The sequence below is a fragment of the Mesoplodon densirostris genome, chromosome 6 (assembly GCF_025265405.1).
Source record: "Mesoplodon densirostris isolate mMesDen1 chromosome 6, mMesDen1 primary haplotype, whole genome shotgun sequence".
Classification (NCBI taxonomy): Eukaryota; Metazoa; Chordata; class Mammalia; order Artiodactyla; family Ziphiidae; genus Mesoplodon; species Mesoplodon densirostris.
Window position 1 is genome coordinate 124,179,006 of NC_082666.1, and position 144,179 is coordinate 124,323,184.

General features: G+C 40.4%; 3 protein-coding genes and 1 pseudogene across 5 annotated transcripts; 2 read left to right on the forward strand and 2 right to left on the reverse strand.

Annotated features, from left to right (window-relative positions):
- Window positions 1–20,447: 20,447 nt before the first annotated feature.
- Window positions 20,448–59,308, reverse strand: CCDC25 (coiled-coil domain containing 25). Of its 2 annotated transcripts, XM_060102606.1 has the most exons (9): window positions 59,204–59,308; window positions 54,418–54,465; window positions 49,898–49,937; window positions 45,134–45,185; window positions 39,199–39,274; window positions 35,112–35,215; window positions 34,708–34,910; window positions 25,618–25,663; window positions 20,448–21,808 (listed from the first exon to the last, which is right to left on the reverse strand). In XM_060102606.1, exons 1-9 carry the CDS (start codon window positions 59,229–59,231, stop codon window positions 21,779–21,781), a joined length of 627 nt encoding a protein of 208 aa, XP_059958589.1. In that variant the 5' UTR covers window positions 59,232–59,308; the 3' UTR covers window positions 20,448–21,778. The 2 variants fall into 2 exon arrangements, 1 of the variants encoding a protein (XP_059958589.1); XR_009532863.1 differs by lacking the exons at window positions 20,448–21,808; window positions 25,618–25,663; window positions 34,708–34,910 and adding an exon at window positions 37,385–37,487 and having other exon boundaries at window positions 35,131–35,215.
- Window positions 59,309–60,830: 1,522 nt separating this feature from the next.
- ESCO2 (establishment of sister chromatid cohesion N-acetyltransferase 2) lies at window positions 60,831–88,445 on the forward strand. Its single transcript, XM_060101407.1, has 11 exons — window positions 60,831–60,919; window positions 62,060–62,128; window positions 62,895–63,726; window positions 67,017–67,110; window positions 73,088–73,145; window positions 75,893–76,019; window positions 77,101–77,232; window positions 78,451–78,540; window positions 79,239–79,382; window positions 83,799–83,974; window positions 87,059–88,445. The coding sequence occupies exons 2-11, from the start codon at window positions 62,076–62,078 to the stop codon at window positions 87,189–87,191; spliced, it is 1,839 nt and encodes a 612-aa protein (XP_059957390.1). The 5' UTR covers window positions 60,831–60,919; window positions 62,060–62,075; the 3' UTR covers window positions 87,192–88,445.
- Window positions 88,446–92,450: 4,005 nt separating this feature from the next.
- On the reverse strand, window positions 92,451–121,841 carry PBK (PDZ binding kinase). Of its 2 annotated transcripts, XM_060102607.1 has the most exons (8): window positions 121,676–121,841; window positions 117,481–117,558; window positions 112,431–112,524; window positions 107,852–107,994; window positions 106,993–107,162; window positions 104,520–104,649; window positions 94,091–94,270; window positions 92,451–93,462 (listed from the first exon to the last, which is right to left on the reverse strand). In XM_060102607.1, the coding sequence occupies exons 2-8, from the start codon at window positions 117,536–117,538 to the stop codon at window positions 93,263–93,265; spliced, it is 975 nt and encodes a 324-aa protein (XP_059958590.1). In that variant the 5' UTR covers window positions 117,539–117,558; window positions 121,676–121,841; the 3' UTR covers window positions 92,451–93,262. The 2 variants fall into 2 exon arrangements, with proteins under 2 accessions (XP_059958590.1, XP_059958591.1); XM_060102608.1 differs by lacking the exon at window positions 94,091–94,270.
- Window positions 112,867–113,597, forward strand: LOC132492348 (double homeobox protein A-like; annotated as a pseudogene).
- Window positions 121,842–144,179: the final 22,338 nt, after the last annotated feature.

A 144,179-nucleotide genomic window follows, 5' to 3' on the forward strand; every position in this document is an offset into this window, starting at 1 on the left:
GTGAGATTTTATCCTAAGTCTGCACTTTAATGGAGGGGAGTGAGATGATCAGCTTTATGTGGCCACGGGATGCAGAACTGATTGAAGGAGAGAAATACACAAGAGCTTAAAGAGACTGTGAGATGAAGGATGTTGGCATGAACCAGGCACGAGACAATAGGGGACTGACTGTGGAGGTGAAGTGAAGGCAGAGAAGGGGAGAGCAGGTGAGTGTGAGAGGTGATGAGAGGAAGAAGCAGTGGAACTTGGAGACTGAATGGATCTCGCAGAAGAGGAGGCGTCGATGCTGGGAGGAGTGGTAACGATTTTAGCACCAAGGAGGAGAAATGTGCGAGGTGAGAATGGTATCTATGAGAAAAGAGCCAATCCATGCTGTAGACCCTGAAGAGGCTCAGAATGGGAAGGGACCAGGAAGGGAGGAGGGTAGGGTGAGGCATGGGAGGAAAATGAGGACATAAGTAGGAAACCTATCTACCTTCAGAATACTAGCACCAGATTCTTACTCCTTAGGCAGGAGGCAGGGTTTATTCTTGGGAGAAAGAGAACAGAAGAGGTGATGGACTTGGGGGCTCCAGGCACCAAATAGTGGGGGTGAGATTCAGGGCTAAAAAGGAAGTATCAGTCGAAAGTCTGACTATGGAGCAGGCACGGAGCCCCTTCCTCTTGCCTCACCTGCTGATGCACATCTTTTCTCCAGGCAGGAAAATAGGATTCTTTAGAGAAACTGAATAGTTCCCAAGGAAAAAACTTCCAGATACTAATATTCAGGGGGAGTGGTCTTCCAAAGAAATGGCAAAGTCTCATCCCAGTCACTTTAAAGTGATAAGCAACACAGAGCTTCCAATCAACTTTTGTAGTTCCTCATTCTTAACTATGAACGGGCAACCAATCTCATATGTTCACAGAAATATGAGAGGCCATGGAACAAGAACAAGGTGCTATGAAAAAGGAACAATCATTCAACAAGAAAGAGTTCTTGGAAATTAACAGATAAAATAAAACATACAGTTGAAGGGTTAGAAGATAAGACTGAGGACATTTCCCAGAAAATAGAACACAGGAATAAGAAATAAGAACGAAAAGATAAGAAAATCAGGAGATCAGCCCAAGAGGTTCAATGACTAACAAATTCCAGAAAGAGAGAGAAAATGAAGAAGAAGAAATTATCAAATAAATATAATAAATGTTCCAAGAATTAAAGAGTACATGACACAGGATTAAAAGAACCTGCCAAAAGCCTAGAACAAAGAATTCTGAAAGACCCATACCTAGGTCTTTGATCCTAACATTCCAGGACACCAAGCATAAAGCCAAGAACTTAAAAGCTTCTAGAGACAGAACAAAGAAAAACTTACACACAAAGGAATAAGAATAGCATTAGACTTCTCCTGAGCAAATGTATCTTAAAATTATGACATAAGATTATTTTCAGTCTATGTTTCTGTACCCAGTTAATCAATCAGCCAAGTGTGAGAGCAGAAGAGAAATGTTTTCCAAACATGCAAAGATTCATAAAATTCATTTCCATCCACAGTGTCTTGGGAAACTATGGGAGAATAGGTACCAAAAAAAAAAAAACACAAAAAAATAAACTCAAGTAGAAACAGTCACAGATTCCCAGAAATGGGGTTGCAACTCAGAGGAGTGGTGAGAATTCTCAGAGGATACTCTAGAGCAGACTTAGGAGGAGAATGAAGGACTCTCAAAAGGAGCTCTCTAGAAAAAACATAGACTTGATAACAAAAATGATATTGTAGATTTCATGATGAAGCTCCTCAAAAGAAGTACAGAAAATTATGCAAATAAAAAGAAGAGCAATTAATAACTCCAGGAAAAATGAAAAACTATACAGGAAAGACAATGCATTCATAGTGTGCCTCTTGACTTTTGTCATAAACAATATTTATATAAGTCTTAATTATGTAAACCCTGATTACAGATATAAAATTTAAAAATGGCAGGGCTTTCCTGGTGGCACAGTGGTTAAGAATCCTCCTGCCAATGCAGGGGACATGGGTTTGAGCCCTAGTCCAGGAAGATCCCACATGCTGCTGAGCAAATAAGCCATGCATCACAACTACTGAAGCCCGAGTGACTAGAGCCCATGCTCCGCAACAAGAGAAGCCACCCCAATGAGATGCCTGCACGCAGCAATGAAGACCCAACACAGCCCAAAATAAAATTAATTAATTAATTAATTTTTAAAAATTAAAAAAAAAATAGTGATTCAACCATATGGAGAGGATGGGGAGACAACAGGTGGAGGTGGCAATGAGAAAGCTAATACTTCACATATTATCATAACAGAAAAGTCAGTAAATACACTATGCCTAAAACTGATAAATTGAGAAAAATGCAGTATTAGCATATAAGTTTTATATTATAGGGATAACTACCAAAAGAAGTGGGTGAAAGTGGTTGTCTGGGCGATGGGTAGGGGGACAATTTTTGGAATGTGGCAAGAGGTAAACTCTCACTATTTTTCATTACGGACTTAAAAAACACATACAGGGGCTTCCCTGGTGGCACAGTGGTTGAGAGTCCGCCTGCCGATGCAGGGGAGACGGGTTCGTGCCCCGGTCTGGGAAGATCCCACATGCCACGGAGCGGCTGGGCCCGTGAGCCATGGCCGCTAAGCCTGCGCGTCCGGAGCCTGTGCTCCACAACGGGAGAGGCCACAACAGTGAGAGGCCCGCGTACCGCAAAAAAAAAAAAGCAAACAAACAAAAAACACATACAGATATTCCTTTTATACATTGTTTTAGCTTAAAAAAATTAAATGTTAATAAAAGACTAAAAAATAGATGTGAGTTCCCATTCTCATTTCCCCCTCTTAGAATGTGAGGAGATCCCTAGCGGAGTAGCCCTTGCATTTCAGAGTCAGGAAAATGGAGAAAGGCAAGTTGTTTGAAAGTACGTCTATAGTTTACAGTTGTCTTCTGGGCAGGCAACACAGAGATCACGTTGGTAAAGTACCCAGCACAGAACAGACTCTCTCCTCAAGAAATGTCAGTTTTCCTTTCTTCCCCCCTTGAATGAACACTTCCTATCCATCCATATATATATATGTGTGTGTGTGTGTGTGTGTGTGTGTGTGTATATATGTTTGTGAGTGTGTGTATATATGTATATATATACACACATTTTTTTTAAATTAAATGAACACAGTTCAGAGAAAAGCAAAAAATCAGGCAGGAACAGATTCCAAAAACCAAAGTCAGAAGATTATTGACCATTTGGATGAGTTCATGGTTTCTAACCTGTGTGATCGTCAGAGTCACCTGAGATTTTACAAAAGGTTTCTGGACCCTATTCAAGACCTAGAGTAACTGGGGCCCAGGGAAGCAGAATAAGTGACCAGGCCAGGAAGAAGCAGGACTGGACAATGGCCTGGTCTCCTGCCCAGGTGCTGTGGCCTCCACACACCCACTTGGGCTGCCATGCCACCGCAGTTTTCTCTTCATGGTACCCCATTGGGTCCAAGAAGTTCCAACCATGTACCTCTTTGGACAGTGCTGAGATTCAGTGCTGGGGCAGTGGGTGCTTCAAGTCCCACAGAGGCCAGCTCAGACTCACCTGCCCACCCTCGGATTCCCCCAGACCCAGAGGAGCAGTGGAGCACTTCTGTCAGGTGGGCAGCTGCTCGGCTTCCCAAAATGCCCTCCAAAATGTGCCTAGGGGCGTGGGGTGTTGGCACAGGGCTAGAGCCACACAGTCCAGCTGCGTCAATGGCATGGCCAACCTAGTGCTGATGCCTGGTTCCAGCCAACTCTGATTCACATACTTCATCACTCGGACAAGATCCCACCCCCTACCCCCCCCCCCCCCACTCCTCCCTCCAGGTCTCTCTCCCTGCCAGTGGCTGATGGGCTGGCCCAGGCAGCTCCACCCTAGGACACAGATGCCAGGATCCCCAGGTCAGCAAATTCAGTGGTATGTGGTTGCCGAAAAAAGAATAGAGCCTTCTCTTAGGCCTGAACAATTCCCCCATCCTCCTGTTCCTATATTTCTATAGCATGGGGCCAAGAAAAATTCTGTTTAGGAGAAGGAATTGAAAATAAAAACAATCTCGCCTTACACTTGCATATCATTTTCTACATACAGGCTCTTTCATATGTAATTTTTCAGAGAGTTGAGCCTCACAAGCACTCTTTACTTTTTTTTTGGTGGAGGGCGGGGGGAGCAGTTAACGCTATATTTACTTATTTATTAATTTTAAATTGTTTTTGTTGAAGTATAGGATCCACCAGTAGCAGTGAGTGCCTCCTGTGTGCAGATTATGAATTCTAAATACCATTTTCCACCAACAGGAACCAGAGTGCCTAAAAGAGTGTTGGGTTACAGATCCAAGACAGGAAATATACAAGATAAGCCAAAAACATTTTATCATTCTTGAAAGCAAGGAAACTCATGGATTATCTGATTGCAAGGTCCGCTGCCCCTATGGCCTTGGTTCTATGGCAGACTCTCTGCCCAGAATACTCCTCCACAACCTGGTATGTTTGAAGCGATCCTTTGAATCCCAGATCAAATGCCACCTTTTGTGGAAACTTCCCTGCCCCAGGCTACTAAATTGCCCCCTCCTCTGGGCTCTCAGGGCGCTTTTTCATCTAGTCACTTGTCAACTTCAGGAGTGTCTTCGGGAAAATTCATCTACTTCCCAAATCCTTAGGCAGTGCCTGGAAAGATCAGATGTCCCACGAACATTTATCTAATTCATTTGGACGGAGAAAAATGTTCCCCAAAACGTTAGACCAGCAGTAAAGACCTTTCCTGAGCAAAGAATGGATTTCAAATGAATTTGGGAGTCCTGTGACTCATAACAGAGACCTAGAGACCAGAAGTTTGAGGAACTCCCATTCCAGCTCTACTGTTTTCAAAACTTAAGTTGGATCAGTGGTAAAACTCTAGACCCCCAGGGGAGTGGGGGAGTATTTCTTGGGAAAAGTATAGAGAACAGTAGAATGATTCATTTACACCACAAAAGATGCAATACCAGATATGTAAGCTTCAGCTTTTCACCAGCTGAAGACAGAAGGACTGGGGGCTGGATGCTCCATGTCTCTCCACTCTCCTTTAGGACTAATTAGAATTTCAAAACTCCTAGATGACTGTATAAAAGCAAAAATCTTACGCCCTTATCTTCTCTCCCCTTCTTTGAAGTAAGGTGTCCATACTCTTATAACAAACTTCAGAAACACAGAAAAAAATTCCTATGTTCTTCTTTGGAAAGCGAAAGTATAATCACTTTCCCTCCCTCTAAATCAGCTAAGCTCAGACATCCAACAGTGTCAGGACATAAATAGAAGAGAAGAGAAGATCCTTATGTTTGGAATGTCATACCTTAGAAGGTATTTTAATGCGAAGAAAAGCGACTTCACCTGCAAGAAGAAATGCAGGTTGTTCCATTCTGGGAGGTTTTCAGGAGGTGGAGTTTTTGAAGACAGACAGCAGCAAGCTTGATCCTATGCACACAAGGAGAGACGGGAGGGGTAATGATGAGACTTCTCAGCATGGAGATGAGGCCTAGGCTGGGTGATGCTGAGCAAACCACTTGACTTCTGAAGGTCTCAGTTTCCTCATCTGTTTAATGTGCACAATAGCGAAGGGGCCTTAAGGATTAACAACACTACATCTGGCACTATATATAGGAGGTGCTTAGTAAATGTCTGTTGTTTATTCCCCCGTTTCTGTCTTCAAAACTCCACGTCCTAAAAGTCTCCCAGAATGGAACAATGTGCATTTCTTCTTGCAGGTGAAATAGCTTCTCTTTGCAACTGGAGAAGCAAATGTAGTCAATTACAAACTAATTGTCTCCATTCCTGGTTGCCTTTAAATAGCCAACCCTCCTCACTTATTTAGGATTTCTGCCATCAAAATGTCTTGGGAGATAAGAGATAAAAGACACAGTCCTGGGCCTCCCTGGTGGCGCAGTGGTTAAGAGTCCGCCTGCCGATGCAGGGGATACGGGTTCGTGCCCCGGTCTGGGAGGATCCCATATGCCGCGGAGCGGCTGGGCCCGTGAGCCGTGGCCGCTGGGCCTGCGCGTCCGGAGCCTGTGCTCCGCAACGGGAGAGGCCACAACAGTGAGAGGCCCGCATACCGCAAAAAAAAAAAAAAAAAAAAAAAAAAAAAAAAAAAAAAAAAAGACACAGTCCTTACTCTCTGGGAACGAGTAATTGCTTACAATTTACTTTGAGAAGTGGAAACATACAGGTCATTGCAAAGAACCAGGGAACAGAGAGAAAAAGCAGGTGACTCAGCCTAAAGATGGCTTCCTGGAGATATTTGAGCTAAGTCTTCAAGGATAAGCAGGAGTTGGCCAGGTCAAAGGAAGGGAGGGGACAGGGCTCTTCCCCAGGAGAGAGCAGCAGCTGGGGAGGTTATGGAGGTGACAGGAGACACTTGGTGCTCAAAGGCTGAGCTTCAGCTGGGTAAGGAAGGACACCTAACCCTCTCTGTCAATTGAGAATCAAGAAGGGCCAGACGGTCCTGATGCTGGAGGCCCAGTCTCCATCCTTGCCCAAGGCAGCAGAAGAGCCCAGTGAGGCTGAAGGATGAGCAGTAGCAGGAGCTGGGTGGAGCCAGAGCCGTGCACACGCTCGCCGGGCCCAGGTTTCCACTTTGTCCTTCATGGGAGCTTTAGGCTCAGGTCTTCCCAGACCCTTTTTTGGGGTGTGTATGGAGGGAATAGGCACCCTGGGCAGGACCCTGTTCTCTCCCCACCATCCTGAAACTGCACACCCCAGACTGGGACTCAAACTCACAATCTCCCAGCTGAAATTGCACACCTGGTCTGAGGACTTAATGAAGCTCAGGTTCTTTACGTCTTGTCGCATGAGGAATTCACTGAGAGGTAAAGTGATAAGAAGTAAATTTATCGAGAGATATATATGCTCCATAGACAGAGTGTGGGTCATCTTGGAAGGTGAGAGAGGCCCTGAAACATGGGGTGGTTAGTTTTTTGTTTTTGTTTTTGTTTTGCGGTACGCGGGCCTCTCACTGTTGTGGCCTCTCCCGTTGCGGAGCACAGGCTCCGGACGCGCAGGCTCAGCGGCCATGGCTCATGGGCCCAGCTGCTCCCCGGCATGTGGGATCTTCCCGGACCAGGGCACGAACCCTTGTCCCCCGAATCGACAGGCAGACTCTCAACCACTGCGCCACCAGGGAAGCCCAGGGTGGTTAGTTTTTCTGGGCTGGGTAATTTCATAGGCTAATGAGTGGGAGGATTATTCCAACTACCTTGAAGAAGGGATAGGAATTTCCAGGAATTGGGCCACCGCCCACTTTTTGGCCTTTTATGGTAGACCTTGGAATTGTCCCAGCGCCCTTGGGTGTGTCACTTAGCATATGCTAATATGTTACGATAGCGTATAATGAGGCTCAAGGTCTACTGGAAGTCGAATCTTCTGCCACCTTGTGCCTATTTGGTTCTCAACAGTTTATTCATATGTCACTCTTTTAAGGTTGTGCCCTGCCCACTTCCCTCCTGTCTCAATCCCAGCCCTAGTCAGGTCCTGCCCCTTCCTGGATCTCTCCAGCAAGGCCAAAGGTCGTCACCCCCCCCTCCCCCGCCCCACCGCCAGGAAGAGGAGTGATTTCTCCTCCCAAACAGGCCCATTTTCAACCTCTCCAATCAGATCGTTGCAGGTCCTTCCTAAGCCCTGGTTGGGAATCTTGTCTTGTTCTCCAAGTTTGGGGCCTGGTGGGCCTGGGAGGCAGGTCAGTCATGTATGGATGTGTGTATGGGGTGGCAGGGAGGGTGAGGGTAGGCCATTCTGTTTGTGCCTACGACTGGGTAGCTCCCAGTTTGGGGCAGCCTGAAGCTGATACCATTTGCCAGGAGGCCCTCTTTAGGAAAAGGTGCATAACATTACAAATACAAAATTAGACACAGACCTTGGAAGGGGGTCTGTACAAGGGAGGTGACCCTACACATTAAGCATCATTGGTTTCATGGCAAGCCCGCTAAGACACTCACCACATCCTCAACCCACTTTGGGAGTGGGGGTGGGCTACAGAAAGAGTACAGGCCTAGGACCCTGATTGAGTCCAGCCTCTGCCCTGGATAATCAAATCAGGGCATATCTCTGTTCTGGCTGATCTCTAAGGTACTTCCCAGCTTCATGAACAAGGCCACTTAAAAACCATCCAAGTCCCTGTTACCTTTTTTGGAAGCTCCAGCCCATCTTACATTAAATGCAATAAATTTTTTTTTTGGCCATGCCACGTGGCTTATGGGATCTTAGTTCCCCAACCAAGGATTGAACCCATGCCCCCTGCAGTGGAAGCGCAGAGCCCTAACAACTGGACATGCAGGAAATTTCCTAAATGCAGTAAAATGTATTTAATTAAACATAAACCCATTAAATACATATTTGGATTTGCTGTAAAATTTGGAAGCTGTTTTTAAACTTCACTTTGGGAAGTGTCATTCATTCAGCAAATATGCATTGCATGCCCACTCTGAGTCAGGCACTGTTCTAGATATTGGGGTACAGAGTTAACAAAAACCCCTGCCCTTATGGAGCCTATGTGGGCTGGGGCCCAAGAAACAGATACAAAAAATAGATAGTATGGGAGATGGTAATAAGTGCTGTGGAGAAAAATAAAGCAAGAGATTAAAAAAAAAAAAGCAAAAAATAAATTAAAAAATAAAGCACGGATGGGGATAGGGCTGGCTTATTGCTCATAAAGGCCCTGGACTTTGGTGGTCAGTTCTGACCTTTGGCAATGACTGATGAAAGACAAGTGGGATTAGTGGTGGCCTCTGATGAGACAAAAGTCAGTGAGGGCTTCCCTGGTGGCGCAGTGGTTGAGAGTCCGCCTGCCGATGTAGGGGACACAGGTTTGTGCCCCGGTCTGGGAAGATCCCACATGCCGTGGAGCGTCTGGGCCCGTGAGCCATGGCCACTGAGCCTGCGCGTCCGGAGCCTGTGCTCCGCAACGGGAGAGGCCACAACAGTGAGAGGCCCGCGTACCGCAAAAAAAAAAAAAAAAAAAAAAAAAAAGTCAGTGAGACTGGGTGTCTTGCCAGGAATACTCAGGACTCTGGAGCTCAACCTTAATTCAGGGATGGTTCAGCGGCTCTTTGGCTTTGATTAACTCAAACAGTTTACAAATGAGTACAATTTCTCAATAATCAATGCGCATTGCTAACTTAGAAGTTTGAAGTGAAATGTTTCTATGCTAAATCTAAGCATAAGGATGGCAGACTACTATTACATTTGTAGACGGTAGTTGAACATGTATTTGTGTGCTGGTTTCTATTTGAATTTGGTAGCCCATCCATGCTTTTAAAGGTCTTAGTCATTTTGTCTGCCCTGGGAAAGCTGACAGGAACTGTCCTGAATGGGTGACCTGCCCTGGTAATGACCTCCTCCCATTGGGGCAGGTGCTCTTTGGTCGTGAAATTGAATAAAGACACAGGCAGGCCCTGGGTGCAGGGCGCCCATTGTTTTTGTTCACATCTACTCTGGCCTTCGCATCTCTAAAAGGGAGATTGTATTCATGAACTACCCCATAGGGTAGTTTGAGGTTTTAGCAAGGTCACTCCTGGCCCTCACAGAGGTCTGCCAACTCTTTTTTAAAGTTTTTTTTTTTTTTTTTTTTACAGTACGCAGGCCTCTCACTGTTGTGGCCTCTCCCGTTGCGGAGCACAGGCTCCGGACGTGCAGGCTCAGCGGCCATGGCTCACGGGCCCAGCCACTCCGCGGCACGTGGGATCCTCCCGGACCAGGGCATGAACCCGTGTCCCCTGCATTGGCAGGCGAAAGTTTTTTTTTTTTTTTGATGTGGACCATTTTTAAAGTCTTTATTGAATTTATTACAATATTGTTTCTGTTTTATGTTTTGGTTTTTTGGCCATGAGGGATCTTAGCTCCCCGACCAGGGCTCGAACACACACACCCTGTATTGGAAGGCAAAGCGTTAACCACTGGACCACCAGGGGAGTCTCAGGCCTCCCAACTCTTGGTGCCTTCATCCCTATTATCCACAGGGCTCTCTTTGAAAAACCATCCACCAGCTCCCCTGCTACATCCTGCAACTCAGCAACCGGCCTCCGGCCCCCTCCTGAAAGGCTGACTCCTGGAACTGACGTCACGAAGCCCCGACCTTCCAGCTTTGTCACCGCGAAGTTTCGTTCACTCTCAAACCCTTACCCTCCTTCACCCTCCTCCTTAGCCAAAGGGGCTCTCCCCTGTCCCATGGGGTCATCTCCCACTGCCATCTCACTCCATGGCCATGTAGGGGAACTCTACCTCGTCCCCTGCTGAGACCTCCAGGCCACGAACGCATCACCATCCCCTGCTCCTCCTTTGAAGTTCATCTGTTTCTGGCACTTTCAACTCCAGTGGCTCTGGCACCTAATGTGGGCCTGGCGCCCTGACCTGGTGCGGGGTGCTCGCCTGCCTGGGGATTCCCCCCCCTGAGCCTACTCCCACCCTGACATCACCCCTGGGTCCGTCTTCAGCAGCACGCAGCACCCCTTCCCCAGGCCACGTCATCACCCTACTCTGTGTCCATCCTCCCGGCCTCACGCTCGGTGGCTTCCCTTTCCTACCATAACCATAACCCACTCCCCTCTCCGCAGACCCCCAGTCACATCACCTGTCCCGTCTCCCCCGCCCACTCCACTTTCATGTCATCTGATTTCCTTCCCCTGAGGGCTGGAGCCCCTCAGCCCTTTGGATGCTGCCCATGCCAATGGCCTCAACTCTTCTCAATTTACCCCTCTGCCCCAGACTGTCCTGTCTTCTCTCTCCTGTCCTGTTCCTTGGCTGGGAGTTGGCTGGTGGAGAAAGTTATCATTCCATGCTAAATGGACCGACTACGAAAGCATTCTAACTCTGCCACTTCTTCGGCAATCTGATCCCTTTTCCAGTAATAGCACGCTTTTCATTACTCCAGGGACTATCTCAACCTTGGCCTTCCGCTCTCAAATTCTTAATACCGCGCCTATTGCCAATTTCTTAAAATTACTTCACCTACCACTTTCTGGAAGCGGATCTTTAAGAGCTTTGTCCTCTTCCCATCTCTGCAGTAAAATGCCTTCCTTGTCTTAGGGGATTAGTTGCCTCTGATTCTCTCCAAGTCCTAACTTCCTGGTCCAGATCAAGGACACTCCAGGTATTAAAAACTTGTGAAGGGGGGGACTTGGACTCAAACAGCTCTCAAGGCTGTTTGAGAACTTTGAGAAATCACGGAAAGCAACAGGTCAGAAAACATAGTTCTGATTTTTCAAAGGTCGAAGGCGATTTCCCACAACTATAGGCTTGGTGAGCTTGCCCTCAATCTCCGACAAAATCATGGAAACCAAAAGGCTGCTTTATGCTCTTTAAAACACAGTAGAGGGGCTTCCCTGGTGGCGCAGTGGTTGGGAGTCCGCCTGCCGATGCAGGGGATGCGGGTTCGTGCCCTGGTCCGGGAGGATACCACATGCGGCGGAGAGGCTGGGCCTGTGGGCCATGGCCGCTGAGCCTGCGCGTCTGGAGCCTGTGCTCCGCAACGGGAGAGGCCGGAGCAGTGAGAGGCCCGCGTACCGCAAAAACAAAACAAACAAACAAGAAGAAAACACAGTAGAGCGATTACTTGGAGCCAATACACGTTCTCCAAGCCTCATTTTGACAAGTCTGCTGGACTGGTAGATCAGGAAAATGCCATAAATATAGTTTATCTGGATTTCAAGCAAGGTTTTGTGCGGGGGGTTTTAATACTAAAATATAGTTGATTTACAATGTTGTGTTAGTTTCAGGTGTAGAGCAAAGTGATTCAGCTATACATATATATATTCTTTTTTAGATTCTTTTCCAGAATATAGTTCCCTGTGCTATATAGTAGGTCCTTGTTGTTTATCTATTTTATATATAGCAGCAAGGTGTTTTTTGATAATCATGTGAGCAAGCAGGAAAATATCATCTGAATTCAAGTAAAACTAGGAGAATCAGTTACTGGGTGACTGTGCCCAAAGAGTGCTTAATAATCCATTAATCTCAGTCAGAAGGGATGTTTCTAGAAGTTTGCTGAAGGTACTATCCTGAGATTTACCCATTCAACATTGCCCAAAATTTTTTGGATGATAATATAGAAGGAATGCTTACAAATATGTAGATAATATTTATAAAGGGTTAGAGGAGATAATTAAAGCCCAAATTAACTCAACTCTAACAAGATATCTTTAATAGGGAAGATTAATTAAACACATACTATTGAGTGAAAGAAGCAAGTCATAGAAAAAAATCACAATAAGATTCCTTTTATATAAAGTTCAAAATAGGCAGAACTTAACAGCGTATTGTTTTGGGAAATGCGTGTAGGGGATAAAAACCACAAAGAAAAGCAAGGGAATGATAATCACAGAAGCTAGAAGAGATGAGAGGGAAGGAAGGGATGTGACTAGGGACAGGAACTAAGGGTCTGTGGGGGGCTACAGGGGTTCTAATTTCTTAGCTTGGGCAACGGAACACAGTATTTATATTATTATTATCCTTGAAAATGAATATATCTTTCCATGCATTCTTTTGAGTGTTTGTTACATTTTACAGTAAAACAAACAAACAAACAAAAAAGATTGAAAGGAATAAATCTAAAGTTCTCTGGTCCAAAAAACTCCCCCCAAATTCCAATAGTCTAATCAACATGATGTGTGGAAAAGACTTAGGGGACTTAGCTGATAATGTAAGTCAAAGAGTCAGGTGATCTAGGCTAGGCGTGGAGAATGGTCTTTGTCCTGCTCTGTGCGAGCCACTGGGGTCGTGGCCAGGAACCGTGCACAGTTGGGGAGTTGCTATTTCCCTGGGAGGAGGGGACTTGACTCAGGTCATATGAGGTGCCATTATCTGTCCTCAGATGCCTGCTTTTCCTGCTAATGGGAGTTTAGGAGGAATCACAGGTGGCAGTTGACAGCTGTCATCAAACCTTTCAAGGCTGTTACATGGAAGAGGAATTCAACTTGCCCAGGGTAGCTGCAGAAGACAGAACGATGTGTAGAAGTTACTGTGAGGCCGACTTCGGCTCAATCAAGTAACTTTCTAATAGTCAAATGGCTTTAAAAATTCACGAGCTTCCCGTCTCTGGATGCATTCACGCAGAGAGCGGAGGAGCTCTGTTATGGGTGGTTGGAAAGGACACAGAAGAGTACGATCGGTTTAAATAATCTTTCAGGTCCCTTCCAACCTCCACGGGCTATGGTTCTATGAAATTCCATGATTCAGTGCAACTTGCGCATTATGCCCGGGAAGGAAAGCAAGAGGCTGATTCTGAAATAAGAGAGATTTGTTTTCAAATATAAGCCTTATGTTTTGACAGCTTTTTTTTTTTTGTCTGCACCACGTGGCATGCGGCACCTCAAACAGGGATCGAACCCGTGTCCCCTGCTGTGGAAGTGTGGAGTCTTAACTATTGGACCACCAGGGAATTCCCCCAGCTTCTTGTTAGATCGATACATGGCATTGGTTTAGAAGGTTCGGACACCTTCTACCCCGCATTTCTGAGATGTCAATGGCCAAGAACTTTGAGACCCCACCTCCACCGACAGAAGCATCTCTTTTCCTGATGTGCTTCAAGGTTCTTGGCGCTGGAGGGGTCCCTGAGGTCCTGTGTCAACCTCCCATCCAACTGCAGGAATGCAATATGGGCTCAGAGGGACACCCGGAACTACAACCGAACGGAAACTGACTCATGCTGTTCTCTCCTGCCACCTTCTGGTCCTTCCCTTCATCTCCTGCTTCTTCAGAATGCTGGAGGTGTCTACTCAGGATAAAACATTTCCAGGAGGCCTCTGCCACCCAGAATTCCTAGCGGGTAGGGACCCTTCCTATAAGGGGAAAAGCCTGGAGGACTTCCGGTGGTTCTTACTAAATCTAGGAAAAGCATAAATTCACAGATGGTGAGGACTGGAAGAGACCTTGGAACTCTTCTAACCCAGAGCCCTCACACTGATAGCCCATGGGCGACGGACAGCCCATGGACAGGTCTGATTGGATCTAGCAGCGCTGAATGATTTTGAGCTACCATATACACATTTGGAGAGTTGACTTCAAAACCAGATTTGTAATGTGATTTGCTATCAGATATTCGTGAAGTCTCAAAACTGAGAGCAGTAAGTAGTTGAGTATATCCACATTCTACCTGCAAGACACACCAACAGCCAGATTACAATAGTGCTTATCCCAAAGGACCCCTCCCATTGGCTCTTGTAAAGGAGGACCAAGTGGTAACCCTCCTTAAACCTACCTTTCTAGCCTCTGCCCCACCCCTAGAGGAGCCAGCTGCTGGGGGGCAAGGGGAGCCCAGGGAGAGCTGGAAGAGGCGGAGTGAAGAATCAGACCTGAACTAGAAGGTGGGTTGAAGTTTGGAATCCTATTTGTGGTTAAAGTTTGGATTTAAATGATACTGGAATTTTTTATTATTTTTTTATTGAAATATAGTTGAATTACAATGTGTTAATTGCTGCTGTTCAGCAAGGCGACTCAGTTATACATACATAGTTTCTTTTTCCTATTCTTTTCCATTATGGTTTATCACAGGATATCGAACATAGTTCCCTGTGCTATACAGTAGGACCTTGTTGTTTATCCACGCTATATAAGACTGGAATTTTTAATACATAAAAGGAAACTGTAATTTAAAAATGTAACTGTTCCTATCCTGGGAAGCGGTCAGAAAGTCATGGAATCTGACCTATTCATCCAAGATGTCATCCAAGGGTAGGGAAAGCAGACCATTGTGGAAGGTGAAATTAAAACGCTCTTCTTTTTCCCCTGTCAAGTTCAGCTCCTTCAAGGAATGTTATTCATTGGTTTGTCTTATGGAACTTGATTTCCCTGGAGCAATTCGCAGCTGGAGCTCGGCGGCAGCTGCCCCCTTTAGAAGAGCGACCCACACGTGCGCACACGCTTGCCTACCTCGCCTCACCGGCCCTCATTCCCATCACCGGCCTGCCCCCCCGTAGCATTGGGATGTATAATCCTTCCTCTAGTCCTATTCCTTTCTCCAGTGGGCAACAGGAGGCCCAGAGGGGACAAGTGACTTGTCAAGTCACACAGTAAAGGAGCTGAGTTACATCCTAAAATGCACACTCCTAAAGGTAAAATCTAGGGTGAAAATGGTGTACGGCTCCTGTTCCTTCATGCTACAGGCATATCCTCACCCACGCCAGATCTTTTCTCCTGTCCTTTCTGCCATAGTAAGAAGAGGCGCTGGGATGCAGGGTGGCTAAGGGAGCAAGCTGGGGGCTGGGGTGCTGACGTCCCGAGTTGCCTGAGGCCAGTGCTGTTTCCACCCCCTCTCCACCCCCAAGCACCAACTGAGATGAAAGTAAGCAGTTTTCTTCTTTTCCTTTGTTCGTTCTCCACTGCGCTCAGATTTTAACTGGAACTTGGGAGTTTACTGAGAGAGAACCCGTCCTGTACCCCCGTGTCCAGACAGAGGTGGTTTCGTGGATGGGGACACCAAGACACCCCTCGTCCTCTCGTTCCTCTCCATTTCTGAACTCCTGAACTTCCCCTAAGCCCCAGCGAGGGGTGACTCTGGGAAGGGGCTGGGCATTTTCTCTTGGATTAAATGCCCCATGAGGCAGAAGCATAGAGCAGTCCCCCCACACTCCCCCTTCGCTGAGCCGCTGGTACATCCGGGCTGAGAAGCAGGCCGAATCCCCGAGCTCAGCTGAGTCCAGATCTAGACATTCTGCCTTTAATAAAAAACGGGTACTACTGGTAGCCTCCGAGAAGGGGAACTGGGAACATTTATCACTCTACCCATATTTTCTTTTAAGTAGACTTTATTTTTTAGAGCAGTTTTAGGTTCATTGCAAAATTGGGTGGAAGGTACAGAGATCCCACGTACCCCCTGCCCGCCTCATGTGCACACAGCCTCCCCACCAACAGCCCTCACGAACGGTACGTCCATTACAGCTGATGGACCTACATGACGCGTCATTATCATCCAGCGTCCACAGTTCGCAGTTGGGTTCACTAGGTGGTGGACATTCTATGAGTTTGGACAAACGTATAGTGACACGTACCCACCATCCGAGTATCATCCAGAGTAGTTTCACGGCCCTAAAATACCTGTGCCCTTTTCTACCTTTTAAATTCTGAATTTCTGATCATATAAAGGGAAATAGTTTAAACATTCTTCCCAACTCGGAATCCCTGGAGATCCAGCGGAGTTCACTGGTGCTTAGAGGGAGGAGTCGACATGCTGAAGTGAGGGAAGGTTTGTGGGTTTCCTTTATCCTCTTTAACCCCTGATATACGAGCAGTTGTCTGGACAGATGTGAGGGAGAAAAAGAGTCCTGGTAATCAGTGTATTGTCCTGTTCACGAAGCTCTTAACGACAATAAAGCCCTAATCGATCACTGGACTTAAACACGGCAGCGGAACACTTTCCGCCACGGCAGGAGCAGGACCCCGAAGGGCCTCGCCAAGGGGCGGGGGGCGGGAGGCGGGCAGGGACACAGGTTGCCCTCTCCCTTCTTATTGAAAAAGGAAACATTTTCCAACCCTAGGCACCAGTACAGCTTTTCCTGTGACTCAATGTAAGCCTTGACTATTGCAGACCTTCCATCCTTTTCCTAAGACTCTTCTTAAAGCAATTCTAGTTTGGAAATAAGTTATGTAAGCCTCATTGGGTGCAGGGTACGTTAACCAAAGAACAAAAATTTCAGAGTTTTGAAGGGATTAATATAACGAAGCGAGGGGCTTCACAACTGAAGATAATTCTGGCAAGGCTGAGACGGGTAAAAGGCCATTGCCTCGAACTGTATTTTTCTCTTTACATTTCTCAGTCTGCCATTTTAACCTGTTGACCCTGAATCTGACTAAGAGCTAAAACGTTTCAAGATCCACAGGATAGCCCTCAACACCTGGAAGATCCCGTTCTCATAAGCATATCCCAGAAATCATAAGCAAATGTTGACCTTCTCTCTACAAGGCAAACTGCTGAGGCAGAAACCAAAATACCAGCAAACGCAGGCAGCTAAGCCTTCATCTAGGCAGGATGTGAAATGTCAGGCCATTAATCTTATATTTTTAATGCAGTGTTACAGGATGGGGTTGATGTGGGATTGAAAAACAATACTGACTTTGGAGAATTCCTTTTCTTTTTAGCCTTAAACACTGACACCCACTCACCAGGGTTGGGTACCAGCAAAAGCTACATGGGATTCTAGGGTGAGCGTCCATTTCCCCGGCCTCTGTTCCTTGGCTGTCAACAAAAGCAGAAAATGCCTAGTCAGAGCCCACTGGCGCATGCCAACACAGAGACCTGTTTCTTATTTCATCTGGCACAGTACAGAACTGCAGTCATAACCACTAAGGTGGAGAGCTTGGTGTTCCTCCAATTGACACCATGAAATCAGCAAGACAAAACAAAGCAATCAACTGTGAGAAAATGGAGGTATGTATATTCTAATGGTAAGCCATGCTTAACACAGGGCGTTAGGTAGCTATTTGTATTTTCAGTGTACTCCTGAGTCCACCAAGAATATACACGGATCTCTACATTTTTCTATATGAAGTCTGGTTTCAACCTACATTCCCCAGATAAGTTGATTTACTCAAAACCTTAAACCCCAGGATTCTAGTCGCTAAGGCAGTTAAAACCAAAAGGGCACAGGTATTGCCTTGACTAATGACAAACAGAACCCAGCATCCTCTAATAAACATTTAAGAAGTCAAACATGCTTTTTACAGCTGGGAGCAAAGCCTGACTGTTTCTGTGGTTCCTTCTATCCTGATACCTCCTGCCAACATACTGGGTCACGTTAGAATAAGCACTGTCACAGAAGGGGTGACTCTATAAACAGAACGCTGGCCCAGAGATACGACATTCATCAGTGATACCATTCCAGCAAGTCTACATGATTTGCACCTCATTCCGGGGTCAGGGTCTCAGGCAGACCCCTGAGAACTCTAGGGGGGCAGGGAATGAGTTGTAGACTTCAAGTTCTAGGGCTCAAAGATCACGGCCCTCAGGCTCTGAGTTCTTCAGTTCTCTTCCTGGAACTCTTGAGCCACCTTCCCTTTACTGTAATTTACTCTCTTCTTCCTGCTAAAGGGCAAAACTGACTGCTCCAAGGGCACCATCTCAAGGTAGCCGAGAACCTCCTTCTCCCTACTTGCCTGAAATCATTACACATCCCGTCAGTGAGACTGCGTCATGGAGGAGAAAAGTAAAAGTGAAATCCCCCCCCCCACTTGTTTCTTCTCAAACTATCAGCTTTTATTCTATTTTACATATCACTCATCCAGAACATGATGAATACATGGGTGGCACCATGCATGTCGTTTGTGAAATGATGTAACGCACACGAGTCTCTTGCCCTGTGCTGGGCCCACGTGCACGTGGCAGAGAAGAGCTCTCACGAAGCCCAACTTGAACGTGAGCCTGCTGAAGCACCAGCCGTGCCGTCCTCATTTCCCAGCTGTCACATACTTGCTGGAGTTAGATGGGTCAAGATGGACATTTAGCTTGGAATTTAAGTTTCTAATTTTACACTTCTGAGCACAGCTGGATATTTTCACAGTCTATTTTAAAATCCAAAGGTTGCCCACTCAACTCTACTATGATCATTCTGAGTATGGGATTTATTATTCACAATGCTGTACTTCAAATCAGAAAAGCGGTTTCAATACCACAGCTCGGGAAAAACTGGGAAGTGTTCCATTTCTCCATCCTGCTCAGTTTTTCCCATAACCTCTTCCAGCTTGGAAGACGAGAGTTGCCCGTCTCTGACGGACGCCAATGTGGGAAGAGGAGCTTTGCTCCTTTTTTAATTTTTTTTTTGCGGTACGCAGGCCTCTCACTGTTGTGGCCTCTCCCGTTGCGGAGCACAGGCTCCGGACGCGCAGGCTCAGCAGCCATGGCTCACGGGCCCAGCCGCTCCGCGGCATGTGGGATCTTCCCAGACCGGGGCACGAACCCGTGTCCCCTGCATCGGCAGGCGGACTCTCAACCACTGCGCCACCAGGGAAGCCCAGGAGCTTTGCTCTTAAACAAGAGGCTAGAGCTGAACTCTCCTTCTCTAATCTTGCTGTATGTGTAGCTCATACCTTCGTTCCCAAATGGGGGAAACCAATGGCACTGAAGAGTTAAAAGGTTCACCAAAATCTGGGCTTCAGAAAATGTTAAAAACAGCACAACAGGGCTTCCCTGGTGGCGCAGTGGTTAAGAGTCCGCCTGCCGATGCAGGGGACACGGGTTCGTGCCCCGGTCCGGGAAGATCCCACATGCCGCAGAGCGCTGGGTCCGTGAGCCATGGCCGCTGAGCCTGCGCGTCCGGAGCCTGTGCTCCTTAATGGGAGAGGCCACGACAGTGAGAGGCCCGTGTACCGCAAAAAAAAAAAACCCAAAACCCCAGCACAACAAAGAGATACTGAAGGGGTTCAACTACAGCTTAGTGCCTACTTTGCTAAGGTCAAAACCTTCTGTGTTTTGGTAAACATCCTAGTCTGTTCCACCACAAGCACTGTGACAAACTTCCCTTGCCCAAAGATCATGACCCTAGGTCAACAAAGGTGGATAAGAAATAAATTCTCAAGCTACAGGAATACAACAGAGTCTGTGTAGTAAATTAAAGGATAATGTGAACCTCACCCGCACGCAGATCAGAGTGGGGAAAACTGAAGGCAGAGCTGGAAACAGAAGTCCTCTTTATGCATGATTTGATCAAGGACACAGCTCATAAAATTGCCAACAATTTGGAATTTTCCTACAGAAAGTTGAGGAAACATGCCAACAGCAAGAAATGAGATGACTTCAGTGCCAACAGTTTGACCTGTTGGCACTGAACCAATGTCCTCAAAAGAAAAGGACAATGCTTCCTCTGGGACCACGGGAGCTGGGGAGAAAAACCTACCCATCGCACAGGCAGAGGTAGGAGGAGACCACCACAGAGCAGCTAGAAAGGTTTGAGCGCCGGGGATTCAGAAGAGAGGCCTTGACATTTGAAACCAGTGTCAGCTGAGAGTTAGGACATGTGTACGACGTGGACCCCAGGATCTCTCACACTAGAGTAAAAACAGATGTATTCTTCAGAAGCTCTCCCTGTATACGTTAAAATGTGCGGTAGAGAGGAGTCCTTCTTAAGCAGCAGAGAGAGCTGAGGTGACAAAGGCGATGTTAGAAGCGAAGGCTCCCCATTCTAGACATTTGCAGCAGTTTGCCTACAGTAACCAGGCAGGAGGGCCACCTAACTGAAGAAGTACAGTCACTAATTTACACTCAATCCACAGTGTGTCTGAGAAAGGTCATCCACTCTGACCCAGTGGGCATCTGGGGGAGAGACACATTTATCGGTGAGGCAGGAAGATTACCCTGTAGAACCTACCAGTATAAGCCTATATAATAGATGAGGTTTTCACAGCCCGATCACCCTCAAAACTAGTTTGGGGGAGGAAATAACAAGCTAATTCTAAGAATTTATATATCAGTATCCTCCCAAATAAAAAAACGAGTCTTTATTATTACATTTCCAACTCACAGAACTCCAGGCTGAATATGATTGGACATATATACACACACAATCACAGATTTCTGGAGTCATCTCCCACACCCCTTCTCACAATCTGGCCGAGTTATGTCTCAGGAAATCTTCCAGTTCAACCCCATACACCAACTTGGGATAAACAGAAACCCCTGAAGTCTTGTGGTTTTACCCGCCACTCCAAAGTGCTGTTACAGGTGGAATATCTGTCGGAGGAGGTATTTTTGCTGGGTTAGCATACAGCTGCAGACTCTGCGTGTGGTTAAAATGCACATCTGCGTGCCTTCTGACCTGCGGCTTTGTGCCCTCCCCTTCCCCCCGACACGGGTTGCCTTGCAGGCTGTGATAAAAATATATCTTCTATTCAGAATCATCCTGGAGGGCAGGTGGTGCAGATGGGTAGGACTGCTACATAATAAGTTACTGAGTCTACGATTGAGAAACCTGAACTCTGGGGTTCTAACTCAAAATAAATATTGTTTCAAGGTAAATAAACGACTTGGCTGGCTAGTGAAATGCTTAATCCTTTCTAAAACCATAACTGCCAAGTAGACTTGTGCTTTATGCTACATCCCAAGACAAAAATCAGATAACCTACGTCGTCAAAATGATTCACAGAGCATCCCTTCCTATTTCTCCCCTCAGGGCTGAGAAATGACTCTGGAGCCTGAAGTTTAATATACGCAGCTGGGGTTACTTGGTGCTCAGGTAAAAATCGCCGTAAGGCCCAACCTTCATTAACACCAATGATTTATTTAAGCCTGATGGTACCTGGATGGAGGCTCTCAATGGGAAAAGGAAGGATGTATGTAGCACGTGGAAGCTTGGACAAGCTGAGAGCTGAGGGCAGCTCTGCTAACAGAGTCAGATGGCACAATGGGACATGACCATTGAAGCCAGCAACCTTCTGAAAATATCACTGTCACCTTCAAAACCCATGCTTTTTTTTTTTTTTCTAATCAGGAAATCGGGGGTGAGGGGAACATTCCAAGAACAAGGGCCGCCAACCTTCATGAGGTACCAGTACATGCTCTGGCAAAAATGTTTTCACTTTCCTAAAGTTATATGCTGTCTTTAAGCCCAACTATATTGTATACGTGTGTGTGTGTGTGTATTTATCTGCTCCTTTTCTGAAAGCAGAAAAGGGAACAATTTTTTTTAACTCCAAAGTTGGTAATATTTGTAGAATATTATTTGGGTTGGCTGTTGTTTATGACTCAGAACACAGATGAAATCAAAACTTCTGCAATTGTCCCTAAATTCACATCTTTAAAAGGTCCTTTTCTCCATTCACATGAATTCATCTGAATCATTGCCGTCCTGTAGGAAACAAAACAGTGAAACCATAAAAGCCTTCGAAATAAATAACTTGATTAAAAAAATTTACAATTAGTATTAAGTAACAAGCCCCCTTATGCCAAACTGCAGAATTCAGAGTAAAAAGTAAAATAATTAAATTCACTCACTTCTTCTCTATCTTTAATTGCTAGTTGTTTAGAATAGCTAGATTAGCAGCTATATTCTCTAAGGTGTCATTACATGGCCTGGATTGCCCAGCAATAAGATACCAATGATTCCCAAATTATGAAGTAAGGCCCAGTGACTTAGTATAGGATGTAGCAAGAGTGACCGAAAGAAAATGTAACTCTTCCTTCAACAGATATACCATAACATGAAACCAAACAAATACTGCCTCAATGTTTTAATGCCAACAAAGCTGCAAATATGCAAAAATATTTTTGACCTAAATTCCATTACTCTGAGCCTCAGGGTTATCACGTATCTGTTACTTCACAAGATGGCTTCTTTTCTTTTCTTTTCTTTTCTTTTTTTTTTGTGGTACGCGGGCCTCTCACTGTTGTGGCCTCTCCCGTTGCGGAGCACAGGCTCTGGATGCGCAGGCTCAGCGGCCATGGCTCACGGGCCCAGCCGCTCCGCGGCATGTGGGATCCTCCCGGACCGGGGTACGAACCCGTGTCCCCTGCATCAGCAGGCGGACTCTCAACCACTGCGCCACCAGGGAAGCCCTTTTCTTTTTTTTTTTTAACTGAAAAAGTCACCGGGAAACTACAGGCTAGTTATCACATTAGGTGGCTTGCCAAGCTTTTGATGAAAAGAATCGTACATGATGGTGGTATATAGTGTAAACAAGTCCTGAAGATCAAGTACAAAAGTAGAGCCCCAAACTCCTTGCTGAGCTACTGCACACCCTAAGAAAACTGCTCTGGACGCCAACATTCACTAATAATGTGACTTCTGGGACATCTGCTTGAAAATGTCATAACTTGAACACAACACTGTTTTTGACTCCTCTCTCTTTCCTGCTGCTTTATACCTGACTTGTTACAGAGGGAGAGGACTTACGCTTATAGGTATGCTAGATGCTTGTCTCCTTAATAACTCATATTTAAGATGGGCAGGGAAATAGGAGGAACAGGTGGAAAACAGTGATTTCTGTGAAGTCTGGTTTGATCTCTAGTTTCATTCAGCAGGCTTCTCTGTGCTTCTCTTCAATTAGCACAACGAACTGAGGCCACAGTAAAAATGCCTTGGACAATTGTACAAAAAGAAAACTCATGTTTGTAGTCTATCCACGCACCAGAACTCTGACTGCCCGAAAGTTCTAAACTGAAATAACAGCATTAGGGATGTTGAAAGAGTCAGCCTGCAACTTTGAAGGTCAGCTTTAGATGCCAAACACTGAGGATGTTTGTGTCCCCAAAACTCACTAAGATAATGTGGCTTGGGGCCAATCCAAGTGAATTACTCCTTATAAAGGCTGTGAGTTAGATCTGCAGAGTTGCCATGTGTCTGGGGATCTGTGTTTGGGATTAAAGTAACTTTTAAATATATAGCTGCGATCCAAGACTTGACTTGGACAATTTTTGTATTTTAGATTCCCTGTAAGAGTCAACATGTTTTTCAGCGTAGCAAAAGAGGTTTCTTGTCATCCACTTAAAAAGTGATATGCAAATAAAATGTCAAAAGTAACTGCTGATGGTTCCTGATGCCTAATTTAGAAAGATTAGAAAGAAATTATAGATTGAAGAGAATTATTCTACATAGGAGAGCAAAAACTCAAAATTAAAACCAACCTCAGAGTGGAAGACTAATATTTTTCCTGATGAACTTATATAAGCTCAATTAAAAATTAAGTCATATCTTATGTAAACACCAGCCTTTGACTGAAAATCAACTGATCATGCTGCCAAAGTGGATCAAAAAAAGGTCTGCGTCCCCTTCACAGAAGACAGTTACAAGGAGAATGAAAGTCCTTTCTTTTGAAGTTTGGGGGAAAGCTGTGTGAGTCCTGCCACCGTGAGAGAGAGAGAGAGAGAGAATGGAAACACCCAATGCAAAACTTCCTCAGAAACTTGAACCCGATTCCAACCTGGGCCTCAGGAACAGAGGGTAGCAGCGACGGGGGAGAGAGGAAAGGCAGAAGGGTTAATAACCCTTTGGTCTACAAATCTGACTTCCTAATCCTGGAACGTTTAACATCCGTAGCTGTATTATGGTGGTGTTTGAATATATAGGTATATTCGCGTGCGCGCGCGCGCGCGCGTGTGTTTATTTCTTAATTCCAAAACAACATTCAAACTTTGAAAATCCATGATGAACATGCCTAAGGTCATAACATAATATATGTGCCAGATTTCTGCTGAAAAGTTGTCTCTAAATAACAGGAAACTTCAATAGCAACAACAATCACAACAAAGACATTAGATTTGGCTTATGTTAAAGACTTCTGCTCAACTGTTTTCTAAGAATAGTTTCCAGAAGCGATTAAATACATCTCATCTTTTGATACTGATACTGTGTGTAAATAACAACTAAGGACTACAAGGATAAGAAATAGTAATGACCGTTTATATTGTCTAAGTCAAAGAAGAACTTTCACACACATGACCTTGTTTAAATTTCAGAACAGCCTCAGGAAGTAATATGTCTCCTTTTATTGCTGATGAATACTCCTACTGAGAGGTTAAATAACTTTATTAGTCTTATCCAATTAGTAAATGACAGTTTAAGTGTCTAAACTTCAAATTCAAGGTTCTATTTAAATACATAATGCTACTCTGGAATACTCAGGAATAAATTATGACGATACATCTGTGACTCATAAAGGAGACTCATAAATTTAGTTTTTCAAAGAGACAGGAATAAAAATATTGTTCTTATCCATTTTTAGAAGGACATATAGCTATGAACAAGGTGTAAAATCCTATTAACAATTACAATTCATGCACTGAATATGGGGTTTGGCTAGGTAACCCTTAAGGGACCTTAAATTCTGTTATTTCCAAGCATCTAGAGCAGTTCTGTTTAACAGTATTTTTTGCTGTGACAGAAATGTTCTATTTCTACACTGTCCAATATCATAGCCACTAGCCACACATGGCTAGTGTGACTGAGAAACTGAATTTTTAAATTAAATCAAATTAAATGTAATTTAAATAGCCACATGCAATGAGTGCCCAGTGCACTGGACAACACAGACCTAAAGCATCATACATTATAAGCATTCAACATAGCAAATATATCCACCTAATTTCAATTTCCCGCAAAGACTGTTTAATAATAGCTAAGTTGTACTATCTCTAGACACTTCAAAATAAATTTGGGGAAAGACACGTGGATCACCATTTCCCTTTATTGTAGGTCCTGAGGAACATGAAGACAACCAATATTGCTGTTTAGACTACAAATAAGATCTTTTGTTTCATTTAACTGAATTGTCCTCGCTCAATTACAATATAGAATCTACGGTCACATTAACATATAACAGTAATAGATAAAGGCACTTTTGCATGCCTGCAACTAGAAAGGAGGGGAATGGGGAATGGGAAAGTCCTATAAATACTAACAGACCTGCACTTCACAACAGACAAGATGTAACAATCTCTTCCCACGAGGTGACCTACTTAAAAACAAACACAAGGCAAAGTCCACAGGGAAGTGGGGGGGGGGGGCTCAATGTCTAATAGAATCCACCTGAGTGTATGACTGCTGCCAAACCACGTCAAGCCATCTGCAACCTGTGAACCAACACTGGCCAGAGACTCAGTCATTAAAACCTTAGTGAATTATTTCAAGGCACAACATTAGAGCAAAGAACTTGAACATACCTGATTTGAAGACATGTTCTCAACTTTCATTAGTGATGAATAGCTCCTAGAAGAAAAGACACATTTAAAGTAAGGTTATTTGGCTGCCAAGTATCTCATGAACCTTTACCAGGTATCTAGCAATGCTGAGGGCCTTTCGAAGAAAATAGAATCCCTGCTGAGCTCAGGGAGATTGCAACATATAAAGGATAAATATCAATGACAATAAATGACACGTGCACTACACTTTATAGTTTACAAACATGCTTGCTCGCTCATATCATGTCACTTCCACAATAACGGTGAGGTGGTGGCATTATTCAGATGAGGAACTTCATCTATAGCCAAGAGCAGACGTGATTCAGAGCTGAAGTACGCTGTCCAGACTATAGATCTACAGGAATTCAAAAGAAGAAACACATTAGTGTGGAAAGGGCTGTCGGGGTACTCTTCTCAGGTGACGTGTAACCCAAACTGAGCCTGACAAGTAGGGAGGATGACGGAGGAGGGCAGATGCAGAGATCGGTGTGAGCAAAGGCAAAGAGATGGTACTTACAATGGCATTTCAAACCAACTCAAGTGGAGTCTGAAAGCCAAGTAGTGGGAAACCAGGCCGGATGTGTGGGGCTAAATTACCTTGTCCTAACCATGTGAGTGAAAGCAGTGCGATCAGCAGGAAGCCACAGTACACCATGGAGTAGACAGATGAGATTCGACAAGTATTTACTAAATATCCATGATGTACAGGACCCTGCGCTAAGCCTGGGGGGAAAATGGAATGGAAAGAAACGAGAAAATGATGAATAAGACAAAGCCTAACCCCAAAAAGCTTATCAGGAAAGGAAGTAAGACCTATTCAGTAGTGGCTACATAAAAAGTTCTAGTAAAAATACATAAAGGGACAAAGGAAAGTAAGACCACGTAATACCAGTGTTTTAAAAAGTGTAATCCGGGGACTTCCCTGGTGGTGCAGTGGTTAAGACTCCGTGCTCCCAAGGAAGGGGGCCCGGGTTCGACCCCTGGTTAGGGAACTAGATCCCACATGCATGCCGCAGTTAAGAGTTTGCATGCCACAACTAAGGAGCTGGCGAGCTACCACTGAGAAGCCTGCAAGCCACAACTAAGGAGCCGGAGAGCCACAACCAAGGAGCCCGTGAGCCGCAACTAAGGAGCCCATGTGCCGCAGCTAAGGAGCCCACCTGCCGCAACTAAGTAGTCTGCCTGCCACAACTAAGAGCCGGTGCAACCAAATAAATAAATAAATGTATTTTTAAAAAATACATTTAAAAAATAGAGTAATCCGTAGCAGAGAGAAGAGAGGGAGAAGGGCAATTAGGGCAAGGAGACCAGTTAATGACAAGGGTACTTACCATTTACCAAGGACCCTTTACTCGCTAGGACCTGTATTATGTGCTTCATAAATTACTGTTCATCCCCACAACCACCTCCTAAGGCAAGGGACAGCAGCAGGCCCACTGTACACACAGGAGCTATGGAAGCTGTCCAAGGCGTCACAGCGAACAAGTTGGGGGAGAGGTTTGGAACCCAGATCTGACTCCCAAGCTTATAGTCAGGCCATCGTGCTCCAGTCCACCGCAATATCCCACCTCGAGGGCATGAATACAAGGGGTTAACGGCTGTGCCGGTAAGAAGGGATAAATCTGAGAGGAATCAACGATGACACCAAGGCTTCTAGCATGGGTGATCTGAAGGAAATAATGTTACAACTGAGAGAAATGGGAAAATGTTGCAAAGAAGATGTACTTGGTTTAGGACAATGTCACACCTGAAGCGATGGTGGGACAACCAAGGAAATATGAACTGTAGAAACTGGAAACTGAGGACCAGAGGGAAGGAGACTTGTCACGGACAGAGACAATGAGCTGGGAGACACCCAGAGAGAAGTAGTAATGATGCCTGTAAGAGTCAGTGGTATCAATAAGATATAAATGGACAGATAAGATCAATAAGTTGCATGAGCGGAAAGAGAAAGCCATGTTGATTAAAAAAAAGAGTAGTTAAGAGAGAACCTCACTTCCAACTGTATTTTAAAATCACCTGTGAAGATTAAAATATCTTCAAGTGCCCAGCTGTGGGCATCTACGAGCCAGGTTCAGGAACCACAGGGTCCGAATACCCACTCATATGAAAGCAACACACAAATTACCCTTCTTTAGGCCACACGCCTCCTCTGCGCTCCATCCCATTAATCCAGCTGCCTGTCAGACTCTTTCGGGGGATGCCTCAAAGACACTTTCAGATTCCTGTGTCCATACCCAACTCATGGTCTTCCCCCCAACCAAAAACAGTTTGGTTCCTTTCCAGCATTTCCTAGCTCAAAGAAGAGCATCACTATCCATTCCATTTCACAAGCCAGAATCCCCGCAGTCATTCTTTTCCCTGCCCCTCCTCTGAATCCAATCTATTTTCAAATCCTGTAATTTTATCCAGGAAACTATTTCTCACTGGTCCAGTTCTCTTCGCCTCCACATCACCACCACAGCCCAAGTGACTAACTCTGTCACGTGGACAGCTACTGGCCTAGCCACACCCCTACCTGGCACCCTTTCCGATCAGGTCAGTCACATGACCTTTCCAAAACACAAACCTTATCACACGACCCCTGGCTTAACACTCTCCAATGACCTCACAAAACCTTCGGCCTGAAGACAAACATGACCAACAAGGCCCTGCTGGACTAGCCCTTGATCCCTGGGCTCCCTCACCTCTGCCGCTCCAGACGTTTGGGTCGGCTTTTAGTCCCGTGATGTGGTCTTTGCACACACAGTTCCTTCTGCTTGCGGTACTATTTCCACTGGCCCTGCCCTCTTAACTAGCAAAATAGGTTGGATCTTAGCTCAAGCATCACTGCATCAAGGGAAGCTAATCTCAGTTACTTATTCATCTTTAATGTACTGACAAGTCACTCACTGCATGTGCAAAGCACAGGGTCACATTCAAGGAGATACAGGAACGCAGAAGTGCCTCTTTGAGGGAGCTTATCATTAAGACAAAGACCTATGGCACAACACAGCATTATTTACGGAAGGCAGCAGCAGTAGTGTGTGAGAGAGAAACAGCAGGAGGTACAGTGAGAGCAGCCACTTCTACACCTGACCATACCATCCTTTCAGTCACTGGTCTCACCATTACCTCCTTGACACGTCGCCAATAAACGCTTCCGACAAGTATTCTTCTTCCTGATATCCCAGGAAACCTACAGTGGTTCCTTAGCACTTACAGCATGAAATTCTGGACTAAACAAAACCTTTTAAGTCACTCTCCAATGTACCTAATTTTTCATTCTTTTATTCGCCTTTGAATTGCCTTGACTCAGGTCTTGCCAACCTGGGCATTCTTTGCCTCACAAGCAAGCTACAGTAGAAGTGTGGACTTCAGAATTACAGACTTGAGTTTGAATTCCTGCTTTGCCACTGATCAGCTATAACCTTTCACACATTAACCTCCTTGCTAAAGTAATCTCTGCCCCCAAATCAAGTTCATGCCAATTCTCAGACTGACGACACGCTTACTTGTGACCTGCCCTCTTACCTGGGTCTTGTACTTTCCTGACTTCAATCACCTGAACCTCAGGTTCCAATTCTGATCTCTGAGACTCCCAAATTTTAAATATCCCCACCTCAGGTAAACTTAGGCCCTACCCTTGGTCTTTTCTGATCTGTTATTGACTTGCTTATTTCTTCTGGTTTCAATGTTCAGATGGTGAGCTTGATTTTGATGTTAATAAATGTTTGTTACAGTATGACAAAAGCCAAGTAAGTGAATACAAGATTATACCCTGAGAAAACCATAATTCGAAAAGAGACATGTACCACAATGTTCACTGCAGCACTATTTACAATAGCCAGGACATGAAAGCAACCTAAATGTCCATCGACAGATGAATGGATAAAGAAGATGTGGCACATATATACAATGGAATATTACTCAGCCATAAAAGGAAACAAAATTGAGCTATTTGTAGTGAGGTGGACGGACCCAGAGTCGGTCATATAGAGTGAATTAAGTCAGAAAAAGAAAAACAAATACCGTATGCTAGCACATATATACGGAATCTAAAAAAAAAAAAAAATGGTACTGATGAACCTAGTGGCAGGGCAGGAATAAAGATGCAGACGTAGAGAATGGACTTGAGGATATGGGGGCAGGGGGCAGGGGGAAGGGGAAGCTGGGAGGAAGTGAGAGAGTAGCAATGACATATATACACTACCCAATGTAAAACAGACAGCTAGTGGGAAGCAGCCGCATAGCACAGGGAGATCAGCTCGGTGCTTTGTGACCACCTAGGGGGTGGGATAGGGAGGGTGGGAGGGAGACACAAGAGGGAGGAGATATGGGGATATATGTATAACGGATTCACTTTGTTGTACAACAGCAACTAGCCCAGCGTTGTGAAGCAATTTTACTCCAATAAAGATGTATTAAAAAAAAATAAACGCAGCAGGTAAGCAGTCTGTAACCGTGAATCCAACTACTGAGATGAAACTGCCTAGGACACACTGGAGGGAGCCACGGACACTCTTGCACAGCCTGTGTGGTGTCCCCTGGGAGACTCACAGGTATCTGCCTGAAGGACCGCTCCAAAAACGACATGGAGACCGAGGAGAAGCTGTTCTGCTTCTCTAACTTTCCAGGCAAGGTCACTTCTAAGGCTCTGACTACTTTCAAAACCTACGTAGACTCTCTTTTGCTCCATCCTCTTCCTCTATGTATGGCTTACAGTGTAGCAGGTACAGAAAGAACATGCCATGTGAGGCTTCCTCCCTACACCTAACCCTATACAAAGATCCTCTAAACTAAAATCCCATCAGATTCTAGGCTGACAGGGCAAGTGTGAGCTAAAAAGCTGTCTAAAGAGCTAACAAACAAGATGGGTGAGAATTAATACGTGAAGCTTAAATAAGGGGAACTTTTCATTAATGTGTGAATGAATAAAATGGTTAATAAAAGATGTTAATATACTGCTACTATTTAGCCTCCACACTTTGGCATCCTCCCAAACAATCTAAATATTTCTTTAAAAAACTACCTAGAAGGACGATCTTTATGTAGACCTATCTACATTATCAGATCACTGAAATTTCTGCACGCCGAGGACAAGGGTGAAGCACTCATTTGCAAGAACAAGATGGAGTTCTGTCTCCAGGGGCTGCTGCTCTTTTCATCTGAGAAGGAAGTTGGTGCCTTCTGTGTTGTGGGCTTTGTTCTGTTCTGATCCCGAGGCTAATGGATATACTCCTGACTAGAGCTCAGAGAACCTGGACTCTACAATGACAATTCCATCCACTTTTTTTCTCCTGGTAGAAATTAGAAATGAAAAGCTTACTGCCATTCCTGTTCAGAAAGTTGAAAAAAGGAGTCTAGAGTCTAAATAATGGCTTTAGAATTGGAAAGAAGTTGGGTATCTTCTGGGTGTGAGGCTGTTAAGGATTTCTTCCCTATAATCATCTGGAAGCACTGGGGATACTGTCCAGGATGAGACTATCTTCTCAGTTTATCTGTAGAATCCCCTGAAGACTCAAAAGTCAATTTTCTTCAGCTTATCACAGCAATTAAATTGGACATTCCTTACCAGATGGTCCAAACAAAAGAATCAACTGTTGGTGAAATTTAATCGCATTTTCCTTGTCAGAAAGGCAAGTGAAAGACTTCAGAATGAGAAGATTTTGTAGGCATAGCATTTGGTCTCTCGGGTGGAAGAGTCAAAGACAGAAATTAAAGCGATGCTAGCACTGCAAGTGTATAAAAACAGGTTATAGAACAAGTCCGAAGCTTAGAGCTTTTTGCTGGAGTTTCACAGAAGCTGCGGAATAGACTGATCAGAGGGCAGAAAAGAGTGGTTACAGTGTGTGTGAGCTTGAGAATCAGACCAAGACAAGCTACGTGCCTCTGAGCGAGTTACTTAACTGTTCCTCAGTCTGTTTCCTCTTCTACAAAATGCAGATGATCAAAACATTTGCCTCACATGGCTAAATGGATTAAATGAGATAATGCAGTAAAGCACAACACAGTGTTGGGCAGATAACAAGTGTCCAAAAATGTTAGCTAATCTTTCTTATTGAATGTTATAAGTAGGGACTGCCCTGGCGGTCCAGTGGGAAAGATGCTGCACTCCCACTGCACGGGGCCTGGGTCGGATCCCTGGTCTGGGAACTAGATCCCACATGCATGCCACAGCTAAGAGCCCACACGCTGCAACAAAGATCCCGAGGGCCACAACTAAGATCCGACGCAGCCAAATAAATAAATATTAAAAAATAATAATAATAAAATAAAGAGCCTACAAGTGTAAAAAAATGTTGTAAGTAAATTAAGTGACATTAGAGTGACATTATATTTCTAACATATAATATTATGTCTCTAAACAACATTACGGTAGACCTTTAAGAGGCACAAAAAGGCATGTTTTCAATTTTTTCTCCACTCCGCACTAAAAGCAAAAAGAACAAACTAGTCTAAATCCTGTATCACTCAAAATTCCACACGTTTCGAAACTAATGGTGTTGCTAATTTGTCTTTCACTCACAACACAAAATGGACTCACAATTCTACGTCAAACTGAACGTTTAAATCTCTGCATCAGTCTGTCTCATGCTGGCAGCTTATAACTTGGGGTAACACTTCTGGAGTTCTCCATTTGAATATTGTATTGTAAATGCAGTCACTCACCCTGTTTTAGCAGAACCCCCAACAGGGACGCGTGCATATGGATAACAAATAAATACCAGTGCTTGATCATAAAACCTCCACTCTGGCCCAATGATCTCTCTAATAATCCAGGGTATTCCAAGGAAACTAGGTCAGGACAGGGCAAGACAGCTCATATTGATCCTATACCCTTCCCAAAGGAATCAATAACTTTTTTTTTTTTTTTTGGTGTATTTATCACAAATGAAATCTATGGAAAATAGTGGGAAAAAATCTAGGAATTCTGTGACTAGAAGTGGCAAGATTAATTTCCTTCTTTCTCAGAGAAAAACTGAGGCCCCTTCAGGTATAGTACTATGCATCTATAGAGAGTCAGTATAGTAGGCAGAATAATGATCTTACCCAAATGTCTACATCCTCATCTCCAGAACCTGCGAATATGTTACCTCACATGGCAGAAGGGACTTTAATTAAAGACCTTAGATGGGAAGGGGTGGGATAGGGAGGGTGGGAGGGAGGGAGACCCAAGAGGGAAGAGATATGGGAACATATGTATAACTGATTCACTTTGTTATAAAGCAGAAACTAACACACCATTGTAAAGCAATTATACTCCAATAAGGATGTTAAAAAAAAAAACCAAAAAACATAAAACTATACAAAAAAAAAGCTCATATCTTCTTTAGACTTCATCCTATGGAAATTTAGAGCTGTAATAAAGAGGAGAAGACTATAAATTTTCATGAAGACTGCTTGACACAGTGAGAATGGAGCTGATAACTTGGCAGTCTCTGAAAAGGCATGGAATCTGACTTGGTGAATAATAATGAGGAATGGAAAAACAGAGTGGATAAGGTAAGATGATGAAAGTACAATGGTTCATTGTGTAATACAAGCAGGAAGAGAAAAGTAGTTCATCTCTAGAAGTTCTTGTGAACCCGAGAGCATTGAGATAAATGACATTTGCAAGGACTTCTGGGAAGATGATGAAATGAAAGTGCCCGGAATGCTGTCCAGCTACTACTCGGCACTATTTCTCTAAAAATCAATAGATTCCAGAATTCATTCCCTTTCTGTTAATAGAGTTCCTGTGATTTCTCTCCATTTGTGTCCGATTCACTTATTTAAATTTAATTTGAAAGAGGTTTGATGTTCAATTTACAAAACTGAATTTTTATTGTTTAAAAAAAAAAAGATCTTAGATGGGGAGATTATCACGTATCTGGGTGGGCCCAATGTCATCACGTTGGTCCTCAGAAGCAGAGAAGGCTGTGGTCAGAGAGGGGGCGGTGACTACGAAGGGGCAGAGAGATGCACTGCTGCTGGCCTTGAAGACGAGGAAGGAGTCACAGGCCCAGGAGTGTGGGTGGCCTCTAGGAGCTGGAAGGTAAACTGATTCTCTCCTAGAGCTCCAGAAAGAAAACACAGCCTCGCAGACACCTTGATTCTAGCTCAGTGAGAACTATTTTGAACTTCTAACATGACGAACGGCAAGATGATAAATCTATGTCATTTTAAGCCACTAAATTTGTGGTAATTTGTTATAGTAACAACAGAAAACTAATACAATCAGTATTTTCATGGCCTTATACACTAGAATTTCAGGATCCAAGATGTGTTTTAACTACTATTTATTGTTTAAAAACGCTGTGTTTTGGAGCAGGCCTCTCCACATTAATTAAACTTTCGAAATCTATAAAAAAGAGGTTTTAAAAACAGCTTTTAAGAGTTACTGGCACTGGCCTTTGGAGCGGAGACGATTTCATTCAAATACCATCGCTAATGTAAACCACTCCATACAGTATCTCTTCTGTGCCTGAAGATGTTTACAAACCAAACTCTGAAGATAACCTACAATGGTTTATCTAAGATTAAAATTAGCTATTTTATTTTGTACACTCTCATATCCTGCCCCTATAAAAGGGCAATTCACTTGACCAACACATTAGCATAAATGCCTTATTCTAACTCATTTAAGGCTTGGAGCTCGTTATATGTCCCTTCATCTACCAGAATACCAGAATACACTTGTCCCTCGGAATCCATGGGGGATTGGTTCCAGGACCTCCCTCAGATACCAAAACCTGCGGATGCTCAAGTCCCTTATAAAAATGGCATAGTATTTGCATATAACCTACATACATCCTCCCATATACTTTACATCATCTGTAGATTACTTATAATATCTGACACACTGTAAATGCTACGTAAATAGTCATCATAAAGGTAAATGCTACGTCAATAGTTGCCAGCACAAGGGAAATTCAGGCGTTGCTTTTTGGAACTTTCTGGAAGTTTTTCCACCCCCAAACATTTTTGATCCATGGTTGACTGGATCCGGGGATACACAGGGCCAACTGTACCATTCCTAAGGGTTAATCCCTAATTAAATCAGCAGTGAAGACTCTCCAAGTCAACGGCAGTGCCTTAGCTCCAACATACCTAAGTTCGTCCATCTCCCTTTTCTTTTTCATCTCTTCCTTTTCTTTCCTTTTCATTTCCTGAATCTGGGCTTTCTTCTCATTCCTCTCTTCGCGGTCTCTGCATTCTTTCTCTGCCTCTAGGTCTGGGAACCGCTCCATTTTGGTCTTTTCCAATCGGTTCAGGATCTCATTCACTTTCTTCTCCACTGTCACAATTTTCACCTTGAGGGAGATGGAGGGAAAAAAAACCCTCAATCTTTATGGCTTTTCTCTTCCCCCCAGAATAGGGCAGGGCTTTCCAGCAGCTTAGCAACCCAGCTTGATTCCCTTTAGGAAAGAGACATCATGCTGAGCCCTCAACAGCAGAGACAGACACCCACTCAGCGCCAGGGCACTGCCACCTCCGGTGATGCTCACACTTACGTCCTTCTGCCTGTGAAAGCCTATCTGTCCCACATCCATGTCGGCCGTTTTCTTCAGGTTAGACCACGGAGTATAAACCACATTGACGTTGTTCATCTTGCAGCCTGCCAAGAGAGACTGTCTTCAACATGTGGGCAGGAGGACGCTGAGCAATGCGTCCCCTCACCCACAATTAAGTCACCATAATCCAACAGAGGAACAGGCTGAGAATGAACAAGCCACCAAGTGTTTCAAACCACAAAATACTTTTTTTTTAAAAAAGAAGCCACCCACAAAGGCAAATGGGAAAGCCGACCAACAATTCAAGCTAAAGTATTCTGATGAAAAGCAGGGTCAAGAGATCAGCTTCAGGGATCTTTGAGACTCTCTAAAATTGAATGCAAGTTTTATTGTATGTGTTTTTAAACAGGAAAGGACCAAACAGGTTTCCTCAGATTCTCAAAGGAGCCCTTGATCTAATAAAGGTTAAGCAGCAAGATAAAGTGATTCAAGACACCGGATTCTACCCTGCACTACCACAAACCAGCTGTGTCGCTTTGGGAAAATCCCCATGGCTCCTGGCATCTCATCTGAAACATGGGGAAACTGGACTAGTTTAGTAGAGCTTTTTGGTTTTTGTTTCTTTAGCTGTGGAACCTCTTTTACCAAAGAAAACATAACAAAGTAATCAAAGCAGAGATACTCTGGAGGAAACGGGTGCCAGGTATCCTGCTCACTCCTCCTCCTCTCCCCTCACCACCCCCACTTCGTGTTTCCCCTCCACCCCTGACAGCCTCGCAGGAGGCTCTGAGAATCACAGTTTAATCACTGGTCCAGTGCTAAGGCCCTTCCAAATTAGATGGCAATACATTTCAATGTTTATTAAATGACCACGTACACTGGGGAGATCTGGTGAACACGACCTTACCTAAGCGATCAGTTAACATCGCCAAAAACGAGGCAAAGTGGCAGCATGTGCCTCCTGACTGTAATGCATGAGACTTCACTTACGTAGTATTCCTGCCACAAAATGCGTAATGTGGTCCTACTGAACAGGAAGCGTCGGACCAACCCAAAGTGGTCTCCACTCTAAAAGTGTCAACGTCTTGAAAGACAAAGAAGTGTCCAGATTAAAGGAGACCAGAGATACATGATAAGTGAATAGAACGTATGATCCTGGATCAAAAACAAAAAACTGCTATAAAGTGACGGTAGTGGGACAATGGACAAAACTTACATATGGACTCTGTATAACAGCATTGTACCCATGTTACATTTCCTGAATTTGATCACTGTAATGCAGTTACTTACGACAATGTACTTCTTAGGACATGCTGAACGGTCATGATGCCTGTGATTTTCTTTCAAACGGTTCAGCTAAAAAACCACTGAGTGAATTACAGGGAGAAGGCAAACAAATACGGAAAAACTGCTGATTCTAAATTTTCTTGCAACTTTTCTGTAGGTTTGAAATTTTTTTCAAAATTAAGTCAAAAAAATCTCCATGTGCAAGGCACTGTGGGAGATACAAACATGGATCAGATAATGGATCCTGCCTTTGAAGATTAAAGGAAGACAGATAAGTACATAAATAATTTCAATGAAAATTAGAAGTTATCAAGTGATATTGGAAAGATACAGGTGAAGAGTTAAGGGAGTTCAGAGAGGGCAGTGGTCACTCAAAGCTGGAGGAAGGAAGAGGCTCCGTGGGAGAGATTAAGTTCCTTAATTCTTAATTTCTTAAATTCAGCTTCCTCATCTATAAAATGAAAGTGATATCTTAATTCAGTCGAGTTGATCAATGAACAATCTGTAATGTTCCTGGCACAGTGCCAGGCATGTAATTAACATTCAGTGCTAGCTGTTATTACTATTACTGTAACTACAGCGTAGCCCTTGAACCTGAGCTCGACTCTAGACATGTGATGACTGAGCAGAAGTGTAACACTGAGGGCAGAGGGAACAATACAAGCAAAGGCACAAAGCAGGAAAACAGCAAATATCTGCTTTGGCTGGAGTATGAAATACATGAAGGGAAACAAAGTCTGTGGTTAGATCAGAGATGCTTAAATGCCAGCTTAGGAAGTTTGGGTTTAACTGTAGAGGCAAGGTGAAGGCTGTCACAGAAAGTGTCTAAGCTTTTAGAAAGTTTAATCTGGCAAGAGATTATAAAATGAATAAAGAAGAGGCTGACCAGATTCTATGACGACAAACAGCCCTGAAGGTGGTCAACCAGGGAGGGAAATATTTTAATAACACAGTGACGCAAATGTAGTGTACTTAGCAAATCTCACAGCAAAGACAATCTTCTTCACTCCTCAGCATCCTCTGCTACTGACTCCTGAGAGTGAGACGCTTGGGCTTAGCTCCTTATGAGTGAGCTATCCCTGTGGAAGGCTGAAGAGGAGAGAAGAGTGATTCAGTGATTCAATGGCTCTTCCTCTTTTCTGCTTTCTTTAGAGCTAGTAAACTATAACGGGATTAAGAAGAAAGAGGCCGGGCCAAGAATAACGAGTCCAAAGCTCTTTTAATAAATTCACAATCTGCTAGCCAGGGGCACGAAAACACATTAAAGAGGTTGCAACACACAAGGAAGGAGGATAATGACGTAGTTTCAATTTTCATTATTTTTCTTTCCATAACCAAAGATTTCAACTGGAAATCTGAGGAGCTCTTCTTCTACTCATAAAAATGCAATGTCCTAAAACTAACTGCAATTTAATGACTTATGGAGTTGAAAGTGAATGGCTCTGTAAGACAAGACTTCCAGTTTCTTTGGCTAGGCACCTGATTCAGTAAAGCTGCCGAGTGAGATGCAGGCAACGCGGACTAAGTGATGGGGGAGGGAGCACACTGCCCAGCTCTTCTCCTAGAATCACCAGCTCCCGGGACCCGCTGTCGTCTCTGTGTCTGCCCCATGCTTATCTTCTACGCAAACCACATTTTTTCCGAACCCTCTGGATCACCCCTCAACTTTATATCAAACCAAACTTACCTCTACCTTATCCAGGTCCATGTCCTACAACTAAAATCCAGTGTACTAGCTTGTTCCTGGCAGAATACCATCACCCAGCTCCCCTTTATAACTGTCACCTCCACTCCATGAAGTGTCCTATACTGACTTGACAAATTAAATCTTGAACAGTAGAACTAAACCAGCACCAAGGCCAATACTGCAGGTCCTACTTAGAACATGGAGGCCAATTGTCTCAACACTCTTTGCACATTAGAATCACCTGGAGAGCACTGTAAAAATACTGATTCTAATGCACAACCCTAGACATATTATTTAAGATTCTCTGGGAGATAACAAGATCAACGGACTTGACACCTTCACAGTTTACAGGGAGAAGAAAGTATGGAAGGAGAGAAGGAAAGAAAGAAGAAGTAGGAAAGAGTAACTGGGAGACTTGGGTCCTAGAATCTAGTAACAAATCATGGAAACAAAGACATCAACCAACATTACAAATAAAGCCATGAGACACATCGCTTGTTTGGCAATTAACATAATGTAATTTCCAAAAGTCTTTCTACAAGTAACCTTAGGGGTAGGCAGGTCTAGACAATTTTCTTTTCTTTTTTTTAAATTTATTAATTTATTATTTATTTTTGGTTGCATTGGGTCTGTTGCTGTGTACGGGCTTTCTCTAGTTGCGGTGTGCGGGCTTCTCACTGCAGTGGCTTCTCTTGTTGTGGAGCATGGGCTCTAGGTGCACGGGCTTCAGTAGTTGTGGCACACGGGCTTAGCGGCTCCGCGGCATGTGGGATCTCCACAGAAGGGCTCGAACCCATGTCCCCTGCATTGGCAGGCAGGTTATTAACCACTGCGCCACCAGGGAAGCCCTAGACAATTTTCTATTCAAGGTAAAGAAAACAGGGTAAAAAAGACTTGAGATAGGGCCATGAAAATTAGAGGGGCAGGGAGGTTGGCTTTCAGTTCTCTGACAGGTAGTGCAACTGCCATCTTAAAGAACAAAACAGGGGAAAGGCATGTTACATGTCATTCCCTTGACTCAAGCTAAAGTCAGTAATATGTTCTCTAAGATGTAATCATTTCAGACACAGAGAAAGCGGTGTTAATTCTGAAAACACCTCTAGGAAAACTGACCTTGAATGCTATTGGCCTTCACAAGATGGGCACAGTCCATCAGTACTTCCTTTGGAATGTCTTCTATTTTCTCCCCCTGAAACACAAGAATAAACCAAATGGTCCACTACCTTGTCACTGATCAATACTGGAGCACTTTTATAGGGCTCTGCTACCTTACTAGGCACAATTTTATTAAAAGCAGGGGCTCTTCAACTGTATTTCAAAACATTGAAAAATGAAGTCCATTGTGGAAATGTTTAAGAGAAGGCAGGAATATGGAAAGTCCTGACTTAATAAGTGGGGAAAAAAACAGGGTATGAAAGAAAACCACTAAAATATTAACTGTATTTATGTCTGAGTCATTTTTCCCTCTTCTCTCTCTTACTTTTAGAAATCTTGTGGAGAAATGGTGCCTATTTTTGGCAATGGGAAGTCTTCTTAGCTGAGGTCCCTACAAACTCCCTCTCAAGAGACATCTTCTAGTTTTGGGTCTCCGTGATCTGTTAGGTCATCTACCCTCGGCATTAGTCAGGAACCAAGCTCCTGGTGTGTTAGATGTAACCTTCTACCATAAAAGAGAAAAAATACTGATTCATTCTCTTTACAGATACTGTATCAAAGTCAAAGCTGAATAAGCAAAGCCATTCCAAAAGAACAAAAATATCTGAGGCAAGAGCTAGTGGAAATCAACTCAGCACTTGGCTATTAGGCATGGGATTACTGAAGCACTTCTGTCTGGGAATGAAATGTTTTATCTACCTAAATATTTGAGCTTAATTAAGTTTATTCCATTATGGTTCTACTTTTCCCCTTATTTTAAATGTCTCAACATGGAAATCTCAATTACCTAAATGTTGACCAAAAAATACGTGATTTAAGTTTGTCACTACTTTAACGCCATATCTCATCCTGTGAGATCCCCTGACCACTTAAATAGAGGATTCTGAATTTACCATCTTGATAACACAATGTCATCATCATGAATATCAACCTTTACACTAGGCTGTAATACAGTGATAGTGATGCCTTCAGGGGCATCTAAAATACACAGAAGCTGACTGACCCTATACTAAATAAGTCAAATCAATAATTAAAAAACAAAACAATAGCTACCACTTTTTGAATATCTGCTTTTTGAGTGCTAGGTACACTAAATAAATTGCCATATGAAATGGATAGTACTACGCTCGCTTTGCCAATGAAGAAGATGAAGCTTAGCGAGGTTAAGCAACCAGGCCCAGCTCCCAGTATCTAGTAAGTGACAGAGGTGAGAGGTGAACCCAGGACTAACTAAAGCCATGCTCTAACAACTGGCCCCAGAGTGTGGTGCTTATGGAGTTTTTGTGGGAACGCACAGCTTCTTGGTGCTTGATATCAGGCTATGTCACAACATCCCTTCTTGCTACCTGTACCTATTGCTATTCCTGAAGCAATAGCCTCTTCTTGTTTTGCTACTTCCAATATAATATGAGCAGACCAAATAAAATAAAATAAAATAATTCAGCTTAGCATTATGCATAAAGTCAGAGTAAACAAACTCTGCACGGAGAGTGTAAGGTACTCTCCATATGTAAAGGCCAGAATTTTGACTGTGGGCTTTGTGCCATCTGTGTTAATGAGATAAGCAACCTCTTGATAAGGGAGATTTTTCTATAGGTTTCCAAAAATCAAATAAGCCTAGGAAAAAACACTTGTTGGATATCCATGATCTTCAAGGCTTGGGTTGAATTCACCTGAATTTGACAAAGAAAGAATGAACACACACAGCGCTTAGCATGTGCCGAGCATCATTCTAAATGCTTCAGTTATGCTATAGCTCATTTAATTCTCACAACAACCCAGTAAGACAGGGACTGTTAGCTCCCTTTTACGGATGAGGAAACGGGCACAGCTGAATAACTTGCTCAGAGTCGCACAGCTGATAAGCAGCAAGGCCAGGATACAAAGCTGGCAGTCTGGCTCCAGAGTTTGGGTTCTGAACTACTTATACCTAGTCTCACTGCATTTCCAACACTTACTTGGTACCTACTAAGTGCAAAGGGCTATGTCGTTTACTGCAGGAGATCAACCAGGTAAAAGTTCCTTAAGGAGCACATATTTTTATCTAGCACATTACGTGCTTCCAAAAGAAAATGAAATCAAACTCCTGTTCAAACAAGTTCTAACTGGTGGCAATGTGAACTTGGGACTGCCCACCATTATTTCCACTTTCTGATGCAGCAGAACCCAAAGGAAAAAATTTAATCTGAACCAAAAGGAAAGTTGGGAACACCATACTTTATCTTCTCTAGACTTAAAATAGTTCCAAAATGGCAAAAAGTTGCCTAGGAAAATTCAGAATTTTGTTCCAGCAAAGAGTTCACAATCTTCTTTTTTTTTTTTTTTTTTTTTAACAACACAGTTCTCAAAAATATAAATAGAATAAGTAAAGATGTGGTAGAATGTTTTACCCTGTTAGTAAATTAAGGAGTAAATATTATAAGCATAATGAAGTAGCATCTTGTATTTATTAAATTGGTCAAAAGGCTGCTATTTTTCTGAAGTTATAAAACCCCAAAAAGTTTTTGGAAAACCTATATATATATCAGGTAGCATTTTAAACCAGCATAATATTTTCAAAGGGCAATCTGGCATAAAAGGAGTTATCAAAATGTTTATATCTTTTGACCCAGTAATTTCATTTCTGAGAACTACTCTAAAAAAAGAAAAGAAAAGAAAAGAAAAATAGAAAGTAGTTCATTAAAAAAATATTTCTTGTTGGGGATTCATAATGCTGAAAACTGTAAACTGTAAACAAGGACAAGGGAGCTTTCAAATTAACTGTGGCATATCATCAACTCAAAGCAGCCAGTCAAAACAATAAATATGAAAATAATGCAGTAACGTGAAAAAGTTTGTAAACTGTCACTTTAAAAGTAATACAATCTTTTTGATATCACGCTCCATGAGCTGTTCGTGTATTTTGGAGATTAATCCTTTGTCCGTTGTTTCATTTGTAAATATTTTCTCTGAGGGTTGTCTTTTTGTCTTGTTTATGGTTTCCTTTGCTTAAAAGCAAAAGCTTTTAAGTTTAATTAGGTCCCATTTGTCTATTTTTGTTTTTATTTTCATTACTCTAGGAGGTGGGTCAAAAAAGATCTTGCTGTGGTTTATGTCAAAGAGTGTTTTTCCTATGTTTTCCTCTAAGAGTTTTACAGTGTCTGGTCTTACATTTAGGTCTTTAATCCATTTTGAGAAAACCGTAATTCAAAAAGAGACATGTACCAGTGTTCAATGCAGCACTATTTACAATAGCCAGGACATGGAAGAAACCTAAATGTCCATCGACAGATGAATGGATAAAGAAGATGTGGCACATATATACAATGGAATATTACTCAGCCATAAAAAGAAACGAAATTGACTTATTTGTAGTGAGGTGGATGGACCTAGAGTCTGTCATACAGAGTGAAGTAAGTCAGAAAGAGAAAAACAAATACCATATGCTAACACATACATATGGACTCCAAAAAAAAAAAATGGTTCTGAAGAACCTAGGGGCAGGACAGGAATAAAGACGTAGAAAAGATGTAGAAAAGACATAGAAAATGGACTTGCGGATACGGGGAGGGGGAAGGGTAAGCTGGGATGAAGTGAGAGAGTGGCATGGACATATATACACTACCAAATGTAAAATAGATAGCTAGTGGGAAGCAGCCGCATAGCAGAGGGAGATCAGCTCGGTGCTTTGTGACCACCTAGAGGGGTGGGATAGGGAGGGCGGGAGGGAGGCTCAAGAGGGACGGGATATGGGGATATGTGTATGCATAGGGCTGATTCATTTTGTTGTACAACAGAAACTGACACAGCATTGTGAAGCAATTATACTCCAATAAAAATGTATTTAAAAAAAAGTAATACAATCAACCAGGGGAAGCCAAGGTGGAATGCAGACTGAGACAAAAGAACCTAAGTGTGTGACAGACATCACTGAAAGGCATGAGGTGGGGAGGACGCAGAGCAGCTGACAAGTAACTGTGACAAACAGCATTTTGAATGGAAACTGTAATTGCACTGTACTTCAGTTGATAAAGTTGTTTCTTATGGGGATACAGGCTAACAAATCTGAAACCACTTCCATATATACTGGATTCAGATAAGCAAATGATGGTGGATGGTGGGAGCCAGGCTTCCCACTGTCTGAGAAGGAAGGAATAGATAAACAAGGAAGGAATGTGAGAAAGGCCCCTGTAGTAACGGGTTCATCAGAGACACCAGTCATGGTTAGCTTACTGTAGATACAGAAAAAATTATGCATACGAATGACTCACACGGGTTAGTATACCTACACCTATTTCCTAGCTCTGTCACACGAGAGGGCCTAGAAGCAATGATACTCTAGTAGCAGTGAGCACACCCAGAGTCCAGATCTTGATTTCTAAATACCATTTCCCAATAAAAGAAACCAAAGTTCCTCAGAGAAATGGCTGATCCTAGAGCTGGAGCAGGGAAAACACAAGGTGAGCCTGGAGCATCCTGAGTGTCAGAAAGTAAGGAAGTGCTCAAAAAGTAAAACGACAGGAGCATGTCCAGGGAACACAAGAGCCAAGCTGGCAGAGTGAAAGCAGGGACAATTTTAGCAACAAAATGACACAGTACTGGATTATAACCCAAAGTGAAAAGTAAATGTGTGAGTCCGTACTGATATAAGTAAATGACTGAATTAAATACATGGGAGAGAAGAGATGAATCTTCCTTACAGAAGAATTCCAAACAATATATGCAGGTACTCCCCAGGCCAGGACGTGGAGCTCTCCCCCTTGAGTACAGGCTGGACTTAGTGACTTGCTTCCAAATAATAAAGTATGTGGGGAGAAGAGCAACTCTCTAGTGAAGAAACCTGACAGACATTACCCTGGCCAGGAGGTCAAGGTTAACACCATCGGTGGTAAGTCCTAGCAATGCATATACCCCTGACATGATGGGATAAGAGCACCTCACCTCTGTGCTAGTGTTCCCCGAAACCCGTGACTCCAGCCTAGTCATGACCTGGTCAGTACTTCTCAAACTGTCAAGGTCATGACAAGCAGGGAAAGAGTGACAAACTGTCACAGACCAGAGGCTAGGCAGACATGACAACTAAAATGCAATGTGGGACGCTGGACCAGATCCGGGAACAGAAAAAGGACAATAATGGAAAAACTGGAGAAATCCAAATAGAGTCCAGAGCTTAGTTAATAGTGATGCATCAGTTCTGGTTTCTCATTTCGGACAAATCTACCATGGTAACGTTAAGATGTTAGCAACGGGGAAAACTGGACATGGGGTATTTAGGAACCTGTACTGCCTTTGCAACTTTCCTGTGAATCTAAAATCATTCCAAAATAAATATTTTAAAAAATACACATAATTATCCACACCCTATGATTCAACTACACAAAATACAACAGATGGATATAAAGACAGATTGGAAAAACAGTGGTTTTAGGTGACTAGGGAACATTAAATCTTTTCCCTTTACTACAATAATGCTGTTTTAAACCTCCCAAAGCAGCCCCTGATAACTAGGAACATATATGCCCTTGGTGAGGCAGGAGAATCACATGAGTCTGAGAAAAAGGAACTACAACATGATCTTCCTAGAAGACGACAAAGTCCAGTAGTGTCAACTGAAATGACAGGGAGAGAGAGCAGAGGTGACACACAGCACACCTCAGCTGGCAGGACAAGGCGGTGCTTCTATCTGGGAAATATGTGCTGTGTCCCCTTCCAAGCCTCAAAAATCACCAGAATTGCCCTTCGTGATTTCCTGGGTTGGGGGAAGACATCTCTTCATTTGCTAATTTGTAGACTTTTGTACATATTTATTACTCTAAACAATTTATTTGCCAAAAAAAAAAAAAAAGGACAGAGGACAAGATAGGATGCTCCTCACTACAGAAAAAGTCACGAATCCATGTTTAAATCCAGTTACCTTATGTAATCGAAGGTATACATGAGCCGAAGAGAGTTTGTCCACATGAAACCTACAAAGAATGAAAACCACTTTTAGCAAGAGGTACAAGATAACCATCTCCTCAGGCCACCTGCATTTAAAGCATTCCACTCCAAAAATATTAATTCAGTGCCTACTGCACACTGAGCACTGTGGGGGGCAGAAAACAGTCACCACCTCCAAAGAGCTCACTATCAACTGGGAGAGGTGAGAAAAACATGGAATGTTCTGCAGCTGTGTGAGGCTAAGTCCCAAGATGAGTACAGGAGGCAATGAATGTTAAAAGCCCAGGGAAGGGTGATTTTTCAAGTGAGAAAGAGCTATCAGTGACCCAAGGCTTCACTGATGAACTGAGACTTGGTGGGTCCCAAGCTGAACCACGGGACTTAGAGTAAACACGGGGAAGGAATTTTAGGGGAGAAGAGAAGGGAATGAAAGAAGTCAGCAAGACTCCAGGGTTTCCAAGCCTGGGAGACTCACAGGACCACTGACAGTAACATCTTACAGTTGGAGAGGGAGCCAGTTTGGCAGAAAGATGACAGGTTTGGTTTGGGAAATCCTGAGTTTCAAGCAATGGCAAAACAATCCAAAGCGAATGTCAATCACAGAGATGGAAGAGTCAGGTAAGGACTGAAGCAGTAAGCAGACCACATCACCAAATGGGTCAGACCAACAATTCATCCAGCTGAATTACCTCTGACAATGACACTAATATGTGCCTCCTGGGAAAGCATGGTGATTGCCCTTTATGACGCTGTCCTAAAAATATTCAGAATGCCCTCTCACCCCACTATCCTAAATTTACCTTTCATTAAGGCTCTATCATTCACCAATTTAATTAAATCTTTTAAAACTTACTTCTTTTTTCACCTAGTCCAACATTTGGGGATTTTAAGTTTTTCCTATTTACAATTCACCAAATGAAGGTGACCGCTCTCTCCAACACCCAGAGAGGCCTCCAGAATGCTAGCCAACGATGTAACACACGACTGTCACCTCGTGATTTCTGTTAACTTTTCTCTTCCTTAGTCCTTTCCTTTCCAGACTGAGGAATGTTCAGTAAAATCCTGAGGAGGCAACGTCACATCCCATTATGTATTTCTTTAGACATTTTCTTAGCATTAATGGATTTTTTTAGAGCTGAAAATGGTTACACACTCATACCTGGTCCAAGACGTAGGCCGTGTGATTCTATATAAAGGTCAAGATTTGCTGTTTCTCATGCCCTCTTTAAAAAGGTTAAGCATCTTGCTAGTCACTTTGGATAAAGAAAATTTTTACACATTTTTGGCAGTCTATGATGACTCTCGATTTTATTCCTAACCATTAGTGATAGCCAGAATTGAATATAACATCTTAGTTTGATTTATTTTTCTTCTGCTGGTTCATTTACTTATTTGCATTCCCACATAAGAGATTGCTACTGATTATCATCTTCAGCTTGGAATTTTCTAGCCAGAAAATGTGTTTTTTGAAAATCTGGAAATTATACCTCACTACTCTGTTTCAGAGTCTTAGGAAAATACCCCATTAGTAAGCAGGCTCAACTGAGAAAACTTCTCCCATTCCAATTTGTTTTAAGTTCTCTATTTATAACAATTCTTTTCTACATACCCATAGTAGCTTGATTGTATTCTGATTTTCCTTAGAGGTCTCTGATGTGGAATTTTATCAAAAGACATGCACAAGTAGTTTAATGTATATACACACTGGGTTCATACATAGGCAGTCAAAGTACTAAAACACACCCGGGAATATCACTGCTGATCTACACCAACTTCAGGCTTGTAGGTATACCTCTAAAAAGTGCAAGGGGAATGCATGTCCCCACGGCGCTTTGGTTGAAATGTAAAACGAACAAAAAAGTCAGTTCTGTAAACAAACTATTTTGAGTGAGTTTCCTTAAAAAACCTTCCAAACCTCCCAAAATGCTCACTCCAAGTTTAAATTATGCCCACTAGTTCCCTAGTTCCCTCTCTTCCTTGTTACCTTCCTCTCCCTGCTTAATCACTATTACTCTTTATTGAATGCAGAGACTAGAAACATGAGCATTCCTGACCTGAGAATGCAGAGATGCACGGGACCCCAAGCTTGGTCGTTTAACTCCTTAAAGTGGGGTCTCTGGAAATACTACTCATTAGGGGGTTTGGAAGCAGTGAATGCACACTCTTTGTATTTTCCTTTGTTTAAAATGAATTTAGTTCCATTTTCATTTAATCCTAGAAAAATTCTTTGCTTAAAAGCACCTTAGGAGGTTTCCTGGTATCAACTTAGATGCTGACATTCCCAGAGGTTAAGCTCCAGGTTGAAAATCTGCCCTGGAATGTAGATCAACTGATTCATTCTTTGCACACCCAGGAATGTTTCCAGGATTGACAGTTTATTAACCGTAACAGGTCTTGAAATTTAGGGCTCTGCCAGCTCACACCTGACCTAGAATAGCTTCTGGAAGTAAAAGTCGGTCACTTCCGACAACAGACATTAAATCTCAAGATTAAAGAGTGTCGAAATGGCTATCGGGAAGCTATAGACACCAGTCTGATAAGTGCCTTCCAGAAGTCTACCTTAACGAAACAAAAAACCCAAGTCATAATACATGAGGTGTAGGTTGTAAATTGGAAATTTCGTTTCCACTTAATTTTTTTTTAATGTCAAGTAAAAGGCTGTAGTGAACTGACTTTCACGGTGCATCTGAGTATGTAACCTTTCCTATGCAGGTACTTTTGCCCCAAACCTTACAGCAGGTAACTGCGTAACAGGTGTGATCATCCTTATCTATTGTGTGACAGATCTGGAGATCTTTGGGGCCCTAAGGACAACTGAAATAATCCAGCCAAGGGTGACAGGTGCTCAAAATGGAGATGACCAGAATGCAGTTACTGTGAAGACATGTCCAGCAGAGATCATTTCCAGACAGGCAGAGAGCTAGTCAATTAGAAAGTCCACATCTATTGAACACTTACTATGTGCCAGGTCCTACGCTAGGTAGTGGGACAGAGTAGTGAACAAACCGGGTGGATCACTGTCCTGGGCTGGGCGGGGGAGGCAGGGGAGCAGAGATTATAGTCAAGGGTCCTAGGAAGGTAAGCAGCACCCAATGCAGAAGCCCTGAGCAGTGCAACCTGCCCACCTGAGGTATGGGGGCACCAAGCAGTGTCCACCTTGATGACATATTTGAGTTCAGAAGATGGGCCGCTGTGCTGGAACAGGGGGCTGATAAAAAAAAGCCTTTAAACTTCCTCAGGTTTCTAGTGCCTCTTGGTTCCTGGAGTGTGGACTTCAGAGAGGGCAGACAGACAGGGAAGCACTTCCACGAGGTTAGGAGGCAGCTCCTTCACAATGAGGTAGGCTGGAGCCAGAGAGGCACCCTTCAGTGGGCTCCTGCAGGTAGGCCCGGGGGTTCCGAGAATGGCTACATCTAGGGAGTAGCTTAAGTTAGTCTCTGGGCAATATCTTTCCTACCAGATATCCAATGTTGCATACCTTATTGAAAATCAGTCAACTCTTCTAAAAAGTGGCAGCCTAAGCTCTGTCACTATAGGGAATTAAGTGAAGGATCTGGGCCCAAACAGCCTGAGGGAAGACAGAAACAGGGATCTAGAACTCGAGCTGGCTGGGGGCCAGCAACGACCCGAGTGGATCTGTTCAGTTTCCCTTAGCCTGAATTTCCTCATCTGAAAAATGGGCATGATATTCGTAACTATTTCACAGGGTTGTAGTGAAATGAAATGTATTAGTGGAGGTAAACACTCAATAGGATCTGACCTACAGTTTATGTGTTTGGTAAATGTCCATTACTACTATCATTAAAGCCAACAGGATCCGAGTGCTTCTCCTCAGGGACGGCATTTGGTAGGGGGGTGTTAGGAGTCATAGAGACCATATCCCGCTCTATAGTAGGTCGAGTTAGGCTCCAGGAGAGAGACATCACAAGGGTCAGAGGGAGTGGTAGAAGCTGCAGCTAGAAAAAGAAAGCAAACTGAGTATGAGAGCATTACATGAAAGAAAAAGAAAGTAGCAGGAATCCATGAACTCCTCACAGGTTTTGGGTTTGAGTTGTAGAAAAGCCCATATAGCATCCCAAGGCAGTTAGAAAAAGAAAAGAATTCAACTAAAATGAAGGGTTTTTTTTTTTCTGCATTTGTTTTGTTGTTTTTTTAGACTGGGTTTGGTGAGGAGCAAAATAAAATTATCTTGGAAGGAGGCTAAGAAAGAATATATTATAAGTTTTGAAATTTCCATAAATTCTTTTAGAAAGAGGGGGTAGGGGCTGGATCAAGCCAGGGTTAAACTCTTTGTTGAGAAGACAAAGGGAAGCCAGGCTGTGTTTTCTCTAAAGCTGGACCTGGTCAGATGCTCCACCTATTCCACCGACATGGAAGCTTGAATCTGTTTTCTTCACTGCTTCTTGTGAAGCCTGCATCCATCCACTCAGAAAGAGGGGTCTGAGTGTGTTAAGTGCAGTGGTCTCAGTAACCTACTATGAGGAGAACACACAGGAGGTAAAAGCCTATGTTCCTGAGACCTTTGCAGTGAGGCCCGAGATCTAGCCCTAAGACCTCATTCCCAGTTAATGTGGTAATTATAAATGAAGGGAGCTGGCAGTCAGCTATTTACCACTGAATATTCATAGCCAAAACGCAAAGCATGAGTTCTAGTTTTAATCATAGGAGTCAGGTGGTTGGTCAAGTCTAAGAAAGTAAATAATGATGCATAAAAAGCAGAACCAAAATTGCTACTTACCAAATATCTTCAGGCCAGCCATACTTTATCAGATCTTCATCTGCAGAGAGACAGGACAAAGAAAAGGAAAAAAAAGAGAAATGAGTCTTAAGGGATACAAACTACTATGTATAAAATAAATAAGCAACAAGGATATATTGTACAGCACAGAGAAATAAAGCCATTATTTTGTAACAACTTTAAATGGACTACAATCTATAAAAATACTGAATCAGTATGTTGTACACTGAAACTAATACAATATTTTATTTATTTATTTTTAAAATTTTAATTCAGTTTTAAAAGTATTCTTTGGTTCTTTTATTTATCTGTTTATTGGCCGTGCTGCACAGCTTGAGGGATCTTAGTTCCCCGACCAAGGACTGAACCTGGGCCACGGCAGTGAAAGCGCCAAATCCTAACCACCAGACCACCAGGGAACTCCTACATATGTATATTTTTAAGGTTAATAATATATATCTCTACAGAAAGGTTATCTCAATATATACCTCTAATAGCCATATTAATAATTAGTAATACAGAAGCATTACTTAAATTATTAAACCTAAAGTTAAAAATTGTAAGGTAAAGTGATTCACATATGATGGTTTAAAATGTACTCAAGTATAATCTATCTAACTTGAATGAAGTATTTATTTTCCAGAAAAGCAAAAAGATGATAGAGCACCCTCTTGGATGAGGGTACTCTAAGCAACTGCAGACACCTTGAGTTTTCTGAAGGGTTTTCTACTAGCTTAAGTAAGAAGCTGAGCAAATAGTCGACAAGTAATCAGAAAAATCAGAAAAAGGGAATTATAAAAACCTCTTTTCCTCATCTGGGCAATGTTTGGCTCCCTGGTGACACCTGCTGGCTAATAAAAAGAACACACCTGAAAAGCTTTTTAGAGAACGTGACTCATTCAACTTAAAATTCATTTATGTTCCATCCAGCCCTTAGCCTGAAGTCATCAAGGCTACTAGAAGTAAACGTGATGTGCTAGGAGTACTAGAGAACAGGCAACTTAAAAATGTAATACTGTTCTTACAAAGCAGACTAAGAGAGTTGGATAACTCTAAGAGTGCCTGGGGAAAAGTATTCTACGTACAGATTTTTTTTTCCTACATATACTTTAAGGACAGCAAAACACCACTCCAGTGGGCTCCAGACAGAATCTAAATTTACATCTGCAGACATAAACTCTGTATCTAGATTTGTATCTGTAGAGAGAAATTCCTACAACGGAGGTTTAAAGGATTCATTCTAGCCCATCCTAACCCACTCTTCCACGAAGCCTTCTCAGCTCTCCCTAACCACATTTACTCTCTGCCCCCTCTACTTCTACAGTGTTTGCTATTAATATCACTTCATTTTGCCCATACTTTTGTTTAACAGACTTTATTTTTTAGAGCAGTTTTATATTCACAGCAAAACTGACCGCTCTTTGGTTTTGTATGTGCCTCCACCTGAATGAACACTGTGAAAACACAGACTCAATCTTCCTCTTTGGATACTCAGAGGCTGGCACATGGCCTCACACAGATCAGCCCCAGCAAACAGGAAACTACAATGGAAGGGAAAAGAGACACGGTGGGAATGTCCCCGGCACAGCTGCCTGCATCGGCAGCACTGGGAGCCCATCAGTGTGCACCGGAATCAAAGCAGCCCTTCGCTGTAAGACATACATAACGCTGTCCCCGCCCTACCAGGGCTGCACAGTGCAAAACCCGCACGACCTCGGCTTTAGGTGCCTCTCAGGAACCTGAGTCTTGGGTTCACACCCTTCGGGTGGTAGAAGGAAAAGTAGATTTGGTCAGGTTTGGATCCATATCTACTGTAGATAACTAGGACTCCTATAACGGTGCCTTATTGTTCAATGTAATATAGGGAGACAGTTTCCCCTCCCCAGCTATGCTCATCAGCAGGACGCTATGAGAAAACGTATACGTGACAATTCACGGGTTACTAGGAGAAATATAAAGCTCAAGTAGTAATATGCTGCAGACAGCTTCTCCATTAAGTCACAACCAGAGTCAATGGCATAAATTCATTGTAAGGAAAAAACCGTTTAAAAATTAGTTATTGGGCTTCCCTGGTGGCGCAGTGGTTGAGAGTCCGCCTGCTGATGCAGGGGATGCGGGTTTGTGCCCCGGTCTGGGAGGATCCCACATGCCGCGGAGCGGCTGGGCCCGTGAGCTATGGCTGCTGAGCCTGCGCGTCCGGAGTCTGTGCTCTGCAACGGGAGAGGCCACAACAGTGAGAGGCCCGCGTACCCCCGCCCAGAAAAATAAATAAATAAATAAATAATTAGTTATTTTATGCTATTGGTTTTTTCTCTTGGCTAGGATGTGATACCCTTGCTTATACTGATTCTGCTTATGGTTATAGCAGGGTTTGAAACTGTTACATAGATCTGATTTATAATTATATAGTTATATAACTATATCACATTATCGTATTTATAACATTATATATATTATATGTGATGTATGTGTATATACACCAACTACATATACTTAGCATGTATAACTATATATATACATACAACTATATGCTTTTATAAAACTATATGCATAGTTATATCTAAGTTATATATAACTTATCACTGTTCTTTGACATCTTTTAATTTGGGGCCTTATTTCATTAATCAAGGGTCTCATACTAAAGAATGTTATACTTGTCTCTTTTAAAGGATCAAGTTTAAACTGTCAGTTACAAACGGCAGCTAGAACAGACACTGATGGTTTTAGAAAAGGAAAAAAAAAAAAAGCAATACCTGAGGGTTAAAGAAAAGTAACTGAGGTGAATCAGGCAGCTCGCAGACTACTGAGGCAGTCACCCAGGCCTGGAGTGTTCCCAGGGGAGAAAGGAGGCGGCTTTGGGGAGCTCCAGAGCGAATCACCAGTTACTGAGTGCCCACCGTGGGCCAGGCACTCCCCCCAGGCTCTTTCATTTAACCTTCACAGCCCTGTAAGGCCGATACCGTCCCAGGATCCTCTTCTTACACCTAAGAACCCTGAGGTTCTAAGGGGTTAAGTAACTATGGCTAGTTTGCTGAAGAGCTGGGATTTGAACCCAGACTGGCCAGACTTCAGAGCTGTCTTTTCCAGAACATGATGCTGCCCTCAAGAGAAGAGCAACTGTGCTTTTCAAGCGTGGAGAAGAGGAATTCTGTCACCTTCTCCCAGCTCCCTTGTTGCAGTTCTTTCCTCCCTCTCTTCAGTGTCCCACATCCTGAGGGTCAGTGCTATCACCTCCCTGCTCTCTCTCTCTTTTTAAAATAAATTTATTTTTATCTTTGGCTGTGTCGCGTCTTCATTGCTGTGAGAAGCCTTTCTCTAGTTGCAGAGAGAGGGGGCTACTCTTCGTTGCGGTGCACAGGCTTCTCACTGTGGTGGCTTCTCTTGTTGCCGAGCACGGGCTCTAGGCGTGCGGGCTCAGTAGTTGTGGCTCGCGGGCTCTAGCGTGCAGGCTCAGTAGTTGTGGTGCACGGGCTTAGTTGCTCTGCGGCGTGTTGGATCTTCCCGGGCCAGGGCTCAAACCTGTGTTCCCTGCACTGGCTGGCGGATTCTTAACCACTGCGCCACCAGGGAAGCCCTCCTCCCTGCTCTCTTGATCAAGAAAGCTACAGTTCCCTTTCGGCGCCCCCCGCCACTCGTGCAGTCAAAAAGGCGATCCCTAAATCAGTGTTTTTCTTGTAAACTTTAGATCAAATGCATTAGTGAGTCAGAAAATTAATTTAGCAGGTTAAGACTAGTTTTTTTAAAATGAGATACAACAGAAAATAGTATGGGTATTTTCTGGTAAATTTTTGTTTTAGTTAGGTGAATGTTTGTATCATTTAGTCATAGGAATGTGCACGGTATGAGATAACGTGTTTCATTCTGAGAGTGGTCAAGAAAGCACTGTTAACATTTCAACTCAAAAAGAACCATCTTCTGCCTCAAAACAACCAAGATATGTTTCTTTTTTTTTTTTTTTTTTTTTTTTCTTTTTGCGGTATGTGGGCCTCTCACTGTTGTGGCCTCTCCCGTTGCGGAGCACAGGCTCCGGATGCGCAGGCCCAGCGGCCATGGCTCACGGGCCCAGCCGCTCCGCGGCATATGGGATCCTCCCAGACCGGGGCACGAACCCGTATCCCCTGCATCGGCAGGCGGACTCTTAACCACTTGCGCCACCAGGGAGGCCCCAAGATATGTTTCTTAAATGAGGTAAAAATGTACAGAAAATGATCTTTTCAAGCCACAGATTATTTTTATTTGATGAAAACCAGCACAAGTTAACCTCTAATTCCTGTCACCCCTAAATCAAATGATACCACAAAACTCTTTGTAAAGTAAGATTCTAATCAGCCACAGGTGGTCCAATTAGCTCAACTATTATCTGATATAATGAAAGTCTAAGAAAGTTAATCCTTTGGAATTCCTTATAACAGGTTAGTTAGTAGTTAACTGAAAACTCATATCCAACAAACCACTGGGAGAAAAGGCAATTAACACTTACCTGCTGGAAATTTCAAAATCAAATGCTTTTGAAAACTTACTTTCATATTTATCCTTTCCCATGTAAATAGTGTAAGCAGATGAGTTAACTAAGACAAAACAAAAATAAGAATAGTTAGATAACTTCAACACCGACACAACTGTTTGATGGGAAAAACAAGTGACAAATGCTTATTAGGGGTCGGCAAAACATTCTTGGCCTGTAGGCCAAATCCAGCCCTGTTTTGGGACAGCCCTTGAGCTAAGAATGATTTTTACATTTTTAAAGGGTTGAAAAAAGCAAAATGAAGAAGAATAAGCTAGAGAGACCGTATGTGGCTTACAAACTCTAAAATGCTGACCATCTGGAGAAGGTTTACCAACCCTCATTAAAAATGGCTACTTTCCTACTTTCTCAGGGATTTAGTTCAACGCAGTTCAGTCCTATACTTCTGCCTTCTTCAAAATAGTTTTTAAAAAACAACGACCAAAACTCTTCACCTCGACCATTTAAAAATAGGTTCCTATACTTAGGCAAGTTCTATTTTTCATAATTTGATTTAGCTATGTCCTAGGTGTGCTGCAAATTATAATAAGCTCCCTATTACAACGGCTCCCTATTACAAGGGGAAACAACGGCTCTCAAGCTTCTTCTAATCAGTGGCTCTGAACCCTGTTTACACATTAGAATCACCTAATTTTGCCCCAGCTCCACCTAAGACCAACCAAATCCAAATCTCTGGGGATTGGGGTTTTGCAAAAGATCTCTTTTTACAGTGATTCTAATGTGAAGTCAGCATTAGGGACCACTACTCTAAATCAAAAAGAATATTCTGGGTATGGTTTACCTTAGAAATGACATTTGCTTTCCTGAGCTAGTGTGTTTTGATGTGGGCATCCTCCATCTGGAATCAGTTAGGTTTTGTAATTGAAATGCTAACTGGGTCCTGGTTTTCCGAGCTAGTCTACCAAAACCTGTTAGACCCCGTTTGGACCTAGACTCCTGAATTAACAGCCACTGAGCCTCTGCCTACAAAGCCTGGCAGACAGGTACAAGCTTGGGCCAGGCAGTCTGCTAGCTGTCGCTCCAGAGGACTACCGCGTGAGTGGAGCTCTGAAGGCTGGGAAGCAGCACTCTTCCATCTACAGATCCCTAAATTCAGGATTGCCTGCACATTCAGAATGAGAAGCTCCTTAAATGATCAATCATAGTTGCCTCTCTTGGGGACAGAAAACTCCCAATTCCTTCAGTTAGCAGTTATGATGACTATAGTCCATAATTACTTGGAAATAGTTGAGAAAAATAACTTGAAAGAAGAGAATTTTGCACTGACCAGTTGACAGAAATACTTGTCTATAACAGAGCATTATATTAGCTTGATAAGCCCTTTGCATAGCATATAACAAATGCCAAGTGCAGGAATACAACTAAAAAGTGTTTCAGATCCTCTCTGTACATTGTTATATGGGTACACCCTTTTGAGCCTATAAATGTCACCACTAGGAGTATATATCCTACTAATTAATACTCCGTCAAGCAGTGATGTTCTTTTTACAACTTAAACACTCATTAGTTAAGACTGGTTATACACACTATAGAATATCCATAAACAAAATACCATGTACCCATTAAAAAGAAAGGACAGGTGAAGAAATTAAACAGCAGAACAGTATTTTTGTGTATCTATACACAGTAATATTCAATTTGTAAAAAATAAGTAACTGTATATACATAAACATGTTTACATATATATTTTTAATACACGCACCCATTTTCTTTATACCTTGGAAAGATATACATTTAATTGTTAACAATAGTTACCTTGTCTACTTGCTTATAAAATGTATAGATGGTTTTTGTAATCAGAACAAAGGTAATTTTTTTAAATGATCGAAATAAACAAAGCTGTCTCTGCAGGACAAGCTATCTAAATTACAGCCAAGAGAAGGACAGATGGTTCTTTGGATGGTTGACCTATAAAGTGAGGTGATTAAGAACATAACTGCTACAAGCCCAGATGAGGGGCATTCTACAAAGTAATTCTTCAACTGACAGTGTCCGTGTGAGAGACAAAGACTGAGCAATGCTCCAGATCAGAAGATGCTAAAGAGTAATGAATGACAGCGGAACGCAACAATGATTTGTAATTTTCCTTTGTTATAAATTCATCACTAGGACACTGATAAAAACTGAATAAAAGCTGCTGATTACACACTAGTATTGCTGCAGTGTTAATTTCCTGATTTTGATAATGAAGAATGTCTTCTGATAAGAGAATATCCTTGATTTTAGGAAAAACACCCTGAAATATTTAGAGGTAAAATGCAACTTACTAACAAACGGTTCAGGAAAAAAAAAAAATCTGTGTGTGTGGAGAGAGAGAGTTGGGGGGGAGGGGAGCTGGAAAAAGAAAGAGAAAGGGGAAAAGAAGGAGATAAGGTATATGTGGTAAAATGTTAAAATTTGGGGAATCTGAGAGAGGCTATAAAGGAAATCTTTTACTATTCTTATAACTTTTCTGAAATACTGAAATTATATCAAAATAGAAAATTAAAAAGGAGCATGACTGCTGAGTAAGAAATCTGAATTAAGCTCCCATCCATGTTAGAGGGATAAAGGAAAAGTAAATTGAATTATTCTAGTATTTTTGTTACTCTCACCCAAATATTAAGGTTGATTAGTATGGGAACTAGTTATCTTGAAGATACCTGATACAGGTGTAGCAACCAGGCCAACTTTAGAGGTCCTGTGATAAGTTCATAATTTACAGAACAATCTATCTTGAGACAGATGCTAGTAAAAGGTACTAAAAGTACAAGTGAAGTTAATGAGCCATGTGCAGGTAATTTGTGGGTCCACAAATCAGAGGGGCTTAAATGTGACACTGGAAATATAGCAAGGCTAATGTTTCATTATTCTATTATGAGGGCATGAAAGAATAAAACTAAGCAGATTTTAGTTAGAGATACTAATTTTAAAAGGGAAGGCAAAAACTTTCTATTGAGATTTTCAACCCATTTTTTAAAAAAGTTTTCTTGCAGTAAACCATCAGTTGCTTGAAAAGCTTGGCTATCTATACGAAGTCATTTCCTGCAGATTCTGTGTGTTCAACTTGTTTTCTGTACTAGGATATATAAAGTTTTACTACTAACTTACTGGAAGTTATAATTTTTCCATTAACTTTGCAATTTTAAAAGCTGCACAAGTGCAGATTTATTAGACTTTGAGGCCAAATATTTTTCTGACAGGAAGCAACTGTGATGTTATAATGGAAGCCAATGAGAAAAACATGATCCACAAATCAACTGAAGCAGTCTGCTCTATTAAGGGCACCTGCGTGTGTATGACTAGCGCTCAAGGAATTTAGAATCACTTTAAGGAGAATAAAGCAGCCAGCATAAAATACATGTAGTACCTATATGGCCTGCCTATAGTTTTCATTCCATTGCTGGACTTGTACGGGTAACTATGGTGTCAGGGGCTCTCATGAGAGGCTACGAAGAGACGCTCCAGTTATCTGGAGGGGCAGGACAGGGCAGAGAGAGGATGAAAATGCTATTCGGGGCCTATAATGATTTTTCAGGCTAGTGTGAATTTTGTTTCTAGTAATTTTAATAATATGGCTAAGACAAAACTAAGCCTATAGAGACAGAGAAATAGCTTATGGCACCCCGTGGAAGCCTAAACTACTGAGAAAAATGAGATGTGATAGTATGATGGAGTGGCAGGGGAGGGGGTCTGTGAGTGAGAACTTCCCTGGGCTTCAACGTTCTCATCTCTAAAGAGCAAGTACCACTCTATTCAAACCCACACAAACACTGCGCAGCTAGTTTCACTTAAATCTCACCTTTAACAAGTAGGCAGAGACAGGAGCAACAGAATAGAGTGTGCTAGAAGTCAAAAAATATCATTCATTGATTCAATAAGTATTTATTGAGTAACTATCATGAACCAGGCACTACACTAGAGAAACCAGGAGATCCTCTCCCTGCCATCAAGGGGCTTACACTCTATCTCAAGCAGACAGTTTAATATCATATGACAAGTGCAATGCCAAAGGCATACATGGGTGTTAACGGGATCCCCGAAGAGTTGTATCTAAGCAATCCTGGGGTGGCGACAAGGCGGGAAAGGCATCTGGAAAAGATAGGCGAGGGCTGTCTCAGGGGAGAAGCAGCTAACTGGGGGATTGATTGTAGGCAAAGGGAACAACATAAGCAGAGAAATGAAGACAACAATATTTCCTGGGAACTAAACACACCCTTTCCTTGCCTGCCAAAGACAAATCAGAAACATTATCATGTCACTTTTCAAGATCTGGGACATCAACTCTGCCCAGTGAGTGGCTGTATCGCTATTCCAGAGTCTTTTTATGGCTTTCGGTAACATCCAGGCCCTATAACCCTTTCCTAGAAGGCTAAGGCGCACTTCCGGTAAGGCAGAGTTGTTGGCAGATGTCTCCTTTCTTTCTCTATGCGGGTAATTACCAGGGCGCAGCAAGATTAAACGTTACGGGGGTGGGTGGGGAAGAGAAGACGGGGTTGGGGTGCGAAGAAGTCCACAAACTGTCCAATTCCAGGTAGCGACAGGTCTTTCTGATTGAGGGAAAAGAACAACTCCCGGAGGCAAAGACAGCAGGGGGGATGGTGCCTCTACGCGCCCCCAGGCCCTGACAAGGGGGCGCACGGGGGGGACTGGGACGGACACGGTGGGGGGACCATGAGGACTCGAAGAGGCACCCACTGCCGAGGAGGCGCTCAAGGACCAGGCTCAGCGGCGGCCTGGGGGTCTCGGCTTCGGAGCCCCGCGGTCGAGCAGGGACCCGGGAGGTCTCGGCGCCCACTCACCGCTGCTGCTAGTGAAGTAGAACACCATGATCCCGGCGGCGTCACAGCGACTGCAGCGCCGAGCGGCGGCACTCAGCTCTGGAAGCTCAAGATACCGGAAGCGCGGAGGCCGCGTCCCCCGGAACTCCTCCGCGCACTTCCGGCGGACGTCGGGCAGTGTCATAACGTCGGCTGCCGGCGCCGTTTTCAATCCTGGCGGGCTGCCCCATCGGCGCGCTGAGAGCTCAGTTTACTAGGGGGTTGAGGGGAAAGAGGATGGAGCCAGGACAATAGGTGACTGGAAAACTGCGGGGAAACTCCGTCTTCCTAAGAGAAAAATGTCATTCACTGACTTTATTTTCAGAACCTCCACCCCGTGAGCGGTCAAATCTTGAGGCTTAGCTCTTGGTCTTATCTGCCTCCTTTTACTCGCATCTGGCCTGCCTGAGAGTAGAAACCTTTTGTCTTCTTCACAGCTAGGCGTTCACTGAGCCAGTTACGGTACTTGGCACTTAGTAGGAGCTCATTAAATTTTGAGTGAACCCCAGTTCCTCCACTATTCTCATTCTAGGTCCATCACCTACTGGGCACATTTGGTGCTGCACTTAACCTTAGCTGTAAAATGAAGATGAATAGAGCTGCTAATTCACAGGCTATTTTGCCAGGGTTAAATAAGTTAATGGGCATAAAATGTTTAGGACATAGTAAATTGTGATATTCCCCGGAGGCAATATGCCTCTCTGCGTAAGATCTGCCATCTATTATTACCTGTGAGACTGGGCAAATCTCTGAACCTCAGATATCTTCCAGATGTAAAGTGGGAATGATCTGACTCAAGGAAAGTTCCCACAGCACTTAGTTTTGACCTGACTATTTCTCTTAACTTCATCTGACCGACTTCATTCTATGAAGTTAAGCACATCACTTAACGAAATTTATTTAGAACTAAGAAAGTGCCAGAGACTGTACCAGGAGCTAGTACACAAAGATAACAACAGTAGCTAATAATCAGTGAGTGCTTTAGGAATCTTTGGGCTTTGCAAAGGAAGAACCTAGCTCTGTCCTATAAATAGTCATTGTTTTCAGGCCCTCAGTTTTATTCTCTGTAAAATGGGAATGATGATACATATCTCATAGACTGTGGTGAAGAGTAAATGAAATAAAACACATGAAACGTGCAAGAATGCCTGGCGCGTAGATGTTACTGTCATGATTTTTTAATTTAACTTGAAAAATGAAAAAATGAGCTGGAAACCTAACGTATTACTAGTAAAAAAAAAAAAGGGTAAACTAACAGTAAAGCTTCAAATGTGAAAAAGAACTGCCTCGAAATCTTAGAGAGGCTACTTTACAAAAACATCTTACACTAAGTGACCTTAGAATGTGCCTGGAGTTCCAGAGGGCCTCAGTTTTATTCTGCTAAAAACTACAATTCCCAGAATGCATCTTAGATAAGGCCTCCAGAATGGAGCCCGGCGCGCCGCAAGGGATTGTGGAAGACTTGGTTTCTGAGAGAAGAGAGCTTTTAGCCTTGCAAGGGCGGGAGAATCTTGGAGACCGCCTTTCGGGTGGGCGGGGCAAACGTTAGTGCACAGCCAATCATCGAGACAGCCCCTGGACGCGCTTGGAAGCGGCCAATCGGAACTCACCTACTTCCGCCTGGACTGGCGCGCGAGAATTTGAATACAGTGGGGACCCCTGGCTCTGCTGAGGAGAGGTTGCCCGTCCGAGGGGCAGGTAAGTCCTGTGGAGGGTCGAGGCGTGGGGTGGAAGAGCCAGGAGACCGGGAGGTTCTGTGGAACGTGGAGGTGAATGTCAAGGAAAAAGAGCTTCTGCTCGGCGCTTGGCGCGTTCGCGGCTGGAGACCGAAGCCAGCGAGCGGGTGTCCGCACTTCCAGGTCACCGAGTTTCCATCTTTCTGACGCCGAGTTTTCTCGTCTTTTTGCCCTGACAGCGTTTGGGGACAGAGGCGCTTTTCTCTCCTACCTTTCCTCATTCAGCCCCGGAAAGGTCTTCCCTTAAGCCGCAGCTCGACACGAATTCCCAGAGACCCAGGTCTTTCTGTTTGTTTGAAGTCAAGCTTGTGTAATTTTTTTTTTTAAATACTTGATCCGAAGGAAGGGGAAGGGAAAACGCTTATTGAGCAACATACCATCTGCCCGAGAGTTAACATGCGTGATTGTGTTTACCCTCAGCCTTAGGAGGTCAGAGTATTTTGTAAATAAGGAAACAAGCGGCTCCTCGACTAGAAAAATGAGAGGATTATGCTTCCCCGTTTTCTTGCTTCTGATGAAAAAGCTAGAGACGGTCTCTGCCTTCTTTGAACATGCAGGCTGTTGAGAAAGACAGTCAAACGAACAACAAGAAAATGTGCTAAACGGATACCAAGGAGGTGCAGGATGGAATGGAAGCCTAGGGCAAGAGCATCTAACAGCGGGAGGGGTAGGGGTGAGGGCAGTGGCAGGGACAGCTGCCCAGAATATAAAGTGATTAAACTTGGTAGGGATTCATCAGGCTAATTGAGGGGAAAGTGTGTCCTGAAATGGGGTAAAATCCTTCCTCCTTGGTAGGATCATTTTCCGGCTTGAAACATGTACTATTCCTGCTTAATTAGTTAATTAAATTGTACTGTCCCTGCTGAATTAGTTGCTACTGTGATGTACTGTTTTTCCTTTTCTTCTTTTTTTTTTTTTTTACCTTCATGGTTTAAACCTTTATTAAAGTGATTTGCTTTTTAAACCCATCCCCCCTTTTTTGGATCTTTATGGACCATTACCCATCTGAGAATTCTTTCAGACTTATAAAGTATAATTTTGATTTACTGATTTTTATGCACATTGGATTAATTTGGTTATTATATTGTTCTGTTGCTTTTAGGAGTTCAGTTAAGAAGATGTCAACTTTAACTCCAAGGAAAAGGAAGCAGCATTCTTTGAACTGTGATAAGTGAGTCTCATCCTATGAGTAGAAAATCACCATCTTGCATTTTTTATCTCCACTCTTCTATCTCTAAATATTTCCATTCTTCCATTCACCTACTCCTTGTGGCTACAGTAATACTTTATATTCTAATTCTAGTCTGGAAATACTGTAAGCTTTCATAATTAATTCTTTAAGGCCTTTGGAGGGAATCAGAGAAAGGGCTGTTTCCTATGGCTTGGAAATGTGGGTCAGCTCTTTTATTACCTTGCTCCTTTCTGCTCTCTTATGTAATATTTAACATACTGTTTTGCATATAGTAGATACTCATCCGTAAGCAATCCTATAAAGCTCTATACTCTATGTATGTCATACCAGAGATATATATTCTAGAACAGCCCTAAGTGGTCAGTTTATTACATAAAATTAATCATTTTAGGGAAATTATAGCAGGTATATAGCCAAAGCTTAGAAATAGGTTTTAAAATACACACACACACACACACACACATATATACATATATATGCATCTCAAAGCTTCTTTGTAAACAGTGTTTGTTTTTACAAACGTTGGAATCTTAGTTTTGAAAAATATTCAGATGCTTTGTTTGGTAAAGACAGAATTTGAGAATCCTGCTGTTAAACTACTAATGTATATGGATGGATGTTTGGTGGAGAAGATGCATTTTTAATATGCCTTACAGGTAGAGTTGTTTATTGCTTAGCAGTAAATTGACATAGAAATGGAAGCAAAATAACTATATTTATCAATAGACTGTGTTTCTTTTCATAGCCTATTATCAGAAATTCCATCAAAGAAATTAATTTTGGACTTCACTGAAAATGTATTTCCATCACCTAATAAAAAGCACATTTGCCAAAGCAGTGATAAAAATGAAGAAAAGATTCATTGCTCTCCACAAGGCCATTTCATTTCAAGTCCACTCAAAACGACTAAAATTAGATTGCCATCTGCAAATCAAGGTTCACCATTTAAATCTGCTGTGTCTACCATATCCTTTTACAACAAAGATAAGTGGTACCTCAATCCACTGGAGAGAAAGCTGATAAAAGAGAGTAGATCTATTTGTCTAAAAACTAAAAATGAAGATAGATCATATCCCAGTGTGACAGAAAAAATGCAGGGAAAACCAGCCTGCTCCAAGAAGATGAACAAAAAACCACAGAAGAGTTTAACTGCTAAGTGTCAACCAGGATATAAGTACATCAAGCCTGTGTCAAAGAATTCTAAAAATTCCAAGCAAAATCGAGTGGCCTATAAGCCAATTGTGGAGAAAGGGAATAATTGTTACTCAGCTGAAAATAATCTGAATGCTCCTCGCGTTCTAAGCCAAAAGGTCAAACCACAAGTTACCCTTCAGGGAGGAGCGGCTTTTTTTGTTAGTAGGAAAAAACCCTCCCTGAGAAAATTGTCCCTGGAAGATAAGCCATTACTGGGACTCACCCAAAAGAATAAATCAGAAGTTATTGAAGAGTCTGATGTGGAAACTGTCAATGAAAGAAGTTTTGAGACAAGGCAAGTGCCAAAGTGTTTGTTAGCAGAAAAAGAACTGAACACTGAGCTGCTGAGTGAAAGAAGTAAAAATGATGAGAAATTAATAAAGGTAAATGTAAATATATCACTTTAAAAACTAAGCTGGCTATATAACAGAGCTTCAGTATACATTGTATATACGTAACTTTGAACAAAATTTTTCTTTTTTTTTTTTTAAACAAATTTATTTTATTTTTAGCTGCGTTGGGCCTTCCTTGCTGCATGCGGGCTTTCTCTAGTTGTGAGCGGGGCTACTCTTCGTTGCGGTGCACGGGCTTCTCATTGTGGTGGCTTCTCTTGTGGAGCACGGGCCTCAGTAGTTGTGGCTCGCGGGTTCTAGAGCACAGTAGCTGCTTAGTTGCTCCACAGCATGTGGGATCTTCTCAGACCAGGGCTCGAACCCATGTCCCTTGCATTGGCAGGCAGATTCTTAACCACTGTGCCACCAGGGAAGCCCAGAATTTTGTTATCTTTACAGTCTGTAGGACTGCTTTTATGAAGCCAAATAGTATCATCACTCTAAAGAATTTAGAGACAGGGTAGAAAGATGGGCTTTTCCTCCCTTTTTTGGCTTACGGAAGCCTACCAACATTTTCTTGGCATTAAGGTTTACATCTCATTAAGTTCCCTCATGACTGTGGTCCAGAGAAACTTAACTTTTACTTGGTAGTCAGTGTTTTTAGAAAGTAGAAATAACAAAATTCAGGTAGTAGATTTCCAGAGGACCAGCATATTTTTGTTTGTTTCAGCTCATTATTTAAAGTACTAACTTATTTTAGAAAATTTAGAGAATACAGAGAATATAAAAAATACGTATCTTCTGTAATCCCACTACTTGAGATGATCACTGAATGTATAGTTGGGTTTTTGTTTACTTTACATAGTATGTTTTCGTGGGTGCCATTCCATGCTTTTTTTTTTTTTTTTTGCGCTGTACGCAACCCTCTCGCCGCTGTGGCCTCTCCCGTTGCGGAGCACAGGCTCCGGACACATAGGCTCAGTGGCCATGGCTCACGGGCCCAGCCGCTCCGCGGCATGTGGGATCTTCCCGGACCGGGGCACGAACCCGTGTCCCCTGCATCGGCAGGCGGACTCCCAACCACTGCGCCACCAGGGAAGCCCTCTATGCTTTTTCGATTGTGCTCCTGTTTGTCACAGCTGGCCTAGACTACTGCTGTCTGATAGAACACCAATACATGTAATTTAAAATCTTCTAGTGGCTACATTAAGATAGTTTCTAAAAAGTTTAACCCAATATGTTTTAAATGTTACTGTTTCTATGTTGTCAATATAAAAAGTTATTAATGAGATATTTTGCATTATTTTTTTGTACCAAGTCCTTGAAATCCATGTTTATTTCCACTTGCAGCATGTATCAGTTGGGACTAGCCATGTAGCAAGTTCTCATTAGCTGCTTGTGGCTGGTGGCTACCATAATAGACAATGCAGGTCTATACCTTCTATTGTTGCCCTCTTGTCAGTAAGGAGAGAAAGGTGGTTTTCTTCCATGTAGCCACGTGCAGAAAGTAGTTGAGGCAACAGGCCTTAAGAAGGGCTCCCAGTTTGGTGACTTCCATGTCTGTGGTGACTTGTTTATATTCATCACAACCCTTGCAGCTGTAGGCTTTCACATACACTCTGAGGCTCATATACTGCTGAGCAATTCAAACTCTCTCTGTAGTCATTTCCCTCCTCACCTCCTCTTACTGTTCTCATTGCCTCCTCCCAAATCCAACCCCAGTTCCAACCTCTTGTCGTCACCTACATTTCACATCTCAATGGCAAAGATTATAATTGGTGGCCAGTGGACCAAGTCCAGCCCATGGATGTTTGCTTGGCCTACGTAATGTTTAGAGCCAGCATTTTTTTTTTTTTTAATGTAAGGTAACAGATTTCTGGTGTTTCATGAAAAATTGAACTCTGGCAAAGCTAAGCCCACATTCCTGCATGGCAGTAATCTCCTGGAACAGAGTATCAGGCTACCATTTGACAGGTATGGGCTCTTCATTTCCTTCCACTAAATCAACGTGTGGATACATATCTAGATCAGTCCAGTTTTGCTGCTAATTTCATTTACCTGCTGCCCTTGTAAGCATTTCTATCAAGTATTGCCAAGTATATTGTTAAATGGAGCATGTTCTTGCTTGCCTCAGCCATAACAGCAATTCTACTGATTCTTCATCTTGTTTCTGACAAAAAAACCCAAAAAAACCAAAAAAAACCCACCCCTATATCTTGATAGGGGTTTTGGGTTTGGGTTACATGATATATAAGTTTATGAAAAATTCATCAAACTCTACTTTATATCTGTACATGTCACTGCATATAAATATAACTCAGTTTTTGAAAATCTAGGGCACATCTCAAGCTAAAATTAACTCTCAATCCAATGAAGCAAAGTGCATGTACGGGAGGGGTCCTGATTGGTATTCTCCATATCCATTTGATAATGAAGAGACAGGCTTGTTACAATGACATGATTTCTCTGCAGTACTCTTCTGACTTTTTTTTCTGAGCTTCATTTTAAGGGGTTAGGTTTTGGGTTCTGCCTGGTTTTTAGTAGTTGGAGAAGCTGGGCTTTTTGTGCATCTTAAATTTGTGGAACTGGGCTCTGTTCTCTACCTAATGTTTTGTTAAATACCCGCTACTAGTATTCATCTCTGCTAGATGAGGGTGAATCCTATTTTCATTAGAGGGTGCATAACCTTTCCCCAACTCCTTATGGACTCCTGAGAAGTGGCAAACTGATGGGTTGTCTCACCTTTTCTGAGATGTTATGATGTTGAATGAGTTCCTCTTTAATCAAAAGTTTTTTCCTTTTCCCCCAAGCTATATATTCTGAGTCTCACCAAATAAGTAGTGTTAGTCCCTGCTACTGCCCAAAAAGTGGGAGTTTAGAAGCCTCTCCAACTACCCCAGAATGTTTTTTTTCTTTCCTTGGCTCCCTGATTTTAAAGCTTGTGACAAAAGGTTGTTCCTTTTCAGTTTTGCAGCTGCTGGGGAAATTTTTGCTGTTTTCACTAATTTTGTTGTTGTTGTTGTTCAATTCATTTTTGTAGAAGGGATGTTCTATACTCTTCATTCTGTCATCTTTGTCAGGAAATAATACATTTTTGACAGGATGACAAATTATAGACTTAAATATGTACACTCTGTCTTTTAAAATATTACATTTAGTAGATATAAAAGGAATTTTCCTTAAAATAGACTGAAAATTGAGAATTTAAAGTCATTATGAAATATAATTCATAATAAACCATATACTCTGTTTTAGAAGCAGATCCATTGGGATTCATTCACTAAATAGAAAATGATTGAGAATTATAGGTTTCCTTAATTTTACTTATTCATTATTTTCAGGATGCATCAGATAGAGTCATTTCTTCAAGGGAATGTAAAACCGATGAAAATAAGAGATTTTCTTCAGAGGAGTCTTTCAGTGAGAACAGGGCAGGTAAGTAAGAGAAAAGTTTTCTTCTCAAAATGAGTTTATTTGCTTGTAATAATGCTTCATTACATGTGTCAATATAAAATTATGTACAATCATATTTTGGGTTTTTTAAATATTCAGTATCTGTGAGCTGTATCTTTGTGTTTATCTTGGTAACACTGTTTTCTGTGATAAGCAGTGCAGTGCATTTTATGGAGGAGACAAAGAGACCTTAGGCTGGAACTTAAGACAAAATACTGATGATTAATTGGTCTGTGAGATGTGGCCAAGTTACTTAAGCTCCCTAGGGCCAGGTGTTCTTATCATACATACCCTACCTACCTTTTACCCCAAATAATAGGAGGGAGTGAAAACAATTTGTTATATATCTATGATCAAAGCCCAGTTGTAAGCAGAATTTAAAAGGCCATAAAAGGGCACTGAATTGGGCATCAGGAACCTTGGGGTTTTGTCCAGGTCTGCCACTAATTAACTGTGATCTAGGGAAGAGATCTCTAAAGTAAGGGGTTAGTCTTAATTTTTAAATTTCTCTTAGTCCTGAAATCCTATTATTAACTTATGATGGCACTGTTCACTTAAACAGTATTTACTAAACTATGAATATATAAAGAGGTTGATTAACATTCTACTTACCAGCCAGATTCTTTGTAACTTTAACTTGTTCATTATATCTATAAATTTGGAAATAAATTAAAATTCTAGAAGTAGATATGTAGACTATAGTGAGAAACTGTAGCTCACAGGAAGAAAACAAAGATAAAACTAAAAGCAAAATGGCCCTTAAGAGGATCTAATGACATAAGGATATATAGAATGATGATTCATAATGGTTATTCTGAGATATACTGTTAATAACTAGTACTTATTAGCTGCTGAATATGTACCAGGCAGTGCTAAATGTTTAGTATGCTTTCGGTTTTCCATGGGTTGTGCTATCCCTGATATGACAGAACATGTAGCAGAAAAATAATAATGGCTTTTCATTTACAATAGTTATAAAATTTTCTTTAAAAATAAATTTATTTTAGTACACTAAGTCCATTTAAGGAAAAATATTTAATAAATAAAATATAATACAGATGGTACAAGGGACTTCCCTGGCGGTCCAGTGGTTAAGACTCCGTGCTTCCACTGCAGGGGGCACAGGTTCAATCTCTGGTTGGGGAACTAAGATTCTGCATGCCACTCTGCATGACCAAACAAACAAAAGAACAGATGGTACAAGCATATGGCAAAATTCATAAAGGTAGTAAACAAATGATAAAATCTTATTACTTAATAACTAATTTATCATTTAATTCTTACAACAACCCTAGGAAATAAGTTTGTATGCCCATTTTATAGATGAGGAAACAGACTTAAAGTTAAGTAACTTACCCATAGCAGGTCAGATTCTCAACTGTCTTGGCCTTGTTTCTAGAGAATGCACTCTAATTATTTTTCAGTGCAAAGTTAAAAGTTTGCTCTTTTACTAAATAGCACACTTTCAATGTACTATTTTTCTCTAATCAATTACTATTTAACTTTTTTCTTTCTTTTCCCTTTTTTTTTTTTTTTTTGGCCATGCCATGCGGCTTGTGGGATCTCAGTTCCTGGACCAGGGATTACACCTGGGCAGTGAAAGCTCCAAGTCCTAACCACCAGGGAACTCACACCTTTTTTCTTTTTTTTAATAAGCTTTTTATTTTGTAGTAATTTTAGATTTACAGAAAAGTTGTAAAGATAATACAGAGAGTTCCTGTATTACCCTATTTCCCCCCTTGTTAGCACCTTAAATTACTGTGGTACCTTTGTCAAAACTAAGAAACTTAGATCATTGGTATGTTCCTATGAACTAAGCTCTAGACTGTATTTGCATTTGATCAATTTTTCCATTAACGTCCCCTTTCTGTTCTAGGATCCACCCTGGGGCTCGTATTGCATTTAGCTGTCCTGTCTCCCTAGTCTCCTCTGGTCTGTGATATTTTTCTCAGTCTTTTCTTTGTTTCCATGTTTTTCATGACCTTGACATTCTTAAGGAGTCCTGGCCAGCTATCTTATCCGGATGTTCCTGAACCTGGGTTTGTCTGATGTTTTCCTCATCATTAGACTGGGGTTATGGGTTTGGGGGAAGAATGCCACTGAGGTGAACTGCCCGTCTCACCACATCGTATTGGGTGCTGATGTCCACATGACATTACAGATGACGTTAACCTCTGTCGCTTGGTGAAGGTCAGGCTTGCCCTATTTCTCCACTGTAAAAGTTACCCTTTTTCCTTTCCCAAACTCTGTTCTTTGGAAGTAAGTCACTAAGTCTGGCCTGCCCTTTCAGGGAGGGGTGGGGATTAAGTTTCATCTCCTAGAGAGGAAGATTTTTCATATATTATTTGGATTCCTTCTTTTTTTTTTTAAACAATGTTCCCTTGTTTTATTTTTAAAAATAATCCTTGGGCCTCCCTGGTGGCGCAGTGGTTGAGAGTCCGCCTGCCGATGCAGGGGACACGGGTTCGTGCCCCGATCCCGGAGGATCCCACATGCCGCGGAGCGGCTGGGCCCGCGAGCCATGGCCGCGGAGCCTGTGTGTCCGGAGCCTGTGCTCCGCAACGGGAGAGGCCACAGCAGTGAGAGGCCCGCGTACAGCAAAAAAAAAAAAAAAAAAAAAAAAAAAAAAAAAAATAATCCTTTATTTTTTTTTCTAGATTTATTTTTATTTATTTAATTTTGGCTGCATTGGGTCTTCGTTGCTGTGCATGGGCTTTCTAGCTGCGGTGAGCAGGGGCTGCTCTTCATTGCGGTGCACGGGCTTCTCATTGTGGAGGCTTCTCTTGTTGCAGAGCATGAGCTCTAGGCGCGTGGGCTTCAGTAGTTGCGGCTCGCGTGCTCTAGAGCGCAGGCTCAGTAGTTGTGGTGCACAGGCTTAGTTGCTCTGTGGCCTGTGGGATCTTCCTGGACCAGGGCTCGAACCCGTGTCCCCCTGCATTGGCAGGCGGATTCTTAACCACTGAACCACGAGGGAAGCCCAATTTGGATTCCTTCTGTAAGGAAGAGTTGTCTTTATTTTATTTTTTTGACCGCGTCAGGTCTTAGTTATGGCACGCAGGATCTTCATCGCGGCACGTAGAATCTTTTGTTGCAGTGCACGGGCTCTTCGTTGTGGCGTGCGGGCTTCTCTCTAGTTGTGGTGTGTGGGTTTTGTCTCTCTAGTTGTGGCGCACAGGCTCCAGAGTGTGTGGGCTCTGTAGTTTCTGGCATGCGGGCTCTCTAGTTGAGGCGCACAGGCTCAGTAGTTGTGGCATGCAGGCTTAGTTGCCCCGCGGCATGTGGGATCTTAGCTCCTCGACCAGGGATTGAACCCTTATCCCCTGCACTGGAAGGTGGATTCTTTACCATTGGACTACCAGGGTAGTCCCTATTTATTCAATCTTTAAATAAATAAATGGACTCCTGGATATTCATCAGTGTGCACTCATGAATATTTTATATTTTGGTTAAAATTTAATACATTATTTATGTATTCTGTTGCTCATATTGTTCCAGCTTTGACCACTGGGAGATATTTTCAGGCCAGTCCTCTTTGACCTGTCCCCTTCTTTTGCTTTTTGAGCACTTCCTTCTTACTTTCTGTCACTACAAGATGCTCCCGGCTCACCTTGCGTTTGCCTTGACACAGTCCTAGACTCGGCCACTTCTCCAAGGAACCCTAGTTCCTTCTGTTGGGGAATATAATTTAGAAACCAAGTTCTGGACTTGGTGTGCTTGTTGCTACTTGAGTGTCGTAGCTCCTAGGCCCTCTCAGCAGACAGAGCTAGAAAATATCAATATATGTATGTATCCTAATCCATGTATATGCACACATCTATAATTGTTTGTGTATCTCTCCACGTGTACATATGCTAAAGAAACATAAGTTCAAACTTGATGTCTTTGACTAATCCAGTCCCCCAGGGGTTATCCCTCCCTTCCTTCTTTGTTTATCTGTAGCTTCTCTCAGACAGTGAGAGACCTGGCTCCTCCCGGTCACTGTGCACCTGCTCAATTACGTACAGTCTCAATATACCTGCAGGACAGTTTCAGTATTAACTCATTCTGTGAGAAACAGATTTACCAGTGTGTACCATTTAAGTACAGTCCTTTTGTCTTTAGCCTTCTAGTTTCTAGTCAAAATGTTGTTTTGTAAAGTTACTTAGGTCATCTTTCCTTTCTTCCACTGTCTCCTTCAGTGCAGTTCTCCATGCAGTTCTAATGCAGTTAGATTCATTTGTCACAGTCTGTATTCCATCTTGGGATCCCTCAACATCATGGTTGATTTTTTTTAATACATACATTCAATTTTACTCTTTGTTATATATAGTTCTATGGATTTTGCAAGTGCATAGAGCCGTGAATCAACCCCTCCACTACCCTACAGAACAGTTCTCTCATCCTAAAATTTCCCTTGTGTGTATCCTTTGTAGTCACCTATTCCACCCTTCTTCATCCCCCTGGCAACCGTTAATCTGTTTTCTGTCCCCATGGTTTTACCTTTTCCGGTCAAAATGTCACACAAATGCAGTCGTGCAATAGGTAGACTTTGGGGTCTGACTTCTTTCACTTAGTAAAATGCGTTTAAGGTTCATGTGTGTTGTTGCATGTATTAATAGTTCATTCCCTTTTTTTTGCTGAACTATGGAATTACCATACATAGTCTGTTTATCCATTCCTCCATTAAAGGACATCTTGGTTGCTTTCAGTTTTTAGCATTTATGAATAAAGCTGCTATAAACATTTGTGTACATGTTATTCTGTGGACATAAGATTTCATAACACTTGGGTTAACACCTACAAGCATGATTGCTGGGTTATGTGGCAAATCTATGTTAAACTTTATTTTAAAAACTGCCAAAATGTTCCATAGCAACTGTGCCATTTTGCATTCCCACCTGCAATGAATGGGAGTCCCTGTTACTCCCCATTCCCTCCAGCATTGTCAGTTTTTTGGATGTTAGTCATTCTAATAGGTGTGTAGTAATAGCTCATTGTGCTTTTTTTTTTTTTTTTTTTTTTTTTGCCGTACGCGGGCCTCTCACCGTTGTGGCCCCTCCCGCTGCGGAGCACAGGCTCCGGATGCGCACGCACAGTGGCCACGGCCCACGGGCCCAGCCGCTGTGCGGTACGTGGGATCCTCCCGGACCGGGGCACGAACCCGTGTCCCATGCATCGGCAGGTGGACTCCCAACCACTGCGCCACCAGGGAAGCCCACTCATTGTGCTTTTAATCTGCATTTCCCTAATGACAAATGATGCAGAACATCTTTTCATGTGTTTATTTGCCATCTGTATGTCTTTGGAGGAGGGTCTGTTCAGAACTTTTGCCCATTTTTAATTGGACTTTTTTTATTATTATTGAGTTTTAAGAGTTCTTTTTATATTCTGTATACAAATCTTTGATCAGAAATATGATTAAAAGTATTTACTCCCTAGTCTGTGGCTTGTCTTTTTATTCTCTTAACAGTTTTTGCAGAGCAAAACACTTAAATTTGATAAAGTCTAACTCATTTAATTTTTCTTTCATGTATTGTGCTTTTGGTGTTGTATGTAAAAAATTATTACCAAACCCAAGTTCATGTGGATTTTTCTACTAGAAGTTTTATAGTTCTACATTTTGCATTTAGATCTGTGATCCGTTTTGAGTTAATTTTTATGTGAGTGTTGTCATTTTTTTGAATGTGGATGTCAAATTGTTCCAGCACCATTTGATGACTGTCTTTTCTCCGTTGAATTAATTTATGTCTTTTTGTCAAAAATCAGTTGACTGTATCTGCGTGGGTGTTTCCGGTCTCTCTATTTTGTTCCATTGATCTATTTGTCTATCCCTTTGTCAATACCGTACTGTCTTGATTACTTTTAAGTCTTGAAATCAAGTAATGTGAGTATTTTGGTTTTATTAACCTTTAAACTCTTATGCTTTAAAGCTTTAAGTTTATTCTGTGATACAAATTATTGTCACCTTTTTCCCTACAAGTTTCTCCTGAGACCCTTGTCTATCCCATCTTCACCGTGTCTTCAGTCAACACAAAAAGGTAAGTGTCACTTTATTTTAATGTTCAAGGTTTAATTGTGAGTCCACTGGGTCTCTTTTTCTTTCTTACACTATTTAATTTGGAGAACACTGTGTTTTTTCCCCATTAAAGAGATATTGAGAATAGGAGATGAAATCAGATCCTCTCATAGAAACTTCATAAGAACTTGAAGAGTTGAGAGAAGGAAAAGACCTTTGTGGACTTGAATAGTAATAATTGCTACATTTTTATATAGTACCTGACCCATAATAAGTAGTTTATATCCATTATTTCACTTATCCCCACAACAACCTAGAAGATTGATGCTATTATTACCATTTTCAGCTGGGAAAACTGTTTGTAATTCAGCCACAGTTGCACAGCTATTAGTTGGCAGAGCCAGAACTAGAATCCATATTTTAACCAAAGCCCATTAGGCTGTATTGCCACCCCTGTGTGACAACATATTGATAATAGTTCATGTTTAACGGGCGTTTACAACCTCATGGTGTAGATACCATCATTACCCCATCTTATAGATGAGGAGACTCTGGCCAGAGGAGTAAGTAACTTGCAGCAGCTTTATGCTGTTATAAATCCCAGCTGAAGCTACCACTATCCTGGTCACAACTAAAACTGGAAGTGCGGGAGGCATGGGTACATGTGAGCATAAGTGGAAAAGCTCTGAAAAAGAAGTTTCTTATAGTCTGAACGTCTCATCTAGCTAAGCAGCTTTGGTTCTTTTCTCCCTATTTGATGATAAACAACTAAAGGTATTGAGCAAGGTGCTTCCTAGGTAAGTTCTCCTACTCTTAGGGCATCTCACCCTAAATTGCCTTGGAGATTGGGTTGGGTGGGCAACTTTTCCCCTTCAAAGGCCATATTCCTAGTTTTTTTCACCCTTCCCTTTTCTCATCTGTCTTCTTTCATGACTATCTATTGAGGATTGAAACCTACCACAATTAGCTAATAACAGTATATAAACTAACTTAACCTAGCATAAGGAGATATTAGGTGACTGTTGGTTGAATCATTTGAAATTTGTTCATTATGTAGGACCTAAAAAATCAGATATCATCAATTTCTTATGGTTTAATCTATGAGTTTTACTTTAGGTAGGTTACAGATTCTTTGGATTTGTAGTCTCACGTTTGGCATAGAGTATAGAGTATAGAGTACCATGTGGTATTGAACTACACTGTGTTTTGGAGATGGGAAGGTAAATAACACATGGTCCTGCTATCAAGGAAGTTATGGTTAGAAGAGGACAGGCATTTAAACAAATACGTATAATAAACTTAAAATTGCTAGGATAGAAGTAAAGTGATTGCGGTCACGCATGCAGGGGTGGGAAGAGCTGAGGTACTTAGCAAACGTTGTATAAGGGGTGGAGGGGGTCAGCGACCTAGACAAGTGTTTTTTATATTACAGGCATTAGTAGTTTATCAAATCAGTTTAAGGGCATCACATCTAGCATTTTTTTAAAATGGAATAATGCATCTCTCACGTAGTAAGTGTATTTAGTGAATCCTTTTTTTTCAGTTATATATATATGTATCTGTATTGGTCATGATGTGAAATATATTTCTCACCATAGGTTTGTCAAGTCAGTTTGAAAGCCATTTTCTAGTCAGATACTAGCAAGACACCTTGGGTTAGCATAAAGCATTAGATAGGGTTTTTTTCCCAGTGTTTTTTCATTTGTCAGTGTCAGCTTCTGTTTGAACCCCTTGCTTTGGGTACCTGGTTTTTTTCCTTGCCTCTACTCTCTAGAGATTTCTATTTCTTTGATCCTTGGAAAAAGGTCATTTCATTATAAGGCAAGGGTTACAAACTCAGTGCCTACAGAGCCAGCCAGGCTGGGCAGAGACTGGAGCCAACTGGAGAAGCATGCCCCACCTAAAAGAACATGTGCTGTGTAGCTCCAATTAGTAGATTCTTCGATGAAACAGAGGTCTAATGATCTTACAGTGTCTCTTGCAATGTTGGAAATACACATTTTTAAGTGGACTCTCTAGATTTTAAAATATTGGTAGCTACTCCAAAGTTTTAAACTTTGTGCGAATTGATCAAAACATTTGCTAGCTGGTTTTGGCCAAAGGGCTCCTGTTTGCAATCTCTATAAGCCAGTCCCGGCGTTCTCTCCTAATGTGAAAAGGTTGCCTCAACAACATCTATCCAGCCAATTTTTTTATTTTTCTCTAAGAATTTGAGAATAGTAGGGTGCTGCTTTAGGCGTGAGGACTAGCGAGTGTATTAGCCTCACTCACTGCCCCAGTAAAAAGTTGTTGGATCATAATGTGCTGGTGACTGACTTCCTGTAGGTCTGTGAGATTCAGTATTAGAGTCTACATATCTGCTATGGTATTCCAGGAGTTTCTTTATGCCTACATGGGTAAATATTGCCCTAAGGTTTGATAAAGCAAGAAAAGATTAAATTTTAAGGGTGACATCAACTTACAAAGAAATCCTGCACATATGCAGCTGATACTGTAGATGAAATCCCTTTGATGTGGTGTTAGAAGACAGGGATTTGAGTCTTTCTGCCATTCTTCACTAGTTACTTTACCTTGAGTAGTTTACTGATCCTGTCTGAGTGGGCCTCAGGTTTCTCATTGTTTCTAGCCCTATTACTTCATCAGGTTATGTCGATAGAAAGCCCTAAAAATTGCAAAGTCCTCTGCAAATGTTATATACATTTCTTTTCATTATAATTTGTCAAATATTTTTAAATTATTAAATAATACTTACCAACTCTCTACTTAAAGATCTCTAGTTGAAGAACAGTCTTCTGTGGGATCCATCACATCTACTAACTTCTTGAAACAAATCAATACACAGAAAAATACTAATACCAGAGATGCAAATAAAGAAACAAAAGACCAGCTCGTCATTGTGAGTAAAGTTAAAACAAAGCTCCTCCTGTACATGGCTCTCACATACAGAACCTGAAGTCTGACGTGTTGTCTAAGCATAGTTACCAGGGGTTATAGATATTCTGAGTTTGTAAACGCTACCTTTGCTGTAGTGGCAGCATTTAAAGCTAGACGGTGTTGGGCAGTCCTAGCAATGTAGTAGAATGCTGATGAATGAGTTGCCTCTGGATAAGGAAAATTATTGTTGATCTATAAAAGACTTAATGAGAATAGCAACATTGCATTAGACCTGGGTTTGGCAGACTATGGCTGTGGGCCAAATCTGGACCATGGCCTATGAGCTAAAAATGGCTTTTACATTTTTAAAGGGTTGGAAAAAAAGAATATGTGTGTTCTTCAAAGCCTAAAATGTTTACTTTCTGGCCCTTGGTAGAAAGTTTGAAAACACCTATATAGACAATTCAAAATTTGGTATTTTTCAGTAGCATTAAGCAAAGCCTTATGAGATACAATGAGATTATAAGCCTTGACATTGAATATCCCTGAATTCTCTATATTCATTAATTTATCTGTGCTTTTCCTGAACTTCTACTATGTATTTTACTTATTTTTTATCAACTCTTGGGGAAAAGACTTTCAGACTCCTAACCACTTAAGGAAAAAATACTATATAATGAATGTATAAGTCCTGAAACTTTTGCCCTGCCTTTTTGAAATGAGGCTTTTTTAGGCCTCTCGTATAAGAGCTTAATAAGGAAATTCCATTGTTTATCTTAGCTATAATATTTATGATTTAATCTTATTGCTTCCTAGAACTATGGGTCCAGCTAAAGAATCTTGATTTTTTTCCCACTGTCCAGAGGCAGTTTCACTTCTTTCATCACTATTGCATGTTTAGGGCTCTTCTCATTCCATTTTGTTGGTGCAGAGAGAGAAGATAGAGTAACCAGACTTTCATTTAGTATTTCACCTGTGCAGCATGAAAACAAAAAGTGAGGACAAATTTGAATGAATGGACAAATTTACATGAACTAAATGTAGAGCTAACTGTGATGTGTTTAGATAGGTTTTTTTTCTTTTTTTTTCTCTTCCAATTGTAGGACGCTGGTCAGAAACATTTTGGAGCCACCATGTGTAAGTCTTGTGGCATGATCTACACTGCTTCCAACCCCGAGGATGAACTGCAGCATGCGCAGCATCACCACAGATTTCTGGAGGGAATCAAATATGCAGTAAGTAAAAAAACTAGTCGTTTCCATTTGTTCTAAAAAGTGAAGCTGGGCTTCCCTGGTGGCGCAGTGGTTGAGAGTCCGCCTGCCAAAGCAGGGGACACGGGTTCGTGCCCCGGTCCGGGAAGATCCCACATGCCGCGGAGCGGCTGGGCCCGTGAGCCATGGCCACTGAGCCTGCGCGTCCGGAGCCTGTGCTCCGCAACGGGAGAGGCCACAGCGGTGAGAGGCCCGCGTACCGCAAAAAAAAAAAAGTGAAGCTGCTTTAAAAGATACATTTCTTTTGCCTAAATATGGAAAGCTCTATGTGTCCAAAAATATTTCATCATCTGCAATTTTGTTGTCCTTAATATTTGAGACTGATGGTATTTAAAAGTTAAGTTTTAGTAAAAGTGCCACTTCAAACCTCCTGTCCTAATGTAAGAGAAGCTATTGTTCTAGGCTGAGTGAACATCCTGCATCCTTACCTCTAGCTTTCAGAGCTGAGCAGTCAAGATACAAAACTCAAAGACTTGAGGAGTTTCTCCTTTCCTCACTTTAGTTTCTTCTTTATCGATAACCTTAGAAAAACGGCTTTTCTACGACTTCTCCAGGCTTTTTCTTTACTGAGAAGAGAGGTCCCACCTTTTCATCAAGCACCCTCCTACTCCAAATACATCCTATTGTTGGCCTTATCTTTATGACTACATCTGCTACTCAAATGCACTCCCTTTTTTCCTTATTTTTATTGCTGTAGTTCATGCCTTCATAATATTTTTAGCCTTATTTATTAAAACTCTGCTTGGTGACTTCCCTGGCAGTCGAGCAGTTAAGACTCTGCGCTGCCAGTGCAGGGGGTGCAGGTTCGATCCCTGGTCAGGGAACTAAGACCCCACTTGCCACTGGTGCGACCCCCCCCAAAAAAAAACCCTCTGCTTATCCCACCCCTCCCCCACCTTCACACCCCTAATAATTCATTGTTTTTTCTTTATATTCCTATGAAGGGCTCTTATTTGACTTCAACTTATTTTATAATAGATTGTTTACATGTCTCCTGATAGGGTGTCAGCCCCTGGAGGGCAGCCACTTTGTTTTAGGCATCTTTTATTTCCCTTACCACATTCCTGTAGTTGGGTTTTATCTTTTTTATATCATTCATTGTCCATCTTTTTGTTCTCTCCAGACCATATTATTTAATTTTTTTCCCTCTTCAGATTAAACTGACTTTTTTTCCTTTGGCAGGGCTGGAAAAAAGAACGTGTCGTAGCAGAATTTTGGGATGGGAAAATTGTGTTGGTCCTGTCACATGATCCGAGTTATGCTATCAGAAAGGTGTGGAACATTAGTTTTTCTTTTCTTTTTTTAATTGAAGTGTAGTTGATTTATAGTCTTACTTTCTCAATCTTTGTTTTCCTCCTACTGTCCCCATTCGCTACCAAGAAATCAACCTATGTTGAACTGTAAAATACTTTTGCTTATAGATAATCCGCTGTACTTTGGTAGTTGTAAGGAGGACTTTCGTAGTACGTCATACAAAATTAAACTTACAGTTACAAGACAAAGGAGTGTCGGGGGAGATTAAAGAAAACAGATAAGGCTCTATAGCTTATCTTTTACCTACATCTTCAATTTGTGAGAGAGAAACTAAACTTTTTAATACTGAGAAATTAATGGCTCCAGAGTCTAATTCTTATGTTGGTGTTGCTTTTGTCTCTTGGGCTTGATGTTTAGCCCCAGTGAACCATGAATAAAGCTGAAATAAAATCGTCCTACTCCTTATCCCTCCCAAGGGTCTGAATTTCTGTCTGCTGAAAGCAATCTTTAAAATAGTTTCTTAAAACCCTGTTTCCAAAGTGGCAGAAACATGCATCAATAGTGAAATAATTTTGGAATTGTGTACATTTAGGAAGTAGAGATAAAAGAGGCTAAACTTGGTAATGGTAATCATACTTTTTGTGTATATAAATATGTATATTTTCTATTATGCTTTCTAAAACAAATTCACACCTTTTGGTTTTTAACATCATTAGGTGGAAGATGTCCAGGAACTTGTCGATTATGAATTGGGCTTCCAGCAAGTTGTTCTCAGACATCCAAACAGAACCAAAACTTTTCTCTTTATTTCTGATGAAAAGAAAGTAGTTGGGTGTTTAATTGCAGAGCCCATCAAACAGGTATCGTATATGTCTAATAAGCTGCTGGTATAATTTGTGAGCAAAATAAAGTAGTTGGGAGAAGTCTCAAGCATTTAAGAATGCTACCATTAATGAATTTTTCCTTCTAAAATATCCTTGACCATATAGATCATTGAAGTCATTTTTTTCTATTATATCTGGTATTTTGCCTTATATAAGCAGGATAAGTCAGTCTTAAGTTCATGTTGTCTTTTATATACATGGACTATATAGTATTTTTTTTTTGTTTTGCGGTACGCGGGCCTCTCACTGTTGTGGCCTCTCCCGTTGCGGAGCACAGGCTCCGGACGCGCAGGCTCAGCGGCCATGGCTCACGGGCCCAGCTGCTCCGAGGCATGTGGGATCTTCCCGGACCGGGGCACGAACCCGCGTCCCCTGCATCGGCAGGCGGACTCTCAACCACTGCGCCACCAGGGAAGCCCTAAAGTATAGTCTTTTAAATAAGCTCAGCTATTGAACATGTGGCTTAGTGCAGGTTAATATGTTTGGCAAAATAGTCCTTACTTGTGCCTTAATTAGAATCTACTTTGGATACTAATTAGCAGTGTTGTAGCAGAGGAGCGAACAGTAGCCCATGGGCCAAGTGTAGCCCTCCACCTGTTGGTAAATAAAGTTTTATTGACACACAACCATGCTCATTCATTTCCATATTAATCTGTGGTTGCTTTTGTGCTACAAAGGTAGGGTTGAGTAGGTGCAAAAGAGACCACGTGGCCCAAAGAGTCTAAAGTATTTACAATTTGACCCCATACAGAAAAAGGTTGCCAACCCTTGTTCTACAATAGAGATATATAGTTTTTGCCTTTCAAGGAGATTTCAGGGTAATCTTTAGCTAGGAAGACGTATAGTTCAAATGTGTTCTTTAAACCTGACTTTATAATGTCCCACACTTATGTCTCCTTCCTTTTAAAAATACTTATCTGTCTCAGTACATCTTGAAATGATGCTTAGTCCTTTTTATTTTATTATTTGAATTTTATTTATTTTTTTATACAGCAGGTTCTTATTAGTTATCTATTTTATACATATTAGTGTATATACGTCTATCCCAATCTCCCAATTCATCCCACCACCAACCTCCCCCCACCCCCGCTTTCCCCCCTTGGTATCCATACGTTTGTTCCCTACATCTGTGTCTATTTCTGCCTTGCAAACCAGTTCATCTGTACCATTTTTCTAGATTTCACATATATGCGTTAATACACGATATTTGTTTTTCTCTTTCTGACTTACTTCACTCTGTAGGACAGTCTCTAGGTCCATCCACGTCTCTACAAATGACCCAATTTCGTTCCTTTTATGGCTGAGTAATATTCCATTGTATATATGTACCACATCTTCTTTATCCATTCGTCTGTCGATGGGCATTTAGGTTGCTTCCATGACCTGGCTGTTGTAAATAGTGCCGCAATGAACATTGGGGTGCATGTGTCTTTTTGAATTACGGTTTTCTCTGGGTATATGCCCAGTAGTGGGATTGCTGGATCATGTGGTAGTTCTGTTTTTAGTTTTTTAAGGAACATCCATACTGTTCTCCATAGTGGCTGTATCAATTTACATTCCCACCAGCAGTGCAAGAGGGTTCCCTTTTCTCCACACCCTTTCCAGCATTTTTTGTTTGTACATTTTCTGAATGTGAAGTGATACATGCCCATTCTAACTGGTATGAGGTGATACCTCATTGTAGTTTTGATTTGCATTTCTCTAATAATTAGTGATGTTGAGCAGCTTTTCATGTGCCTCTTGGCCATCTGTATATCTTCTTTGGAAAAATGTCTATTTAGGTCTTCTGCCCATTTTTTAATTGGGTTGTTTGTTTTTTTAATATTGAGCTACATGAGCTGTTTATATATTTTGGAGATTACTCCTTTGTCTGTTGATTCGTTTGCAAATTTTTTCTCCCATTCTGAGGGTTGTCTTTTTGTCTTGTTTATAGTTTCCTTTTTTGTGCAAAAGCTTTTAAGTTTCATTAGGCCCCATTTGTTTATTTTTGTTTTTATTTCCATTTCTCTAGGAGGTGGGTCAGAAAAGATCTTGCTGTGATTTATGTCAAAGGGTGTTCTTCCTATGTTTTCCTCTAAGAGTTTTATAGTGTTCAGTCTTACATTTAGGTTTTTAGAGTTTATTTTTGTGTATGGTGTTAGAGAGTGTTCTAATTTCATTCTTTTATATGTAGCTGTCCAGCTTTCCCAGCACCACTTATTGAAGAGACTGTCTTTTCTCCATTGTATATCCTTGCCTCCTTTGTCAAAGATAAGTTGAACATCGGTGCATGGGTTTATCTCTGGGCTTTCTATCCTGTTCCATTGATCTTTATTTCTGTTTTTGTGCCAGTACCATATTGTCTTCATTACTGTAGCTTTGTATCTTACTCCTTTTTATACGTGCCTTCCCTTTTTTCCTCTCATTTCTACCATCTTTCTTATTTTCCTTTTTTCTGCTTTTCACCTCATATATATATATTTATACACACACATACACATATACATATATAGTCTCTTGTGTGTTTATCAGACAGTAGAGAGAGAAAAGCAGTTGGTTTGTACTATGGGCTGTAAAAGTGATTAACTTGACCTTTTCTTTCTTTGATCTTTTTCTTTTTTAAAAATAAATTTATTTATTTAATTATTTTTGGCTGTGTTGGGTCTTCGTTGCTGTTTGTGGGCTTTTCTCTGGTTGCGACGAGCAGGGACTACTCTTCATTGCGGTGCGCAGGCTCTCATTGTGTTGGCTTGTCTTGTTGCAGAGCATGGGCTCTAGACGCACAGGCTTCAGTAGTTGTGGCTCGCGGGCTCTGGAGCGCAGGCTCAGTAGTTGTGGCGCACGGGCTTAGTTGCCCAGCAGCATGTGGGATCTTCCCAGACCAGGGCTTGAACTCGTGTCCCCTGCATTGGCAGGCAGATTCTTAACCACTGCGCCAGCAGGGAAGCCCAAAATCTACATTTACCAGACGTAATCCCTCAAAAGTTGAGGAAGATCTCTATAGCCAACTAACTCATACATATACTCTTCTATTCATTCTCATTTCAGAAGCAAAGTTTTCTCAGTGGGAGTTAAAACTTAATATACACGTATCAAAACAGCTATAATAGAAAATAGTGACAATAGCAAATGCTGGTGTGGATGCAGGGAAACCAGATTTCTCATACATTGTTGGAGGAATGTAAAATGTTACAGCCCCTCTGGAAAAAGTTTGGCAGTTTTTTAAAAAACTAATCATACATTTACCATATGACCCAGCAATCATACTCCTGGGCATTTATCCCAGAAACAAAAACTTATGTCTACACAAAAACCCACACCTGAATGTTTATAGCAGCTTTATTTTTAATAGCCAAAACCTGGAAACAACCAAAGTGTCCTTCAGTAGGTGAGTGATTAAACAAACTGGTACATCCATACATGGAATATTATTTAGCAATAAAAAGGAGCAGACTGTTGATATATGCAACAACTTGGACAGGTATCAAGGGCATTGTGCTGAGTGAAAAAGAGCCATTCTCTAGAAACAGAGACACAAACGTAGAGAACAAACGTATGGACACCAAGCAGGGAAAGTGGCGGGTGGGATGAATTGGGAGATTGGGATCGACATATATACACTAATATGTATAAAATAGATAACTAATAAGAACCTGCTGTATAAAAAAATAAAATAAAATAAAAAGCCATTCTCAAAGGGTCACATTCTGTATGAGTCCATTTGTATGATATCCTCAGAATGTCAGAATTTTAGAGACAGAGAACAGATTGTGGTTGCCAGGGTTTAGGGATGGTGGGGGGCAGGGAAATGGGTGGGACTATAAAGAGGTAGCAAGAGGAAGAGCTTCGTGATGATGCAGTAGCTCTGTATTTTGATTGTGGTGATGGTTAAATCAGTATTCAGGTATGATGAACTGTCATGGAGCTATACACACACATTGCACCCATGTTAATTTCTTGCTTTTGGTATTGTACTATAGTTATGGAAGATGTAACTATTGGGGGAAATTGGGCGAAGGATACATGTCCTCTTTGTACTATTTGTCAACTTCCTCTGAATCTATAATTATTCAAAATAAGAAGTTTAAAGAAAAATTTAAATACCCAATTTCATAGTTTATGTGCAAAAACCTTCTTTAATGTTATTAGTTTTTTAGAATATAAAATGTACATTTTAGGATGGAGAGAATTACACTAGGATGTGGGAATATCTCAACACCACTAGTAATTTTTAAGCATTGTGTGGCTGTAAATGGGCAAGAATTCAAGAAATAGCAAAGAATTTTAACATTTTTGTGAAAGTAGGATAAGATTAATTTTAGATACTTAAATTTTGTTTAAAGAATGGTTTTTAAAAAGAAATGTGAACTCAGCTGTATTATTAGCTCTAGATGCTTCTGTGTATCATTGCAGGCCTTCCGTGTCCTGTCTGAACCAACTGGTCCAGAATCCCCAAGCTCTAAAGAATGTCATAGGGCTTGGCAATGTTCAGATGTACCAGAACCTGCAATCTGTGGGATAAGTAGAATCTGGGTCTTCAGACTGAAGAGAAGAAAGCGCATTGCAAGACGACTGGTAGATACTCTCAGGTAAGAAATAAAATAAAATGGATGAGGCCCAGCGCTCATGAGCCAAAGGGAATGATGTTGGTAAGACACTTCTATATAAATACTACCAAAGTCAGGCTAAGGTAATGCTGGCACTGGAAAAAAAAAAAAAAGAACTAGATATACTCAATTTCGGGCACAACATTCCAAGTCTGAAACATTCTAGCCCAGTGCTTTTCAAACTACCTGTGGTCAAAGACTGGATTTTTTTACAGACCAACACATCAATAAAATTAAGTAAAGATAAATTGCTAGGAAACAAACAAATGGAAAAATGGAGGCCCAAGTTTTTATTAGCTTCAACACATGTAAAATTACATTTAAATAAATCTATGAAAACAAAATATAAGTTAAAAAAAAAGAATTTTGGGGACTTCCCTGGTGGTCCAGTGGTAAAGAATCTGCTTTCCAATGCAGGGGACGTGGGTTTGATCCCTGGTCAGGGAACTAAGATCCCACATGCCACGGGGCAACTAAGCCTGTGCACCACAACTATTGAGCTCATGCGCCTCAACTAGAGAGCCCGCGTGCTGCAAACTACAGAGCCCATGCGCTCTGGAGCCCACGCACCACAACTAGAGAGAGAAAACCCAAACGCCGCAACTAGAGAGAGAAAACCCATGCACCTCAACAAACAGCCCACATGCTGCAACTAAGACCCAATGCAGCCTAAATAAATAAATTAATTAATTAATTAAAAAAATAATTTAAAAAATTGTACATTAAAAATAAATATTTAAAAAAAAAGAATTTTAGAAATCGTACATATTTATTGACCGTGTGTGACTAGGTAATTAATAAAGACTTACTGCAACTCACAAGTGTAACTAAATGTAAAAGTAAATTAGCAAGACAGCCCACAGAATGAGAGAAAATATTTGCAAATCATTTATCTAATAAGAGTATAGTATATCCAACATATATAGAAGAACTCTTACAACACGCAAAAAGACAACACAATTTAAAAATAGGCAAAGGATTTCAATGTATTCTATTTTCTTCCAAAGCAGAAATACAAATGGCTGATAAGCATGTGAAGCTATGCTCAACATCCTTAGCTATAAAGGAAATCACAAATCAAAACCATCATGAGATACCACTTCACAGCCACTCGGATGACTAAATGAAAACAAAGGGAAAATAACAAGTGTTGGTGAGGATGTGGAGGAAACTGTAATCCTTGTATGCTGCTGGTAGGAATGTAAAATGCTACAGCTGCTGTGGAATCTAGTCTGGCAGTTTGTCAAGAAATTAAACTGTTACCATATGACCCAGCAATTCTGCTCCTACAAGTATACTCGAGAAATGGAAGCATAGGTCCACACAAAAACTTATACATGAAGGTTCATAGCAGCATGATTCATAATAGCCAAAAAAACCCTGTAAACAACCAAATTCATGATTAATGGATAAACACAATGTGGTATATACATACAACACTACAACAGGATATTCAGCCACAAAAAGGAATGAAGTTCTGATACGTGCTAAAACATGGATGAACCTTGAAAATATTATGCTAACTAAAAAAAGCCACTCACAAAATACCCCATATTATTATATGATTCTGTTTATAGAAAACATCCAGAATAGGCAAATCCATAGATAGAAGTAGACTAGCAGTTTCCAGGGACTGAGGGAAGGGTGAATGGAGAGTGACTGCTGAGGGTTTCTTTGGGTGATGAAATGTTCTTGAATTTTGTGCAATTTTTGAATATACTAAACCCACTGAACTGTGTATTTCTAAATGGTGAGTCTTTGGTATATGAATTCTCCATTTTAAAACTACAGTATGCACACTTTGTACTAACACTGTATGTTGGTACTTAGTTGATAATGGGACAAATGAGTTTGCTTCTTTCTTGTTAATTACCTAATCTAGGTTAGATAGATGAGTTTCACAACACTTACTCTCTCAACCTCTATCTTTAAGATAACAGATTACAAACCAATGACTCCACTTTGACAAAACCAAGGACCACACTTTGAGTAGCACTCTTCTAGCCTTTGGGTTCCATACACTTCTTAAGAAAGGACACCAAGACCATGGCAGAGCTGCAGTCCTAGGCCTCAATCCTAGTCCCCCACCATACCTTACAAAGGGGAGCAGTGAGAGAAGTTGGTGTCTGTAAAGATTTTGTTTCATAGTTAATTGTGAAATACCTCCATTTTCTATATTTTATGTTGAGATACATAAATTTGGTATGGAGAATACCAGTATATAACCTGGTATGTATTTCTTAATAACAAGGATATTCTCTTATATAAGGACAGATCAGATATCAAATTTGGGGTATTTAATATCCCAGTATAATGCTATACTATCTAATGTATAGTCGATATTTCAGTTTTGTCATTTGTCTCAAATGCTCTTCATAGCATTTTTTTTCCTGTTCAGGATTACATATTGCATTTAGTCATAATATCTCTTTAGTCTTCATCTTCCTTAACCTGGAACAGTTTCTTAGCCTTTCTTTGTCTTTCAGGACATTGAAGAATTTGAAGAGTACAGGCCAGTTATTTCATAGACTGTCCCTCAGTTTTGTTGAATTCTTTCAGCTATTTCATTTTATTGCTTTTAATCATAATTGAGCTGGATCAAGGAGAGTTGTAGTCAAAATGCAGATTAGTTTTTGCCTTCTTAAAGCTCTGAGTGTGTGATGTAGTTGAAAAGAATATAGTTATTGGTTAAAATAATTATTTTTTTGTTGTTATAACTATCTGTGGCTTTTAACTAGCAATATTGTCTCATATTAGTTGCTTACTATCACGGATCACCTAGAGTCAACCGGATGGTTTGTGTGGCTCCCTTTGCCTCTCAGCAGAACTTTTTCTGGGCCTTAGTTTTCTCATCTGTGAAATGATATCATTAGACTTCCACCTGTAAAATACAAGGCACTGAGTCATTTTACCACTTAATAAAATAATGTTGGTTTTAATCAAGAATATGTAAAGAGATTGAAATTTTTTAATTGGATTGCTTTAAAATATTGATATAATTGTGCTTATGTTTAATCAAAATTTTAAGTTGTTTCCATTGTTAAATTATCTTTTTCTCTTTTTTAGGAATTGCTTCATGTTTGGCTGTTTTCTCAGCACGAATGAAATAGCATTTTCTGACCCAACACCAGATGGCAAGTTATTTGCAACCAAGTACTGCAACACCCCTAATTTCCTTGTATACAATTTTAATACTTAAAGCCAATTTCAACTATAGAACAGTTACTATATGGATGAGTTCAGACAGCCCATTATCATAAAATACAAACTGTTTAACAAATATCAAAATAAAAATACTAAGACACACACACATATACAGAAACCTGCCTCAGTTTTGTTCCTTATAAATTGAAAAGTCAGGGATAAATTCGTTGAAAATTATCTAGGGATGCAAAGAAAGGAAAAATCTTTGGATGATGTATACTGACTAGCACTCTGAATCCTTAATTATGAAACTTGGTAGCTATAGCTGGAAGATACTTGCCTTCTATGTAAGAACATTGACAAAGCAAGGTGGTTTTCCACACAAATGTGACCACTTATCATTTATAAAGCACACCTTGGGGCCAGAATTTTCTCGTGCCTCATCAGAAGCAAAGAGGAAAATTTAAAGACAGGCAAATAATTTCCATCCCCATTTTTTTTAAAGGTAATTCCTGAATTTGTACACAAAATTCTCACTTTATAGGCACTTGGCTGTAGCAACTCAGTTTGAGTATATTTATTTTGAGTTTCTAATTTGTACCAGGGAAAGATGATAAAGAGTAAGATTTCCGTATCCTTTTGTATAGAACAGAATTCTAGAGCTTAATATTTTTATCTTTTTAAAAATCATTAATCAAAACACACTTGTCATCAGATTTAATTAAACTTAGTAATTGCACTATTGTCATTTCATTAATTTTTGGTGTTTGAAAATGCTAATTGTGTTACTTTTCTTTAGTGAACTTACTGCTGGTGATTGATGTCTAACAAAATGAATACCCAGTTGGATTAGATGATTCATATGATTACATTTTAAATGTATACTAACAGAACCAAGGTTAGTAAATAAATATATCGAGGCTGATGGGCCACAGAACATGACGACATTATGTAAATACACCTAAATATGCACACATTTTTCTGGTATAATTCTTGGATACTTACTTTGAAAAGCAAAGAATTATTCAGGGGTTTTTTTTATTCTAAAAAACTCATGTCATAACTTCTCTCTGGCAATAAGACTCTAGGGAAGTAGTGTCCAGGTTGTAACTCTACGTAGAATCTGTTCCTCTACATTCTTTTATTTGCCTTTAATGGTTCAAAAATTTAAAAGCCTGGGTTCCACAAAGACTGTGGAAGTGTTAAAATGTGTGTAATTTTACAAACATTTTAATGCTATTTTCTGCACTGCTGTGTTTAAAAATTGTCTTAAATATTTTATTTTAAAAATTTTATTAACATTATTTTGCTCAATGCCTTTATGATGAATCAATTAAAGTTCTTTTCAATATTTTATTCAGTTGAATGTACTGATTTTCGTTTTAAATTACAGATTGTGGTTATAAAAATAGTACATGCTCTTTATGAAAAACAATCATTGAAAACTATATCCACACAAAAACCTGCACATGAATATTTATAGCAGCTGTTGACATAAAACAAATAGACTGCCAGTTATTTCTCCATCAAAAATGGGTTTGTTCAAGATTAGCAAAGAATTACAATTCAGGGTCTGTAACCAAGTTGACCATGTTCAAGTCCTCAGCAAAAAATGGAGGGAACTCTTACAGAGAGGAAGAGGAAGTTGAGAGGGCAATAGTAAACAAAGAGTCCAGCACTTGTCATTGGCTGAGTTGTGACAGTCTCTTGTTGGCTGAGCTCTAGCCAGGCAAGAAAAGGTCAGCTTCCTCTTGTGCTCTGCTATCTTCATAGGGCAGAGAGCTCCCCCTTCTGGCCTCCCAACTTTATTTTTTTATAATTTTATTTTGATTAGAGGTCTGTTTCTAAATATATTTCTATTTATTTTTGCCACACAAAAGTACTGCTGGTCTCTGCAATATGAAAAAAATTCTAAAATAATCTACATGTTGACCACTTCTCATTACTTTTTTTTAAACCTTTCTTTTCCCATTTTATTTATTTTACTTAAGTATAGTTGATTTACAATGTTTCAGGTATATAGCAAAGTGATTCAGTTTATACACACACACACACACATATATATATATTCAGTCACATTCTTTTTCAGGTTCTTTTCCATTATAGACTATTACAAGATATTGAATATAGTTCCCTGTGCTATACATTAAGTCCTTGTTTATTTTATATATAGGAATATGTATCTGTTAATCCCAAATTTCTAATTTATCCCCCCACCTTTCTCCTTTGGTAACTATAAATTTGTGTGCTATGTAAGTCTGTTTCTGTTTTGTAACATTTGTTTTTTTTTTTTTTTTTTTTTTTTTGTGGTATGCGGGCCTCTCACTGTTGTGGCCTCTCCCATTGCGGAGCACAGGCTCCAGATGCGCAGGCCCAGCGGCCATGGCTCACGGGCCCAGCCGCTCCGCGGCATGTGGGATCTTCCTGGACTGGGGCACGAATCCATATCCCCTGCATCAGCAGGTGGACTCTCAACCACTGCGCCACCAGGGAAGCCCAACATTTGTTCATTTGTATCATTTTTTAGATTCCACATATAAATGATATGATATTTGTCATTGTCTGACTTACTTCACTTAGTATGATAATCTCAAGGTCCATCCATGTTGCTGCAAATGGGATTATTTCATTCTTTTTTTATGGCTGAGATGTACCACATCTTCTTTATCCATTCTTCTGTTGATGGACATTTAGGTTGCTTCCATGTCTTGGCTATTGTAAGTAGTACTGCAATGAACATTAGGGTGCATGCATCTTTTTGAATTAGAGTTTTTGTCTTTTCTGGATATATGCCCAGGCATGCGACTGCTGGATCATATGGTAAATCTACTTTCAGGTTGTTTTTTTTTTGCGGTACGCGGGCCTCACTGCTGTGGCCTCTCCCGTTGCGGAGCACAGGCTCCGGACGCGCAGGCTCAGCGGCCATGGCTCACGGGCCCAGCCTCTCCGCGGCATGTGGGATCTTCCCGGACCAGGGCACGAACCTGTGTCCCCTGCATCGGCAGGCGGACTCTCAACCACTGCGCCACCAGGGAAGCCCTACTTTCAGTTTTTTAAGGATGCTCCACACTGTTCTCCATAGTGGCTGCACCAATTTACATTCCCACCTACAGTGTAGGAGGGTTCCCTTTTCTCCACACCGTTTCCAGCATTTATTATTCGTAAACTTTTTGATGATGGCCATTCTGAATGGTGAGGTAATATCTCATTGTAGTTTTGATTTGCATTTCTCTGATAATCAGCAATATTGAGCATCTTTTCACGTGCCTGTTGGCCATCAATGAAGAAACCATCAATGAAAAAAACTGGAACCTACCAGAAAAGATCTAAAACTAAAGACATAAAGAAGGAACCACAACAAGTTGGGTAGGAGGGGCAGACTCGCAGTACAATCAAACCCCACCCCATGGGTGGGCGACGCACAAAATGGAGAAGAATAATGTAGCAAGGTTTTCCCACAGCTGTGGCAATTTTGAGCCCCATGTCAAGCTCCCCAGCCCAGGGATCCGGCACTGGGAAGACAAGCCTCCAGAGCAGGTGGCTTTGAAGGCCAGCAGGGCTTAACTGCAGGAGCCCCATGGGACTGGGGAAAATAGAGGCTATAGACCCGGGGTGAAAGCAGTAATTTGATAGGAGCCTGGGCCAGACCTACCTGCTGGTCTCGGAGAGTCTCCCGGGGTGGGGGTAGGGGGTTGTAGCTCATGCTGGGGACATAGACACTGGTGGCAGACATATGGGGGAACCGCCAACCTTGGGGACGCACCTGGTGGCTGCCATATCGACTCACTAGCAACAAGGCCTGACCCCGCACAACGGCCTGCGGGCTCCAGTGCTGGGAGCCTCAGGCCAAACTAACTGGGTGGAGTCACAGCCCCAGGCTGCCTAAAGACTAAAGAGCACACAGCCTCCTGCAGACACCTTCCCCCCAGACAGGTCCCAGCTCACCAGAGGAACAACACCCAGCTTTAGCCACCAGTGGACAAGCACCGGCCCCTCCCACCAGGAAGCCTGTACAAGCCGCTAGCTAAGCCTCACCCACTGGTCTGTGGCCATCATCAAAAAGTACAAACAATAAATGCTGGAAAGGGTGTGGAGAAAAGGCAACCCTCCTACACTGCTGGTGGGAATGTAAGTTAGTACAGCCACTATGGAAAGCTGTATGGAGGTTCCTTAAAAAACTAAAAACAGAGGTACCAAATAATCCTGCAATTCCATTCCTGGGCATATATCTGGAGAAAACTCTAATTCGAAAAAATACATGCACCCCAATATTCATTGCAGCACTCTCTACAATAGTCAAGAGATGGAAGCAACTTAATTTCCATCGACAGATGAATGGATAAAGATGTGGTGTGTATATATACAATGAAATATTACTCAGCCATAAAAGAAAGAAATAATGTCATTTTCAGCAACATGGATGGACCTAGTGATTATCATACTAAGTGAAGTAAGACAGAGGAAAACAAGTCAGACAGGAAGACAAGTACCATATGATGTCACTTATATGTGGAATCTAAATACGATACAAATGAACTTATTTACAAAACAGAAATACACTCACAGACAGAACACAAACTTACGGTTATCAAAGGGGAAAGGAGTGGGGATGGGGATAAATTAGGAGTTTGGGATTAGCAGATACACACGACTATATATAAAATAGATAACCAAGGACCTACTGTATAGCACAGGGAACTATACTCAATATGCTATGAATCTGCCGGCCCAGTCCTTGGGTGTTTGTTTGTTTCCATTTAGATATTCCAACTATAGGCACTGGAAACAATTATTCAAGGAAAAGTATTTGTTTATGTATTCAAAAGAACGTTGCAGTTCGTGAGAACAGGCTACGAGAGAGAAACTCCTTTGTCAGCTTGGCAGACCTAGTGAGAAGCAACACACAACATATAAGTTAGTCAGGATAACTGATGTCAGGATGCAAAAGTGTACATAAGTAAAATTTTTCCATAAATCAGTCGGTTTTCCATTTACTTTCTTGGCACTTTAATGTTATTTTGATAGAAGATAAGCCGTTAATGATCTGTATAGTACTGCTTGGTACAATCTCATACTAAAAGGAACCCTCCATTGAATTCCAGAATTGTTTAAATCTCAGAGAGCAGTGGTTCTTAATCTAAGATGCCCCATGTGACAGTAATTTTTAGTCTACACATACCACCTAGATTCACAAGCACAATTCAATAACTGAAAAATCTCAGGGAGCTGTGGCTCACAGGTAGAAACTAACGATTCAAATCACCCTCATTTTACAGATTAACAAAATAAGGCCAAGAAAGAGAAAGAAGCCTACTCACTTTCACTCAGTAAGTTTAATGACAACATTCAAAACAATGGAGTACCAAATAAGATAATACACCTTCTGGTAACTAAAGTCCTTTACTCTATATTGTTCTATTAGAGTTTTATTATTTTTACACCAATACTGTGATATGCTTAAGTACAGATTAGTAAATTTAAAAAATTTTAAAGATACAAGTACAGAAAATACATTTAATAAATTAAAGCAAAACCCAAAGATATGCCTGGAGCCAAGAGAGCAAGAAAAGCCTTAACCAAAAATGTTTAGAAATATCCAAGGAGCTACTCTTTTGAGCCATATCCCAGGTCTCTGGTCTCAGTGACCTTATTTAATAAGCACATCAGCCAAGAAAGGCCAGCAAAAGCTTTAATGTTTTAAAAGATAAGCAAATGTAGATCTATTTTGTAATACACAAAGTGCTAATTTCAATAGATCCATTAAAATAGAGAATATCTAAGAAAGATCATTAATAAAAGTAATAGTCACTCAATCCAAATTAATGTTAGAGTTTACAGCACTTTATTTTAAATCTGTATAAACAAGCTCAAATACTTGAGTAACTAGTTTCTTAAACTTTATAGAAAACCCTCTACAATCTCAAAAGCTTACTAGCATAAGCATACACGAAATACCTTTATAATAGAAAGTCGTTCAAATGTTAAAAAGGTGCTATCTATGGTCCTAAAATAGGCCACTTCTGAAAAGTCTAATAATTATTTAAGTATATAAATGCATTATGGTAAACAGAACAGCTATACACACAAGCTATACTTGAAGCTCCGGTAGTCATGAGTATGAGGTGATCACAGGACATCCATTTCCAAAGCGTCAACTACGTGCACAGCAGAAGGACGATCTTTAGGGTCTTCATTAGTGCATACAGAGAAGAGCTCAATTACTTTCTGGTACGATTCATCCAGTTCTTCCATATTAACAGGTGGCCTGGTTCCCAAAGCTGCACAGTATGCTTCATCATCAAAGTCACTTTCATCAAAGGTGTTATCTGTTCATGAAGGAGTTGGAGATTGAAACAAAATCACTTTAAATCATGGAAAAGCTTAGCGACTGCTCAAATTCACTCTCCTGAAATAAGAATTCATCATCCAATACGCTTTTCATTTTACACAGGCAGTCTCTTCAATTGTCCTGCCATGGTGTAGATTAGCTACTGTCAGGGAATTTTTTGGCCGCACACGTGGCATGTGGGATCTTAGTTCCCCGACCAGGAATCTAACCTGTGCCCTCTGCAGTGGAAGCACAGAGTCTTAACCACTGGACATCCAGGGAAGTCCCTGTCAGGGATTTAAAGGTTACTGACCCCAACCCTCTTACTGTTGTAGCTTTCCAATCATTTTCTCAGGCAAGGGGAGTTTTTAAGGTAACTTTTTGCTCCTCTGGATTTTCTCAATTTACCTCCCTGTTCTCATTTACTCTACATCTCATTTGTATGAGATTAAACCAGGATGGTACCAAATTAATCATCAGTATTAATATAACCTACATCTTATGCCACTAAATCAAACTAATTGCTCTTTAAAATTTTAACTTAATAGAGAAAATATAATTTTATAAGCTATTCTTTAGTTCAAACTGAAGAGATTGGGATTTATGTTAAAAATATGCAGTTATACCTTCATCATCATCATCATCATCTGGAAGACTAATGTGTGGAATAGATAAAGTCATCATTTCCCACAGAGTAAGGCCAAAGGCAAATATGTCTGCCTTGTCAGTAATAATACCATTCTCCTCCAGAGCTTCCTTAGGTTTCCAAGGCTCAGTGCCAATATAACAGGCCTCAGGGTCAGTCACTGAAACAAGTAAAATACAGGCAAGATGGTCATAAGGGCAAGCACCAGAAACCACTAAGAAAGGCAAACAACCCAAAGAACAATGAGCAAGTTATTTAACATGTTTTTAAAGGTTAATAAATATAACCAGTAAACATGAAAAATACACTTAACCTTGTAAAAAGAGTCTTTCCCTATCAGATTGTTAAATATTCAAAAAGCTAGTCAGTTGGCAAGGGTGTAGAGAAACAGCAATTCTCTTAGAAAGGGGTAGGAACATAGATTGTGGATGTCTGGAGGTACAGACTCTGGAGCCAGATTGCCTTGCCCGGGTCCAAAGACATGTGCAAGCTGTGTGACCATGAGCAGATCACAATCTCTGTGCCTCAGTTTCTTCATTTTTCAAACCATGCTGTCTTTCAGCTGAGAAAATTACCACGTCTTTGCTTCTATGATTGCTAAATCAGGGAAAAGGGAGAGTGGAATCACACAGTGGCTCTTAAAGCTTCTCTGCCCAGGAATGACATAGGTCCACTCACATTTCCATTTAAACGTTAGAGCCAGCTTGTCAATTTCAACGAAAAGGCCAACTAGAATTTTGATTGGGATTGGACTGAATCTCTAGATCAGTTTGGGAAGAATTAATATCTAAACAGTATTGTGTCTGTCAATCCACAATCATGATCTCTCCATTTACTTAACATCTTATTTAATTCTCTCAGTGAAGCTTTACGGTGTTCAATAAAGAGGTCTTGGACTTTTTGTTAAACTTATTCTTGAATATTTTATGCTTTTTGGTACAGCAGTCTCCCCTCATACCTGGGGGATACATTCCAAGATCCCCAGTGGATGCCTGAAAACCATGGATAGTACTAAACCATATATATACTATTTTTTTCCTATACATACACACCTATGATAGTTTAATTCATAAATTAGGCACTGTAAGAGATTAACAACATAATAAAATAGAACAATTATAACAATAAACTGTCATAAAAGTTATGTGAATGTGGTCTCTCCTTCTGTCTCAAAATTATCTTATTGTACAAATCTGATGCCTTTTTCTTCTTAACTACGCACTTATCACACACTATGGCCATAACTTCTGCAGTTTGAGGTGTAACAGCAAAACTAGTATAAATTTCTTTTTCCTTCTTCACACTTTCATGGACAGAAGATTCGTCCTTACTGTAGATCTCAGCAACCTCGGCATAAGATTTTTTTTTTCTTTCTTTATTAAATCGAGAACTTTCACCTTTTCACTTAAAAGAAGCACTTTATGGCTTCTCTTCGGCATATCTGAATTGCCAGCATCACTACTCTCTCACTTTGGGGCCATTATTAAGTAAAATAAGGTTCACTTGGACTCAAGCACCGCCATACTGGCAACAGTCATCTGATAACCGAGATGGCTACAGAGTGACTAACGGGCAGGATATGCTGGACAAAGGGATGATTCACTTCCCAGGTGGGATGGCAGGATTTCATCACGTTACTCAGAATAGCAAGCAATTTAAAACTTATGAATTATTTATTTCTGGAATTTTCTATTTAATATTTTCGGACTGCAGGTAACTGAAACTGGAAAGCAAACCTGTGGAAACTGGAGGACAGCTATATTTGTAAATAGAAATCTTAAATTTTTCTTTTTTTCATTATTTATTTTGAATATATAGAAATATAATAGCTAACTTCATTTATTGGTTGTAGTAGTTATTCTGTAGATTCCTTGAGTTTTTCTACCTAAACAATTTCATTTCCTCCTCAACCTTGATGCCTTTTACTTTTTTCTTGCCTTATGTTAATGGTAGGACTATAAGACAGTGTTTAACACTGGTGAGAGCAGGCACATAAGCCTTGTTCTGTAAGTACGATGCTGCCGAAGGTTTTTCTGTTAGATACCCTTTCTGAGGCTAAGTTCCCTTCTTTGTCTAGTTAGCAATTTTGATCATGAACGCAAGTTGGATTTTGTTAAATGCTTTTTCTGCTTCAACTGAGATGTTTACAAATCTCAAAACAGTTTTCAAATTTGTTAATATGGTGGCTAGCATAAACTTCTGAATATTAAAATAACTTTTCTTTCCTGGGATAAACTCTTGTTGGTCAGATGTACTATCCTTTTTATATACTGTTAGATTCAATTTGCTAATATTTTGTCAAGGATTTTTGCACCTATGTGAGTCGGTGATTTTCTTTTTTCATGAGTATTTGTCAGGTTTTGATATCAGAGTTATGCTGGCCTCAGAACAAGTTGGTCAGTGGTCCCTACTCCTCTATTTTCTGAAAAATTTATGTAAAATCGGTGTCATTTCTTCCTTGAATGTTTGATAGAAATCAGCAGTGAAAACATCTGGGTGTTGGGCTTTCTCTGGGGGAATGTTTAATAGATATAGGGCTACTTGGACTTCCTATTACTTCCTATACCAATTTTGGTAAATTGTATTTCTCAAGGAAATTGTTCTCTTCATTTAAGTTGTCAAATTTGTTGGCATTACGTTGTCTGTAATGGCCTATTAATCTTTAAATGTGTGCAGGATCTGTAGTGATAACCTTTCTTTCATTCCTGATGTTGGAGATTTGTGTTTTTTCTTGATCAATCCAGCTAAGGATCTGTCAATTTTATTATCTTTCAGAGAAGCAGCTTTTGGCTTTATTAATATTTTCTCGTGTTTATTTTTTATTTCACTGATTTCTGCTCATATATTTATTATTTCTTTCCTTTGACTTACTCTGGACCTGTCTTGCTCTTCTTTTTCTAGCTTAAGATGGAACATAAATTATTCATTCACATCCCTTCTTTTTTCTACTATAATCACATACACAGCTACAAATTTCCCTCTAAGCCCTGCTTTAGCTATATCTCACACATTTTTGATATGTACTGCTTTCCTTTTTATTCAATTCAAAATATTTTCTAATTTCCCTTGTCATTTTCTTTGACACATAGGTTATTTGAATTTCCAAATACTTGGGGTTTTCCTAGACATCTTATTGTTACTGGTTTCTAACTTAATTCCATTGTAGTCAACAAAGATACTCTATAATTTCTTCCATAATTTTCTACATGTTCCTTTTCATATTTAAAAATCTTTACTTCTGCTATGACTAGGATAAACTCAAACACAAATAGAACATTCACTTCAGAGTATATTGTACTAAAAATGGAATTTTTCAGTACTTGATTGCTATAATCTCCATTTCCTCACAAATAAGGTTAGAGTGAAAACAAACTGAATTAATATAATTCACTTTCACACAGGAAGTAGAAAATAAAACACAGGAAGCCTGTTTAATGAAAGAAGCTTCTCTTCAGAACTAAAGGAAAGTCTGCCTTGAGGGTCTCAAGAAATTTACAAAGAAAGGGGAGAAAGAAGGAAACTAACATTTAGAGAACTAAAGGGGCAGACCAAGAAGGAAGAAATGAAAATACAGAAGTCAGGAAATTGAAGATTCCAGCCAACAAGCACTCATTCATCCATTCAGCATTTTGAGGAAATCTGCCTAAGAAGTAAGTGGGCTCTATCTGAAGATGAAGTGAGAACAATGATGCCAGACTAGAACAGTACCCAGCATTGGGTGGCCAGAACAAAATATGTGTCTGTGACAGCCTTTTTACTTAACCCAGCTTTAGGAGATAAAGTTTGGAAGGCAGTCATGTCCAGTATTAGCTGCTTGAAGTTTTCCCCCATATCACCTCACATCTAAGAGGCCCTAATGGAATGCATGACCGGGTAAAGAGTCTACAGACATGGTCCACATGGGCAGTGACACTGTGGCAATAAGGAAGGATTCATACCCCATTCGAAATAGGTCAAATTCCTACAGGGATCCGCCATGCTAAAGAGTAGCTTTCTAGAAGTCTGGGTCTAATATATCAGTTCCAATTGGAGACTCCAGCCAACCACAAGTGTACTTCCTATATGTCCACTTAATACATTTCTCCAAGTCTGTGCTTAGATTTTAAACATAATAGAAGTGGCTCCCCCACATATGTTACTAATGAAGTTTACTCCTCTGTGAAGATAAATTCTTCTGACAAAAGTTTGATGAGATCATAAGTCAATGGTTCAGTCATTCCTTCTTGTCAACACAGAAACAACTTAAATATTTTATTGCCCTTTAGTACTTTCAAAGAGTTTAAGCGGACATTACCTTTTTCCGTTCTCACAGACCCAAACTGAAAACTGATGAAACTGGAGGTTCTGCTCATCCTTCAAGTCTCAGCTTAAACACTAATTATTTAGGGAGGCCTTTCTCAACATCTAGGCTGAGCTGTGGCACTGTCATGATTACAAAATTCCTTACATCATAATGGTCATTGTACTTTAGTGTTAGTTATTCAAGGACTGCTTTCCATCTAGATTATAAGCCCTAAAAGGGTAAGGACTGTGTCTATCCTTTTTTCTTCTATATTTATAGTTCCTGGCATAACGCCTGACTGTACTTAGTATTAAAAATATTTGCTAAATAAATAATCAACCTGGAATTTACCACTGTTAAGATTTGGGCTTTTTAAAAAATACCCTGTGTATATTATAGTTGTGAAATATGTGACTATGTTACCTATTAAAACACAAAGCTTTTAAAAATTTAGTATTTTTTAAACTTCTCTTAATGGGTAGGTAAATACATACTTTAGGTGCTATTTTATCATCTGTTCATCTCACTTAACATATTTAGATATATTTCCATCCCAACAAATGTAAACCTATATAATTTTAATGGATATATGGCATTCTATTGTGTGGTGGTACAATAAATAACACCATCCCTTCCTTATTGATGGACATTCTCTTACATTCTTGCAAAATCTATTCTGGTACAATGTGTATTTTTCTAACACAAATTAGCTCATACACAACTAGTAAAAAAGATTAATTATGTGATTTTTTCCCCAGTATGTTAATGTTATCTTTTAAGTAATTAGGAGTAAACTTCCTCACAAAGAAAAAGCCTTAGCCCGCAGAAACACCTTCCCTCAGAGCACTGCTTTAAGAACTGCTGGGCTGACTATAACACTAAACTATCTGGTGAAGCTGAGAGTGCAGGTAAAAGAGCTGCCAAGACATTTCCCCCAAGCTTATAAATACTTTTTTGTTATTATTATAATTTTTTATTGAGGTCTAGTTGATGTACGATATTATATAAATTTCAGGTACACAACATAGTGATTCACAATATTTAAAGGTTATATTCCATTTATAGTTAACTATAAAATATTGGCTATACTTCCTGTGTGTACAACATATCCCTGTAGCTTATTTATTTCATACATAGTAGTCTGTACCTCTTAATTCCCTACCCTTATCTTGCCTCTCCTCCCTTCCTTTTCCCCACTGGTAACCACTAGTTTGTTCTCTATATCTGTGAGTCTGTTTCTTTTTTTGTGATATTCACTAGTTTATTGTTTAGATTCCACATGTAAGTGATATGATACTTTTTTATTGAAAACGCCAGATCAAATTTTTAATTTTAATGAAAAGTATATATCGAAAATAAACACCCTCACATTTACCTTCAAGGAAGCACAAACCCAGGATTCGTGGCTACACAACACTGAATGATACTGGGTGCCAGTGAAGATCTAAGGTGTTAGTATTTTTGCTAGGATTGTTACTGTTTTGGGTATTGCTTTGTTTTCAAGGTTGCATGGGTTTTGATTCTTCTGTTCCAACTCTATTTCTTCTATAAGCCTAGTTCTAGCTTTTGACTTTTCCAGAAATTAATATACCAGGTTATTGTAAAAAAAAATACCTGCACTGCCCCATTATTTCTTTGGAATGTGTTCTTGGAAATGAAATTACAGGATCGAAGGGCATAAACATTTTTCAGGGTTTTGTTTTTTAGAGAAATACGTATTTCCAACTGCCCTCTGAAAAGGCTACAGCACTGTGGTAGTTACTAGTGCTGTACGTCAAGCAGTTCATGCTCTCCACTTTCTACACGCACAGAAGGACCACCTTCTCGACACACAGAAGGACCACACTTTCTGGCCTGTCATGGCTGGGTGAAGCCATTTGACTAGTTCCAGTCAGTGACTTGTGAAAGAAGTGACCTGTGTCATTTCTAAGCTGGAGCATTTAATTGTTAGTGCAAGACTTTCTAGGGTGGCACTGTCCAACAGAACTTTCTGTGATGATAAAAATGTTCTGTATCTGCATTGTCCAATACGGTAGCCACTAACCACACGTAGCTACTGAGTACTTGAAATGTGCCTAAAGTGGCTGAGAAATGAATTTTAAAATTTTTTAAATATTAATTAATTTAAACAGCCATACATAGCTAGTGGCTACTGTAGTGGACAGTGCAGCTCTAGAGGTTTTTTTTACCTTCCACACAACAATGGCAGTATTCCATATAGTGGATGTCCTAGCAGCTTAGGTCCTAACATGCGAATGACATGGAACACAGCCCTAATGGACATGTAGCTTGAATAATAAGCCTTGGTTTAAGGCACTGAGGTGTTTTTTTTTTTTTTTTTTTTTTTGCGGTATGCGGGCCTCTCACTGTTGTGGCCTCCCCCGTTGCGGAGCACAGGCTCCGGACGCGCAGGCTCCGGACGCACAGGCTCAGCGGCCATGGCTCACGGGCCCAGCCGCTCCGCGGCATATGGGATCCTCCCAGACCGGGGCACGAACCCGTATCCCCTGCATCGGCAGGCAGACTCTCAACCACTTGCGCCACCAGGGAGGCCCGGCACTGAGGTTTTTGAGGGTCTATGTTACCATAGCAAAACTTACCTTAACCTGAATGATACACCAATTGCAACTTCTACGTAGTGTATGAGAGTATATTAATCTATACTGTTGCTCATACTAACATACAGAAATTTTTCAAAGAATTTTCAGTAGTCATGACTTTTTTTTAAAAAATGGTTTCTACCTCTGGTGTCCTTCTTAAGCCCAACATTAAGGAAATATTCACCAACAATTTTTTCTGCTTTTTTTTTTTTAACCTTTGATCTACAGGGATTAGAGTGTGAGGACAGAAAACAACTTTCTCTAAAATGACCAGACACCATCATTTACTGCCTCAACTACCTCTTTCTCACTAATACAAAAATGTCACCTTTATCATATAACAAATTTTATATATTTGGGAACTATCTCTTGACTCTTATGTTAAAATTTTCTGCCGAGTTTGGCATGAGTATCACGGCTTTAATTACTATAGCTTTTATAATACTTAACATCTGGTCAGGAAAATTCCTACTAACACTCTTTCACAGAATTTTCCTGGCTGTGTTTGAACATGTATCCTCAAGGATAAACTTTACATTCTCTTTGAAATGTTCTACAATAACATAGAACATATTGGGATATTACAGAATTTATAGATTTTCTCATTCATTAATTTCTTTCTTTTAGGGCTTCATTTTTTTTTTCTGATTTCAGTTGAATACTCAATTTCATAAAGGTTAAAGAATGAAAATGTTTTCCTTTGAGTACTTTTGACCATATCAAATAGGTTTTGATTCGTTCTTACGTTCTCATTATTTTCTAAATAGCGTGTAACTGGAATTTCACTTCTTTTGGCCAAGAACTATACACAATTATATTAAATTCCTGAATTTTTGTTTCCAACTGTACTACCAATTTCTATATTTATAGCATTGAGGATAATGAATGTTAACCTTTAGTCTATTTTTACTTTTTGTAATCTGAGATTTTCTTTTGTAACCTAACTAGTATATGGTCAATTTTGATAAATATTCTAATGCATAGAGATTGAACTTATTATTTACTCTGATCTTTTACATCTTAGTTTTGTCTATTAGATCTATTAAGGATTGAGAAAATTATGCTAAAAATCTTATTTTTATTCTTTTTGACAATTTCTCCTTTTATTTGCTGAAGTTTCAACCTTGTACCAGTTAATTAGCCTAAGGGTTCAGGCCATTTCTATCTTTACTAATGATTACAGACATCATTATAAAGTCAATCTATTTATCTTGGCTTTTTCCTTCAATTCAACTTGTAGGTTTTAACTAGAAATTAAGATGTACATAAGTTCGAAACAGTATCATTAGCCTTCCCTCTACCTTATATTTATATAAAGAGGTAAATTTAAATATTATTTATTAGATAATATGTTGAAAGCAGAGGCTTTCTCTTTAAGCCTTTTGCTTTTTGTTTTTGTTTCTCATCAAGAACATATCTTAAATTCCCTACAGTCTCTTCAGCAAGTGGTATTGGGGAAGCTGTACAGCCGCACCCCGTCACACCCGCTCATCATTCACAAAGCCACTCAAAATGGCTTAAACACTTAAACATAAGACAAGACACCATAAAACTCCTAGAAGAGATCATAGGCAAGACATTCTATGACATAAATCGTACCAATGTTTTCTTAGGTCAGTCTCCCAAGGCGACAGAAATAAAAACAAAAATAAATGGGACCTAATCAAACTTACAAGCTTTTGTACAGCAAAGGAAACCATAAACAAAACAAAGATAACCTACAGAATGGGAGAAAATATTTGCAAATGATGTGAATGACAAGGGATTAGTTTCCAAAATATACAAACAGCTCATACAACTCAACGACAATAAAACAAACAAATCAATAGAAAAATGGGCAGAAGATCTAAATAGACATTACTCCAAAGAAGAACTACAGATGGCCAATAGGTACATGAAAAGATGCTCAACATTGGTAATTATTAGAGAAATGCAAATCAAAACTGCAATGAGATACCACCTCACGCTGGTCAGAATGGCCATCATTAAAAAGTGTACAAATAAATGCTGGAGAAGGTGTGGAGAAAATGGAACCCTCCTACACTGTTGGTGGGAATGTAAGTTGGTGCAGCCACTGTGGAAAACAGTATGGTGGTTCCTCAGAAAAGTAAAAATAAAATTACTGTTAGGATCCAGCAATCCCACTTCTGGGTGTATATCCAGACAAAACTATAATTCAAAAAGATGCATGCACCCCTATGTTCACAGCAGCACTATTCACAATAGCCAAGACATGGAAACAACCTAAATGTCCATCAACAGATGAATGGATAAAGAATATGTGGTACATATATACAATGGAATACTATTCAGTCATGAAAAAGAATGAAATAATGTCATTTGCAGCAACATGGATGCAACTAGAGATTATCATACTAAGTGAAGTAAGTCAGAAAGAGAAAGACAAATACCATATGATATCACTTATATGTGGAAACTAAAATGAGACAAACGAACCTATCTATGAAACAGAATCATGGACATAGAGAACAGACTGGTGGTTGCCAAGGGGGAGGGGCTTCGGGGAGGGATGGAGTGGGAGGTTGGGGTTAGCAGACGTAAGCTTTTATATAGAGGATGGATAAACAACAAGGTCCTCCTGTATAGCACAGGGAACTATATTCAATATCCTATGATAAACCATAATGGAAAACAATATTCAAAGAAGGTATTAAAAAAAAAAAAAAGAAAGAACATATCTTAAATTCCCTGAGAAGAGAATGGTCAGTATTGACAATAAAGAGAGAAGAATGAGGTGCGGTGGGCCAAGGGGCAAAAAGCAGGAGACAGGCCTTAATTAGCACCCTTCTTTCCTACTCCCAGTCCAGTTTCTTCCAGCAGTTTCCCAAATCTTGTCACTATGCTGATGCTAAATGAATTCCTTTACAAAACCTTATAAAAATTTTGTTTTCTATTCCCAGATCTTTTACCACTTAAAAATCTCAATCCAGGTTAGAAACAGTTCTCCACATTTCTTCAATTAAAATATATGCTAATGAGAAACCAATAATTTATATTGTGTGTGTGGCAAGAAAGGGGGCTAGAGGCTGAGTAGAAGAGAGACATAAAAGAAGGGTTTTTTTTATTGTACACTTTTTATTCATAGTTTTTGATTTTTGAAGAATATGAACTTATTACCTTTTTAAATATGTAAAAATTAGAAATTTAAATACTGTATAAAAGCAATTTTAAAAATTAGAATTCTTGGGACTTCCCTGGTGGCGCAGTGGTTAGGAATCTGCCTGCCAACGCAGGGAACATGGGTTCGAACCCTGCTCCGGGAAGATCCCACATGCCGCAGAGCAACTGAGCCCCTGCGCCACAACTACTGAAGCCCCTGCACCTAGAGCCTGTGCTCCGCAACAAGAGAAGCCATCTCAATGAGAAGCCTGCACACCGCAACGAAGAGCAGCCCCTGCTTGCCGCAACTAGAGAAAGCCCACATGCAGCAACAAAGACCCAATGCAGCCAAAAATAAAAATAAATAAATAAATTTATTTTAAAAAAAGAATTAGAATTCTACTTACCGGTCATATTTTCATCCAACGGTAGAGAGACTCCTACATCACAGATTTTAATTGTTTCAAAATCACCTTTAATAACAACATTTGAAGACTTTATATCTCCATGAAGCAGTTTCTTGTCTTGGTGCAAATACTAAAAGAGTGGAAAATTAAACACATCTGAGCAAAAAATACAAACTAATTAAAAAAATATGGTAACTCTCAAACAAAAATAACAACTTGAATGCCCTTCCTAACCTACAGGCTTATATCTGTCCATCATTTCAAATTATTCGAAGCTAGAGAAGGGACCATCCCAAGCTATCTTGGTCTGCTATACTGACCAGAAATCTGAAAGATTCCTTGGAAACTGTCTATTTATAGATAAGCTAACTTTTAATTTTCAAACCCACCTCACATACTTTTACATCAAAGATGCTACTGCAGATTTCAAAATATACTACAATTTTACTTGAGGCTAGTAATTTTTAGAAATAATTTTGTTATCTTCACAATGACACAGGGTTTCCTCAAACAAATTGTTGAGATAATGCTACAAATAATTCACAAGCAGAAGATGAAGGAGTAATGTAATCTAAGACTATATTTTGTTTTACACATTAACTCTTTCTTAGAACTGACAAGTGATGATATTCATCCATAATCAAAAACGTCCTGCAAAACTGTTATTTTTTCACTCATCAGCATTTGGGCATCTACTGTGAGCTGGGCCTGAAAATGATGCAGAAACAATTCTTGGTATTAAACTTGGAACACTTACTGTGCTTAATTTAAATGTTGCTGACCATAAATTGAATATGCTCAAATATATTTATAATGTAATTTATTAATTCCATTATACACATTTAAAATAATTATTTATTAAATAATTCAAATTATTAATTTAGTTCATCTTACCTATTTAAAATCAGTTTTTCCATATACATATTAAAATATATTTAGAAATATTGCCTTTTTCCAGTTTCACATTTCATGAAACAACTTTATTTGAATTCTTAACATGCAACTCTGACATCAGTATCATTACATAATCTGTTTTTTGAGTCATCCAACAATTTTCTGGAGCCATAATTACTTAAGTTATTTAGGATAAAGAATTCTTTTTATCTCTTACTTATTTCTTACAGTATGTCTACTCAAAGGCACAATAATTTGTTTGCATAACATTGAGAGCACTTTTTTCACTTGACCTATAGATGTATATTCACCATGTCCAAAACTTAGTATCCCACAAAAAAATCTTTGAAAGGCTTGTTTATAGCAACAGAGGGTTAGAGTACACCCCCAGGAATAATGACTAAATTTGTTTTAAATATATTAGTCCATTTAACTAAATCTAACACACAATCTCTATAAGCAAAACTTCCTGACTTGGGTTATTTAAGGCTATGTGAAGGTGTGAAGGCCTCTAACAATACTTTGCTGATCAAAATAAATAAACAGTGCACTCTTCAATGTGAGAGATACTATAAAGACTTTAACTTAAAGCAACTCACTCTTTGGGAAAAAAATTCCACCTTGGAGTTAGGTATATTAGTATCTGTTCATCGACAGATGAATGGATAAAGAAGATGTGTATATAAACACACACACACACACACACAGAGTGAAATATTACTCAGCCATTAAAAAGAATGAAATAATGCCATTTGTAGCAACATGGATGGACCTAGAGATTATCATACTAGGTAAGTCAGAAAGAGAAGGACAAATACCATATGATTATCACTTATATGTGGAATCTAAAATATTACACAAATGAACTTATTTACAAAGTAGACACAGACTCACAAATACAGAGAGCAGACTTGTGGTTGCCAAGGGGGAGGCTGGGTAGGGGAGGGAAGGATTGGGAGTTTGGGATTAGCAGATGCAAACTACTATATATAGGATAGATAAATAACAAGGTTCTACTGTATAGCACAGGGAACTATATTCAATATCCTAGGATAAACCATAATGAAAAAGAATATATAAGTATAACTGAGTCACTTTGATGTACAGCAGAAATTAAACACAACATTTTAAATAATAAATAAATAAAGTATTTAGTTTCTTCAGGTCCCACAAAAGTCATTTAAAATATAATAGCATGGGATTCCCCTGGTCATCCAGTGGTGAAGACTCCGCCTTACAATGCAGGAGACGCAGGTTCAATCCCTGGTCAGGGAACTAAGATCTCACATGCTGCGGGGCAACTAGGTCAGCACGCCACAACTACTGAGCTCACGCCTCAACCAGAGAGCCCGCATGCCGCAAGCTACAGAGCCCACGTGCCCTGGAGCCCACATGCCACAACTAGAGAAGAGAAAACCCACATGCCACAACTAGAGAGAAGGCCACCCGCTGCAATGAAAGATCCCGCAATGCCTCAACAAAGATCTCGTGTGCCACAACAAAGACCTGACGCAGCCAAAAATAAATAAATAGATAATAAATAAATCTTAAAAATATATATATATAATAGCATAGTTACCTTTAACCCTCTTGCCATATTCAAAGCAACTTTTAAAATTATGGCTGCTGGAAAAGGATCTCGGCTATCTCTATTTCGTTCTTCTATTAAGTCATTCAGAGACTTTTCACCTCCATATTCCATAGCAAGACACAGACTACCATCGCTAGCTTTAGTGAAAGCACGGTAACCTTAAAGAAAATACGACATTTTGTTACTGGAATAGGGAAGAACAACAGTATTTAAGTTTTTTACAGTAATGTGACCGAATACAGATCTGGATTAACACTGTCAAATATAAAATGAAATAGCTATTATTTACAAAACTCATTCAGTAGATCTAATTTAAAATGCCTTCAGTGTTTGCCAATAGTATCACAAATTGAGATATTTTTTAATACTCAATGCCTTCCTAAATATAATGGTTTCACCAGCCCTACTTACATTAAAAATGAAAATAAGGAAATTATGTAAATGAATATCATATTACACTCCTGAATTCTCCATAGTACCAGCACCATAAATGACTATATGTACTCCCATGAAGTTTTAAATATATACTTAAGCATCTAAAAATATATACTAATTTTTTTTTTTTTTTTTGGCCAAGCCATGCGGCTTGCAGGATTTTTTTTTAGTTCCCAGACCAGGGAGTGAACCGGTGCCCCCTGCAGTGGAAGCACAGGGTCCTAACCACTGGACCACCAGGGAATTCCCACTAATTTTTATTTTAGAATGTTCACATTAATTTGATTCTTGCCAAACTCCATCACTACCCTCTTCATTTTTATTTATGAAACCAGTTAAGATATTATATAAACCATTTCTGGATAAACAGAATACTACACCAGATACTGTTACCAAATAAATCTAAACTTACCTATAATGTTTGGATGATTAAGGCTTTTCAAAATCTTAGCTTCATCAGTTAGTCTCTTTTGATACATACTCTGATAATCATCATTACATCTAGGATTAATCTTTTTCACAGCCCAAGGAGAATGAGACAAACCTCTTGGAGATCTTAAAAAATAATTAATCAAAAATGTACAGAAAGATTAATAACCATAATACATTTCAAATGACTAATAAGAACTTCCAAATTTTGAAAAGGACTTAATAATAATTTGTTGTTTTTTAAAAAAATTAGTTAAAATATTTTAGACTATCAACACTTCTGTTATACATCCTCTTTAATTGGGTACTTATATCTGATAAATCTATTGATTATGAGAGAAGTCTGATATCTATTACTGAAGGGAAGGGTTAAAAAGAGAAAACTAAAAGGAAAAAGATGAAATGTTATAAATTTTAAATTTCAAAATTACTATAGTATTTTCTAATTTTTTCATTCAAGCATGTCAAACTACCAACTACTCAAAAAGCATTTAACTATAGGTACCAAATATGAGTTACAGAATGTTAAAGTAATAAACACTAATGCCTAAGAAACAAGATATACATTTGGCTCATATATAACCATGCAAAGAATAACAGACTGTTCTTCACCTACAAATACTGTGCCTCTAACAGACTTAGCAATTCATCTTATATACCTCTCACCATATACATGTGTTTAGGGAGATAATAATAAACATAAAAATAAGAAAAAAATGTAAATTTCTATTTTCTAGGAAGATTCAGCTGTTTTAAGAATATTTAAGGTATAAATGTTTCGAGGCCTAAATAAACAAACAGGTAAAACGAAGTCAGGGAACGGTTTGTTCACCTGGTAAGGTAGGCGTTTAGGAGTATGGCAGATTACAAAGGACAAAGTATATGCAGCATATGGGCACAAAAGCTAGTCAAAGAGCCTCAAAAGTTAAAGATTAAAAGTTCAACCATAAGATGGTAAAACAACAGATTGAACCAAGAGCCCATTTAGCTCTGTACTATCTCATGAGCACAGCTCTATGATTGCAGGACCTCTGTTTAAAATCAAAAAACATGTATTCAAAGGATCACTAGATTTCTTAATTCATATATATCTATCATGCATAAGTTTATCTAAATTATTCTTAAACCTCCAGTTTTAGATAACAATAGCATTTGGGGATACCTCTTCCATCTCATTTAATATGAAAAATATATTTTTCAAGTTTCAAGGGGTACCCCATAGCTCTCGATTATTTAGAATTCAGTGAGCAAGTCCATCTTCACCTTTTCCATAACATATCCTAACCTACAGAATGACAAGAATGTATTTACAAAATCTGAATAAAACTTTTCCAAGTGAAAAGTTGGTTCACTAAAATACTAATAAAACAGGCAAATTTCTGTTGAGACTGCACAAGGAAAAAAACAAAAGGAGACACAAATATTGCAAACAAAAATGGGGACATATTCAGCAGAGATTTAAAAATATATAAGTGAATAAATACTAAAACTTTTAAGGCCAATATATTTAAAAGACAAAATGGACAAATTTGTTTTAAAAATCTAAGAAAACGAATAAAAGAAGAAATGTAATCAAGAGTTTAAAATTTTCCCTCAAGAAACACAAAACCTAGATAATTTTATAGGTGAGTTTACTAAATTTTAAAGGAACACATTATTCAATCCCATACAAACTGTTCCAGGGAATAGAATGAAAAGGGACTATGAGTCTAATACAACCTTAATAAAAAAATCAAACAGGGACAAGGAAAATCACAAGGAAAAAGGAAAGGAAAAGGAAAAATCACAAGCTAATTTTACTTATATCAGATATGCAAATATTCTAAACAAACAGTAAAATGAATCCATCCATTTATTAAAACATAATAATACATCACAACTATGTTGGGTTTTATCTAGCAATGCAAATTTCACAGTAAAAAATGCAGACTTCTGAATTGAAATGATAGCCTGAACATACACATATAATTTTGATCCCTCCCAGGCACCTCTAAAATAAAAACAAATGAATATTTTAAGACATACACCGACCGACAAGGATGGAAATGACGAAGAGGAGACAACAGCAACCAAGTCTTGGAAGCTTGAAAAGCTTGAAAGTAACTGACTTAACAGGCCCAATGAACTTCTTGAAAGTTGTTTTAAAAGCAGGTGCATTCCTAGATACGATCCTCGATTCTGTATCAGCAGACAGTTGCCCATCCTCTATCCCCCAGCTTCTGAAGATGGAAGACTGGCTTTGAAAGGGGAAAAAGCAGAGGGTCTTTAGCCTAAGGTTGACTGACATAGTTGAGAACCTGTGAGCCATACAGGAAAAGAGTAATTCACGACCAAATGCACCCTAAATGCTCAGTGAGTTTTCACACGTGTATATACCTGTGTTATCAACATCCAGATCAAGATATACAACATGTCTAGCATCCCCACAAGACTAAGGATGCCATTTTAAAAGGAAAACTTTCAGATAATTAATTAAAAACAAGATAGACAAAAATGAAAAACTCAATGGAAGTATCAGAAGATGAAGTTGGGGAAATCTCCCAGAAAATAGAACAAAAAGAGAAAGAGAAAATAGAAAAACAGACCAAAAAAATAAATAAAATAAAGGTAAATCAGAGATCAGTCCAGTAAATCCAACGTCCAAATAATAGGAGTTCCAAGACAGAGAACAGAAAAACAGGGGTGATGGGACTTACCTAGTGGCACAGTGGTTAAGAATCCGCCTGCCGGTGCAGGGGATGCGGGTTCGAGCCCTGGTCTGGGAAGACCCCACATGCTGTGGAGCAACTGAGCCCGTGGCCACAACTACTGAGCCTGTGCTTTAGAGCCTGTGCGCCACAACTACTGAGCCTGCGCTCCAGAGCCTGCGCACCACATACTGAGCCCGCATGCCACAACTACTGAAGCCCGCGTTCCTAGAGCCCATGCTCCACAACGAGAAGCCACCGCAATGAGAAGCCCACACACCACAACGAAGAGTAGCCCCCGCTCACCGCAACTAGAGAAAGCCTGCACGGAGCAATGAAGACCCAACACAGCCATTAATTAATTAATTGACTTTTAAAAAAAAAGAAAAACGGGTAAAATGATCAGCAAAGTAATTAAAAAAATAATTTCTCAAAAATTTCAGAACAGGAATTTTCAGTTTCCAAGAGGCCCACACCCATGCATGTCATTGTGAAATTACAGTGGGAGGAACAGATAACATAGAACAGATATATAAAAAGAATCAGTAGTCAGAAGGGCTTCAGAATTCTCAACAGCAACACTTGAACAATGTCCTCAAAATTCTGGAGGAAAAGTACTTCTGAATGAGAATTATAACCCAGAAAAACAAAAAAGGCCATTCAAGTATGAGGGTAAAATGAGAACGTTTTTAGAAATGCAAATTCTCAAAAATGTATCTTCTGTGCATCTTTTCATGGGGCACTACCAAATGTCCTCAACCAAAATGAGATGTAAACCAAGAAATACTAAGACATGAGATACAGAAAAACAGAGGATCCAGTTCACCAGAGAAGCAAAGGAAATCTCTAGGCTACAGGTAAAGGAAAATCCCAAGCTAACAGGGCCACCCTGAAGACTGGGAGGCTCAGGCAGGAACTGCTGTTCCAACCAGTCACCTGAAGCTTCCTAATTAAGTCACATACAGTATAACTTTGTTAACAACACACTTCACTTTATAAAAATATTTTTTAAAAGGGAGAAAAATGAGACTAGCCATGAACCTGTGAGAAATTTTTTCTTTCAAAATAACTTAGACAAGAGTTTTAGACATTAAAAAATGAAAGTTCACAAAACTTATAGCATACAAACACACAAAGGGGGTGTTTAAACTGCAAAAATGCTTCAAGAATACCCACTTATATATAACTGCTATGCTATTCTCAATTCATTAGCTTTTTATTACGGTATTTCTATTCGGAAACAATATAAACCTAGAGAAGCTAATGATGTGCTGGGTTGGACTAGTCAGGGTGATTCCGAGAACACATTAAGCAATACGTAACGGCTTAATTGTCTGCCACTTAATAAACGTGAAACTAGGTACAGAGTAATGAATAAAACAAACAACTTTTAATAAAATGTGTTTGGTGTCATGTGTAATATTATTAGCTATTAGCCCCTATTCTATTTCATTTCTCTTTTAATACGATTTTCCTACTTTAAAATCACATATTTGTCCTTCTTACTTAACAATGATGACATAAGAAATAAAACAACTTTTACTTCTTTAGAAGAGAGTATCTTGAGAAGGCAACTCTCCAGACAGAAGGGATTAATAACCACTGATATCCCCCAACACTGGCATCACACAGGAACCCCTCTCCCCTGTCCCCTTCCCTTCTTAAACAAGCCAAGGAAAAATTACAAGGTAAATTACTTCTCCTTTAATAATCCATCAGGAGGAAGCTAGGAGAAAAGTATACCAGGCAGAGCTCTGGCAAAGTTATGAACATACCCCAAATCTAAATATTTGAATTTTCATATTCCTTTTTGTCTCCAAGTACAGTGGAACTATGGTTCCACATAAAAATATTCATCTGAAATCTTATACTCACCTTTTCATGAGGTAGACATTTACCCCAGTACCAAAGCCAAGCTTCTGCATAAACGGAGAGGCAGGAATATTTATGCATGGAGTTAAACACGATGCTAAACGTCAGAAAGAGAAATAAAAGATAAAATTAGTATTTGAAAAGATGTCTACAAATGCACCCTAACATTCTCAACATGTTATTCTTAAAGAGTATTAACTGGCAAAGTCTTGGAAAGCAATTTGACACTATCTATCCTAATTTTAAATGGATACCCTTTGACCAAGTCTACTTTTAGAGCTCGATCTGACAGTAACACTAAAGCAGGGGGCAGTAAACGGCCTGTGTTTGTATGGCCCACAAGCTAAGCATCGATTTTTACATTTTAAAAGCTTTGTTAAAAAAATAGATAAAGAAGGTCTCTTGGTCAAATCCTTAGACTTCATGACTCTCTTCCAACATGTCCCAAGACAACTCTCCAAACAACACCACGGCAACGAAGTGTAGACACAGCTGCACCAAATTCACAGAAGACCAACTGAAAATCCTCATCAATGCTTTCAACCAAAAAACTTATCCAGGTTATGATACCAAACGAAGACTTGCCTTTAATAACACTGAAGAGTCTAGAATACAGATTTGGTTTCAGAATCGAAGAGCTAGGAACTGATTCCAGAAAAGATCAGAACCTGAGTAGGACTTAGAATCAAGCCAAGACCAAGATCACCCTGAAAGAAGATTCAAAGTAGAAAAGACAGACAGTGTCATATCAGCTACGATCCTCTCAATTACACACCCTCATCAAGGCATTTATGGACAGTCGTTATTGTGGGATTGATTCCAGAGAGCAACTTGCTAAAGAAACCAGGGTTCTAGAGTCAGTAGTTCAATTCTGGTTTCAAAATCGAAGATCTAGATTCCATGTCCAGGAAAAAAGAGAAATTGAGGAGGCCTTAGAATAAAGACAAAACCAGGGACAAGATCTCTGAGTTGAGAAAATTCAAAGTATAGAAAGTAACTACACAGAATGGCACCAATCTCACTAGTGACTGTCTTATTTCTCTGGAGCCAAAACAGGGGAAACAGAGAGATAGATTCAGTGTACTAGACTGTCATCAGTCTGGACTCCAAATCTCTCTCTTCCTGGGAGCATACCCTTCTAAACACACCTCCAGCTTCTCCAGGAGCTGAGCCTTTCGGAGACGGTAAACAGGACTTCAGGAAGCAGTGACAGATATAAGGCACCACGCAGCCCTACTGACTTAACCTGGATCCAGAGTTCAACAGATTTCGAGGACAATAAAATAAACTTTTTAATATCATTTTTCAGCCATCATAGTAATGACTGATTCAGGCAAAAATCATTAAATAAAAGAAGAATATAACAATAGGGTTCCTATGTGGCCCACAAAGCCTTAACTATTTACTATCATATATGCATGCATATACATGTGAATATTAGAATGTGATTTGTGGTTGAAAAAAGACAAAACAGCCTAAGTACTCATCGTTAGAGTCATAATTATAGTATACCTATATTACAGAGTATTATACAGTCATTAAAAAGGATGAGACAGAGGAGTCCTACTTTTGCTAAATGAACAATTAACTGCTCCTGGAATTGCCATCTTGTCATGACAACCAGAAAGTTTGACAAGATATAATGGTCTTCAGATACTTGACAATTGGCAGAGCAGGACTGTAAACTCTGAGAGAAGAGAAACAAATGAGGTGAGTCATATCACTGACCTAACTTACTGCTTGAAGGCAGTTTCCAGGCTGCAGTGCAAAGAAACACAGCAGAGGCCTTGTCAAATTGAGGAGATGGAGATTAGAGGTCAACAAGATTTAAGTAGCTAGAATTTGTGGAATAGAGAACTAAAGAGGGAGCCAAAAAGTGGGGGAAAAAGCTCCAGAGATCTGAAAAGAGGTCTCTCTTTGAGTGTCTGGCTAAGTACCTACCTGCACATACAATGGACAGAACCCCCCAAAGCTGAGGAAAGCACCAAACGCAAGCAATAGGTTAAACAATTACCAGAGATTATACAGGTCTAGGAATAGTTCAATTACCATCAGCCAGAGCATGGTAACTCTCACAGAGTATTGAGTAAAGTCCTCTAAAGAGTCACACTTAGTGGTACAGCTACATTTTAGCCCATAGAAAAAGTTTAGAACAAAGCTTACAAGCAAGCCTCAAAAGAAACAAGCTAATGTGCAGGTAACCTAACTGGACCATAACAAAACCACACACCCTTCAAAGGAATAACAAAATCCAGCACTCAACAATATTAAATGTCCAGCAGCCATAAAAAATTACTAGGCATGAAAGAAGCAAGAAAATATGGCCCATCTCAGGAGAAAAATAAACCAACAGAAACATACCACAAAATGGCAGTGATGTAGAATTAGCAGATAAGAACCTTAAGATATAATCTCCAAAATATGCTCAATAATGTAAAGGAAAATGTGAGCATAACAAGGAAAGAAAAAGATGTAGGGCCTCCCTGGTGGCGCAGTGGTTGAGAGTCCGCCTGCCGATGCAGGGGATACGGGTTCGTGCCCTGATCTGGGAGGATCCCATATGCCGCGGAGCGGCTGGGCCCGTGAGCCATGGCCGCTGGGCCTGCGCATCCGGAGCCTGTGCTCCACAACGGGAGAGGCCACAACAGTGAGAGGCCCGCATACCGCAAAAAGAAACAAAAAATAAAAAAAAAAAAAAAAAAAAAAAAAGATGTAAAAAGAAGGTCCAAATGGAACTTCAAGGAATGAAAAATACAATGAATAAGAACACCACCTTAGAGAAGCAGAAGAAAAAGTAACTAAATTTTAAGATGAAGCAACAGAAACTACCAAAAATGAAGCACTGAGAAAAAGATTAGGAAAAAAATAAAGAAATCATCAGTGAGCTATGGGACAAGAACAAAATAGTAGGTTTAAATCCAACCATACAGAATTACATTAAATGTAAATGGTCTGAACAGTGTTGTCCAATAGAACTTTCTGTCTTGATGAAAATGTTCTATATCTGTGTTGTCCAGGAAGGGAGCCACTAATCACATGTGGTTACTGAGCACTTGAAATGTGCCTAGTAAAACTGAGGAACTAAATTTGTAATTTAATTTTATTTCATTTGAACCTAAATTTAAATTGCCACGTCGCTAGTGCCTAAACATTCCAATTAAAGACAGAAGTTGTCAGAATGGATTAAAACAAAACAACACATAACTACATGCTGTCTATAATAAACTCACTTTAAATATAAAGATATAAATATGGTAAAAGGTTGGAAAACATATACCATCAAAACACTAATCAAAATAAAACTGGGTGGCTCTATTGATACCACATAAAGTGGACTATGAACAGAGAGTACAACAATAACCATCCTAAATGTATATGGTACCTAATAACAAGTTTCAAAATATGTAAAGCAACAACTGATAGGATTGGAAAAAAGACACATCCACAATTGTAGTTGGAGACACTCCTCTCTCAGTAATAGAATAAGTAAACAGAAAAATCAGTAAGGATACAGAAGACTTGAACAAAACAACATAAACAAGTCAACCGGCTTGACCTAACTGACACTTATGGAACACTGCACCCAACAACAGCAGAAAACATCTTTTCAAGTGCATGAAACATCCACCAAGATAGATAAACCTCTAGTCAGACTGATCAAGAAAGAAAGAAAGAAAATATAAAATACCAGTACCAGAAATGAAAAAATAGATAGCACTACAAATCCTACCAACATTCGCAGGGTAATAAGAGTGTATCACAAATAACTTTATGCCAATAACTTTGACAACTTAGAATAGACAAACTCCTTGAAAAAACACTAACAAAGCTTACATAGGAAGAAATAGATAACCTGTAGAGCCCTACATCTATTAACTGTGAAGTCACAGTTAAAATCTTTCAACTAAGAAAACTCCAGGCCCACATGGTTTTCCTGGTAAATTCTACCAGTTAAGAAATACTGTCATTTCTACAAATACTCTTCAAGAAAAAGAAGAAAACACTTCCCATCTTACTTTATGAATACAGAATACCCTGATACCAAAACTAGACAAACACTCCATACAGTCAATATCTCTCATGAACACAGAAAATATCAGCAAATTGAATCAAGCAATACATAAAATACATTATGGCCAAATTGGCTTTACCCCAGGAATGAAAGGTTGGTTTGAGATTTAAAAATTAACATAATTTACCACATGAACAGTTTAAAAAGGAAAACTTTATCTTAACAGATACTGAAAAAGCACTTGACAAAGTTCAATACCCATTCATGATAATAACCAGGAATAAAAGGAAAATTCCTCAACCTGATTAAGGGCATCTGGAAAAAACCTACATCTAACATAATACTTCATTAGGAACAAGGCAAATATGTCTTCTCATACCTCTTCATTCAAAAATATACTGGAGACAGTGCCGTAAGGAAAGAAAAGAGAAATAAAGTAACACAGACCAGGAAAAAAAAGGAAAACTGTCTTTATTCATCTACATTACCAACTATGTACAATATCCTAAGCAATCTACAAAAAAGCTAATAGAATAAGTGAGTTTAGTATGGCTGCAGGACACAAAGTCAATATTCAAAAATCTATACACTAAGAGCACAAAACATTTTCTCCTGTGTTATCTTCTAGAAATTTTATAATTTTGGCCATTTTTGCATATGATGTGAGCTAAGGGTTGATTTGCATATGGATATCCAATTGTTTTTATTTATTGAAAAGATTACCCTTTGTCCATTGAATTGCCTTGGAAAATAACGTTCCATGTATGAGAGGCGGAAAGGTAAAATAGTTCCTTAATGGTCCAAGTTAAGTTGGTTCTTCACCAGGGAGAACCTACAAATCTGTCAGACTGTCAATAAAATTAACTCAAAGATGACCAAACTCTGGCCTATAAAAGAAGTCTTATTTCTTAAGATCAACATTAGAAAGACGACTTATGCTAAAATTGTTCATGTGTGATAGATAATAATTAAAGGATCAAACTATAATAATACAAAGACATTTCTGATAGCAATAACAAAGAAGAAAGGTTTATATCTTACCAGATTTCCTTTTTTCAGATAATCTGCTTGGTGTCTTGAAATCACTGGTTTCTTCCATTGTAATAATCACTCAAGGTCCTATGATGAAAATAAAGAGAAAGTTACACTTCAGTTATAAAGAATACATCTTTCATTCATGAAGAAAAAATTCCTGTAATACTATCACTCATTTACATAAAATTTGAGAACTGAAAAAGACCATGACAAATATTTAGTCTGATTTTATTTACAATGAGAAAACTGAAACCCAGAGAAGTACAATCACATACCCAAGGTCATGCTATTACTGACAGTGGGTTTTTTGTTTTAGTTAAAAAATAATAGATGCACACGGTTAAAAAACAAAATCACCTAGTACCCTCCCGCACTTCCTGGGGGTAGTTATTAACAGGTCTTTTACATCCTTTTAAGAGATTGGCTATGTAAGCAGCATTATTCATAATAGCCAAAAAGAGGAAACAGAAATAGCTATCAGATGATGAACGGATAAACAAAATGTGGTATACAGTACACACAATAGAATATTATTCAACAGAGTACATAGTCTAATATGGAATATTATTCAGTCATAAAAAGGAATGTAGTACTAATATACACTAAAACATGAAAGAAACTTGAAAACATTATGCTAAGTGAAAGAAGCCAGACACAAGAGGCCACATATATGATTGCTTTTATACAAAATGTCCAGAAAAGGCAACTCCATAGACAGAAGATAAATTAGTAGTTGCTATGGGCTAAGGGGAAGAGAGAATGTGGAGTGACTGCGAGTGGATGTGTGCTTTCTTTTCTGGGGTGACGAAAATGTTCTAAAATTAGGTAGTGGTTTAATATATTCAATTCTACTCCCAAAACCAATGAATTGTACACTTTCAAAGAGTGAATTTTATGATATGTGAATTGTATCTTAATAAGCTATTATTTTAAAATTGTTTTTGAAAATAAAATGTACATACTGCATACACAAGCAAGTTAATCCAAGCTTTTAATTTCTTCTGTAACATATTTCTTAAAAAATTTAAATTCATTTTTCTTTTTTAAAAAAGTTAGGTTCCATATTAGATTTACTATAAAGCAAACTGTTCCTACATGTCTATAAGCTTGTTTGGATTGTCTGTAAAAAACTGGCAGGTAGAGAGAACATTTGCTTAAATGTTGCACAGAGTCCTTAATATCCCTTAATAGATAGCATCTTTAAAAACTCTGTGCTAATAAAAAAAATCGCTCAAAGGCCCTGCTTTGTCTATTAATATGAAGCCTATTCATTTTTTTAAATGTAGCTACAATCACCACTGTCTTCAGATTTGCCTGAATTCAGAACACCAACAATCCCCTTTTCATGCCAAATATACTAATTTAATCAAGGGACGTTCAACTACAAGGAAGGAACAAGTTTTTCTGGAACAAGTTTCACATCTTTGGGAAAGGATAAACTATTTTTAACAGAGTGGGTTCAGGAGGTATTTCTACCTTGGAAATAATTTCCCCCGTGAGATTCTGATTCCCCTTTTTCCATCTCCATTTTTCCTCACAGTAAGTTGTGAGGGAGCATCTCAATGAGTTTCTAAGACTTCTCTCTACCTGTGGGAAGCTAATCTTCATTCATTCAGTCAACTTATACTTATGTAGCATGTACCATGCACCAGGTACTGTTCTAGATACTGGAGACACAGCAGAGAACAAGACCCAAACAAACAATAAGATAAATATATAAGATGATGACCTATAGTCAGGGGAAACATACACCAAGTGAAGGGAGACAAAAGGGCTTGAAATCTGTGTTAGGGTAGTCAAGGGAGGTCTCCTTGAGGAGGTGTCATTTGAAGGCAGTGAGGGAGCTAGCCCAAGCAAGTACCTAGGGGAAGCCTGCCGGACAGAGGAAGTAATGAACGCAAAGGTCCTGAGGCAGAAATGTTCAAGGAAAAGCTAAGTGGGCAGAGCTAGCAAGAGGGAGAAGGAAATGAAGTCAAAGTTTGGGGATGGAAGATGGCAAATCAAGTAGAGCATTGTGGCCATAACATCCTTGGCTTTTATTTAGAGAGCTTTAGTCACAATAAGGATTTCAGCTTTTAGTGAGAAACGGGAAGCTATTAGAGGGTTTTGAGCAGAGGAGGTGAAGTGATATACTCCATCTTATGCTTCACCAGGATCACTATGGCTTGTGGTTATTAACTGAAGAGAACAAGGGCAGAGGCAATCGGACCAGTAAGATGGCTATTTCAATAATCAGGAGAGATAATGGTGTCTTGGATCAGGATAGTAGCAGTAGAGATGGTGAGAAACGGCTGGGTTCTGGCTGTTCTGAATCTGGAACCAGTAGGATTTCCTAATGCTTGGTTTGTTGTTAGGAATGAGAGAAAAGTCAAAGATAGCTCCAGGTTTTCAGACTGAGCAACTGAAAGAACAGAGGTGCCACTACTGAGATCAGAAAACCAATTCTGAATGCCTGAGTCTGACGTCCAAGTAGAAATGTGAAATAGACAGCTGGATATCGGTCTGGAATCCAAGCTGAAGATGTGTATTTGTGGGATATCAGCATGTATATGGTATTAAAGCCAAGAGACTGGATAAAATCACCTAGGAAGTATGTATAGATAGAAAACTGAGAGCTCTGAGGAATCTCAACTTGAGAAATGAAAAACAAACAAAGTAGCCTGAGAAGGGGTCAGAAAAGCAGGATGCAAATAAGGCCGGCAAGAATGGTATCCCGGAAATCTTACTGCCTTCTATGTCTCACTGCCTTTCCCCCCTCAGCATAAGGCAGATTTGATATTGAGATGGACTGGGACCTCGGATCTTTTACTGGAGTGCTTGCACTTGCACCTGGTACAATTATGACCAATAAGATACCAAAAGGCCACAACCCAACTGCCACTTCTGAGGTGCCAAGAGCAAAAGCAGGGTACTGTGCATGATCCCTGCACACAGCACCGCCAAGGGGGTGGGCAGACCACCTAAGCCACGCCTCTGGCCCCACCCACCCATCCGCCCCCAAGCTCATCCTATTTAAGGAACCAGCCCACCCTCCCCAGGGAGCGAGCAGGGGCACCTGTTACTTGCTTTTGCTCCCTCATGCTACAGCATAAGTCCCAATAAAGCCTTGTCTGAATTCCTTATCTGGCCTCTTATCAATTTCTATTGATAAAAGAATTCAAGGACCCGAGTCGGTAACAATAGTTAGAAGCAGCACGAGTGTTAAAAATAAAACCTCCCTTCAATTAAAAACACCTGAGTTGGACTTCCCTGGTGGTGCAGTGGTTAAGAATCCGCCTACCAATGCAGGGGACACAGGTTCGAGCCCCGGGCTGGGGAGATTCCACATGCCGCAGGGCAACTAAGCCCGCGTGCCACAACTACTGAAGCCTGTGCGCCTAGAGCCCGTGCTCCGCAACAAGAGAAGCCACCGCAATGAGAAGCTCGCGCACCGCAACAAAGAGTAGCCCCCGCTCGCCGCAACTAGAGACAGCCTGCACGCAGGAATGAAGACCCAACGCAGCCAAAAATAAAATAAATAATTAAAACTTTTTTAAAAACCTAAGTTTAAACAGAATCCTTTTAACATTCCATTACATTCTAGGTTACTCTAGGACTCAGTGCCACCTTCTACTCCAACCTACTTGCACCTAAATATATCCTATCCATTCCACAGATGTCTGAGGCAACTTTTTCCACTACTACACAGTTTAGGCTTTACTCTACTGATAAATGGCTTCTGGCCACTGGCCCTAACTCTGTTTTAAATTCTGTATATATTGTATGTACACATTATATATAAACTGCTAAATTACCATACTAATCTAAATCAAAAAGTTCTTAGGAAGCATCAAATTGTAAACATTTTAGATGATGATACATTAGAAATGCGAGTAATATGACTTGGCAGAACTTCATAGTTTGTCGAACAACTATAGGGTATTTTTAAAAAGTCAAGGACTGTTTGAGAAGCAATACTAAAAAGTGGACAGCAAGTTAATCAACAGGCCTACTGGATCAGATATCAGTAACTTTTGGACCCTAGGACTAAACAAAAATACTGGATAAGATAATTCCCAGTTCAACGCCATATTCCCAACGTCTTCCACCTGCCTTCCAGGCCCCCAGCTGTCAGGAAAGCAAACGCAGAGGCCTCGGCTCGGGGTGGGGCGACCCCCGGCCAGGCCCACGCGCGGAAAGGGCCCGCAAAAGCTCTCCTTACCGGAGCCGCGCGGTGGGACGAGACGTCCAAGACAAAGCTGTCTTGAAAATTGGTCCCGAGTGGCCTCCGACAACACGCCGCGACCGCCTGTACTGCCCACCTGCCAACACGGGCCCTCGGTAACTGTCGTTGCGATGGGAACCCGCCCGGCTTTCAAAAGCGCGCGCACCGCGCTTACGTCTGCCGAGAACTACGGGGTGCCGCGAAGGACATACCAAGCCGTATTCGCCGTTACTTTTTTTTTTTTTTTTTTTTTGCTCTTTCCATTTTGCTTAGCGATCCCTTTTACTACCTAATTGGGATGATTTGAAGCCAAATTAAAGGAAGAGAAGCGCAGCAAAGGACAAACTGATTTTTACAGTCACTGTCAGCCCTTCAGAGGGACAACTCTAGTTAAAAAGAAAACATATGCCTGTACTTAGGCTGAACTTATTCCTCAATTACGAACACTGCGCCCAGAATGTGTAATGGTTATTACATGCTTTTTTTTTTTTTTTTTTTTTTGCGGTACGCGTGGCTCTCACTGCTCTGGCCTCTCCCGTTGTGGAGCGCAGGCTCAGAGGCCATGGCTCACGGGCCCAGCCGCTCAGCGTCATGTGGGATCTTCCCGGACCGGGGCACGAACCCGTGTCCCCTGCATCGGCAGGCGGACTCTCAACCATTGCGCCACCGGGGAAGCCCCTACATGCATTTTTTTAAAAGATGTTGGGGGTAGGAGTTTATTAATTAATTTATTTATTTTTGCTGTGTTGGGTCTTCGTTTCTGTGTAAGGGCTTTCTCTAGTTGTGGCAAGCGGGGCCCACTCTTCATCGCGGTGCGCGGGCCTCTCACTATCGCGGCCTCTCTTGTTGCGGAGCACAGGCTCCAGACGCGCAGGCTCAGTAGTTGTGGCTCACGGGCCTAGTTGCTCCGCGGCATGTGGGATCCTCCCAGACCAGGGCTCGAACCCGTGTGCCCTGCATTAGCAGGCAGATTCTCAACCACTGCACCGCCAAGGAAGCCCTTACATGCATTTTTATTACAGATTTATATGGCCTCTAAACACTGTACCTAAAAATTGATTAGCCTCGAGTAGCAATCATTTTTGGCTGAGATGAAAAATAGATATTCAGAAATTTTGCTAACTTATAATCACCACATTCATTTCACAACAAATATTTAGAGAGCATCTACTATATGCCAGGTGTGTGTTGAATGCCCACTGTAGAGGATATACTACAGTAGTCACTAAAAGAGACACACAAGACGATCAAGTCACAGAAACCCCTCCTGCTCAGGAGGATCTTAGAATCTATGCAGTGGGGGAATCGGGGAAGGGCGGGGAAGTACCCTAAGAAAGAAACACACATACAAATCAACACAATCCAAAACAGACTATGATGTAGGTTACTATGATCGTAAACCACATTGTTATTTCAAATGAGGAAACTATGGCCCAGAGAGGTTAAGTAATTTGCCTAAAGTCACAGAGCTAATGAATGGTTGAGCCAGGACTTGAACCCATGTTAAACTTGGACTTCCTCTTTAACAAATGTGTTCAAAACGTCTTCCTCCTTACACACACATACACACCCCTCCACCTCCAGGGCCTTCCCATTTTTGGCCACTGTCTCCTAAGCAGAGATGGTCTCATTGCACCTTCCCTCTATTCTCATTCTAATTTTTTTTTTTTTGCGGAGACATAGTATAGACCTCATCGTCTTTTAAAAAAAAAATACCTATAATTTTTTATGCTTTTTATTAAGTTCTACATTTTTACAAGCCCTCTGTTTTCTATTCTTACGGCTAATAAAGTCCTGCCTAAAGCCAGAGGCTTAGAGCTTCTTAATTAACCGCTGCCTGTGCAAAGTTAACTCTAGGGAGATGAGGATATTGACACAGGTGTAAGATGAGGCAGAAAATATTCACAGGAATGAAGGCCCTTGGGTAAAGGCTTATAACCATCCTGTTCCCCATCTTGTAACTACAAAAGTACCTCCAGAGATTATCTGAAGAAACATCTGAACTTCACAAGCTTAATGTTATTGCCTATGAAGTGTAACCACTAATCTCAAAATCTTGCACACCAGTCAGTTGTCATGGGAAACAGCTTCCAACATGAACGGGTTATTTCTCCCAGTGAGTAAATAGCCTGGATTTCTTGGCTTAGGCAAAAGAGACCCAAACTCTGTATTTGACTGTTGGCTGGTTATGCCCAAAGGAACATCTGCATCCTCACCTTTTTATGGCGTAAACTCCAACTTCTGCTCCATTCAGGGCCTCCCCTTTTGAGCCGAGTTTAAAGGAGAAAAAAAAAGGATATTAACTTTTTTTTCCTCTTTTCTACTGCTGATACATTTCAATTCTCTTTGAGGCCATATGGATGCTGGTGATTGGCTAGAAGAATGGTGGGAACGTTTAGGGAAGAGGAAGAAAAAAGTAAACATTTCAAAATTTCATCTTGTTACCTCTGTCTATCCAACAAGTCAACATGTGCCTAGGGTGCTGCTCTGGCATCCTGAAGCCACTGGGTCCACAGCTGAGGCCACCTGAGTGCCCCCCCCAAATATGGTGCTTCTCTTCTGGGTCCCAGTTTTAGTGAATGGTGCCTCCATCTATCCCCACATCCTGAGCCAGGAGCTTCCCTTTCCCTTAACCCATCCAAGTTCTGACAACTCTTCCTTGTGCATCTCTTAAATCTCTTTCCTCCTCCTCATTCCACCTTCCTCTGCCTTGGACTATAAATTCTTATTTCTCTCCACTGATGACCCCAACAACCTCCTAATTTGTGCCCCCTGAGTCCAGTCACTCCTTTCCTCCAGTTGATTTCCACATTGCTGCCTGGTTAATCTTCCTGAAATGTAGATCTGTAGATTGGAGAAGGTAGACAATAAATGAGTGATTAAAGCACTTGCAGATGGTGGTCAAGACTGTGGAGAGTGCATGCAGGCTGCCGTGATAGAGAATGATGGGTGGTAATGTAGAGGAGTCCACTCTCATAGCGTAGTCAGAGAAGCTTTATCTGAGCAGCTGACTTTAAACTGAGATTTCAGGGATCAGAAGGAGCCAGTCGCATGAGGAGCCAGGGGAAGAACCTTCCAAACAGAGGGAAAGGCAAGTGCAAAGACATTGGAGTGTTTGGGGGACCAAGAAGAAGGTAGGGTGGCTGGGACATCATGGGAGGTGGGTGAAAGTGACCCAGGATGAAGCTGGAGAGGTAGGTGTCCTCTTAGTGCAAGAATAAGCTATTGAAGAATTTAAACAGGAGAATGACATGGTCTGATTTTTAGTTTAGGAGGATCACTCTGGCTGGAACATTTTTTTAAAATGATGCTGGAGAAGTTGGACATCCATAGGCAAAAGAAAAAAAAGGGAAAAGGAAAAAAGAAGAATTTTTACCTAAACCTCACCTTATAAAAAAATTAACTGAAAACAACATTATCCACACCTAGATATATATACAACTGAAATGCACATATGTGCACCAAAAGACATGCACATAATTGTGTATAGCAGCATTATCTGTAATAGCCAAACTGGGAAACCACCTAAATGTCCATCAAGAGAAGAAAGGCTAAATAAATGGTATTATATTCATGCAGTGGAATACCATATACAGCAATGTCACTGTCTGCACCAACTGGGGTTAACCTCACGGTGTTGAGCAAAGAAGCTAGATACAAAAATATAATACTTCATAATTTCATTTATAGAATGCTCAAAAACAGGTACTATGAAACCATACTATTTACAAGTTTAAACTGGCAAAAAAAATTTTTTTTAAAACCACCGAAGTGATGACCATAAAAGTCAGGTTTGTTGTCACTTAGGAGGAAGGGGGTGAAAAGTGACTGGGAGGAGAATAGGAAGTGCTCCAGGAGTGCTAACATTCTAGCTCTCTATCTGGGTGATGATACAGGAGGGTTTGCTTTGATAAATCATTGAGCTGAATGCTTTGTTTTGAGTGCTTTCTGTATTTTTGTCATATTTTACAACAAAGCAGCTTCAAAAAAAAAAAAAAAAGGAAAGGAAGGAGAAGAAAGTGCATGATGGAAGATGAGCCTGGGAAGTTTGGCTGTACATTGGACATAGTAAGTGGGCTCTGGTGGTAAATTTGATATTGCCAGTGAGATGTACTTAGTGCAATTTGGAAGACAGAAGTGGGACAGAACCCCTTTCCTGCCCTTTCACCTATGGCCCCTGAGAAGCAGAGTTGTGGGGCTTGGGGTTTCAGTAGGTGTGTTCTAGTGCCTGATCACTTACTCTGTGGACGTTGAAAGACACCTGCAGTGGCAGTGGTGGTCTCTTGACCCCTGGATCACAGCTATGGTGAATATCCTTGAACATGACATTCCCAGCCTCAGCTTCCTGCCTGGAAATAGGCACAGATATATAATCCTCATAAAGGGAAGAGGGAGAGTGAATAACACAAACAGTAATACAGTCCACCACGGTATCCTAGAAATCTTCGTAACTGTGTAATAAAGTCCATCATGGCAAAGAGCTGGGAAAACATGGACTCACATGTAAAATACAAAACATAAAACTTTTAGAAAAAAATGTAAAACACAAAACTATAAAACATAAAAATGTAAAACATATAACTATAAAACTTTTAGAAAAAAGTATAAAACATAAAACTATAAAAATTTAGAAATACACTGGTGATACTTGAAGAAAAATTTCAGAACAAAGGGCTAGGTGAAGAGTTTATAGACTTGACACTAAAGGCATGGTCTATAAAAAGAAAAATTGATAAATTGAACCTCATCACAATGAAAAACTTTAGTTCTGCAAAAGACCCCATGAAGAGGGTTAAAAAACAAAAACAAAACAGGGCTTCCCTGGTGGCGCAGTGGTTGAGAGTCCGCCTGCCGATGCAGGGGACGCGGGTTCGTGCCCCGGTCCGGGAAGATCCCACATGCCGTGGAGCGGCTGGGTCCGTGAGCCATGGCCGCTGAGCCTGCGCGTCCGGAGTCTGTGCTCCGCGACGGGAGAGGCCACAACAGTGAGAGGCCCGCGTACCGCAAAAAAAAAAACAAAACAAAACAAACAAAAACAAGCTACAGAATTGGAGAAAATATTTGTGAACCACATGTCTGCAAAGGATTTGTATCTCAGCTCGTGTATAAAGAACTCCCAAAATTCAACAGTAGAGAAAACAAACAGTCCAGACTGAAAATGGGCAAAAGACATTGTAATAGGCTGAATGGTAGCCCCCAAAGATATGGGGTTCTAATCTCTAGAACCTGTACATGTTAGCTCATTTGGAAATAGAGTCTTTGCAGATGTGATCAAGTTAAAGGATGCTGGGATGAGGAGATTATCCTGGATTATCCAGTGGGACCTAAATGCAATCACATGTGTGTCCTTATAAGAGGAAGCAGAGGAGATTGACACAGACACACAGAAGAGTGTGAAGTTGGAGCAGAGGGAGATTTGAGGATGTTGATCTTAAAGATGTGGCCTTGTGGCCACGAACCAAGTCATGCCGACAGTCACCAGAAGCTGGAAGAGGCAAAGGACAGATTATCCCCTAGTCGCCTCACTCATACACTTCATTCCACAGGGATCTGAACACCTGCTAAGGCCTGCTTCTGCCTCTTAGATGATGTTTCCAACTCTCGTGTTTTCCCTTTCCACTTAATCTCCAGGAGAAACCACTTTTGCTTTAATTTTTGTCATCTGCTTCCTGAATCCACCTGTGGAAGTAGGGAAGTGGTAAAACACTGGGCAAATATGACACCTTATTATAGTTTAATTGCTTTTGGTTTCCTACTCTGTCCCCTTCCCCCAAAGGACAGTGAAAGGGTGTGTCCGTTCAGATGCATGGGGATGGCAAGATGGAAACACTTAAGGATAGAAAAGAGAAAACAGGGACGGGAGTATCGGCGAACTCTTAAAAGGTAATCTGCTTGTCTGGAGCATCTTCCTAACATGAGATCTGAGACAGGGGTGCAGCTGCAAGCTTGGAGCAGAGAAAGAACTGGGAAGCCCTCCACACAGCTGCCTGTGAGGAAGACTGGACTCCTCTAGCTTTTGCTCATCCTCAATGGCTAAAGATTTCCACTTTCAGCTCTGAATTTTCCTACCGCCCAGCAAGAAATGAAACTTTGCTTGTTCTGGGAATATGGGGCTTGAAAAACAAGAAGTGCTTTGGAAAATGTGCTGGGATCTGAGTGGCTTATAATTGCTGATTTCCTTCCTCCACTGTGGTCCAGCAAACCGGGAAGATATAACAGGGAATTCTAACCCTCCCTCAGGGAAGACGCCTACTTAATACCTAACGAAGATCAGTATTCCATCCTCTGTGATTGTGTAAGACCTCTGGGCTGGTTCTGACATCTGGCCACAATTTCGGCACCCTGACTTTGTTTTTGCTCTAAGATGTTCTTTGCTTTCTAATTCAGCCAGAAAACATTTTCTTGATTTTCAGCTTCTTAGGGTGAATCAATACAGTGAATAACAGGAAAGAGGTTTTGGTGGTTTACATTTCAACGACTCAGTACCTACCTGGAATGCATAGAGAGTTTAGAGGGAATGGCAGTCCTTCTGCTTACTGCATGCTGTTGGAAATTATCCTGCCAATAGGGCAACAGCATATACTAAACAGATTGAGTGAAGAGAAATAAACCAGATGTACTCAAGACATAAGAAAATGATAGGTTCAGGCCCTTTCTTCTGGGGATGGAGTTAAATGGAGAAGCTGGTCGGGCTGTACACACATACCACATATTAAAACCCATGAAGCAGAGCCATAAAAACAAGCCCAGGGCTTCCCTGGTGGCGCAGTGGTTGAGAGTCCACCTGCCAATGCAGGGGACACGGGTTCGTGCCTCGGTCCGGGAGGATCCCATATGCCGCGGAGTGGCTGGGCCCGTGAGCCATGGCCGCTGGGCCTGCGCATTCAGAGCCTGTGCTCCGCAACGGGAGGGGCCACAGCAGTGAGAGGCCCGCGTACCGCAAAAAAAACAAAACAAAACAAAAAAAACAAGCCCAGAGCTTATTACCACCGGGCTGCCCTTAACCAGAAATCACTTTTCCAGCAATATGATACACCCATTTTTTTTAAAAATGGTTGCTTCTCAGGTGAAGAGCTAGGTGATTATCAGAAGGGAAGGGCCCCCCAAGACCTCAACACCTGTAGGCCTTCGTGTATACCTATTAATATTCTCAGCACAAATTCAGCAATCCTGAGTCAGAGAACAGTCCTAAGCTAGGTATATAGCTTATTAGAATGGCTGCTGTAGTGAACAGGACAGAGGGAGGGAGGGAGGGAGCTAGCTTTTATTTATTTACTTATTTGTTTGTTTGTTTATATATTTAGACTGTAAGCTTGAACTAAGTGGACTTTGATGAGGCTCTTCCCTGGAAGTGGTCAGAGGGATTTTGCTTTAAGAACTGCTCATGAAAATTCCAGAAGTGGGTCAACTCCTTCATTCACTTATTCATCGAACAAATGATTCTGAGCCAGGTGCTGGAGGTTAAAAAATTGAAAAAAAATTAAAACCCTCCCTGCCCGCAGGGAACATATAGATTAGTGAACAAACAGATACAGTAGAATTGTGATAAGTACATAATGCGAGTCTGACTCTACTTAAGGTGTGGGAAGATTTCACTGATGTGGGTCTTGAAAAGTAAGAAGTTTGCATGGCCATCCTGATTGGTGGGCAGAAGGGGAGTGTCTGGGATCTCCAGGCAGAGGACAGACCATGTGGAGGCATAAGAAAGGATGCATAGTCTTAGAGCAATAAACAGCAAGGAAAAGTGAGTAGGAAAACAGGTAGAGGCCAGATCCTGGGCTTTTCTGATGGTAGGATTTGGATTTTGTTTTGTAGGTATTAGAGAGCCATACAAGGCTTTGAAACAGGAGGGTTATATGGTCAGATGTTAGATGGAGAAATCTCCTTGGTACATATTGGAGAGGGGCAGACAATGGGAGATTGTTGTCAAAGTCCAGATGAGAAATTAAGAAGTGTTAAACCGGCCGGTGGCAGTGGGCTGGAAGGGACAAAATTAATCAGGGCAGTGTATGGAGTAGGAGAATCAACTTGTAGGAACTGTGAGGACTTTAGAGGCCTATCACCAAAACAAAAGGAAGTTAGTCCCTCAAGCAGAGTATCAGAACATGTTCAAAGGAGAAAAAGGCCAAAAGGACTTCCCCAGAAATTACTCCTCTGTGATGGGGGGACAGGCAGGGAGCTGGGAGGAAAGGAAGCTAGCAGAGGTATCCACTAAGCTGAATTGACATCACCTTGAGTTCACATTGTTGTTTAGGCCTAAAAATCCAATAGAATACAGTTAAAAATTCCAGGCCACATCAAGACTGAAGACATTTTTTGTTTTTTGTTTGTTTCTTTGTTTCTTTGCATCTTCTGCAAGTTCCTTTGTAAAAAAAGACTACTTTGGGCCTCCCTCGTGGCGCTGTGGTTGAGAATCTGCCTGCCAATGCAGGGGACACGAGTTCGAGCCCTGGTCTTGGAAGATCCCACATGCCACGGAGCAACGAGGCCCATGAGCCACAACTACTGAGCTTGCACGTCTGGAGCTTGTGTTCCGCAACAAGAGAGGCCACGGCAGTGAGAGGCCCGCGCACCGCAATGAAGAGTGGCCCCTGCTCGCCGCAACTAGAGAAAGCCTTCACACAGAAATGAAGACCCAACACAGCCAAAAATAAATAAATAAATAAATAAATAAGCTTTCATTAAAAAAAAATAATAAAAAATAAAAAAGACTACTTTGAAAAATGTATTTAGTTTAATGTGTGTTGAATCAAAATTCACATACAGTGAAATGCATAGGTTTTTATGTACACTATTGATAAATTTCACTTATTTCACACACAATACACAAATGTATACATCTGGGTAATAAACATTGCAGTCAAAAAATACATTATTTTGGTCACCCAAAAAGTTCTCTCTTGTCCCCTTCCTGATAATCTCTACCACCCATAGATAACAATTGTTCCGATTTCCATCAACTAATTAGTTTTACTTGTCCTTGAATTTCATATAAAATAAGTCAGACTGTATGTACTTTTTCTTAGCTGAATGGATATCTCACAATTTCTTTCTCCCATCTTCTGTTGATGGATAATTGAGCTGTTTCTAATTGGGGGCTATTGTGACTATAACTGATATAAATATTATTGTACAAGTCTTTTTGTGGATATATGTTTTCATTAGTCTTGGGTAAATACTAAAAGTGGAATTTCTAGGTCATGGGGCATGGGTATATTTAACTTTATAAGGAACTGCCAAACCATTTTTCCAAAATTGTACCATTTTACACTCCCACTAACAATGTATGCTTTTATTTCTAGTGCAAAGTGGTATTCCATTGTTCTTTTTAATTTATATTTCCCTGAAGACTAATAATGTTGAACATCCTTTCACATGCCTGTTGATCATATTGCTTCTTTTTTAAACTGTCTGTTGAAGTGTTTAGCCCATTTTTCCATTGGGTTGGTTGTCTTTTTATTATTGAGTTGTACAAGTTATTTATATACTCTGAACACAAACCTTTCATTGACTGTATGTAATGCAAATATTTACTCCCAGTCTTTGACTTGTCTTTTGATTTTCTAGACATCTTTTAATGAACAGATTTTAAAATCTTTTATGAAATCCAATTTAACAATTTTTCATGGTTAGTGCTTTTTATGTCCTTTCTAAGAAGACTTTGCCTCATCCAAGTTTGCAAAGATATTCTCCTAAGTTTTCTTCTAGAAGCTTTATAGTTTTAGCTTTTTTTTTTTTTTTTTTTTTGGTCACACTGTATGGCACGCGGGATCTTAGTTCCCTGACCAGGGATCGAACCTGCGCCCCCTGCAGTGGAAGGGCAAAGTCTCAACCACTGGACCGCCAGGAAGTCCCTATAGTTTTCACTTTTAATTTGGGTTTATGGTCATCTCAACTTTTGTGTATGGCAGGAGATAGGGGTCAAAGTTCACTTTTCCTGCATACATGTCCCATTCTTCCAGCACTGTTTATTGAAAAGACTTTCCTCTTAGTGACTTGTCGAAAATCATTTGATAGTATATATGTAGGTATATTTCTGAATTTTCTAATATGTTCTTTTGATCTAGTTGTTTGTTCTTATGCCAAAATCATTCTGGCTTGATTAACATAATATTATCCCAAGTCTTCAAATCAGGTAGTAGAAGTCTTCCAACTGTGTTTTTATTATTGTTTCGACTATTCTAAGTGCTTTGATTTTCCACATAAATTTCAGAATTGTCAGTTTAGACAAAAAACTGTTGATATTTTGATTGGATTGCATTGAATCCATAGAGCAATTTGACCTCTGAGTAATATTGAGTGTTCATGTACACAAACAAAGTGTACCTCTCATTTTTTTAGGTCTTCTTAGAAATACTTTATGGTTTTTGTGTGTAGAGGTTTTGCATGTCTTTTATTAAACGTATTCCACAGTAGTCTATTTTTTTTGATGCTATCGTAAATGACCTTGTTTTCCACTTTAATTTCCATTTTTTGTTGCTAGTATAAACAATAATACAAATACAAACATACAATTTTTGTATGTTGAGCTTATATCCTGCTATTAACTTAACTTATTTACTAGTTTTAGTAGATTTTTTGAGATTTTTTAATATACATAATTGTGCATATATATTTTCTTAATTTAATTTTCCAATTTTTTTTTTTTTTTTTTTTTTGCAGTACGCGGGCCTCTCACTGTTGTGGCCTCTCCCGTTGCAGAGCACAGGCTCCGGACGCACAGGCTCAGAAGCCATGGCTCACGGGCCTAGCCACTCCGCGGCATGTGGGATCCTCCCAGACCGGGTCACGAACCCATGTCCCCTGCATCAGCAGGTGGACTCTCAACCACTGCACCAACAGGGAAGCCCCCCAATATTTTATTAAGGATTTTTCTATCTATATTCATGAAAAATATTAGCCTGTAATTTTCTTTTCTCATAACATCCCTGTTAGGTTTTGATATCCAGGTTATGATGACTTTGTGAAATACTGGGAAGGTATTCCTCCTTCTCTATTTTCTGAAAGAGTTTAAGATTAGTATTTATTTCTTACTTAAATATTTGATAGAATTCATCAAATTTCTAATTTACAAATTAAAAACTTAACTACTTGAACAGATATGAGCTATTCAGATTTTCTATTTCTTTCTGAGTTAAGATTGGTAAGGGCATCCTTCAAGGAATTTGTCTATTTCACCTAAGTCCTCAAATTAATTGGTACAAAGTTGTTCATAATATTTCCTTACTATCATTTTATTATCTGTAGTATCTATAGTGATGTCCCTCTTTCCTGACTTTAATAGTCTGTGTTTTCCCTCCTTTTTTTGGATCAGTTTTGCTAAGAGATAATAAATTTTATTAATGTTTTCCAAAGAATAAACTTTTGGCTTTGTTTGTTTTCTCTGTTGTTTGTCTATCTTGTTTCATTAATTACCACTCTTACCTTTTTTATTTCTTTCCTTCTAGTTGATTTAGATTTAATTTTCTTTTTTTTTAATTTTATTTCTTCCCCTAGCTTCTTAAGGTAGAGATTTAGATAATTGATTTTAAACATTTTTTTCTTCTGTAATGTAAGTATTTAAAGTTATACATTTCCTCTAAGCATTGTTTTAGCTGCATTACCTAGATGTTGACACATTGCATTTTCATTGTATTTTGGTTCAAAATACTTTCTAATTTCCCTAGCAATTTATTCTTTAATGCAGAGTTATTTAGAAGTTTGACTTTTCATTTCCAAACATTTCAAGGTTTTTTTTATATCTCAGTATTATTGATTAATAATTTAATTCCATTTGGTCAGAGAACATATTCAGTAAGATTTTTTTTTGAAATTTATTGATACTTATTTTTAATGACCCATAACTTGGTCTACATTAGAGAAATTTCCATGTGCTTGTATAGAAATGGTATATTCTACAGTTTGGAGTGGATTACCCTATAAACGTCCATTAGATCAAGTTGGTTGACAGAGTTGTCCTACAAATAGGACAGCATATATTCTATGTATATAGTGTCTATTCTTATTGATTTTCTCTCTCCTTGTTCTATCAATTATTTAGAGAAGGGTGCTAAAATCTTGAACTATGATTGTAGATCTGTCTCTTTTTTTTTAGTTCTGTTAGTTTTTGCTTCATGTATATTAAACCATAGTGGTGGCATGTTTTTTTTCATCAGGAGGCACACATGTCTGGTTGTCTCTCTTTTTATGATGTTAGTAGTTACTGATGGTTAATCCTTTGATCCATTAATTTATTGAAGGTTACAAAATGGTGATATTTTAATTCTCTCAGTTCTTTTTCATTTAGTAGTTGCTTCTCAAACTACTATTTTGTTAATCAGTTATACTATTTATATAACTGCTCATTCTTTCCATTTATACACCAGTTTTCAAAATAATGAATTGGTTGCCAATCATCTTTCTAAGGTGACCATTTATGGTTTTTAAAAAATACCATTATAGGGCTTCCCTGGTGGCGCAGTGGTTGAGAGTCCGCCTGCCGATGCAGAGGACACGGGTTCATGCCCTGGTCTGGGAAGATCCCACATGCCGCGGAGCAGCTAGGCCTGTGAGCCATGGCCGCTGAGCCTGCACGTCCGGAACCTGTACTCCGCAACGGGAGAGGCCACAACAGTGAGAGGCCCGCGTACCGCAAAAAAAACAAAACAAAAAAAACCCCACCATTATAAATACATGGATTTGAACAGATTTGATGGATTTTAATTCATTTCAACTATAGTCCTTACTGACACACTGTAACATCTTTTGCCAGTGGAAGACTTTCCCAGTTGGCTCCTGATTCTTGTTTACATGACTTTAATAGTTTTTGATAGTTTCATTTTCAATTGATATGACAAGACGTTTCAGACCCATCTTGTACACTTCTCACCCCAGACTTGGTATCAGCCATTTCTTCAAGAAGCATCCATGTTTTTCTTTTTAAAGTGGGATATTTCAATACCACAATCTGGGTGCTAGGGATGAATCTTGCTTTTGGTTTGGTCACTGTTTCTAGGTCTAACTGTTTCTTAAACAGAGTTGCAAGCAATTTCCTAACTTTAGCCACACATTCGCCCCCACTTTCAAAAGTCATTACTGCCACTGTGTCCTAAGCTTTTTGGGAATTCCGTAGCCTTCTCCAATCATGGTTATCATTCAGCCTTTTCATGTCTGTTAAGTCATTCACTTCTTGTCCATCAGCTTCCCAGTTTGCTATTGCTTTTGTCTCCCCTCCTGTTAACCCATTCTTGTAGGTTTATGCCTGCAATAGACAAAGTCGCTTTATTCTTATTTCATAAGGGCATTAGGAGGAAGTGAAAGAAAGGACATGTGTCCACTTTCTCATTTTTAGCTCTGAAACTCTCCTTGACCTTTGTATTCACTGTTCAAGTACAGCCTTCATTACTACTTAGTAAACATTTGTGGAAGAAAACTGTCCTCTCTTGGGCTTGCTTTGTGACAAGATGGGTCAGTCCAGGACATGCTGGATGAGTTGCTCCTAGACACTTTCCATTTCTCCTCATTCCCGGACTTTGCCTTGCATATTCCCTGGCAATCGCCTCATTATTTAAGTTTTAGATCCTGAACTTGCGTTCCCCTGAATTTCAACACACATCTGGTTGATCTGGACTTTCTGATTCTGTCATGCTAAGAGCTCCTTCTTGCTTATTAACCTTGCTATTGACTGACTAGTCACCAAAGCTTAATCCGGAGCTCAGATTCCCAGGTGATGCTACTGGTCAACGGTAAGCTGCAACAGAAACCCTTTAGCTGAGTAAGACCTGAACATGCTGAGTTTTAAGGCGGGTAGGTCTGCCCAAACAGGAAGAAAGCTTTAGGAAAGAACCATTCTCATCCGTCTATAAAACATGGAATGTTATCAACCCAGAGCTCCTTTGGCTTAAAGAAAGTTGAGCTTACTCCCCACCCTAAAGCCCAGGGAGGAGACTTTTTGCCAGAATTATTATTTATTTCAAAACATTTTATGTTCTGAGGAAGAGAAAAAAAAAAACATTTACATTTTTTGGTTTGGAAGTTATTTTGCTTTGCCCGAGTTACTCCTCATCTTCCAAATAATTTGTGGGATGAGGGGATTACCTGATATCTCATGTGAAAAGGAAAAAAGGAAGAGGAGAATAACTCTCCTAATTCTCTGGGGAAGCAACATGGAGTTAAAATTGGAAAAGGGGGCACCAGCGACACATTCCAGTTACCTGCAGTAAACGCTGTGTGGAGGACGCCTTGACCAGAGTCCACAGTGCCAGAAATGAATGCCGACTCCTTTTCTCAAATGTGACATATTTTCTTCAGAATTTGATTCTGATCTTTGCTATGACTGCCCCTGGTCACTCCGTTACTGGAAACCTACAATGTCAGTTCTTTGCTAAGTGTCTTTGGCAAGGCCTTTGCTAGTGTTTAATCACAGTAAGAAGGTTCCAGAGACTTTATTAGCTCTATAAAGAATTACAGAGATATTAGCCTAAGTTGGACGAAGCCCAGAGCAGCTGTACTGCTCTTCAAGTGCAGGAGAATTTCTCAGAGATACATTATGCTAACGGAAAAGTATCCTGGGATTTAACCCTTAAATTATGTTACCAATGAACATAAGTGTTCCTCGTTTTACAAAACAGCTGTATTCCTGAAAATTGTTGTGTAAATCTCACATCTCATACCTACTCTTACTTCCCCTTTCAATACATTGTAATTTCCAGAACGCTTAATCTCCATTTATGGCTGAATGTCAATGTACATACTGTTATCTTTCAATTCCTCTGCTTCTCCAAGTTTCTTTGACAAGTACTTGAATATAAAAAATGTAAATATACTCTGATAGCTATGTATTTAGGAGGTGTTTATTAAATGTTTTGGTAAAGTGAATATTCACTCAGTATATTTTGATTTTTACATATGGATAGGAATTAAGTCTAGGCTTTATCCAAAATGTATGACTAAGGAAGGGGTGCCTTGCAAAAACAACGGAGCCCACTAAGTTTGCCATTTTTATTTGTTTGGCTTGCAAATTTCGACGGTTCCCAAATGCCAATTTTCCAATCAGTTTGTAACAAAGCTTCCACAGGACTACCATTAAAAAAGTAAAAAGGGGGCTTCCCTGGTGGCACAGTGGTAGAGTCCGCCTGCCAATGCAGGGGACATGGGTTCGTGCCCCGGTCCGGGAGGATCCCACATGCCGCGGAGCAGCTGGGCCCGTGAGCCATGGCCGCTGAGCCTGCGCGTCCGGAGCCTGTGCTCCGCAACGGGAGAGGCCACAACAGTGAGAGGCCCACGTACCGAAAAAAAAAAAAAAGAGTAAAAAGGGGGAATAAGTGACATTTTAGAAGGCTAAATGCATTCCGTTTCAAAGATTATCCCTCATAATCCTGAGATTATGACCTCCTTTCCTTATTGATGCTCAAATGCCCTCTCAGATCTGAAATGGTGATGGTTTGTATAGATGGTTTTTCAAAGATGTCCTTATATGGCAAATATTAAAAGGGGGCAACCCTACAACAGCCTCCCAATATGTTTTGGAAATTAACTGATCAGTGAAACTCAGAAGTATGAATCTGCTGGTTTACTTAACCTTCTGAAATGTATTTACCTGTAATTAATATATACTGGCATGAGGTACTGGGAGTGCTCTGGCTATGCATAATTTATGGAAGGAGACAAATATGCTCTTCCTTTTGAAATTAAAAATATTCCACTGTTGAGGGCTTCCCTGGTGGCGCAGTGGTTGAGAATCTGCCTGATGATGCAGGGGACACGGATTCGAGCCCTGGTCTGGGAAGATCCCACATGCCGCAGAGCAACTAGACCCATGAGCTACAACTAATGAGGCTGCGCATCTGGAGCCTGTGCTCCGCAACAAGAGAGGCCGCGATAGTGAGAGGCCCGCGCACCGCGATGAAGAGTGGCCGCCACTCGCCACAACTAGAGAAAACCCTTGCACAGAAACGAAGACCCAACACAGCCAAAAAAAAAAAAAAAATTCCACCGTTGAAATGGGTGCCATCAATGTATTTTCCATTAATCATTAAATATCATCCTTTTCAAATTAATCTAATTTTCCATTTATTCCAGTGCTTGATTAGCCAACAACACTGCTTCTCAAAGTCAATTTTGTAAGAGCACTAGTTCCCTGTGTAACAGTTTTCCATGCTGCATGACAAATTACCACAATCTTAGCAGCTTTAAACAACAAACATTTAGATTTCCACCTCTAGGATGACAGTGTTGAGAGCTCTGCAGTCTCCAGCAAAACAAGCATAACTAGTGAAAATTATTTCTTAAATCCTAATATTTAAAGTCTCTGGAAATCGTCCTTAGGGTATAGAGCAAATGAAGAAATACTTATTCAAGAAAACCTAGTAAAACTTGGTGAGAACAGCGAAAGTCTGTAGTATTTGAACCATGACTCATCCCCTCCCTCCCTCCTCCCAGCTCAATGGGACAAAAACTCTATTCCAGGAAGGTGATGCCAAGAACACAGGGCTCCCTCTTCTCCCATCTCTCACTTACGGGATACGGTATCTTCCTGGCAGAGGCAGACCATTGGAAGTTCTCATCAGCCCCAGCTACGCGTTGGTAAGGAGGTTGAGATATCGGAAACCTCATACACGGCTGGTAGAAATACTGCCTTGGAAAACAGTTTGGCAGTTCCTCAAAAGTTTAATCATAGAGTTACCATATGACCCACCAATTCCACTCCTGTACATATATCCAGGAGAAATGAAAATATATGCCCCCCAAAAAACTTGCACACAAACATTCGTAGCAGCATTATTCATAAGAGCCAAGAGGTAGAAAAAACAAACACTCATCAGTTGATAGTCAAATGTGGTATATCCACCCAATGGCATATTATTCAGCAATTTTTAAAAAAATGAAATACTCATACATGCCACAACATGGATAAACCTTGAAAACATTGGGCTAAGTGAAAGAAGCCAGTCACAAGAGACCACATATTGTATGACTCCATTTATATGAAATGTCTAGAATAAACAAATTTATAGAGACAGAAAGGAGGTTAGCGGTAGCCTAGGGCTGAGGGAATAGAAGAATGGTGGGTGACTACTAAAAAATATGGGCTTGCTTTTGGGAGTACTGAAAATATTATGAAACTGATTATGGTGATGGTTTCACAATGCTGTGAAGAGAATAAAAACCAATGAATTGTATGCTTTAAGTGGGCAAATTGTATTGCATGTGAATAAAAGTGTTAACAGAAAAAATCTACTTGACCCAACATTTATTAGCTCAGGTTTTCTGTGGATCAGGAGTCTAGGCATGGCTTAACTGGGTAGTTTGCTGAGGATCTCACGAAGCTACAATGAAGGTGGTGGGCAGGGCTGTGATCATATCTGAGGTTGGGATCCCCATCTAAGTGAACTGGTTGTTGGCTGCATTCATGTCCTTGCCATTGTAGGACTGAGGTCCTCGGCTCCTACAGGCTACCTACCATTCTTGCACATGGCCTTCACAACACGGCTTCTTCAATGTCATTTACAAGCTTTGGTGATTTTGAATAAATGAGCTAACCTATGTTCCACCTTCTTCATTTGAACCTGGTAACAACAACAACAGCAACAATAAAAATAGTAGCTGCTTACCATGGTTGTTGTAAAGATCAAATAATATGCCTGGCTCCTCATATCAGTCAACAACTCATAGCTGATACACTATTAATAAGCACAGGATGGTAACAGATGTGGCATAAAGAGTTCTATGGTTTAAAAAAAAAACAGTTTGGAGGATCTAACTTCTAGAATGTTGTAGTAAAGAAAAAATCTTCTCCTCCAAAAAGCAATGAGAACACCAGTAAAAATTATCCAAATCAACATTTTTATAACTCTAGAAATTAAACGTTTGCAACGATCCAATGAATGTTTATTAAAAGGAGGAGGAGAAGGAGGAGAGAAGCAACTGAACCTCAGTAAGAAGAATGAACTTTGTGGTGTTTTAACTTGTCCTATCCCATCTCCCCCTCCTCAGCTCCATGGTAGCCAACAACAACGATGGTAGGCATGAATTGGCAGGGGGGGAACATGTTTGAGGTCCCCTAAAAAGCCCCATCCCCAGAGAACTGTCACTATTTGACCTGACTGGCAGTTCCTTGGAAACACCCACTTGCAGGGCTTGTCTTTATCTGATCTGACTCAGAGTTTTCTCAGTGTCAACAGCCTTTTCCCTGGGGCATTTGTTGAAAATAATTAGTGGCAATGGTTTAACATCACAGCTGCCTAAGGCAGCACTAACAGTTGGAGCAATGAAGAAGCTGCCCAAAAACATAAAAGGAAAAGCTGGGGAATAAAATATCCATAGGGGGCTTTGAAAAGCTCTGATACATTCCTGGGAATCTAGAAGGTCACATACATGGGCAGGGCTGTGCACTTTCCCAGGAAAGTCCTGAGAAGGCTATAATCTTTCACCTCTGGCTGACCTTGAAGTTCCGTGCAAGCAAGAAGTGAAGGCCAAGGCAGTGTTACAAACTGCCCTTCAGAGCACTGAAGGCATTTTCCAACACACACAGAGCCTCTAGACAGAGGCTGGGAGACTTCAAGGCGTTTAAGGAAATCTCTATTTGATCATTTGATGAACCCTAAACTAATCTACCAGAAACTTCAATGGCAACACATTGAGTATAGACTTTACAGGATTCATTTAGGAAAGTCACTAAACAAACAGTAAAAATAACAATAACAACAACAAACAGCAACAGCAAAAAAGCCCAGGGGAGGGAGATCCAATTTTCAGAGTCACTGTATTACACAATTTAGATATCCAAGTGTCCACAAAAAATTGTGAGACGTGCAAAGAAACAGGAAAGTATGACCCATACACAAGGAAAAAATAGCAAATCAACAGTAATTATCCCTGAGAAATACCAAATGTTGGAATTATTGGACAAAGAACTTAAAAGCTATTACAAATAGTTTTAGAGAACTAAAGGCAACTATGTTTAAAGAACTAAAGGAGAGTATGAGAACAATGTTTTACCAAATAGTAAACGTTAATAAAAAGATAGAAAATATAAAAAAGAATGACCACAAGATTGTAAGTCAACTACAATAAGAAAAGAAAATATAAAAAAGAATAAAACAAAGTAAGAGAGCCAACATGCTCTTCAAGAAATACCAAAAGGAGTCCTTCAGGTGGAATGAAAGGGTCCTAGGCAGTAACCTGAATACATATAAAGAAATAAAGAGCACCAGGAAAGGTAACTACATAGGTAACTATAAAAAGGCAGTATAGGTATTGCTTTTGTTCATTAAGTCTCTTTTTCTTCTATCTGATTTAAAAGGCAACTGCATAAACAGTCATTGTAAATCTGTGTTGATGGGCACATGATGTATAAAGACATAACTTGTATGATGATAATAACAGTACAAAGGGGAGTGGAGGAAATGGAGCTCGTGGGCTCTAGAGCGCAGGCTCAGTAGTTGTGGCTCGTGGGCTCTAGAGTGCAGGCTCAGTAGTTGTGGCGCACGGGCTTAGTTGCTCCGTGGCATGTGGGACCTTCCCGGACCAGGGCTCGAACCCATGTCCTCTGAGTTTGCAGGTGGATTCTCAGTGACTGTGCCACCAGGGAAGTCCTGGATTTTTGTTTTAATTTAGGGAGATAATGGCCTTAATAAAATTAAACAAATTTCTTTATTTCTCAGAGCCTTGAATAAGCTTTGAGATATGCTGGTCTACCTCATTCTAATGAGTAATACATCCTATCTTGGAGTCAAATTTGGATACACTTCTGGTCAATTTTGTGTCAGAAGTGGTTTATGTACAATACTGCACATTTTGCTGTCAAAATTTCCTTAGTTTCTTTAACACTATTGTTGGGTTTCTGACTTTTTTCCCTTGCAGCTCCCCCCATATAGCTACTAAAAAATATTTTCCCAAGAGGAACACATTATTTCTTCCATGGTTTCCTACTTCTCCTGGGTTTCTTTCAAGTGGCATAAATAGGAAGGTGAAGAGTAATTAATTAGACAGTATAAAATTCCTGATGATGAGAATAACCCAGAGACAATTCTTAACAACTTTTCATTTTTCCATTGTAAAACAAGTGTCTCCAATGTTAGCTACCAAGGCGCTATGTGTACATAAAACACTTCTCTACAGCTTGTTGCTATCAGCCGCCTACAATTTTTGCCCTCTCCAATTCAAACCATTCTGTAAAAAACATTTAAATGACTTTTAAAAACAAAGCTACAATGTTATTTCAAGTCAATTACTTGGTTTTACATCTTAGGTCATCTTATCTTTTCATTCTATGCTCTCTTCCAAGGCAGTCTTATCTTTCCCCATGGCTTTAGTACTGTCTGATTTATGGTAAGTGCTAACAGCTTCTAATTCTATATTGCTAGCCATTGGATTGGCCAAAAAGTGCCTTCGGTTTTTAAGTAAAAAATAAAAGACACATTTTTCATTTTCACCAAGAAGTTTATTGAACAACGTATTCACCCTTCTGTTCCACGACCTTCTGCCATTTTTTAGGCAACTTCATAATTCCACCTTCCCAAAACTTTTTAGCTTTTCGAGCAGAAAATTGTTCCAGGTGCCTTTTACAGTCTTCCAGGGAATTGACATTTTTTCCATTAAGAGAATTTTGTAAAGACCGAAATAAATGGAAATCTGAAGTTGCAATGTCTGGTGAATACGGTGGATGAATCAGAATGTCCCAGCCAAGCTTTAACAGTTTTTGCCTGGTCATCAAATAAACACGTGGTTTTGCGTTATCCTGATGGAAGATTATGCATTTTCTGTCGACTAATTCTGGACGCTTTTCGTCGAGTGCTGCTTTCATCTGGTCTAATTGGGAGCAGTACTTGTTGGAATTAATCGTTTGGTTTTCCAGAGGAACTCATAATAGAGGACTCCCTTCCAGTCCCACCATATACACAACTCACCTTCTTTGGATGAAGACCAGCCTTTGGTGTGGTTAGTGGTGGTTCATTTCACTTGCCCCATGATCTCTTCCATTCCCCATTATTGTACAGTATCCACTTTTCATTGCCCGTCACAATTTGTTTTAAAAACGGAATGTTTCCATTATGTTTAAGTAGAGAATTGTATGCGGAAATATGGTCAAGAAGGTTTTTCTTGCTTAACTTATGTGGAGCCCAAACATCAATGCGATTCACATACCCACGCTGGTGCAAATGATTTTCAGTGCTTGATTTGGATATTTTGAGTATGTCAGCTACCTCCCGCATGGTGTAACATTGATTGTTCTAAAAAAAAAAAATTGATTGTTCTCAATTAATGTCTCCATTTGATTGCTGTCAGCTTCAGCTGGTCTGCCCGACCCCGTGGAGCATCGTCCAGCGAGAAATCTCCAGCACAAAACTTCGCAAACCACTTTTGACACGTTCAATCAGTCACAGCACCTTCTCCACTCACGACACATATCTGTGTTTGCGTTTCAGTTGCGTTTTTACCTTTCTTGAAATAATAAAGCATAATATGCCCAAAATGTTGCTTTTTTTCTTCCATCTTCAATATTAAAATGGCTACGCAAAAATTCACCAATTTTGATGTCTTTTTTTAAAGGCACACTGATATGAGAGCTGTCACAATACAATCTAACAAAATTGTTTCGAATGAAGTTAAAGACAACCAAGTGCTACTAGAGCCACCTTACAGGAAAAAAAAACCAAATGAACCTTTTGGCCCACCCAATAAATACTTAACTATTGCAGTGCCTTCCTGATTCCTCTGCCTGAATATCTCAAAAGAACCTCAAATTCTACATGCGTCAAACTGAATCTGTGTGTTTCTCCCACCTCCACTCCCTGCCACATCCAAAGAATCGCTCCTGCTCTGATGTTTTTCTACTGATGCTTCCAGAAACCTCTCCTCCACCTTCTACCTCAAACCAATCAACTCGTATCGATTCTACCTTCTTAATATATCTAGAATTTGGCCCTCTTTCTCCATTTCTAATGCCACTTCCTTTCTCCATAACACTGTTCTCTCTCCTGGATCACTACAATTGCCTCTTACCTCTTACCTTAGATTCTATTTGTCAAACACATCTATTACATTTTCATACCACTAATTTATTTATTTATTTATTATTGTTGTTATTATTATTATTTTCTTGGCCGTGCCATGCAGCATGTGGGATCTTAGTTCCCTGACCAGGGATTGAACCCGCGCTTCTTGCATTGGAAGCTCGGAGTCTCAACCACTGGACTGCCAGGTAAGTCCCCATACCACTAATTTAATTGTGCATTATGATTTCAATATGTGAATTTGGGGAGAGGGCACAAAAATTCAGACCATAGCACCAGCTATGTGACTTTAGGCAATTTACCTAACCTGGCTGTGCCTCAGTGTCTTCACCTACATGATGGAGATAATAATAGCAACCTTAACATCACAGAGCAATTACAAAAGCCAAATCAGATAACATATAAAGCTGCCTTAAATTAAGTTATACTATGCAAATGTAAGGGTTTATTTTTATTGATGACGATCATCATGATGATTAATCACTGATTAGCCACAAATAATTGGC

Bases quoted from the DNA above. Each gene is read 5' to 3' on its own strand.
- ESCO2 (XM_060101407.1), top strand. From the start codon at position 62,076: ATGTCAACTTTAACTCCAAGGAAAAGGAAGCAGCATTCTTTGAACTGT. The intron at 78,541-79,238 runs GTGTGGAACATT...TAACATCATTAG, and splicing joins CGAGTTATGCTATCAGAAAG to GTGGAAGATGTCCAGGAACT. The intron at 83,975-87,058 runs GTAAGAAATAAA...TCTCTTTTTTAG, and splicing joins CGACTGGTAGATACTCTCAG to GAATTGCTTCATGTTTGGCT.
- PBK (XM_060102607.1), bottom strand. From the start codon at position 117,538: ATGGAAGAAACCAGTGATTTCAAGACACCAAGCAGATTATCTGAAAAA. The intron at 112,525-117,480 runs GTAAGATATAAA...TCTGACGTTTAG, and splicing joins ATCTGAAAAAAGGAAATCTG to CATCGTGTTTAACTCCATGC. The intron at 107,995-112,430 runs GTGAGTATAAGA...TTATTTTTTAAG, and splicing joins AATGTCTACCTCATGAAAAG to ATCTCCAAGAGGTTTGTCTC.
- CCDC25 (XM_060102606.1), bottom strand. From the start codon at position 59,231: ATGGTGTTCTACTTCACTAGCAGCAGCG. The intron at 54,466-59,203 runs GTGAGTGGGCGC...GTTTTGTCTTAG, and splicing joins CTACTTCACTAGCAGCAGCG to TTAACTCATCTGCTTACACT. The intron at 34,911-35,111 runs GTAAGTGTGAGC...ATCTCCCTCAAG, and splicing joins GCTTTCACAGGCAGAAGGAC to GTGAAAATTGTGACAGTGGA.